The sequence below is a fragment of the Eumetopias jubatus genome, unplaced genomic scaffold (genome assembly GCF_037043125.1).
Source record: "Eumetopias jubatus isolate StellerSeaLion01/CBP00866 unplaced genomic scaffold, mEumJub1_p1.0 scaffold_2, whole genome shotgun sequence".
NCBI classification, from domain to species: Eukaryota; Metazoa; Chordata; class Mammalia; order Carnivora; family Otariidae; genus Eumetopias; species Eumetopias jubatus.
Genome location: NW_028274808.1, coordinates 108816295 through 108938190, shown reverse-complemented (window position 1 = coordinate 108938190; position 121896 = coordinate 108816295). Strand labels below are relative to the sequence as shown.

General features: G+C 37.4%; 1 protein-coding gene and 2 pseudogenes across 3 annotated transcripts; all 3 read right to left on the bottom strand.

Annotated features, from left to right (window-relative positions):
- Nucleotides 1-456: 456 nt before the first annotated feature.
- LOC114222640 (cytochrome b-c1 complex subunit 7 pseudogene) lies at nucleotides 457-787 on the bottom strand (annotated as a pseudogene).
- Nucleotides 788-7787: 7000 nt separating this feature from the next.
- Nucleotides 7788-82414, bottom strand: ARSJ (arylsulfatase family member J). Of its 3 annotated transcripts, none has more exons than XM_028121345.1 (3): nucleotides 82011-82414; nucleotides 7929-9286; nucleotides 7788-7813 (listed from the first exon to the last, which is right to left on the bottom strand). In XM_028121345.1, the coding sequence occupies exons 1-3, from the start codon at nucleotides 82412-82414 to the stop codon at nucleotides 7788-7790; spliced, it is 1788 nt and encodes a 595-aa protein (XP_027977146.1). The 3 variants fall into 3 exon arrangements, with proteins under 3 accessions (XP_027977146.1, XP_087876127.1, XP_027977145.1); XM_088020001.1 differs by lacking the exon at nucleotides 82011-82414 and adding an exon at nucleotides 11491-11529 and having other exon boundaries at nucleotides 7929-9288; XM_028121344.1 differs by lacking the exon at nucleotides 7788-7813 and having other exon boundaries at nucleotides 7882-9286.
- Nucleotides 82415-85535: 3121 nt separating this feature from the next.
- Nucleotides 85536-85966, bottom strand: LOC114222676 (large ribosomal subunit protein P1 pseudogene; annotated as a pseudogene).
- Between the last annotated feature and the right edge of the window lie 35930 nt (nucleotides 85967-121896).

Below are 121896 nucleotides of genomic sequence, written 5' to 3'. Positions count from 1 at the left end.
GTCTTGGCATCAAGGTGTCTGGAGTCAGTGGTCTTAAAAAATGACCTCGCCCAGTTTCTCCTTAAATGTTACCTATCATGCTGGAAGACTCCAAAGAAATCAGTAACTCCTTGACCTTGATGAGGAGGACATACATTAAGGCATGGGTAAAGCAGAGGTGCAGGTCCTTGCAAGAATAGAGGCAGCAAAAAAGCAATCCTTCATGGGGTCCCTTCATTTTCCTATCTCAAGTGTACAGTTCAGTGATTTTTAGTACATTGTGCAGTTGTGAAACCATCCCTGCAATTCAGTTTTTTTAATTAACATTTTTTAAATTTAATTTTTAAAAATTACAATAGACATTTCTTTAAAGTAGTACATTTACAGCCCAAATAGTTCTCAATTGTACACTTCAGATTTACCCAACTTCTTAAAAATATTTGAGGGAAGCTGCAACCACAGATTTCAACTCCATGATTATTTCTTTGCCCATTATTCTCTCTCTTCTGTTTTCAAAATAACTTCTTTCAAGTAGGGTTCAAGTAGAATTTATCCTCCTCATATTTTGTCCACTGCTCATTAGGCATGATCTGCTGCCTCCTGGTCAGATCCAGTGCTCTCTCAGTGTGAAACACCCTGTGGTTATACAGGTTCTCAGGAAGCTTATGGCCTCTTTCACATCCTCATTCTCATATCCTGTATCATCTCACACTAACTCCAGTTTATTGAACCCTGTGGCATTGTGATACCATTTCCGAATAGCCTCCAGCCACTGGCTGGATGCTGCAATAGCAGGCCCGCTTGCCATTTTGATCCCGAGACCCCACAATTCAGTTTTAAAACACTTCCCTCACCCCAGAAGATTCCCTCCTACCTATTTCCTCTCAGTCCCCCTCCAACATTCAGCCACAGGCAACCACTGATCTGTGTCAAGAAGTGGCTGTCTTCATGGTTCTACACAGTTAGGCCTTTCTGAGAAAACATTATTGGCATTTGGGTTAAAGGACAAGCCTTGGAAGTTAAAGGGTATTGGATAGACCTTTAACCATCTGCTCTCATTCAAAGGGTAATAAAATTTACCTCTTCCAGAGCCAAATGCTTTGCGTTCTGTGGTGCAGACTTAATTCATTTACATTCCAAACAATTGTGAAAGCCTGCAGAGCAGAGGCTTCTCCTTTTTCTCAGAAGGGGAGGAGGGGAGAGGTATCCTGTTCCTATATAAAACCCCAATTCCTAATCTCAGGGTTCTTCTCCTGTGGTACGACTCCTGGACACGGAGTCCTAACCATGTGGCTGTTAGGAGGTTACCTCTGGGAAATTGGTGATGTCATCATGAGTAAATAATAACAATGACTCTGATCTCTACCCCAGCAAGGTCAGGGTTTCTTTCGGGATAACTATGAAGAAATATAAATAGTAAAAATGTATCAATTTTGCTGACAAGGATGAGATCCTGTTTGAAACCTGGTTTGCTGGGAGAGTCACAGGAGAACCTCATAGGCGGACTAACAGGATTTGAGAGATGTCAACAGAAGCTAGTAGCTACCATTTTGAAAGGATGGGGAGACCCTTGTTGGCTGAGGAGCGGGAGGTAGGATTGGAACAAGCAGCCCAAATGGTGCTTTTGGTTTTTGTTCTCTCTTCCAGGCAAGGGAAGAAAAGTTCCAGGAATTCCCCAAATTGGGCTGTGGGTAGGTAGACAAGAAGTCTCAGTTGCTTTCTCCTCCAGGCTAGATGAGAAAGAGCAGGAATTCCTAAAGGTGGGCTTTGGGTAGGCCCCAAAGAGTAGAAATTACTTTGTTTATTGCTTTCTCCTGTAGACAGGAGGAGACAGCATTAATTAGTTACCAAAACTGTAGTAAGGCTTTGGGCACTGCAGCTGCTAAGCTGCTCAAACCTGAAGGGAGATAGATCTCACTTGTTCCTATAGAAACACTTTGCTTCTCCCCTCCCCCACTCCCCTTCTACTGTGATCTCTACTGCTAAAGGTTTAAGTATGGGGCTCAGGACTTCCCGTCACCAGGGGATGAGGGTAGCTCTATGCACTCATCTCTTTATGCTGGGGAACTTTAGGAGGGGAGGAATTAAGATGTCAATAATTTGCTGGACACAGGTGTCTCTGTGCCTAGTTCTGTGGCAGGAAGTGGTGTGGGACTCAGGGATGGATAATGAAGGTACTAAAAATGTAAAATGTGGAGCCATAGAGGACAGAAAGAAACAGCGCAACCATAGCCCGGATGCTAGGGAAGTACACAGGCATGGAGCCAAAGAAAGAAAGAAGGGAAAAACCTTTCCACTTATCTACTTACCTAGTCTGATGGTCACTGCAGCCACTTCTCCCCGCTGGAAAGTAATAGCTTATCTTGGCAGCAGTTACTGTAACCTTTGAAAGGCTAAGTTAACTCTTAGGGCTTTGAGCAAAACCTGAAGAAAAGAAAGACAAGTATAATAAAAAGACTGTGTATTTTATTTTTACATGTACGTGGGCACCTTCACCGGAAAATGAAGACCCAAAGAAGTAGCTAGAATTGAACGCTACGTACTAGGTTGGACAAAGGGTGGTAAATTGTAAGAACGTGAGAAAACAAAGGGGTTTGGGCTAGGGCAGTTAATTGTGGAAACGTGACTAGAGAGATGAGGATCAGTTTAACAAGTTTGTACAGATTTCTCTCAGCCTTCAGTCCCCTTCTCTGGTGACGAGAATGTCTTCCTTCCTCCTGGTACAGGAGGGCACTTTTCATGGGAGTTTTATCTCCTGCCTTCCGGAAGAAAAAGAAAAAGGAAGGTCAGAGGTCCCTTCTTGCATCTGCCATTTTTAACTTGCCTTTAACTCACTCAAAGTAACCAATATGCCAAGACAGCATATTTTGGGGTGATAGACTCTGAACCCCTACATTTTGTTGCTGAATTAAGTGTGACTGCATAGTAGAAAATAATGTGGATGCGACATGCTTGTAATTCCCTACCTCCCAGGTGCTAGAGGGGATTGATACTCCAATCACAAAAAGCTACAAATAGAGAAATGTTAGTGGGACATGTATTAGAATGCATCTCCATGACTGATGAATTATGCTATAATTTTTTTGCTGAAAAAGAGCCTCTGGAAGTTCTGGTGATGGTGAGGTGAGAAAATACAGTTTCAGATGCTACCTCAAATCAGGGTTTTGCTTCTGTTAAACTTAGTTATAAAAATTTTTTTTCTCATAGTTGTTTAGGATTTAGAAGTTCAGTTGAAAGTATCCACCAGTCATTCACAACTCTCAAGGTTGAAGGAACATTAATTCTTTATTGTTTCCGGAGAGATTAATATGTCCTCTTGAAAATTGTTTTTGGATTTTTATTCTGAAAGACAAATTTCACTTTTCTTTGACTCATAAGATGTTCCTCACTTAAAATTTTCAGCTAGAGAATTTCTGCAAAGAGTGACTATGTAGACATTTCTCATGAGTTTATGTTATTTTCTTGCTCCTTTGCGGTTGTTGGGATTAGTTTTACACAAAATTGCATAAACCAACTGACCAAGAATATAGGATTGTAGAAAAATTTGAGAGAAAGGAAACTTCAAGTCATAGATATGAAATGGAAGATTAGGTGATGTGTTTGTCTGCCCAACTCACAAGGACATTTTGTTGTCCTGGGTTTAATAATGTCATAGCTAGCCTATAAATCAACAGACTTCATAGAGATGCTACAACCCAGCTTAAGAAAAATGTATCTTCAAAGAAGAATTCCTACTCTGCCAAATTGGAGAAGTTTATGATAGAACACCCAAGGATAGGAACTATAGTCCATGTGGCTTCATAATTCTATGAAGACATAGAGGTTTTTGCTATTTATGTTTTTTTTTTTCCTTTCACCATTTGCTACAAAAAAATTATTCACAATTTAAGCCCCCACCTCTCCTTTCTGGAAACTCTCATTTCAGCTAATGTATTCTGTGATATTCAAAGTAGTGTTAGAATAATACTGTTCTGCCCTGTTAGGTAATAAAGATTATATAGATAAAATTGGCTCTCAGTTTTGTGTGACTTTTGCTTGGCTTTTGCTATAACATTCTGTTTTTATAACTATACATTATTAGAGTTACTTTTTTATAGTGCTAGAAATGTCTGCATTTCACATTATTGCTATTATTATGAGGAAAGCATTAGGGATGATTAGTTCTATTTTCAACAGTGAAATCCCTTTATAAGAAATGGAAAGCAAACCAAAAAAATGGAAAACAGAAACTCAAGCAAATATAGCTGAACATATGGACATACGTGATTATTTTATTTATTCATTCAAAAAATATATATTGAACGCTGACTATGAGCCAGGTATTGCTTTATACACTGATGAACCAGATGTAAACAGACATAAACCACTTTTTTAAAAAGAGATTTTATTTATTTATTTGAGAGAGAGTGAGTGAGAGAGCACAAGCTGGTGGGGAGGCAGAGGGAGAGAGAGAGAAGCGGGCTCCCTGCTCAGGGCTTGATGCCAGGACCCTGAAATCATGACCTGAGCTGAAGGCAGGCACTCAACCGACTGAGCCACCCAGGCGCCCCAGACATAAACCACTTTTAAGAAGCTTACACTCTAGAGGGAAGAGTCAGGAGAATAAAGAAAATATGTAAGTAAAATATGAACTATATTAAAGGGTGAGAAGTGCTACGGAGAGAGATCAATCAGGGAAGAAGTGTGGGGGAGATGAGGATGTCAATTTGATTTGTGTATGTTTCCCAGGAGAATGTACATGACCTGAAGGCAGGAACTCTGTCTGATGATACTTGTCACCAGACCCTAGCAGATACCATTACATGTGGCACTTCACAAATGTTGAATAAATGGGTGGATAAACTTGGCATTGAATGAATCCTCCCCTTTTCCTGATATACTTTTTCCTTTTCATATTACTTTATATAGTACATATATACAGCAGTCCCAAGACCTCCAGATGCCTGAAACTGCGGATATCTAACCCTATATATATACTATATTTTTTCCTATACCTACATACCTATGATAAAGCTTAATTTATAAATTAAGCACAGTAAGAGATTAGCAGCAATAACTAATAAAAAATAACAATTATAACAACATGCTGTAATAAAAGTTGCATGAACGTGGTTTCTCTCTCTCTCTCAAATATCTTATTGTACTGAACTCAGCCTTCTTGTGATCCCAAAGTGATGAAATGAAGCAAGGTGAATGACACAGGCATTGGGATGGCAACAAGTGACCTGACGATACAGAAGGAGGATCACCTACTTCCGGACTACAGTGAACTTGGAGTACCTGAAACCACGGAAAGCAAAATTGTGGCTAAGGCGGGAGACTATGTATATAATTTGCTTATTAGTTATGTTCATTATTTATTGTCTGCCTAACTTGGCAAGAGCATAACTTGCACAAAGGTAAGAATTTTTATTCATTTTGTTCATTGATACATCCCAAGCCCCTAGAATTTTACCTGACAAAGAGTAGAATTTAATAAATATTTGTTGAATGAATGTATATCTTTCTGCCAACATCTATTCTGATGGCTACTGACAAATTCACAATTTGGGTGCTCAAGAATCCTATGAATAAAATGCTTAATAAGCTAATCCTGATGCCAAATTCATGGACCTTGGAATAGCAAATGCTAAAGTGTATTTACTGTATATTTATTCAACTGTCAGTGGCACAGTGTTTTCTCTATCCTTCAGATTTTCAAAAAGGGCCTGGTCAAGAAAACTGTAACATTCACTCAATTTTTTGAAAAGTGAAGTAAGAGTATGTAAATATAGATGAAACAACTCCTTTAGTAGACTTGACAGACCTGGGGTGGATGTTTTCACTGGAAAGGGACTATAAGGGTTTGTTGCTTTTTTATTCGAATTAACTGTTTTATATCCTTTCTCATCCAAGATGCATAGCCATATCCACAAACTGTTTTCTGACAAAACTAGTGGGAAACTTATTTTTCAGTCCAGGACTTTCTTTTGGTCTCCTGGTAAAAGGATCAGAGGTTTTAAAGAGCTGCAGTTTACAGTTGAAAGAGCCACAGACAGCTCTAGAAATGCAGCCTGAGAATCATAGTTTAGGAGAATGACACCTGAGACCAAATGTCCAGTATTAACACAGTTTTAATGATTAGAGCATGAAAGTCAACTGTAGAGGATTTCCCTTCCTGGATGTCTTGAAATACCTAGAGGTTTGCTGAAAGCATTTTGGGAAAATATTTTTGATCATTATTTATAGATGACTATTATGTTAGACTTTAGTTTTTTAAGGGGCAAGATAGACTTAAAAAAAAAAAGATTTTATTTATTTGAGAGAGAGAGAGAGTAAGCACAGCACATGAGCAGGGGGAGGGGCAGAAGCAGACTCCCTGTTGAGCAGAGAGTCCAGGAGCATGACCTAACCAACTGAGTCACCCAGGTGCCCTGCAAGAGAGACTTCTCTTAAATCACAGTCTACCTAGGACCATGTGCAGGTGGCAGGTATTCTTACAAATAGCGAACAACATCTGTGAAGCCATTTCCAGATAGAAGACTGTGGGCTAATTTATTTCCATCGAAAAAGTTATGGTCATTAATAGAGAACTTAAAATCACATCCCCACCGTATCTACTTTGTGTAAGAGTAGGATCATTATAAATGTTATAGATTAACAAAATAACATTTTTCTCTATGAAATAGCCAAGCGGAAACACCTCTTATTTGCAAAATCCATATTATAAATAATATACAAATATATTTTATATATTTATATATTTAAAATACATATATATTTTCTATATTTATATATTTTTATATATAAATAATATGGTTGTTAGAAAATCATACCTTCAATTGCCTATTTGTAAAGATTTTTGTTGTAATACAATTTTATCTAGAAACTAGATCAGGAAAACCACACTAAATTTGCTAGTGCTGTAAAATAAGTCATTTTAATAATAAAGACAAATAAAGTGTTTATGATAGAAACAATAAAGTTGTCTCTCAACCCCGTACAACACTGAACTTCCAAGTAATCTGTAAGGAATATCTTCATCTTTTTACATTCAAAATAATGGTTGAACAATGATGATTATCATTTTTTCTGACTTATTTTCTTTTTATATTCTATGAATTCACACAGTATTACAGTAATTTATAGTAGTACAGTGCTTGGTAATCTTGAAGATATGAAATAAACTTCTAACAGTGTATAGAAAATAAAAATAAAAGTAATTTGTCTAACTTTTTATGAAAACAAAATAATTAATATTTTTTCTGTAAAATAAATTATGTACTTTACGTTGAAATATCATTCTGTTAAAGTGTTTAGAAAATAGGTACATTCACGTTTTGGCAGTGTGCTCAAACATTCTTATTTGCCATTCCCTCATGTGTGATAAAATGAGGTGCAAGCTGTTTACACAGGAGGAAACAGCTTATTTTCACAGGAAAGGAAATGATACATGAAATGGAATTAATTTAAAAAACCCAAGTATCATAAGATGGAGATACAATAATTCACTAAGAAAAAGTACTTTTCAAGGCCTTTTGAGGTGAGGCAACCTTTGTACTTGATGAAAGGTAGTTTTCATCATGCTACCCTGTAACTTCCATCAAATTAACATATTCATGGATTGCAGTTTAAAGCAAGTGTTTGGTCTGTTGACTGAAACACAACAGCTGAAATCCTTAATGAGCACTTTCACAAAGGAGCAAAAGAAATAAACATCTCCATTCTCCTCCAAGTGTGGCTTGCAAGGGTAGCACCTTTGGCACTGAATAGCCCTGTTTTCCCTGTGGCCAACACATGAAAATAAGCCTGGTGTTATGGCGGTGATATTATTGAGCCAGATTTGCTGGTTTACCTAGAAAACAGCTAAAAAGTCTTGACTAAGACTGACTTAAGTTTAACCAGACAGGAAAAAATGTGTACTTATCCACGGTGATGGCAAACACCAGAACGGCAATTTGGAAATGAACCTGCTTTCTGCTGTTTCTTCTTTGTCTTACTTTTCTTCTTCTTTTTCTCAGCCTTATTTTTGTTTGGCTTCTTTTTCTTGTATTCCTCTTTATACCATGGTCCCCAGACTCCTCCATTGAGCCGAGGGTTACTTCTGGGGTCTTTGGGGGGGTACCTGACAGGCACTGCAGTTTTGTTGAACTGCGAGAGCCTCCGTAGGAGCTGCTTCACGATTCCAGGATACCTGTGAGACAGGTCCACTCTCTCATATGGGTCAGCTGTGATGTTGAAGAGCCATACGCTTTTGCCGGTCGACAAGGTGATTCGTTCGTTGTGCCACCGGTTGGGCCCCAGGTTGCTGAAAGACTGAGGGGGAACCCAGTCACTGTAGCCAGGGTTTCCTGTAAGCAGTTTCCAGTGCTGCACCCTGATGGCTGACTGGATGGCAGTGTTCCAGATGCCGTAGCCTGCTGCCCATGAGCCATTTTTTGCCTTGGTATAAATGGGATCAATGTTGTGCAAAATATCCACCCGCGGTGAACGAAGGCCCTCACTTATGGTTTCCCAGACATCATAGCCATCCAGCTGAATGTCCTCATCAATCTGTCCTTCAGCCAATGAAATCAGAGTGGGGTACCAGTCGGTGATGTGCACAAGCTCCTTACACACCGTTCCCTTGTTTTTCAGAAGTGGACTATGCACAAATCCGACAGCCCGAATGCCCCCTTCCCAGTATGTTCCTTTGCTACCTCTGAGAGGCCAGTTACTTCCTCCTGCTGTGGGCTGGCCGCCATTATCTGAAGAGTATATGATAATGCTGTTGTTATAGAAACCATATGTCTTCAGGGCCAGGGTCACATTGTTGATTGCTTCATCTAAGCAGGAAAGCATGGCAGCATACCTCCGCCTATTTATATTGATAATGGATCTGTAGTGTTCAAAATACCTGCCGGGGGCTTGCAGTGGTGAGTGAACAGCTTGATAGGCAATATATAAAAATATAGGCTTTCTGGGGTCATGAGAAGCTAAGATTTGTTGAACTCTTTGAGTGTACATCTGTGTGGAGTAGATGCCATTGTCATAGTCCCAGGCAGCATTGTCATTTTCATACAAGTCATAGCCACACATCCCAGGACTGTCACATTTGTAGTGTGTATAGTAATCACCACTTCCCAAGAGGGAACCAAAAAAGGTATCAAATCCTCTCTTGGTGGGCATACATTCTTTTCTATAAAAACCCAAGTGCCATTTTCCAACCATATGTGTTGAATAGCCAACCTCCTTCAGCTTCTGAGGTAGGGTTGCGTTGTCCAGAGGTAAGCAGTTGGGTTGGGTAGGTCTTATGATAGAATGTTGAAGTCCGGTGTGTATCTGATACCTTGACAAGAGTAAAAATGTTGTCAGTGCAGTATAAAAGAGATTTTACAATGATTCTTAAATTAAACAATGGTTCTATGAAGAGAAACTTTACCCCAAATGAAATAGGACCAATTCAGCATTTCTACTGTTGACTCAGAAGTCTTATCCTAATTAGCTTCATATTTAACATTTGAAATACATTTGACTCTAGATTAGTACTTTTGAAACTAAGATTTCACCCCTTATCTCAAAGTACTTTTGTTTTTTTTGAGAGTGCGAGTGGGATGGGGGAGGGGCAGAAGGAGAGAGACTCTTGAGCATGGAGCTCAGAGCCCTACACAGGGCTCGATCGCATGACCCTGATCATGACCTGAGCCGAAATCAAGAGTTGGACGCTTAACCAACTGAGCCACGCAGGCACCCCTATCTCAAGTGTTTTTAACGTTCTTTTAATGGAATTAATCTGAATAAACTTTAATCTCTTAATTAATTATATGACATAGAAAACTAATGTGATGAGGAAAAGGATACAAATGTTAGAGTAGTATTATTATTAGTTTTTAGTCTAGGGACCTCACATTAGCTCCTGAATCATTTCCTGAGATCTATTTCGAGCTAATTCTGAAGCACTAAAAATACAAGCAAAAGTTATATAAAAGTCTGCTGTTTGATTGTCAAAAAATACTTTATAATTAGTTCCCAACCTGTTAGATCTCTGTAAAGAGAAAGGGAATTTTTCTGGCTCACAATACATTATTTTGGAAAAACCATTTTAGAGTAAGGGTTTTAGCTAATGCTAGGGAAGGATTACATTTTCCCAAAAACAGCAGGAAACAAGTCCTTTCATATTTTTTCCGGTGTCTCCATTTAAAAAAAAATTACATTCACTTATAGTCTAAGAAAACAAGGCAAACATTATACATTAAAATTAAATGAATGTTAGTTTCCAGCATTGTTCTTTTCCCAAGGATATATTGCCAAGCACTTTTCCTCAGAGAATGGTTATCATCACATAAGTGTATGAATTTTCATTTGGGTCAAGATGTGTTTATTAGTTCATGACATTTAAAAGCAATTGATTCCATAGTTATTATATAAGTTCAAAAGGACTTTTAAAATAGAAAATACAGAAATTCTGAGAAAATGAAGGTTGCAGAAGGTAGATATGAAAATATCCTTGGAATCAAGTTACAAAGAGTAATATTGAGATCAAAATAAAAAATTTTTTAAATTGATTTAACCTGAAAGGCCAACATGTCATACATACCTTGGGTGAATAGTGCAATTTATTTAAATTTTCAAATGATAGTATAATGTAACTGTGAATTCTTCTGAAGCATCAGTTGCAGTAACATTGATGGTTTTGTAGGATCCATAGGGAAATTTGGTCACTAATGCAAAGCAGCATTCAACATGGGCCCTGTCTACTCTGCTGATCATTAAGCTGTGAAAGTTTCACAATTCGCCCAATTGTGGTAATTTAAAATGTAATAAACTCTCAAAGAAATAAGCATTTCATAAGCGTTATTTAACACCCAATTCATAAAGTATTATTACTATCCTTGATAATTTCTCATGATCCAGTTCAGGATCCAAAACATTTACTTGTGAAACCATCGATTTTGTATGAGTACATGACAAATTGGTAACACCTATCAATGTAAGCATTGAGTAAATTTAAAAATGGAAAAATCTGCATGGGTAAGAATTTTAATTATTAACTAAATTATTCTATGCAGAAAATGTACTGGGCCAGAGTATCTATTCAACTCATTGAATGGCTAACCAATTCAAGTCTTTCTAATCAAACTGGGCATTTTCTCAGCTAGTACTAAAAGCAAAAGTAATTGAGCCTTTTGAAAAGCATGAAATACAGAAAATGCTCACAAAAAGAGTAGGAAAGAAGAGGTCTGCTTCTTTCAGGAGAGGATACAGTGTTAGCAGATAAGTAAGAGACATCATCAAAACTATTAACTGTATGGTTTCTGTTTTCCCCACGACCTAGAACAGTTTTCATATTGGAAAATTTAGAACCAACAACATAAAGGTTGGGCAGCAGCTCATGAATAGAAGCAATCTTTTCAGGACAGACTCTTATTAAATGGATTCAAGACTTTGGGGCCAAATTGGTGGAGTTTGGGGTAGAATTTGTGGCATGGGTTAAGGGTAGAGTTTGGGGGTCAGACAGACCTGGGATTGAATTTGCTCCACTGCTTATTAGCTGTGTGACTTTGGGCAGTACTTAATCCCTCTGATCCTCAGTTTCCTTGTCTGTAAAACAGGGATAATAATACATATTGGGTCGTTGTAGCATTGAAAGAGAGCATAGAATCTGATAAGGAGACTACGTCAATAGATGGCAGGTTTCGCTATTATTACTTCCAAGTTCTGAGTCATATGTTATTTACATATTTGTACAAAGTTTTATTATTTATAGGCCTTCTTTCACATGCATTATTACATTTAGTCCTCACTACAACAGTAAGAAGTAGGATGCTTTTATATTAATTTTATAGATAGAATAGAGATATAGAGATGACCCCCAACTCCTCCAGCCTGCCCACCAAGCTGGGAAATGTTTCCTGAATGACAGGAGTTAAATCTGATGCTTTAACTCTTTTTAAGAGTTAAAATCAGTACTTCTTGGATGCCTGGTTGGCTCAGTTGGTTGAGCATCTGCCTTCGGCTCGGGTTGTGATCCCGGGGTCCTGGGATCGAGCCCCGCATCGGGCTCCTTGCTCAGCGGGAAGCCTGCTTCTCCCTCTCCTACTCCCCCTGCTTGTGTTCCCCCTCCCTCTCTCTCTGACAAATAAATAAATAAAATCTTAAAAAAAAAAATCAGTACTTTTTGAAAAATCAAAGAGCAGGGGAAAAATGCCATCAGTTTTGAGAAGCAAATCTGTTCTAACTTTCTAATTAAAGAAAGGAGGGATTTTTGTAAATCAAATAGTGAGGTTTATATTGATTCCAGAAAAATCTGAGAACAATTTTTAAGTAGATGATTCGTGAGCATTTCAAAAAGCTAAGTTAGCTTCATTTTCTTTTTAAAAATTTTTTTAAATTAAATTTTTAAATTAAATTTTTAAATTAAATTAAATTTAAATTAAATTTTTTTAAAATTAAAAAAATTTTAAGCTTCATTTTCTTTTTTAAAAAATGTCAGTATTAGGTAAACAGTTTAGGAAAATGATGGGCATTTCAAAAATCTGCTCACTTTTTTTTTTAATCTGCTCATTTTCTTATAAAATAATGAAAAAATAACTGTATGGTAACATTGTATATTCACCATAAGAATGATAATGTTACACATTAATACCAATTAAGGCATACAGATAATTTTCATTTATGTGATTTCTCTGGCTTATACAAGTCTGTGGACTAGGTAGGAGTGTTCCATTTATTATTTTCATCTAATAACAACAAAAACAAAAAACACTGAAACTCAGAGTAATTCAGTGGTTTGTCAAGTTTCACAGCTGTAAGTCTTGAAAAAAAAAATCTGGAATCCAGATTTTTGGCATCAGAGGCTTTTCCATGAACACGCACAGATTATTGAACAGGAAGACCCATTTCAAGTTTGGGTTAATTTATTTGCATTAATCTTCAGTATTTATTCATTTGCTCAGTTAAGCAGTATACTGGGTGTAAAATGTGTGCCAGGGACTAAGTTGTTGTTTGTTTTGTCTACCACCTCCTGGTACCCAAAGCTTTGATATCCTTAAGTGAGCTCTAAGTCAAGATCCTTCTTGCAATGGGAGCGACTTTAAAGTATGAGTTCTCTGAACCCTGGGATCAGGTGGGGATGGAGACAGTGCTTTTAGTCATGGAGAACAGCACTGAATGCTAAGAAACTATTTTCTTTCTGGAAGGAGATGGTTGGAATCCAGGGAAGAATCTTTGGCTTGATAGTGACTCTGACTTGGCAGCAGCAACTAGCTTGATGATCAATAAGTCTTCAAAATACACTACAAAATAGTATATTGATCAATTGGTTGAAGACTGCTGATCTGGGAAGTAGTCTCTGGAACAGTACAAGAGGGCTCTTTCCTCGGCTTCAACACATTGGTCATTATTATCCACTTATTATTATAATCCATTATATATCCATTATTATCCATGACTTAAATAAAGAAACAGAAGAAATGCTTATCATCTAGGAGGAATAGCTGATATTATAAGTGGTATAATCAAGACTCAAAGTAATATAAATGACCTGAAATGTCAAAACAAAGAAAGTGAGATATAGATTAAAAATCAAGGAAGTGCTCAAAGAGTGAAGGGAATGTCAAAAAGATGCAGAAGCCTGAATGAAGGGGATCTCACTGGCCAAATATGGGACAATGCGAGTATCAAAATAAATGATGGTAAAAAATAGTAAAAAATTATACCCACTGAATAAAATAGAAACCCTGAGTCCATACTAATATAAATTGGTAAATAATAAAAGTTTGCTATGGAATAGGATTAATGACATAGTCGCACAGTACCTCCCCACAAAACATGTAATAAAAGAGTAACTGTACAGGGACGCCCGGGTGGCTCAGTCGGTTATGTGTCTGCCTTCAGCAGCTCAGGTCGTGGTCCCAGGGTCCTGGGGTCAACTCCCACATTGGGCTCCTTGCTCAGTGGAGAGCCCTCCTCTCTCTCGGCCTGCTCCCCCTGCTTGTGTGCTCTCTCTCTGACAAATAAATAAACAAAATCTTTAAATCGTAACTGTACAGTGAAAGCACCTGATAAATGCCATATTAATCTAGCGATCAAAGTTAACATCACCAATAACTGGGACAAACCAACATCATGTGCCTCCAGATAGGATGTAATGAGAGGAGCACAGCACTGTTTCCATGTGTGCCAGCCTAAGATGCATCACCTCAGTCTCATCCCGAGAAAACAATGGGCAAACCCAAATTGAGGGATATTCTACAAAATAACTGGTCTAAAATATTCAAAAGTGTTCAGATAATGTAAGTCAAAGAAGGAATGAGTTAATTTTTCCAATTTGAAAGAGAATAAGGGAACATGACAAATAATTGCAGCATGTGATTCTGAATTGGAATAGTTATGATAAAGGACATACTTTGAGAACTGGCAAAATTTTAATAGGGTCTAAGGATTAAACGGGAATAACAATGTTAATTTCCTGATTTTGACAGTCTTGTGACCAGTGTAGAAAGAGATTTTGTCAGAAATATAAAGTATTAGAGATGGTGGGGCATCAGGTTGGCAGTGAACTCTCAAAGGGTCCAGAAAAAAATGTTATTTGTGTTGTACTTATAGGGTACTTGACTTTTTCCATAAGTATGAGATTGTTTCAAAATTCTTTTAGAAAGTCTAACAAAATCTAATTGGGACAAATGGAAGGCACTGCATGTTAAAAAGCAATGATTTACATGTTCGTTATGGATCTGGGAAGTTGGATATATCAGATTATGAATTTGAAAAAAAGCAAAGAGTTAAAATGCTAATAAGATCTTACATTACATAAGGGCAGTGTGCAGATTCTAAGAAGTAATAATCCTACTCTGTACTAATCAGAACATATCTGGAACAGAGTATTCAATATTTAAGCATGCTCCCCCAAATGCATGTACATTTATTTATTTATAAATGACATACATTAGTACTGTACTAATTTATCAACATTATAAGCATACATGAAATAGAAACTAAGAAGAATGGGATACAAATAAATAGAAATAGAATTTCTGGTATTTTTTCTTGTATCCTAATGAATGATCCTGCATTGCCCTGGGGTGTATATATTCCAATGTGGAGACCACTGGTACAGAAAGTTGCTTGTAAAGAGATAAGAACTGAAACAGGGATTAATGAGAAGGCTATTACAGTAGTGTGGGTCAAAGATGACGGTGGCTTGGACTACCACCTAGTGGCAGTAAAAATGGAAGTAAGTGGGTAAATCAGATGTATAATTTAAATTTAGAACTGACAGGACAAAATCAGTGAAGGGAGGGTAGTGGGAAAGGGAGAGGAAAAAAAATCAAGGACTTCTGAATTTGTGGCTTTCATATTTTGGTGAACAGTGGATGGACCAGCTGATCTCTGTTTTGTTCCAAAGTATACAATTATGACTAATGGATAACATTACAAAATGGTAGATTGCAAAACAACAACAACAATGCAAACAACAACTACAAAACCCCACAACTAAAAAAAGAAAAAAAAAAAAACAACAAAATAGACTACATAATCATCTGCCAGGGATTCTTTAAAAGATGTATTTGAATTGGGAAAGGAGTACAAGGTTACCTCTAAGGTGCCTTCTAAACCTGAGAATTCATGGATCAAGGATGACAGGTCAACGTTTCCTTAAAGAATGCTGTGCAACCTCAGAGCAGCTTTACAAAAACAAGTTTATAATATTATGTACAGGTGTTTGATAAAGAAGTTTCCACAATGCATCCATATATACTTAAGTTCTTTCTTTGAATAATATAAAGTTAGCTTAAAAAATAGGTTTTTCACATAATATTTTCTGAATGAAGTAATCATGACTAAAAACTAAACTAATTTTGAAATTTATTCTACTTTTTTGTTACCATCTGGGTACCATGTGAAGAAAATTCCATATGAACAATAGTGAACCTAGAGTTGATGCCAAATCTGTTAACATCAATAGCCATCATTCTCACTTTCCTGCCAACTTAAAAGACAAAAGCTAAGTGGGCCTTCAGCTTGGGCATTAGAATGTGTAAAGACTTCTGTAATCTTTTTGAATATTAATTTATACCACTGGGTTCTGGTAGTGGCAGTAGTTTTGAATTCTCTTTTGTCTAGGAATGACTAATATAATATCATTGTTTTAATCCAATTACATAGTTAATGTACCCTTATAAATACAAGATTCTTATAAAGATAAAACATGAATCCTCACAGTTCCATGCAGACTCCAGTGTCTAGGATTGTTACAGAATACAAAATCAGCCAATAGTGCAGGAGAAATTGGTATTTTGAATGGAAGGAACCAGGTATAAGACACTGGGTTATGAATCAAATGTCACTGAGATATTTATAAATTAGAAAAATATAATTAATTTTCCATATTCTGAAAGGTGTTCCTTCATCACTTCCTTCCAAAAGACTCTTTTATCTCAAAGACTGTCATTCTATTTATAGGCCTTAATTTCTTTCAGCTTTCAGTTAATTATATCTTCTGACAAGGGGTGTAAGTGGGAGAGAGGTACCATAACAACTCAATGTCCAGATTTTTATCTTATAAATGAAGGGGTATTCATTGGATATTCATTCATGAGATGAAAAACTCATCATAGTTTAGAATGAATCACTTATTTAAAACTCATTCACCTACAATGAGCCAGACACTGCTAACTTGGGGGTCATAAATTTGTAGAAGATGATTTCTGCTCACAAGGCACTCAGTTAGTGAGCCCTCTTGCTCAACTATAGACCCCAACAGTTAAAATCAGAAATAGATAAAATCGCTTAATTCATCCTCTAACTAAAACCCATTGTGCTTATTTCCTATCACACTTTCTTGAGGCATTAATGAAGGTGTCTTGCAATGACTGGAACATTCTAACCACCAGGCCAGAAAAGCCCAGATAGTAATGGACTGCCTAGAAGACTACACATCCCCTTCCCCACCCATGTTCATGGGCTGAACACATACTGACCCCTATCCACAATCATGTACTCTGCCTGCTCTCTTGCACGTACCCCCAACCTCCATCCTCTCCTTATAAAATTTCAGGTTGCCAGTGAAGAGGTCAGTTGTTAAGGCTTGAGCCTGCCACCTCCCCAGCTGCCTGCACCCAAAATAAATTTCTCTCTTTCTCTTTTCCAAAACCCCCTCTTGAATTATTGGCTTCTCTTGTGACAAGTTTATCTGAATTTGTTGGCCAACACTGTTGTTGGCAAACCCAGCCAGGAGCTATGCTTTTGATTTGTTGGGATTCCCCGGGATGGAGCAGTTGGCTGTGGCAACATACCAGGGCTTCCCCTCATTTCCTGAATTAGAGGCTATGATAGATGGTTAGGTAACAAGTCCAGTGTTAGAGACAGACAACAATTAGAGGATTATCATGACAGGAGTAAACACTGAAAGAAAGACAACCAAAGCATTCTCTGAGTACTCACAGAAGGTCAGAAAATGCTCTCAAAAGGGGCCATGTTTGATCTGAGTGCATTCATAGGGGTATCTAGGTGAATATGGGGAAAAGGCAGATATGTGAAACACCCAGAACAATATGGACAAAAGCACGTAGTCACAAGGGAACATGAATCTGAGGTGATTGTTGAGGGAGGAGGTGCCAGCCAGGTGAAGAGTTGAAGGGAAGGCAAAGAGAGTACTTCAATAAGAGGAGCAGAATGTTCAAATGCACAAAGGGAGAGAATTTGGCCCTCTGTGGATCAACAGTTCAGAATATGAGAACAGAGATTCAGACATATCTTGATGGAAGATGAGAATACAGAGACAAGTAGGTGCCAAGTTACATAGAGTTGTGTTACAGCATACAGCTGTACAAAGGTTTTTGTACTTAATGTGACACTCACAAGAAACCACCGAAATACTTTTGAAAAGACTAATACATAATAAAAGTTTGCATTAGAAAAAACACTCTGTAGTGTGAAGGGTGATTGTAGTGGAACAAGACAAAGACAAGGATGTTTTGCTCTAGTGTAAGAGATAAACAGTGACAGTTGAAACGGAGATGTGTGACAGTAAGGATGAGGGGAGGACTCTAACGAGGCACATCTGAGGGGGCTATAGGCTGTGGGGAACATGGGACAGGGGATGTTAAAAATGAGTCCCAAGTGTCTGGGCCGGGTGGTGGGGGTGAAAGGAGTTTTCTTGCATTAAGTTAAGAAATGTAGGAAGAAGAACAGGAATGAATAGGAAGATGATGAATCCTGCTCTGTTTGGTTGGAAGCACCTGTAAGATATCCAGGTAGAGATGTATACGATGAAATAGCTCTAAGATTTGAGACTCATTAGCATATAGGTGGCGGGTGAATTCATGGGAGCTCATGAGGCCATCTAAAGATAAGATGGAGACTGAGGGCCAAAGATGGAGCCCAGGAAATGCTATCACTCAGAAGAAAAGCAAGAGCACCAGTGAAAGAGTTTGAGATGAAATAGCTACTGTGTGAACTAGAGTAGTAAAGGGCAGTTTTAGAGTTGACAGCATCACATATGGTAGAGAAGCCAAGAAAGGTGAGAATTAAAAGACATCAACTGAACTTGGCAATAAGCCTGTATGACCTTGTAGGAGCCAAGGGCAGTCTGCCTCAAGACCGGCTACTTTGGCATGAAATTTATTTTGAGTTAAACACAGCAAATTCAGAAAAAGCTCTTTATCCACCCCACAACTTCCTGGATGTACCAGGAAGAGAGATACTAACATAAATTCCTTTTTACCTAAGAAACTTGACCATATAATAGGGTAAACTTTGTTTTCCAAACCTCGCCCCTCACCTTCCCGCTAATAGACTTCCTTTCCTTTGTATCCTCAAACTCTTACCCCCTCCTTAGCTCAGAAAGTCAAATAGACCTCATGTTGCCTGACTGTCTCTGGAAGTTCATGTCTGTGTGGATTTCCCATACATATGAAACTAAATTTGATTTTCTCCTGTTAATCTGTCTTGCGTCAATTTGATTCTTAGTCCAGCTAGAAGGACCTTGAAGGGCAGAGGAAGTTCTTTCTCCCTGACAACCTGGTAAACCATATTTTAGTAGAAGTCCAGATTTTAGTGAGTTGAGACCTGAATGGAATATGAAAACTGTGAAAATATTAATTTTCCACAAAAGTGGAGTTGGGAGGCAAGAAGGAACCATATCACTCAACATCAATTACAGGAAGAATTGTCAATTACAGACCCCAGCAAAAGAATCTTCGACAGGAAAGAATGATCAATTATAGGCCCTACTAGGAAAAGATATACACTGCATCCTCTAGAAGAAATCAACTCCTCCAGTTTCTCAGCCAAGGAGAAACCATCATCACCCTGAACTCTTACTTTTCTTCAATGGACTTTAGTTGAGAACAACCCCTCCCAACTTCCTCCTTCTTCTCTATAAAATAATCTTCCTCTCCTTTGTCTGTTGGACTTGCCTGTGGTTTTGCTGTAGGTTGCAGGTCCCGAATTGTAATTCTTTACCATTCCTGAATAAACCCATTTTGCTGGTAAAATAATTGGCTTTTTTTTTTTTATGTTGACAAAATGTATAGATGGTGAGTATAAACTATTTCAAGATGTATAAATGGAAGAAGGGAGAAAAAAGAAGATGGTGGGGCTCCAAGTGCTGATGTGGTGAAATGCTTATGATATATTGTTGAGTAAAAGAACATCTGGCTATGGCAGAATGTCTATTGTATTATTACATTTTTATAATAAAAAATGTGTACATTCCACGAGGACAGGGACTGTTTCACTGCTGTTCTGCATCACCTGGCTCATCATATAGGACATCAATAAAATTTTGTTGAATGATTAAATGAATGAGAGTGAGTATATATTCATAGAAAGAAAAAGAGAAAGACAAAATTGTAAAGATATACTCCAAATAGTTAGACATGATTATTTCCAGGGAGATGATAACAAGGGGAAGCTTTCATTCCTGATATATAAATTTACATATAATTTATATATATTATAAATAAAACTTAGATGAAAGGGTGTTAAAAAATTAGCTTACTCTAGTCAGACTAATTACATATGGGACTAATTTTTAATTTAAAATAAAAAAGAAATTAAATGCTAAATGAATGAAAATGTTCATCTCATCAAGGAACATTCTTCCTATTAGGGACATCTACTCAGGAGACCACCTTTAGACAGAAGAAAGCAGATGGAATGAGCTAAATGGATTCTATAATTGTCTTAGAAGCCAGAGAAAATGCTCCATTTAACCAAAAAAATAAATAAATAACTTGTCAAGTAACTTAAAAATTCCTGGCTTTGAATGGTCTTTCCTCATCATCAGTGCCTGCTGTTCATCCTTGCAATTGCCTTGCTCATCCACAGTATGTTAACATTTACAACATCAAAGCTTTTGCTACACTGAATACAGTCTTTCTGGTCTCATTAGAAACATGGCTGCAAATCACATGTTAAGTGACTTCTTTCTGGAAATTTCCCTTTTAATCTTGAAGTCGGTGTCCATCTTGCCAGTTCAGATGAAAGAATGAACACCAGAGGTCATAGTGCCCGAGGCAGGGCTGGACTGACCAAGGAACCTGTAGGAATGCAACTTTACTTGCTTTTAGGTATTAATCAGCACTACCCTAAAGATATAATCACCAGATGCACCAAATGAATCTCTAGCATAAAGAATAAAGATATTTTTCAGATTCTAAGTCTCTTGAGATGGGAAAGACCTCCAGGAGATCAGATGAAGTGGCACCAGAGCACCTGCTAGCATGACCTCATGGACCCCTAATCAATGGTGTCCCCCTTTTCAGGAGACCCCCACCCCCAAATTTTGCCCTTAAAACCCTTCATTTGCAAGCCATCAGGGAGTTTGGAAATTTAGAATATTAGCTCCCATTCTCTTGGGTGGCACCATACCAATAAATAGCTTTTTTTTTTTTTTTAAGATTTTATTTTATTTATTTGACAGAGAGAGATACAGTGAGAGAGGGAACACAAGCAGGGGGAGTGGGAGAGGGAGAAGCAGGCTTCTCACGGAGCAGGGAGCCCGATGCAGGGCTTGATACCAGTACCCTGGGATCTTTTTTTTTTTTTTTTAAAGATTTTATTTATTTATTTGAGAGAGAGAATGAGATAGAGCATGAGAGGGGGGAGGGTCAGAGGGAGAAGCAGACTCCCCGCTGAGCGGGGAGCCCGATGCGGGACTCGATCCCGGGACTCCAGGATCATGACCTGAGCCGAAGGCAGTCGCTTAACCAACTGAGCCACCCAGGCGCCCAAGTACCCTGGGATCTTGACCTGAGCCGAAGGCAGACACTCAACCGACTGAGCCACCCAGGCGCCCCTAGCCTGTCTTTCTTTACTGCAAAAGCTGAGCGTCAGTTTTTATTGTCTTGTTGCACATCAGGTGGATGAACTTTTATTCAGTTACAGTTTTATCTATAGTGTGTATGTGAATTCTTGGTAGTTTCCATCAAAAGGCAAATTTACTTCCCAACTAGAGGTCTTCTCCCTGACTCTTTTTTTCCCTGTTGTCTTTCCTTCTGGAATTATTCCTTTTGAAGATCGATACTTTCTACCCCATTAAAAAAAAAAGATTTAAGGGGTCCCTGGGGGGCTCAGTCGTTAAGCATCTGCTTTCGGCTTAGGTCATGATCCCAAGGTCCTGGGATCGAGCGCCGCATCGGGCTCCCTGCTCAGCGGGAAGCCTGCTTTTCCCTCTCCCACTCCCCCTGCTTGTGTTCCCTCTCTCGCTGTCTCTCTCTCTGTGTCAAATAAATAAAATCTTTAAAAAAAAAAAGATTTAAGACATAAATAAAAGATTACCAAACATCTGTCTAAATGAACAATCATTTATATAATTAGTATGTTCCTTTTCTGTAAAATTATTTACACAGTAAAATTTAACTCCAGAGGTGTATTTATAATTATTTAATTTATAGAGACTATTTTAAGGTCACATATATTCCATAAAGCAAAATGTAACAATACTGTCAAAATAAAATTTTCAATTTTTTTTGCTATTCTCTTTACTACCACAGAGTATTATTAAATCAATTTTTTCTAAACGTGCAAGTTTTAATGTCTTCTATTCTAAACAGAAAATGCACCTGAAGGTATGGACCAGAGAATACTTAAATGTTAAACCACATTTCATGTTATCAACTTTACCCTAGAGACAGGATGTGTTAAAGAAAATATCCCTAATATCCTTTGATACTAGAATTCTCAAAGTAATATAGATTCCTTAGAAAAAATTAAAAATCCTTTCAAATATTTTGAAAATATCTCTCCATTTTCTTTTGTATGCATTAGCCCATCATTATTGTTATTTCCCTAGAAATAGGATGGCCATATTTATTTATTTACTATTTTTTTTTAAAGATTTTATTTATTTATTTGAGAGAGAGAGAATGAGAGAGAGAGAGCACGAGAGGGAAGAGGGTCAGAGGGAGAAGCAGACTCCCTGACGAGCAGGGAGCCCGATGCGGGACTCGATCCTGGGACTCCAGGATCATGACCTGAGCCGAAGGCAGTCGCTTAACCAACTGAGCCACCCAGGCGCCCCTATTTACTATTTTTTAAAGATTTTATTGATTTATTTGAAAAAGAGCAAGAGAGTGAGAGAGCAAGAGAGAGAAATTGAGCGGGGCGTGGCAGGGAAGGAGGGGCTGAGGGAGAGGGAGAAGTGGTCTCCTTGCTGAGCATGGAGCCCGACATAGGGCTTGATCCCAGGACCCTGAGATCATGACCTGAAGTCAGATGTTTAACCGACTGAGTCACCCAGGTGCCCGAGGACTGCCATATTTAAGTCCAACATTTTCTTTATAGTTCTTACTTTGAAGACAAAAAATTATGAAGAGCTTGACATTTATGTTCACCATGTGGCTTCTCTAGGAATTAGCTACCAAAAAAGTGGTAACATTCTTGCATTCTTGAACAGAATTACTTCCTCTTAGCCAAGGTTAGGAATTATCTTTCAAATAACTGCGTATCTTTGCACTGAAATTATCACGTAGGTGAAAGTATTTCATGTCAAACTCCTGTGGAACTCATTAGTGTCTTAGCTGCAAGCCAGGTGAAAATAAACTGAAAGTAAAGATGATTTAGCAGGGAATATGTAACCATTATATAATTGGTGGGGAATGTGATCAACAAGACATGCCTGTCAATTGACCTTTGAGCTAGCCATGGGCATTAGGAGGCTCCTCACCCTCTCCCTGGTCCTGGGAATGTGGGTTCCACTGTCTTTCCTCCTCCCAGAGGCTGCTCCAAGGACAGAGCCTTGAGATGGTGATGTGATGTTGAGAGCACCTGCACAGTATCGGTGACTGAGCCCAGTTAGGGACTCTTAATAAGTTTTTAAGATTTGGAGGGAGGGTGCAGGGATCCATTCATCTTGCTGCCACCCAAGACAGGCCTTTTTTTTTTTTTTTAAGATTTTATTTATTTATTTGACAGAGACACAGCGAGAGAGGGAACACAAGCAGGAGGAGTGGGGGGGGGGGAAGCAGGCTTCCTGCTGAGCAGGACCCTGGGATCATGACCCGACCCGAAGGCAGACGCCCAACGGCTGAACCACCCAGGTGCCCCCAGGACAAACCTTTTATGTAAGTTCCTTTCGCTAGTATTAAAAATGCCACCCTCCCCCCAAAAAATGCCACCTACCAACCTAGAGTGGCCTATTTTTTAGGTCTCCCCTGTTCTCTGTGGATGGTGACAGGTTTCAGATTATACCAGGAAATCTACAGAGAGAGTTGTGAACCTACATTCTTCAAAGCCACTAGGTTTACTAATACTTTCAGTTGATTAGCATTATTTTTAAAAGATGCTTATAATTCAGGGCTCAGTGGGTTGGGTGTCTGCCTTCGGCTCAGGTCATGATCTCAGGGTCCTGGGATGGAGCCCTGGATCGGGCTCCCTGCTCAGTGGGGAGCCTGCTTTTCCCTCTCCCTCCGCTGCTCCCCCTGCTTTTGCTCACTCCCTCTCTGTCAAATAAATAAATAAAATCTTAAAAAATATATGCTTATAATTCTATGCTACATAACAGTTTCAACGAAAGAAAAAGAGAATTATTGAATAAAAATTCCATTAATTGGTATGACCAAATTCTCAAGGCTAGAGCCATGCATTTTCACACAGGCATCATTAGACTTAGAACTTAGGCAATAACTGGCATTATTAGATAATTTTTTTCCTAAAAGCTGAATTCATGGACTTCTGTCTGTGACTTTGCCCTTTTATTGGTTTCTCTCTAAATTCTAATAGTGATGGACTATTGATTCTGTCCTGAATACAGATATTGAACTATTTTGAATAGCTTAGGATTTATCGTTAAAATGGCAGCATTAATAAGCAATTAGTGCTGGCAGATAAGGATGTGGAATTGATATTTTATATTCTGAAGTGTTGAGCTTTATGCATAGCTTTAAATGAGAGTAGGAAAATTAGAAATTAAAATGGACCCCTTGCTTTAATAATTATTATAGATACTCTTTCATCTACCATATATATAACAGGATGATTATAGCTGTCTTAATTTTATGTAATAATTCTTTTCATTCAACTATTTTAAAAAAGATTTTATTTATCTGAGAGAGAGAAAGAGAGAAAGAGAGGGAGGGAGTGAGTGCACACAAGTGGGGGAGGGGCAAAGGCAGAGGGAGAAGCCGACTCCCCGCTGAGCAGGGAGCCCAATGCGGGGCTTGATCCCAGGACCCTGAGATCATAACCTGAGCCGAAGGCAGATGCCCCTCAGCTTTCTTCTTATGTAGAAAAATGCCCAGAGTATTTGTCATATTATTCTCAAAAAGATTTAGTATGTTTGAAATGTTTCACAGTGATAATAAAAATAATGTTTAAAACTAGAAATAAAAAGAAAAAATAAATATACTCTGAAGATCTCTAAAAAAAAAAAACCTATTGCCTTGAAACATACCCTGGGGAGGAGATTCTCCCCACTCTGGCTTACCATCAGAATACCTTTATCACAGTTAACCTTCATCTAGTCAGCCCTCTATTTTTTTTTTTTCCAGGAAAGTTATCCAAACATTACAAGTGGAAAGTAATCATTATACAGGCAGATTATTTTGCTCAGGAGAGGGCTCACTGCTTACAGACTAAAAAGGGCACTAACTGTAAAGTTCACAGTGTTTATTTCACATGTGCTCTGGCAATAATCTTCTTTATTTTCTCCAAAAGGATTGCCCTGGGGGTCAGGGTTGGGTCTACAGCCCCAATGTCTCATAGGAGGACAACCAACCCATTTCCTGGGTAGTAAGTGGGAAAATGTATATCTTTCTATTTGTTAGAAATCAGGGTGGTAGAGGGATTAGTAGAGGCCGTATTTAACTCTGGACATTCTGCCCAATGACTTGACATCACAGGATGTTTTCTAGGATGTATTGTGAAAATAATCCAGCCTATGTGGTGGTATTGAGAAAAACCCACAGTCTTAGGAATCACAATGTCTGAATCCTCCTCCTTACTGGGTATGGAGCCTTGGGACAGCCACCTAACCTGAACCTCAGTCTCTTAGTTTGTAGCAGAGATATTAATATTAGCAATGCATCAACTCACAGGATTCCCCCCTCCCTTTTTGGTTAGGTTTAAATGAAATAAAATGCTTAAAACATATGGTAAACTATAAAATTTTATACAAATGTTGATTATACTAATTATTACCACAACTTATCTTTTCTTGTGCCCTTCCTGTCCATCATCTTTTCAACTCCATCTCCTCTTCCTCCACTGCCCTACTGTGTGCAAGTGATACAACCAAAACCAAACCAAAGCAAGTATGTGATTCCATTGCTTGGAACTAGTGAACTAGTATCTTGCCCATTCTTTATTCCCGGCAGTTTGATTGGAATTTCCAATTGTCAAACTGAAGTTTTGCCCACGGAGTTGCTTTCCCTCCCTTTTACTTGACAAATGTGTCAATTCCTCTAAATGTCTATGAGGAATGCAAAAAATATAATTCACATTGCTCTATTTGCCAATTACTTAGCCTTATTTTTATGAAATAAATACTCTGAATGGAAACAGTTTGTGACAAGGATAGGTGTTGAGTCTATAGGAATATTTAAATTATGCTGAGTTATAATGACTTATAAACAAAAACCAACCGATCTATTAGTTGTCTGAATCATAAGTTCTACTATTAATTTAATACATGCTTCTTGACATATTTCAGAAGTAGAGATAAACTTATTCCCCCAAATTCTATTTTGAGTGCTTTAATATTATTAATTAATGTTTATCTTATCTATGAGAGGGAAGATTTGGTAGATAAACCTAAGGTGGAATACACTATCCAATTTTTTTCTTATTCTTTACTCATACCACAACAGATAGATTTCCAAAATATTATACAAATCTGCATTTATGACCTTGGGAAAGCGCACCCATTCTTGAGCACAGGTTTCTCAGCTGACTCTATTCTGGAAAGCTCCCAGAAGGTACCATTAAGATTTGCTGCAGTAAAAACTGTCCTTTATGGTACTGCTTCTAGTGCCCACTGCTCCTTTCTTGTGCCATTGAGAAGAATTATGTATCCTTATGCTATGTTTCTCCTGGCAACTCCTCTAAAAATGTGTGTTATAAGGTCCCAAACTGTTATCCCTATGTTCTCGAGATTTTGCAATCCTAGGGAGCTATGTAAATCCTGAAAACCTATGTTGTTTCAGCCGACTTTTTACTAGGATCCCAAACATGGCTTCTTAAAATCAGTTTAAGGTGTTTTTATAGCAATATAAGGGAAAGTGCATACAAAAGTGCAATGTGCTGAAGATTATATTCAGAAGCTGTATTGATGTAGTTCTTAGATGTCATACTCAGAAAAATAACGTATTAGAAACAAGTTGCCAAAAATAGATCATTCTATTTCAATAGACATTATAATTGGAGGCATACTAAGGGAATAGTAAGTGATTTGGGCCTGTTATCTCCCTTTGTAATTTACCAATGTATTATTAGTGTTCAATATGTCATATGCTTACCAGTAACTTTGAAATTCTATTACTTATCCTTGTCATTAGATTTATTTTACTTTGAATTTACTATCCTGTGAAACAATAGAGCTGAGCAGAAACAAGGAAAGTTCATTTTAGAGATTCTCTATGCCTCAGTTTCCTTATTTGCATAAAATGAGGTTAATAATAGCACCTTTGTTATTGAGTTATCAAGACAATTAAATGAATTAGTAGATCTAAAGTGCTTAGAACAGTTTCTAACAAAGAGAAACACAACACAAAAAAATTATAGAGTGCAGTGAGGTTATTAGAATTTTGTAGACTTAACACATTTTCCAACCTATTGGTTGTCTGATCTCACCTAACAGAGTAAGTAAGACTCTCTAAGAAACTACCATTTATCAAATTTTTGGTGTAGTATCAAAGAAGAATATCCACATTTATCTGAAAGCACAGCTTAAATACATCTCCCTCTCCAACTATATGCCTCCCTGAAGCTGAATTTTCTTCATATACTTCAATAGTAAAAGGTATAACAATGAGAAGCCAATTATCTCCTGTCAGACAGAGAGAGAGAGAGAGAGAGAGAGAGCACAAGCAAGGGGAAGCTGCAGGCAGAGGGAAAGCAGACTCCCCGTAGAGCAAGGAGCCTGATGCGGGACTCGATCCCAGGACCCTGGGATCATGACTCAAGCTGAAGGCAGACGCTTAACCAACTGAGCCACCCAGGCGCCCCAGAAGCCAATTATCTTCTATTAGACTAGCTGTTAAAGAGATTAGCAAAGTAAAAAATAGTGCTCATCTTCTCATTATTTTTTGGAAGAATGTAGTTATACAGTAGCCCCCCTTAACTGCAGTGTTGCCTTCTGTGGTTTCATTTACTCAGAGTCAACCATGGTCTAGAAGCTGATGATCTTCTTGATATAGTGTCAGGTCAATAGTAGCCTGACACCACATCAGGACACCTATGTAATTCACCTTACTTCATGTTGTTCCATAGGCATTTTGTCATCTTACATTATCACAAGAGGAGTAAACCTAGTATAATAAGATATCTTGAGGGAGAGAAACCATATTCACGTAACATTTTTATAGCATATTGTTATAATTATTTTATTTTTTTATTAGCTATCGTTAATCTCTTAGAGAGTTTAATTTTTAAACTTTATCATAGGTGTGTATATATAGGAAAAATAGAGTGTATGTAGGTTTTGGTACTTTCTGCAGTTTTAGGCATCCACTGGGAGGTCTTGGACATATCCCCTGTGGATAAGGGGAACTATTGTATTGATAAAAAGATCTTATTTATGTTAACATGTAATTGATTTATATTTTTAAATGAATTGATAAGCAAATACTTTAATTCTCAGTTTTAATTTCTATTATGGTAAAAACAACAGTTAACTCACATAAACAAATTTCTTTGAGATCCTCAGTGATTTTTAAGAATGCAAGCAGGTCCCGAGACCCAAAAGTTTGAGGAACACTGATGTCATAAAATTCTCTAAATTATTCTATGGTTAAAACTTTCTGAATAGACACATCAGTCATTATTAAAGCTACATAATGAATAATTTCCTGAAGCAGTATTTTATAATAAAAGGAACATGAGATTAGCTGTAAAATTTCCAATACTGAATCCATTATTAACTCTGGAGCAAGATGAAACAAATATTTTTTAGTATAAGCTGACTCTGACATAATGCACATTAGTCGTGAAAATTTTCCATATCACTTCCTTCAGCTTCTAGAGTAGTTGGCTTTGGTTTTTATAAAAAGTTAAAAATGAATACATAAAAAGGACTATTGTTCGTATTTTGGTTGCACTGAAGCTGAGAGACATATCACCTAGACTAGAACATGAGATTCAGCTGAGATCAAAGGCTATAGAAAGAGGTGATCATGAGACTGTGAGCTCCTAGTAATTAACAGAATTCCTCGGGAGGGGCTTCTGGGTAGCTCAGTCAGGTGAGCCACCTACTCTTGATTTCTGCTCAGGTCACAGGATCTCAGAGTTGTGGGATTGCGTCCTGTGACAACGGTCTCCGTGCTCAGCGTGGAGTCTACTGGATTCTCTCTCTCTCCTTCTCCTTCTGTCCCATCCCCCACCCCGGCCGGTGCTCTCTCTGAATAAATAAATAAATAAATACAATCTTAAAAAAAGAAAAGAATACTGGACTTCAATAAGATGTAGGTTAGGAGTTGAAATCAATTTTATGTAAGTGAAATTTCAAAGGAAAGGCTAAAGTCGAATGATAATAAATAGGCAGTGCCTTAGGTAAGTCAATTCTGTATGTATCCATATCTGCTTCTGCAAAATGGAATAGTAATACTTCCCTCATTGGGTTATTAAACAGATTAAAACATGTCAGTGCAAATGAAATGTCTGTGTAAACGACAATGCGCTAAACAAATGGTTCTTGTTAATATTGCTGAAGTCATGAGTGGAGTCCTGATTCTGTAATGAGACACATGGCTTTCACATCATGCGTCATCATTTGGATTCATCGTTTACCCTTCCTAAACCTAACTTTCCCCATCTGTATGAGGTGGAGGGACATGTCTGAGGTGTGTGGACTTTGGGAGGGAGTCGCTTGTCAGGTGGAGAGCCAGAGAAATGGCAGAAACCTGTTGCTATGCAACATGACCCCGCATTTTCAGAAAAGTTAGTCATGACTCAGAAAAGCACTGGGGATCTTGTGGAGACAGGAGAAAGGCAGAGATTCACGGTTCAGCGTGACAAAGAGAGGAATCTGGAATGTGGGCAGATGAAGGAGCGCAGGCTGAGAAAGGCAAAGAAAAACAATGGGAATGGCTTTCACGAGCCCTGACTATGGAAGGGAGCTGTGGTTTGTAGTTAAATCTCTACCTCGTGTGACACCTGACTTTCACTTAACATGGTCACAATCATACACTCACCTTTCTCTTCAGATTGTTGTGAAAATTAAGTAAGATAATATGTATAAACTCCCTCTTTGAAGAATGAAATGTTATGGAAGTTTAGTTATCATTATTAAGTAACAAGAGCGGGAAGCAAGACAGTCCTGTAGATCCCTCCCATAGAGATAATCTTGTTGTTGAAAGTTTCATATTTAGCAGGAAATCATGCTCTGCAAAGTGAGTATGGTTAAGATTTATTAGTGCTTTCTAGTAGGAACTAGAAATGCACTGTTTCTATTGAAATGAAGCACTTCCTTTTGAGTATTGAAAACAGCGCTCTACATTCCTTTGAATTTCAATAAAAGCGAAGGCAGCTTGATATTCCTTTGTATAAAGCCAACAGCTAGTTTCTGAGAGAAAAATTAATACTAACATTGTGCCAAAGGTCATAATTATTCTCTATTTCTTGGAACAGGCTAGTTTCAGTGTGAAAGAAAAAAAAAGCCTTCTACAGAATATTTATGTTTGCATGAATGTTCAAGTGTCATAAAATATTCTCTAGAAAAGTGTTCAGTAGCTATTAGGTGAACAGGCTTAAAGCACACATTCATAGCACAAAGGAGCAAACAAAAATCATCCAGGATCACTTCACAACATCTCTGTGTACAGAGCCTCCGGGCCTTTCAGTTCTAACATTCTATGAATAAATAATTTTTATTGGCAATTAAAAGCTGAAAGGTGGATGGAATTCTCCTAAGATGAAAACCTGTTTAAAGAGAGAAATCACAAAGAATCCAGGGGCCTATATGTCTCTTCAGAGGCTAAGAGTGGGCCACACTTAAATAAAAGTCCATGGAGGGACGTGACTTATGATAATTTGCCTGTTTTAACTGCCTACTATGGGGAAGTCAATTTGGTATTTCATGTACATTATCACATTTTAGAATAAAACTGAAGTTTTACCCAGAGGTCCATGATAACTACAGAAGTCACATTTACATTCTTGAACAATTTAATCCGGGACACTGACAAGGTTTAGAAGGTATTAGATTAAAAGCAATGGCACCAATAATGACATACTGGAACATTAACTGGGAATGAAATGGGATGGCTGGATGCTGCAGGCGCCTGCTGTGTGGAGTTGAGTGAGATTCATCAAACAAAGAGAGAGAGCAGAATGTTGCTTAAAATTCTCTGAAATAGATATGCAGATACACATTTTAAATGACCATAACTGTGAAACCAGAGTGTGGAAAGAAAAATTAGAAGCTTTAAACTTTGAGTCAGCTTTGCTTAAAATGAAAAGAAACTATAGGAAACCATGGTATTTGATGACAAGCCTTGAGAGAAAAGAATCTTGTTGACACACATGCTCTGCAACTTCCATAAACTGTGTGGAGTATTACTCATTCCTCCAACAGAAGGAAGAACACAAAGAGCCAGGCTGTTAGGAGACTTGAGGGTGGGAGGTGTGTGCAAAAGATTTAGGTAAGATTCTTTGGGTTTATACATACTCTTTTTCTTCTTATCTTGGATGACAGTTCTTCTGTTTAATGTTTGTTGAGGAGGGCAGGGGCAAGAGGCTCTCAGAATTATTCACCTGAAACTACAAAATGTGTTTAATCTACCAGGAATGTAACTTTTAACCAAGAGTTAGGTTAAACATAAAGCTGATTAAACAGATTTGCTCATCCAAGATATAAATGAAGCCACCATCTTAGTGATTATTAACCCATAACTCTAGGAATGATCTCACCAGTCTTGTGTTAATTAAACTTGCCAAATGGCATAGCTTCTCCTCTTAGTCAGAAAGCTATAGTCACTTTGTATTTTGCAAACTACTAAAATAAAGGCTGTAACTCAATATTTTCTAATCCAAATGCAACATAAAATTTCATCTTTCAGACAGCCACATGCATGCAGAAAGCCTGGTGGGCAACGCCAGGAATGGGGTAAGTTGGTGAAAACTTCAGGTGGACAGTGAGTCTAAACAAATAGGCAAATATCAATGAATTCTCAAATAGTCCTAAGAATAAATCAAGTAACAACCATCATGCTTGTACAACGTGAATAGGGCAGATTGTTTTCCTTGTGATTCATCTTCCCTATTCTAGTGGGAAAGAGAACAATATCAACACCACAGTTTGTGTGGAAAGTAATATCTACCACATGGAAAACCATTTAAAAAATATAAGAAATAGGGGTGCCTGGGTGGCTCAGTCAGTTAAGTGTCTGCCTTCAGCTCAGGTCATGATCTCAGGGTCATAGTATGGAGGTTCGGGTTGGGCTCCCGGCTCAGCAGGAAATCTGCTTCTCCCTCTCCCTTTGCCCCCCCACACCCCTCGCCCGTGCTGTCTCTCTCAAATAAATAAATAAAATCTTTAAAAAAATAGAAGAAATAGCTCTGTCTCTACTTCTCTTTCCAAGGGCAGTCCTCTGCTTAAGTAAAACATCATGCCTTAGTCAAAGATGTTATGTTAGGAAAGTAATGAGCTGAAATCCATGGTGTGAAATTAAAAACCAGACCAAATCAAATATTGTTATTAAATTTTAAATAGCTCTAATTACTAAGAGTTTGCAATCAATGAAGAAATGTAATTTAACATTTAATTTTCATATTTGAAACATAAACAGGATTATTAACAGAAATTCTAATTATTCTTTTGTGATTAGCTATTGTTCAATGTTTAATTATGGTACGAGTAACATAATATCATCTTATCAGCTCTATTGCTAACCTTTTCTTTTTTTCAAATATAGAAATATACTAGGTATATTCTCTAGTTATTTGATAGAAGTAATGGTGGCTTCAACTCCCATCAATCACTGTTGTATTTTCACTATGGAGAAAATGATAACATTTAAAGCAGTCTTCATACTTTTACTCATACATTACAGGAAACAAAAAAGTCATATTTGGTAGTAATTAGATAGCATCAAAGAGTTTTAGAATACCGTGAACCAATATAACATTAACTCAGAGTGCTCTATCTGGTGATTGATTAAACATGTCAGTTTTGTTTGATTATATAAAAGCAACTTACTTTAATACTAGTCAAATCCCTTTCCAGTGTACCTCATGGAACAATGTAATTTGTTGTACTGCATACAAATGTGTTCAGCGAACTATGGGATAATTAATTTTATATATCAACTTGGGTAGGCCATGGTACCCAGATATTTGTTCAAACCTTATTCTAGATGTTTCTGTGAAAATATTTTTTTAGATGAGATGAGCATTTAAATCAGCAGATTTTGAATGAAGCAGATTACCATCCTTAATGTGAGTGGGGATATTCCAATCAGCTGAAGCCTTGATAGAAGAAGACTGATCTCCTCTGAAGAAAAGGAAATTCTGCCTTTGGGCTTGAACTGCAGCATCGACCATTACCTGGGTGTCTAGCCTGATGACTTATTTTGCAGATTTTGGACTTGCCAGCCTCCATAATCATGTGAGTCAATTCTTTAAAATCAATCTCTCCCTCTCCCTCTCTCTACATACCCACACTACACCCCTCCACACACCCCCTCTGTACATTTAGTTTCCTTATATGTAATATGATAATAAGAGTAGATTTACCACCTAGGGTTATTTTGAGAATGAAGTATTATAATGTATGTGAAGTACTTGGCATTTTCTAAGCATTCAATAATTGTTAGATTTTACTGTTAGTATTATTACTATAGTCCTTAATCCTAAAATGCACATTTTTCATATTTAACAATTCCCAAATCGTGAAGTATTTTATAACTGACTTACATATTTTATGTGGTTTTATATAATATATTGGGTTCTCCACTATTAATGACATCTTATAATCAATAAAATATGAAATATATTTCCAGAGCAATGCATAGGTCTAAAATTTGCATATCAAAGTGATACAAATTCTAAAAGAACCATAAGAAATAAATTAAGCAGAAACATTGAGATGAATAGCTTGGAACAAGATAATTTGTTTTATTTTATGCCATACTATAAAACTTCAAATATATGTCCCTATCCTTCACATTATGAAGGCTTTCCAGCAAATATTTACTTTTGTCTGTTTAAAGGTAGAAGAAAAGACCCATAGCTCTTTAGCCTTCTTTAGCTGTATAACTAACTTCTTTCTTCCCTCCTTTATTTATTCCCTCCCTCCCTTCTCCAACAATCCGCTGCTCAAACAAAGGTGAATAAGACATAGTGCTTTATCTTAAGGACTTTACAGCCAAATAATAAAAGATAAATGTCCAGGTGATTTCAATTCAGTGTGTTAAGTGCTTAAACAGGGGTGATGACAGTGTGATATGGGGACTCAAATGTTTGCAGATCAAGAAAGGTCAAGGAAATGTTCCCTGGGAAATATTTAAGCAGAGACCAGAATGAAGAATGGAAAGGTGAAGCAGGGTGGGAAAGAACCTTTCAAACTGAGGCTAAATGATGTGAACAGGCGCAGTGGTGGAATATTGAGTAGTTCAATACGGTAGGCAAGGGCCAGGGTTGGGGATGGGGGTAAGGGTCTTTGTGTGGTAAAAGCTTAGGTAAAACTAGCTAACTGGGATGTCTGCTGGTATGAATTTGCCAGTAGAACTCTATAGTTTGCTCTAGTTTTCAAGTTACAGCAAGGAGAGAGTACATCTACTAAGGAATGCAGAACCATAAAGTTTCAAAAAGTAGAATCTGGAAGAGACAGGCATGGAGCCATGGGGCTGTCCACAAAATGCAGGATGAGGCAATGAGATATACCAGAAAAGAACTGTGCAATGAGGCAATGGAGCCCAGTTATAAGGGAGGGAAATACTGAAATAGAAAATGGGAGTTCTAAAAGCCAACTTCATACACCTCATTTTTCACAATGTCCGGTTAATCAGATGAAGTTCCACAGAAGGAGGGCTAGCTTCACTGCAGACAATACAACAGTGTGGGTTGCTGTGAAGAGGTATGTGAGAACAGCATCTTCACAAACTCAGAAGGGAAAAAAAAAGATGAACCCTGTGAGAACTAAACTACAAAATTAACATGTTAGGCAGGAATTGTGGTATATGTAAGTCATTTGGTGGCGACTGTTAATTTTACCTTAGCACATATATAAAAAGGAATGAATGTGTAACTCAGAAAGAGGAACAATGATTTGCAAGTCATCCAAAAAAAAAATAAATCAGAGTGGCAGTTTTTAACTTTTGTGTCTCTGAGATTGCCCTGTCATTTGGACACCTCATTTATTGGACTCGTCAATCTGTCCAGGTCCTGAGACAAGTTTACCCCTATAGCGAAAATGCCAGTACTTTATCTTATGATCCTGGCTATTAAGAATCTAAGAATGATCTAATAATCTAAGAAAAAGGTTCATTTTCAATGCAGTGCCTGAAAGATACCACACCCTGAATCAAGGAAACTTAAAAGTTAAATATCATCCAATTAAGTATCAACAATTAAGTACTGCTTTTTAATTTGATTTTTCAATATGGTCCACACATGTTTCTAAGTCTGCTAACTGTAGCCAACAGAAGTATAAATAAACGTGTGTAAAAATAAAGGCTGTTAATGGCTCAGCTTCCTCTGCTTTGGCCCAAATTCAATATTCTGAGCAAGAAGAAAAATAATAAGTATGAATTTTTCCTCTTCATTAACAACTTTACACTCCTTTTGGACCTGCCATTATCCAAGATTAAGTGAAGAAGGGAAAAGAATTACTGAGATAACCAAAGTAGAAAAGGGTAGAGGAGGAGGTCAGTCATGCTATGAAAGGAGTAGCTACTGTTTCCGCCTGTTCAGAAGAGAGGACCGCCACCCTCAAAAAGACTAGATATACTCTCCCCTGCTCCATCCCTGATTTTATTATGCTACTGAACTTCGTTTAAAGTAAATGTCTCCAAGAAAGTATTTTTACCTAGTCATGATTAAAAATAATTTTTAGATTATTTTGGAATGGGCAATGTCTTTCGTCTGAGGAAGCTTTGTATGCAAGCAAGAACTAATGTCAAGAGGCTCAAAAGATCTGCAAGAAAAAAGTAATAATTATAAGAACAAATAAAAAATAAAAATTAGAATTAAATTGAAAAGCAGGAAATATCTTGATCCAGGAGAAATTAAAATGCACCTCAATGTCTGTATCAAGACAAACTGAAATGTAAACATTAATCTCAATCAGGAAAGAGTGATGACATTGATAAGAAACCAACAGAGACAGAAATTGAACATCATAGCCTCAAAAATGGCAATGAAGAGAATCTGCTAAAAAGTCAGAAAATGACGCAAGAAATGGAAGAAAAGGTAAATAGTTCAGAGACTTAAACAATTTGCTATTATTTAGTTGGCAATCACCTGGTTTTTATTCATAAGCAGAGGATTTAAGAGCATAAATGTAGTTTTTAAGGTTTTATTTTTTTAAGTAATCGCCACATCCAATGTGGGGCTCGAACCTACAACTCTGAAATCGAGAGCCACACACTCCACCAACTGAGCCAGCCAGGCGCCCCACAGTATATATGTATTTTTAGAATAATTAAATCTGATGCATGGACCAGAAAATTGGTTTGCCCAGAGAACTAAGTCCCTTTTACCACAATAAAGCTAAATATTATTAGACTCTGGAGAACTGAAGGGAAATATGGGGAAAACAAATCATATTATGTGAAACTCCAGATTTTCCCATGAAGTCAATGTCAAAACATATGTGAATTTTTGGAACTACAGTATCAGCCTAGATCTGATGAAATTCATAAAAGACATTCCCTAAAAGACCTTTTTTTTTAATAAGCTAAGATCAACTTAGGCTAAATTTCTGCAGAATATCATCAATTTGTAAATGATCTAAGGCAGAATTTCCTAGCAAAAAGTTAGTCTTTTTTTTTTTTTTAGTTAGACTCTATTCTTATTCACATTCTACCTTTCCACTTATGAACATTAAACATCATTTGTTAAACATGTTTATTTCCCAATAGTATATTCTCAGTTCTGTAGGCCATAGGCAAGGTGCTCTCTCACACCACTGACAGGTCTCCACCACTCTCCTGCTCAGCACCAGTCCTCTTTGTTCACACCCCAGGTAAAACCTGGGTCTCTCATGTCTCAGTCTCTAATTTCCATAAGGCCCTGTAATATTCATCTTTCTGTTCCCATCCCTGACTCCTCCCCAGCACACTGTGCCCTCTGGAGCTCTCAGCCAGTCATAAGCATAGTCCCCTTTATCTTCAGTCTCCTCTTGAATGGGATCTTTATCTTCTGGTTTCCACTGAAAGCTGGCTCTCTTGTGAAGACACTCCATCCCCTATAACATTCTCAAGTGGTGGCCCTTCTCTTTTTGATACCTCTCACACCACCGGGCCTGGAAGAGCCCTGGAATGCAAATACCCCACTTACACTTTATTACCACTTCCAAACAATTCTCTTTCTTCTCCCTGTAACGCCAAACTTTGAATCCCATATTATCAGATTATAGAATCCACTGTATATCATTTTTCTAGCACCCCCTTTCCATGTCATTCTTCCCTTTCAGTTCTTGAAGATTTTGTCTCTTACTGTACTGTAAAACATTCTTCAGTTCTACTTCAATATCTACACGAATGATTCTTCCAATGCCCTGGACTCTTGATTTCTTGACTTCCTCTGCTCCCATGGTCTTTTCATCCAGCTACCAACTCCAGTGATCATGCCCTAGAAGATCTTCTCACTACCATTTATGGAAACCCCACTCTAACCACAATTTTAAGCACCTCATTCTCTAATCACTGTTTCCAACTTTTTTTCCTGCTCATTCCTTCTAATATCTTAATTAATAAAAAAAATCTGTTCTCTTTGAGACTAGTAATCCATTTATTATACTACCTTTCCACTACCCCTATACCCAATTGCCTAGTTTAAATTCCACGTGCCATCATTGTATTTATCTTCTTACACATGCGTACCACTCTCTTTCCTTCCCTCTAACTTTATCATACTCTTTTGTTAAAACTCCAATTTTGATTAAATCCAACTCTCTGCCTAACCCATTTCCAGAGAACAACCTAAAATGAAGTGTGCTGGTCTAACGTTAAAGTCATGATCACTGGGGCACCTGGGTGGCTCAGTCGTTAAGCATCTGCCTTCAGCTCAGGTCATGATCCCAGGGTCCTGGGATCGAGCCCCGCATTGGGCTCCCTGATCGGCGGGAAGCCTGCATCTCTCTCTCCCACTTACCCTGCTTGTGTTCTCTCTCTGGCTGTCTCTCTCTGTCAAATAAATAAATAAAATCTTTAATTAAAAAAAATCATGATCACTAATCTCAAGTGGGCCCTGATGCTGACCCTAGTCTTACTTTATTTTCCTCCTTCATTGCCTCTCACTTTCTTAGATACATATTTCATACCATAGTCTTCTCCTCAGATCTTTAACAGCTCCTCCCTCTCCCTCCCTCTTGCTGGTAGAAGTTACTTATTTCACAAAGGAAGCAGAATCACTCAGATTCTTTTCTAAATTCCATAAGTTACTCAATTTAATCTACCACCTCCTTGCTTCTGTATTCATAACACCCTGTCTTCCTTCCTGTGTTCATGGCTAATGCCAATCCCTCACCTTGCGCACTAGATCTCATCCTCTCTTGCCTACTCAAGAACATCTTTCTATATTCAGCATCAGCAAATTTTTCCTCTCTGTTGAACCATTCCCATCAGCTAACATATGCTGTTGCTATTATTTATTCCAACTTACAAACATCTTCTCTTGATGACCTGATTTCCCTTTCCAGGTATTGCCCTGTTTTGTTTTCTTTTCACTTTTACATCAAAACTCCTTGAAATACTTGTTGATACCTGTTGTCTCCATCTAGTTTTCTCCCATCCTCTTTTGCATATATTCTGGTAAGTTTTTCTATTTACTGTTCTACTACAAGATCACCATTGACCTCCATGTTGTTAAAGCCAATGATCAATGTTCAGCCTTCCTCTCGCTTGATCCATGAGTAGCTTTTGACAAAGTTGATCATTTCCCTCTCCTTCATACACTTTCTTCACTTGGCTTCCAGAATACACTCTCTAGGTTTTCCTCCTAACTCACTGGCTGCTTCTTTTTAGTATGCTTTTGAAAATCCCCCTCATCCACTGACCTCCTAACGCTAGAGTGCTTAGGGTTCATCTTTGGATGCCATATAATCTCATGGCCCTTAATGTCTTTCATGTATATCTTCAGATATAATCTTTTTTCCAAACCCCAGTTTCTTGTATTTAGTTGTTTACCTGACAACTCTACTTTAATGTCTAGAATATGCCTCATGCTTAATAAGGCCCCAAATAAACTTTTTATTTATCTCCCTCCTTGAAATAAGTATTTGTATGTTTCAAAATAATAAATAATTTGAAATTGTGTATTATGCAATTGGGGTTTATATTTTACTAAACTGGAATGGGAACTGGTCTAAGAAAGTAAGAGCAAACAAAATCAGTTTTCCCATAACCTGATTTAGAATACTCTATGTCCTTATTTTGACAGCTTGCTCAACTATTCCTCTACCTTCCCATTTATCCTAAGTGTATACCATGATTCTCAAACTTTCCCTAATATAGTGATTAATAGTATTCTTCTTTATGAAAGTCAGTCTCTCTTAAAACTTAAAATGTATTTTAAACATTCTAAGCCTAATTAATTAACTAAGGATACCAACTGAGGGAATAAAATGTCAAATAAAACCAAATCATTAGAGAAGGTGCTGTCCATTATATCCTCACCATAATTTGTGATGTAAATAAATGCAAAAATGATGCTCTAACCTATAAAAAACATTGTGATCATATGAGCAAGAGCTCTGACTTAATCTTACATTTCCCTTACTCATATAATAAACATATATTGACCAATATCTGAGGGTAAGTAACAATTTTTGATAGCATGAAGAATGCCGAGATATATAAGAAATAGCTAAGTAAGGAGGATGAGACATATATAGAAACATATATAAGACAGAAAATTATTTAAATGTTCCAAAGAGAAGGAAACTAATTCTGGCTGGGTGGACAGAAAGATGAGGGAAGGGTTCATATGTCACATGGTTTATAATTTATTGGAAGGTAGAGTCTGAGTCATATCATCCTGGTTTTCCACTTGGTACAAGCATACTGAAATAAAGGTGTCACTTCAAAGGTTATTGAATGAATGAGGGAATTAATAAATGCATGAGTGTTCATGAATCAATTGGCAATCAAAAGAAAGACAATGTATCTGCTGCCTTAAAAGAAGATATATATTTTTTAAAGATTTTATTTATTAGAGAGAATGAGAGAGAGAGAGAGCATGAGAGTGGGGAGGGTCAGAGGGAGAAGCAGACTCCCCGCCGAGCAGGGAGCCTGATGTGGGACTCGATCCCGAGACTCCAGGATCATGACCTGAGCCAAAGGCAGTCGCTTAACCAACTGAGCCACCCAGGCGCCCCTTAAAAGAAGATATTTACATGTAGAAGTAGACAGCAGTAGACCACATGCATTCCAAAAGGGGATTCTGATTTAGCCAGTAAAACAAATTGGAAGAACATTTGAAAACACATCTATAACTTCCATTAAGTTCCTGCTTTACACACTTCACACACAGACATTTGAGTCTGTAATTTCTTGTGTACATACTAGCCACATAACAAATAAATAAATTGGATGAATGTGTGTGTGAATAAATGTTGAATGTTAAATAGTATTCTCAATCAAATCAACCTGCTTATTTCCTGTTTAGAATAATCTGAAATTATCTTATTCACTGGGTTCTTACTTGTCCCCTTCTCCCTGCTCACTAGAACTAGTATGTTAAGTTCCACGCTGGTGAAGGCCTTTTCTGACTCTTTCATTACAGTGTTGTTGGTGCATTGCACAGTGCCTAATGCATAATACCACTGAAATAGTACAGTATGTGTGTTTTAATGCACAGTCATGGTGGAATGGAGAAGGGAATAAAGTTAACTATTACAAAGAGGAAAGTTACCATGAAAAAGGACTCATCATAACAACTGATACTTGTTGAATATTCACAGTTTATTATTGGGCAGAATGCTATATGGGATTTACATACTAAATATTAGGCAAGGACTATAAAAATTATAGTGTCTTTAACCCCTGTTCATAAAATAAAGACAGTAATGTTGTCTTCCCCGCTATAACCCATAAACGCAGAATAACATTTTTTTCATTAAACAAAGAATTATTTAGAGAATGTTACTACATAAAGATACATTTTTAATAGCTAGGATTAGAAATAGTGGCCTAATTTTTAAAAAAATACTTTGGCTTCTACTATTTATACTACATTGAAATAATCTAACCATAAAAGTAGTTATTAAAATGTTTGTTTGTTTGTTTATTTTATTTCAAGTTTTTATTTAAATTCCAGTTAGTTCACATATAGTGTAATACGAGTTTCAGGAGTAGAATTTAGTGATTCATCACTTACATGCAACACCCTGTGCTCATCACACTTGTTGTATTAAAATTTTTTTAAAAAGCTAGAATGGATTCTTTTGGAATCAGAATCAGATTCACTGTAGGCTTTCCTTAATCTAAAAACAATTAGAGAGGCATTATCATTAATCATAGAGGTGAAGATATTTTATAATTGCTCAAATATCAAAACTTTTATTTTATAGCTCATAAAAACAGAATAATAATGAAGCAAAATAAATAAAAAATGCTTCTAAGAATTTGATTATTTCAAGTAAAATATTAATGTATCTTTAATATCTTCTGTTCCTATGTTCATGCTAGCACTTTTACTTACGTTGCATTGAAGTCTATGAACACAAGAAAATTAATGAATCTAAAAGACGCTAAAACCTTGGTGAGAATTAGGTCTCACTATATTAAAGCAACAGGAAAACCCTGAGTGCCTAGAAAAGATGGATGAAGACAGAAGACGCAGAGAAGGAGGTGGAGTTACCAAAGATAGATTCCACCCACTTTAAAAGTTGGCCTAAAATTGGCTCTAAGAAAGAGATAAAGAATAAATTCAAAATGGATTATAAATTTGAATATGAGAATTTTTTAATGTTAAATCTAAATATTTTGACAGATGGCAAGCATGTTTCTTGAATCTTGGCATATATGTTTAAAGCAAGGCTCTTAGGGGTTCCTTACACAACTGATTTCCTGTTCTCTTCCAGTTTCTACAATGCCTTCCTAAAGTCAACCTCTAGGTTACAGGGACAAAGACAGCCTTTCAGCTGAGTAGCCTTTGAGGGGTTATCAACAGAAAGTAAACAGAGCCAGGAACAGTGTAGAAGCTCACAAATATTTCTAGAAAGAATGAATGACTTCTTTTTAGAAGCAAATGTGACATACACAGCAACATGTGAACACACCCCATATTCTGGAAATAAGATACACTAGTTAAGAGTTTCTAGGGACTTTAAAAGTTGTAAAATAAAACAAACACTTTTCAATTACATAAATAAGCAAGCCAAAGTAGTTGCTTTTTGACATCTTAGAGAATTTAAAGAATATAAGAGTTGTTTCCTTGGTGTTCATGTTTTGATTCAGTGAATGTTTACTTGGTTCCTGCCATATGGTTTCTTCCAAATGGAAGGAAGAAAATCTACTAGGAATGTAATAGGACAATGCAAAGATGAGAAGGCATGGGGCCACCTGGGTGGCTCAGTTGTTTAAGCATCTGACTTTGACTCAGGTCATGATCTCAGGGTCCTGGGATGGAGCCCCACATTGGGGTCCCTGCTCAGCAGAGAGTCTGTTTCTCCCTCTACCTCTGCCCCTCCACCTGCTTGTGCTCTCTCTCTCTCTCTCTCTCTCGCTGTCTCTCTTTTTCTCAAATAAATGAAATCTTAAAAAAAAAAGAAGAAGAAGACATGGCCTATATGCCTTCAAATGAGTTGCAACAAACTAAAGTATCTGATATTGGTGTGTTGTCTAAAAGCCCCCATAATCATAATTCAAGACAGATGTGCTGTTAACAATTATAAAATGTCCCTTAATTCAAATCGAAAACTTAAATGTCTAATGCATAAGGCACCATAATAAACTCTTTGGTGAAAACAAAAATAATATACAATTTCTACTTTCAATTAAATTAGAATCTAGATGAAGCAATAAATCATGTATATAAATTACTGTATAGCAAGACAAAATGCTAAATTAATATTGCCAAGTTCAAACTGCACCAATTTAAAAATACGAATGCTCAAAACCTTTTCATTATTTACTTTGGCACAGTTCTGAGGTGGATGCTATCATTATTACAGATTAGAAGTTAGAGGTTTAGAGAGGTAAGGAACATATGTAGGTGATGCTTCGTGAAAGGAGAGTTGTAGGAATGATGGTGAGAGCAGGTTAGAGAAAGTGTTAGGGACACGACCTCCCTGAAGTATGACTAAACTGAAAGAAGAAAACCGGATACCAGTTACAAGGAATCTTGTTAGGTAAACATGTTTAATTTGAAGAACAGAAGAACTGTCAAGTTTTGCTGGATTGAAAGGAAATGCAAAGGAACATCAGATGATGGGATTACTTGAAGACCATGGATGCAGCCAGTGAATTCACATTTCTACTTTTTCTTCTTGCTTCCTATCCCTTTCTCCTCAAATTAATTTATCAGACAGTTTTCAGTTCAATATTTTATAGATAAATCCCAGTGATATAAGCTTGCTGCTAAAAATCAGTTACCTGCAAAGTACATAAAGTATAGACATCTCAGAATATGTGGCCCTTGAAATTATGGCTGCAAATTTTCACAGACCCAAGTAACTAGTGCTTACTTCCTCACTGTTCTAGATAAACCCAAACAACACTACTCCTGAGACTTCACTTGATATAAATCCTTGTTTTGGTACCACTTCCACATTTAAAGGCTCATCTCATATGCCTCCTCCCCCTGAGGCACAAAGCAAGCACAATCAACAATGACTAGGGAATGTTCTTAGATTTTGGCAAGCAGTGGAGACGAGTGATCTTTTCAGATTTTCATTTTAATTTGGCATATACACAATGCATAATTCTGCTAGAATTTTGGAACTTTTTCTTAAAATGGAAAAGTCATAAAAATATGAAAAAAATGTATCACATTTACTTAAATAGCACCTAAGCCATATGTTCAATCATAGCCTAGAATAATTAACTGGTGTGGCTAACAAATATATGTGAAGAAAAGATCTTGCCTAATGAGTCTGAAATTTACCTAGATACTAAAAAAATAAATAAATAAATAACAATTAAGAGTACAAAGCATCTCAAGATAGTCATTCACAAAGGCAGACTTTGAATCTCTTTGGTTGATTCTAACACATGTCTTGAAACCCAAGCAGGATTTATCTGGAGTCCACGGACTTCCTTTTGGCCAACCTTTATCACCGTGGACCGAGCTGCTCAGATACATTTTAGAAGTTGACAGAGAGGAGTCAGCATCTGCCATAGACCCCAACGTCAACCTTCTCTGCTCATATTCCTACCCTGGGGCTCCTGTGATCCAAATCTGTGCTTCACCCCTTAGCTCACATCTAAGGACTTACTTGCACCTCCCAGTCCAAGAGTACCTACCAAAGCCCTATGCAGGAATCTTTGCTGCTCTTATGTTCTACGGTATCATGGAGGATTAGATCTATTACTGTCCTGAGCACCATTCCATGATGTTCTCTCACATTACATGTAGCAGTTTAGATTCCTAAACAGAGCAGAAATTCCTCAGTAAATATTGCAAACATTTTACCGATGGGGTTGGGTTTACCTGTGCTTTAACAAATCTCAGTTGAACACCACTATGGGACAGGCACTAGAGTATACACGAACCATAGCTCTGTTCTCCCCAAAGGGGAGTCGGATAATAAACAAACCAGCTGCAAATAAGAAAATTCAGGTAGTAATAACTGCTATGGAAATAATTAAGAGAAGCAATTGGTAGTGACTGACGGGAGGTACATTAGAGAGGGGGGCAAGGGAAGTCTTCTTTGCGGCTGTAGCTTTTGAGTTGACACCTGAATGACAAGATGAAGCTAAGTGAAGGTACGGGGGAAGTCATTCAAGTAGAAGGAGTGGTAAAAGTAAGGGTCCTGAGCTAGGAATCAGATAGATGTGTCCGTGAACAGAGGGAAAGACAGTGTGGCTAGAGCACAGTGAAATAGCGAAGATGCTAGGTAACAAGGCCAGGGACGTAGATAAGACCAGAACGTGTTGGGCCTTGTCCTAAAATTTTTACTCTATTCTAACTGAAATGGTAAAGCCATTGGAAAGCTTTAAGCAGGGAAGTAATATGATCCAATTTAAGTTTTTCAAAAGCTCTCTGCTGACTTGTAGAGAATGCTATTTTGGTGACAAAAGAGGAAACAGTATGAATGATGCTACACTAGCCCAGGCAAGTGCTGTTTGTGGTTTAGAACCAGGTGACTCAGAGAAGTGGTATTTAGGAAAGGAATGATTTGCTTGCAGATCTGACAGGGCTAGACAGGGGATGCGTGTGTACGTGTGTTTCTATATGTATATAACTGTGTAGCTTTATGTGTTTGGGATGAGGGAGATGGATTAGCAGAAGTCAAGATGATTCCCAGGATTTGGGACTAAATAACTGTGTGGACAATGGGAAAACAAGGAGAGGAACACATAAAGAAATCAAGAGCTCTGTCTTAAAAGTTTGAGACTATTATATTAATGCCATTCCTCCTCATCAGGTGGATGAGGACTCGTAAAATGGCCTCGTAATTTTAAAGCTGTCTAGTCACCAAAAGGGATCCATTACCTTAAAAAAAAACAAACAGTGATCAAAACCAATATGTCCAATAAAATTATATACATTGTGAAGGAAATATTTCCCAAGAACGGGAAAGAGGCTTCTGAATGTCCTTTCAGGGCTATGCAGGGAGGTAGCGTGTTCTACCAGATCTTCTGGGGATTATCAGCTCTACAGGAAAATGTGAGTCTTATTATTGGCTAGGCTATTTTACAACTCTGTAGAGGTTAGAAGTTAAGTGTCAGAAAACCGAGGGTAATACAAATGATTCTCGTCCATAGCGATGCAAATGAATTTTGTCTGACAGAGCTACAACTGATCTCTGCCCTATAGAAAAGATCACTCCAAACACTATTGCCCCATGAATATTAACTAGTTTTGCACTTATTAACAAATTCATTTCAGTATTCATGATTGCATATATATCTTCTTCAAATTCTCATTTAAATTAATATTGACATCTTAATGGTTTTCTCCTTAATGAATTTCTTCCTTAATGAACTTAATAAAATAAATCTTTGACATGTTTATTTTATATTTGAATGACAGTATTTTTATCTTTTGAAATTACACATTAACAAGAGTAACAATAGTGCACTAAAAATCAAAGGGGCAATTTTGATTTCCGAATAGGAAGTGATTTGCTGTGATTAGTTCTTTGGTGGTCTCTCTTAAAATGTCAATTTCTGACATTTAAAGAGGATATAATAGAAATTAGTAAACTTTGAATAGTTAGAATTATAATTGACCAGTCGAGATATGGGTAATGTCATTATTGTGATTGAATATATATATAATTGTTCCTAGGATACTTAACATTCTAAGGGAATTTTTTTGTCATTCTTTCAAAAAAGGCATTATGAACAGCTATGAGAAAACCTGTTTAATTGCCATCATAAATCCCATTTCTCCATTTTCATATTATTTTTTTAAAGGAGGGTTATTAAATATCTTTTTTAAAAGATTTTATTTATTTGAAAGAGAGAGAAATAGTGAGAGAGAGCAGGAGCGGGGGCAGGGGCAGAGGCAGAGGGAGAAGCAGGCTCCCCACTGAGCAGGGAGCCAGACGCGGGGCTCAATCAGGTGATCCCTGGTCCCAGATCAGGTCTGGGATCATGACCTGAGCCGAAAGCAGACACTTAACGACTGAGCCACCCAGACGCCCTTCCATTTTCATATTAAAATCCTTAATGCAGTTTACCTTTATGGATCTGACATTTATACAAATAGATGAAAGAACTATTGTTTAGAAGTGCACTGTATACCTGCATTTTGCCCATTCTTTGAATTCTTCTCTCTTCCTAATGAAAAGAAAAATAATTCTCCCAGTAATTTCCACACACCTTCTTTTCTGATTTGAACCAATAATCTTGATTGTTGGTAGAGGATACTGGGGGCTTAAAAATGTCAATCAAAAATCAAAATATCAATCAATATCAATATCAATAGGTTGCAGGCAGAGTGATCTAGGAAAGCAATTTCACACAAACTACTTCCCTTCTACACTTTAAATTTCTCCACCCTAAGAATCACTTTTCCTCCTTGGTATAAAAATAATGTGCCTGTGGTTATTGTAAAGAGTAACTTAAAATGAAAGAGGTGTAGGTCACTTCTAACTGTGTTCCCTTGGTTGAATAAAAGGAAATAAATAAAAAGTGAGCCAGAATTTACTCCTTCACTCTTCTAGATGTCTTTTTCACTGATTTCTTTTCTGTCTCCTTTACACTTTCTTAGAACTGGAAACAATAGGGACTGTGCTCCAAAATTACAGTGAAAACAAATCCTAAATGTAATCGCCACCTTTTAATGACTTGCAAATCATTATGCAAATACAATGATGCAGACACACATGGAAGTTCCGCATAGAGAAGACTCCTTTGCACATCAAGTGGTGTTTTTAGAAGCATTAAAAAATGTACATGGGAGGAAAGAATGTTGAGATACTAAAGATAATTTAAATATGTTATGTTTTACAGTGATCAGCATCCCAAATTTTGTACATGGTCTCCACTGAACATTTCAGAGTAATCAAGTCCCGCATCAGTCTCCTTGTTCAGCGGGGAGCCTACTTCTCCCCCTCCCGCTGCCCCTGCTTGTGTTCCCTCTCTCGCGGTCTCTCTCTCTGTCAAATAAATAAATAAAATCTTAAGAAAAAAAAAGTTTGCATTAAATACACACAGTACACAAACACATCCCCATGCACATACACATGCATGTGTGCACACACAAACATGCCTGTAAATATGATTTATATATTTAATATGCCAAACTCTCCAACTTCTGTTTTAATTTAGATAATTTTGCATTTCTCCTTGACCTTAATAGCAATAATAATCCATTTATAATATTGTATAAATTACATAATTTTATTTTCACATATATTATTCCAATTGAGCTCAGTGGGTAGCCCATAAGGAAACAAATGCAGTATTATAATTATTTTAGTGATTTGAATTGCAGTTGTTTTGTTTTCCTATACAGTGGTTTCTAGATTCCTATTGTCTTTTCCTAAACATAGTTATGATTTTTATAATTATACAACTTTTAAGAATATTATAATAACAGTTAAAGGTTATTTAGGCAATTTAAAACTTAACATAATTAAATTTTCATTTACTAGAGGGGAGACATCAGCAAAATGAGTGGTATCTAACATTTGATGACTATGTACTAAAAAAATTGATGAATATCACTTCTCACCCATTCCATGAACTTCATGGAAAACATTTGACTTTCTTTTTGTTAATAAGATATTTTGACATATTGACATATATTCAAAAGTTTTCAAACTGTGATATACAGGTACTTTAACTGTGATTTATAAATGAAAAAAATGGCTTTTTCTTTATCCAGTAGAGAGTAAACTGCCTTGACAATTAAATAAGGAAATTACACAAACTGTATTTTATAAGTTACTTAATAAATTTTGCTTTTTGCTTTTGATCATTTAGCTTGAGATACTTTAGGCTTTCTTTAGATAAGTGTAATATGATAAACACATATCACCAAACATATCTGAATATAGAGTATTATCTTTAATTAAAACATTTGAAAAGTAAGCATTTAAACTTTGTATCTGGTGAAAATATATTAAAATATAATATTTCCCTATTATATTATGAAGTGACGGAGTTCAGGACACGCCACTCTAAGTTATGACACCTTGACATATTGACATAAGATGAAGAAGTTTGAGAAAAGAGTAGCAGTAGGAAGGTCATTCTGGCACCGCTTCTCAAAAAGCAAAAGAGAAACCTCCCATGTGGAAGGTTCTCTCCCTGTACCAGGAGGAAGAAAGACATTCTAATCACCAGAGATGGGGAATTTAGGGCCAAGAAGGCTGTGTAAAGAAACCTTATTTCTTTACCATTCTTCACAAATGTATTCTTTCTTTATTTAAAAGGTATTAAAAGTGTCCTGCTCTGGTTACTTCTTTGGGTCTTCATTCTCTTGTGGGGGCTTCCATGTCCATGTAGAAATTCAATACAACTTGAATGCTTTTCTCCTGTTAATCTGTCGGATGTCAGCTTACTTCTGAGGCCCAGCCGGAGACCCAGAGAGGGTGGAGAAGAATGTTTCCAACAGAAGTAATATGCTTGTGAGTTATTTATGTCTTCATTCTACTATCTTATCTATGAGCCCAGGTAAGGAATTACTTGTCAAAATTTATATTCTTTCATAACTATAGATCAGTAAACCAAAATGGTTTACAATCACCAAGAAATTTAAACCATGAAAAACTTTAAAATTGTTAATCTTTTCTTCAGAAACTTCCTTACAGTGAACAAAGATTGGAGCATTCCCTTTCCATTGCAGGAACCCTCAGCTATATGAAATGTCATATTTTATAATATCTAGGCATTTTTATTTATTTTAAAAACAAACACTTACACTTTGTTATTTCCTGATAATATTTGCAAGCATGCTGCATTCTAGAATTTTTTCCAAGCATACTGTTAATGTTATCCTTATAGCTTTGATTTTTATTGCACTTCACGGATTTTTTTATGTGTCTAGGCAATCATATTTTAGAACCACATTCTAAAGCACATACAAAAAAAAATAAAGCACATAGTGGCAAACATAACAATTTATTACTACAGAAGCAGGCAGAGAAGAGTGCAGTCCTGAGCCACGAATGAACTGGATATTGTTATATGACATCCTCTTCCATGCCTCTTAGATGGTATTTGGCTTTGCTCTTAGAATTTCCTTTCTGGTTTTTCTTTAAGATTTTATTTTTAAGCAATCACTACCCCCAACACAGGGCTTGAAATCGCAACCCCAAGATCAAGAGTTACACGCTGCTCTACCCACTAAGCCAGCCAGTTACCCTTTCTCTTAGAATTTTCTCTCTCTTCATTGCAACAGATGCTCAAAGGGTTTCTTAAAGCCCACCTTTAAGAAATATGCTATCTCACCATGGCACTTTTTTTGCTGGTTAGAACTGAAGATACAGTGAATACCAGAGACCGCCTTTTTCCTTTCTGTTTGACTTTCATCAAAGGAGGAAAAAGAAGCACATGAACGGGAGCTGAGGAAGCACACACTAGAATCTGCCATTTCTGAATGAAGCTCAAGATCTGCACATACTGAACTAACACTGGTATTCAATGGCCCCCACCTTCATTCCACGGGTATTTACTGATGGTTCCCTCAACTTAAAACTTAACTGCCACTTAAAAATAGACAGGAATGATGTTAATAGCCCAGTGCTATTGAGGATTTACCCTGTGCCAGTCCCTATGCTAAGGGTTTTACATCCTTCCTGTTTTTTCCTCATAATTACCCCATGGGATAGATATATTAGTGTCATTTTAAATATGGAGAAATGAAGGCATAAAGAGATGAAGTTGATGGTTTCATCACTCATAATATACTTTTGAAATCTGTACTCTGCTCTATATGTGTCGTATTAGCTCCTGACACCTCCCAGCGCCCCTGCACAGCAGAAGGACATCCTTGTTATTAATGTTCACAGCCTCTCTGCCACTTGATATTAAAGACTCTTTGGAGGAAGAAAAGTGTGGAGATGTGGAGATTTTCTTTCCTAGGTTTTCCCAACTTTTGATCCAGGAATGGAGTCAGACACTGTAAACGCCAGAACTCTAGAGGTCCACAGAAACGCATGCCATACAGATGCAAGCTACATGATTTCTCAGGAAATAAAAATAACTTCTAATAAAATGTACTGAAAAGTAATTACATAGGAGTAGTAAATATTGGACCATCTGAAAGGAGAAACCTACTTGTGAAAGAACAGCTTCTCCATTTCCCTCCCTTTGAAGAGATTTCAGCTGTCTAGAGCGGCCCTGAAGGAAATCCATCACAGAGAAGGACATTTCTGTTCTACTTCCTCCCCATTCTTTTGATGCTCCTCGCAAACCTGCCTCCCTCTGCACCCTCATGGTTGCTTTACTGGCAGCTGGTAAAGAGGAAGCTATTCCCAGCACAGCAGATGTAGGAGGGCACCAGCTAGATGAGCCCTGGACCCGGCAGTCAGTGGGGTTTGGTAATGAGGAAACAACTCAAGAGAAACATAGGAACGGGACAGTCAATCATTCTGCTGAGAAACACTATGCAACAGCTGTGAGATAAATCTTGAAAGAAAGAAAAAGAGAGGGAAAAAAGCAGGAGGAATGGAAAGAAGGAATGAGGGAGAGAGAGAATTGATTTTGCTTCAAAAGGCTTGCAAATTCTGAAGTTACATACATTCTATTTGGTTCTGTAATATGACTATCAAAACACTACACATAAGCTCCTTAGGCTTGTGCTAAAGTGATTGTGTTCTCTTTATTTTTGTGGCCACTGAATACAAAGGCTTACATATTAAGAAGCTATGCTTTTCTGATTATACCATAACTGGGGATAGGAATGGGAATTATTTTCTCTGAAGTCTGTTCTGAGACAGCATCTTATTCTTAAAGAAATCTGCATACAGTTGAAGCATTGGCATACAGCCTTGGCCATGATATGCTGTAATCCTTTTTATGGCACTGCCGTGTCCAACTCTGCACAAGTTTGGGAGGAGGGATTGGAGAGTAAAAGAAAATAAATGAGGGTTTCTACATTTGGAGAAACAAATGTAAAGAGAGGGAAAGGAAATATAGAATCCTAAAAGTTAAAGATTTGTAAGAAAGGCAGTAGACAGCCCAAACAGTAAAGCTATAAAGAGCCATAGTTTTTTAGTCCTGTGGCTTTTTCTAGAACACTTCCTGTGGCGGGGGGTTCAACTTCTCACCAGACAGCTCATTTTGTTTCTGAAGAGTTTGCTAATAGAAGGTTCTTACGTGGATTGATCCAGGCTCGACTTGTCTGGAATCTTGATGAACGCAGACTCTCTTCTACATTACCGTCCTTCTAATACGTGAAGACAGCTACCATGTTTCTGAGTCAGCTCAGTGATCTCAGCCAGTCCTCGCGCTCTGCACTTGCCAGATCTCCTTGGCACGAGGTTCAGTTTGTCAGTGTCCCTCTTAAAATCTGGCACTCGAATTTGAACATAATACTCCAGATGTGGTATGAACGGTGCAAAATTCAATGGGACTATTACTTTCCTTGATCTGAACTCTACACTTTATTAGGACTCACATTAGCTTATTTGGCAGCTCATCACACTGTTGGCACATGGTGAGCTTGCAGGCGGCTAAAGCCCGACATTATTCTTTTTTCATGTATACTTTCCTTAAGCCAGGTTTCCTGTATTTTGTAGAAGAACAGTTTAATTTGTGAATCTACAGAGAATTTTCCACTTCTGGATGTTTTCTCTCATTCTTCCTGCCATTTAGGGACCCAGCAGATACTTGATTTTGTTATCCAATACCTTAGTTATTCCTCCTTCGTTAATTTTGGCAATATATGTCTTCATCTGAACCATATGTTACAGATTTTGAGGGGACAACACTAACTCAGATCAAAACCTTATAAAATGTTACTGGAGACCTGCCCTCAGGTTAACTTTGATTTATTACTCAATTCGCTTTGAATGGCTCAACTTTTTACTTACCAATCTAATTTTTTTTATTAAAAAAATCCTTTTTAACGAGCTTTTTTTCTATGAGCTTTGTTGAAACTGAGATATAGTATACCTATAACTTCTGCTGATGACATGCATGCCAAAAGAAAAGTAAATGACATTTTAGGGGCATAATTTCTTCTCAATGAATCTAAGATAGATCCTAATGATCAGATTCCATTACTAACTTACTCAATAACAATCATTTCCTAGTCAAGTAGAATTTTTTTTTTTTTAATCAGGGCACTATAACCAATTTATCGGTCTTGTTTCTATAATCTAGACTCTTTTTTTTGTCACTGAGATCCTACACATCTTCAATATTCTGATAACCTCTTTTCAGGAGTCTGCTATGCCTGTTTTTCAATTTTTTCACACACGTTAATGTTTAAAATATGGAATGTAATTTAATCCGTCGTGGACTCTCAATTCAGCTGACTGTTTTTACAGTCTGAACCCAAGTAAACAAGTTTCAGTACAATGATAAACCACCAAATGAGGTAGTGCTTAAAGCAATCACTAGAGGGCAACAGAGGGCTGAGAAATAGGGACCTGTGTGAGTGACAGCGGGTTAGAAGGACCAAGAGACCTATAGGTTAGAGATGGCCAGCCCTCTGTAGGAAAGGCAAACCAATTAGGCTCTCCAAAAATTCCAGTTTAGATATGGTTCACATAAGAACTGGGGTAGAACTGGGACACAATCAAGAGGGATCTCTGTAGCAGAGGCAAATCTCTTAGGCTATCCAAAAATTCCAGTTTAGATACAGTTCACATAAGAACTGGGCTAGAACTGGGACACAATCAGTTGGAGGACACAGCAATGACAACATTCTTTTTTTTTTTTCTTTTTAAAGATTTTATTTATTTATTTAATTGACACAGAGAGAGAGACAGCGAGAGAGGGAACACAAGCAGGGGGAGCGTCAGAGGGAGAAGCAGGCTTCCCGCCGAGCAGGGAGCCCGATGCGGGGCTCGATCCCAGGACCCTGAGATCATGACCTGAGCTGAAGGCAGTCGCTTAACCAACTGAGCCACCCAGGCGCCCCAGCAATGACAACATTCTTAGGAGGCATTGGATACCAGTGTCAGAAAATAGCTTTGACCACCAGGAATCTTGGTGTCACCATTGAAGTCTATATTGAAAACGAAGATCAAAATAGCACAGATTCAGTGACGATACCTACAATTTATTGAATACAATATCATCTAGCAATAAACCAATAATATCTCTCATTCTTGGAACAACCTTTGGAAAGTAACAGCATCCGAGCTTTAGACAAAGGGAAACTAGGGATTAAGAAACTGAAGTGGCAGATGTGGGATCTGGAGTGAGGCCTGCTGAGCTCCAAAGCTTGTGTTCTCTGTGCTGAAAGACTGTAGGGTCTACTGATTCAGGAAATCAGGACTCTGGGAAGACAGCATGGCAGAAGCTGTGACAGCCAGCCATCTCTCTTAGAATCTGTGGAGAGCAGACACATCTTACTTGTCTCGTGCTACTATTTGCTGGTAATTGTACTTCATCAGTCCCTCAGTTTGAAGTTCATTCTGCTTTAGGATGTAAACAAAATACATTCTCTTAGTACATTCTATTTTCTTTAAAGCCTTGTGATGAACGTATACTTTTGTAAAGACAACATACGACTCTTTGGTTTAGTATAATGGAGTTAAGACAAATGTAATGCAATGAGAATTCTCAATAATAATTTGAATTTCAAACAGGACCTGTACCTTTTGGCCCCAAATACTGGCCCTACATATGTGGCACCAGATCATCCTAGTGAAAATGTTAACTCATTAATTAAGGGAGAAAATATTTTAAAGGGTAAAAAAAGATTTTCAATTTTAGTATCTGTAAAATCAAAAGAAATGATCAGTGGTAGCACAAGAAAAGAATTTTAGAAGTGCTGAATGTTAAGTAACTTAGATGGAAGTAAAGATAAAGTGCTCTGGGGGGCAAAAGGATCAAAAAGGTAGCAGGAGCAATGATAAGGTCATTGATACCAAAGATGCATCACATAAGTTTGAATAAAATTATTTCAAGAAATGTGAGATTCAAAAAGGCAGTATTTCTAAATATATTAGGAATGAGTTATAGGTCTACATAAGTGAGTGTGGCTCTTTATAGCTTTATTGTTTTGGGTTTCTAATGGCTTTCTCAGACAAGAAATAATTAAAACAATATATTACCACCAAGATCTATTTTAGGCTTTCTGAAGGGATGTCCTCTGGTTTCCTCGAGTCACTGACATCTCATTAGATATGTGACTATATCCATTACATATGTGACTGTATAGAAATCTATTAGCCATGGTCCCCCTCCTCTTTGCCTCCCTCCTTCCCGGTATATATAAAATATTCTTTGTAATTAACACAGAATTTCATTAAAATTAATAAATAATGTTTCCATAATAGCTTTCTCTGATCTTAAAATATATAATCTGCAAGGAGTGTGAAATGGAACAAAATTTTAGGTTTATGTTCTTGTTTATGTTTTCATTCTTTATGAAAATACAGATTTTAAATATTTGTAAAAGAAAATAAATGAAGCGTTTATTTCAAATTCTGTCCCAAACAAAATACCTAAGAAACACTGCTTCCAAAAATCAAATATCTTCCCTTATTTCAGTTAAAGTTAAACATAGATTGTACTTTAGAGGTCCACATCTATCTCCTTTAACTCTCACTGAACAAACTGTCCCTGGGACAAAGATTTCCACAGTTATTATGGGCATTTTTTGATGTATGGGTATTGCCACTAGGTGGGAATTTATCTCAGAGCAGTGAGACAGATGAAGCCAGATCACACAGGGGCAGTGATCCACCAAAGGCCCATTTGCTGAAAATAGAGCCATGCCTTTTACATTTGCACTGTTTCCCAAAAGGTCTATGGATCTTCAACCCCCAAACCCCAGGAGCCAGATGTCTGGAACCTCTTAGAAATGATTTCCAATTTGTTCTAATGCAGTAATGCTTCCCCTTTGCATTTACCTGTCTTGTGTTATTTTGGTCCCATTCTTTACCGCTACAAACAGAGTTGTGTTCTTTTTTATTCCTCCTCTCAATTTCTTGACTGTTTTCTTTAGCATATGTGAGCACACAGCATCTGCTTCTGAGTCTATGCCAGATGGATAAAATTAATTATTGGAGAAATCTGAGGAAAGGGAGATCAAGGTACTTTTAACACAGGAAGGAGATAATGGAAGGGTACAAGTGAAAACCAGAGACACTCATTGTCAGAAACACACTAAACCACTTCTCAAAGTTTTGCCAGATCCAGTGACCCTGCATACATCTAGCTTGAGCAACTGTGGCAGATATACTATACTTCCTTCCCCCTCCCCCAAATTCTCATCAACGTCTATCAGAGTAAGTGGGCAGACAGGTTATTATTTACATATTAACTCAACCAATTAACCAACTTCTTTTAGGTCCTAAATCTGCATGGACTCATGGTAATCTAAATGATTACATAATTAAACAGAAAATTCGGGGGAAAAAAATCAACAGAATTGCTTGGAAGCCCAGGTTCCGTGCCACCCCGCAGGAGTTATGTCATAGTTTTTATTATAACAGAAAGTACAAGGATGAAGTCTGTTTGGTGTTTTCAAGCACCAAATTCATATGGGTACAGCTTGATAAATACCATGAAAATAATACTGACCAACACCTGTATAGTGCTTTCTGGTCTACAAGTTGCTTTGCTTACCCTTCATAAGCATTAGAATCCTCACTGACGGGTAAGGCAACTAAGGCTTAAGGAGCTAAAATGAAATCATTATGATCACATAGCATAAGACAATGTTTTAAGCCATAACTTTTGATTCCAAAATGAGTGGATTTTTTTTTTAATTCCAAATCTAGCCTAAATTCTACTAAGGTGTGCTGCCTGTCTTTGAAACATTTTAACAAATTCTTCATTGTAAGAACAATAATATTGTAATTATACTTTTTAGTGTTACTTTTAGAAAATGTCTTTTAGTATCTTCCAACAATAGGGCCTTATGGTCTAATAATTTGTGAAGATAATATTTCTGAGCCATTCGTACTATGGAAACATCATTTTTAAACTGAAAATTTGAAAATACTACTGAAAGTTTTTAAACATTTTAACTTGGTTCCACTTGTGACCAAAAATATTTTTTTTCTATGTATTGAAATTTGCAGTTTGGGTAGACTACAACCATAGAAAACCCCAGACCCTCACTCAGGGATCCTCATGGTTACTGACATGTGCCCTAAACAAATGGGCCAACAAATCAGGAGCAATGTAATGCCTCAGAACAAAGAGCACCGATTTAAAACAAAATGTGTTAAGAACATAAAGTTTCAAGGCACACTAAATTTGATCACCTTTGATAAAGGTCCTGTCCCAATTATCAGTGTTTCTAGACAAAAGATAAAGGATATATACCTATTCAGAAGAGGGAAAAATAGATAACCATGTCTTTTAAGTATAAAGTGTAATTGCTATAGCAGTTTCATGTTAACCATGTTTGAGCTCACACTTAAAAAACAAAAAAAGCCTGAAATTTTTCTATAGTAAAAACATTCAAGAAAAGTTGAAGACAATTGCCTCAAATTTTAAAGCAAGTATATTCACTCTAGTTTGGGGCAAAATGTAAAAATGTTTGACTGAAATAGGAAACGGTTTTATAAAGTTCTGAGTAGCTAAAATAGGAATGCTATTCTTTAAACGTTTGAAAATGGCAATTCAGTTATTTTAAGAGAAACAAAGAATGCAATTAACAAGTCTATTTCTTTACAGATTTTGATCTTGTCCAGAGGCCAAAATAAATGTACTCTTCGGTCGTCATCAAACCTCTGATGGTACAGTACAGGTGCCTCCGTGGAAGGTCCATAAACGACCTATACAGCTGCCTTTTTACGACGTTGCCGTAACTCTATCAAATTTCTTCCACTAGTGCGCTGGCATCAGGGACAAAGCCCCACACTCAGTAGCTGTCCGGTGTTATGGTGGATAAGCTATGGAGGCTCCTGCAGCCTATGATGAGCCATGGTGGTGTCCCCTGCTTCTGAACACTTGGTTTGGGCTCCAGGCAGAAGTGGGGAAGCCTGCCTTGGACACATGGGGAGTCAGACTGCATTTGTGCAGGTGCATGAGTCCACATTTTACGGTAGAGTTTGACAGTCAAAATTCACTTCTGTGGACCAGCTCCTCTTAACCTAGCCCGAAATCCAAGTGGCTATAAGGAAGGAAAGCAAATTTCGTTCTATCCTGGGAGATACACTATCCTTTATTCTGGGAGGCTGTAGCCCTCTGCATCATACAGCCTGACCAAAGTACTAAGAGCTACAAAAAACCATTTTGGAATATAGATTATATCATGTTACACTTCTGCTCAAAATCTTTCAGTGGCATCTCCTCACGCTTAGGTTAAGTTTCAAAGTCTTTACCATGGGTTGCAAGACAGACTCTGTCTCTGTTCTCATTTCCCTCCATGCTCTGTTCATTCACTGCACACCAGCCTACTGCCGGTTTCTCAAACATGCCGAGGCATCTCCAATCCCTGGACCTTTGCCACTGTGGCTTCCTTAGCCTAGACCAATTGTACATTAGCTTTTGCTTCATTTCATTCAGGTTGCAAATGTTTCCTCCTCAAAGACACCTTTCCTGAGTACCTTTAGAAATAGGGCAATTCCTTTTGTTGTCTTTTTCCTTAAGTTGCCTTATTTTTCTTCATAGTATCTGCTACTTCTTGGCATTGTATCATCATTTTATTAATGTAAGTATTAGGTACAAAAGTATCATTTTCATAGGTTAAAAAAAAGCCCAAATATCAGGAACTTAATCTAGTAGATATACATATAACTTCATGGACGTATTTTTCTGCTCGGTGAAAAAATTTCATGTAAATCTACTTCTATTAGGAAGAATGCAATGCTGGTTGGATCAGTGTGTTCTATTTTGTCTCTTCTATTCTACCCTGTTTAAGTTGAAAGATTATCTAGTGTCACAAAATTTTGTGTGTGTGTGTCACAAAATGCCTTTATTACATAGAAACTATGATATAAATATAGCTTTATACAGCATTATATAATTTATGAAAGCTAAAGTACTTTGCAAACAATTACTTCACCTCAGACTCTCATTACATGTGTGATCCGGTCATGATGACACAGAAAAACATTCCACAAAAACAAAAGCTCAAGGAAATAAAGGCTAAGGGATGAATTAAGGCATTTATAAGTTATGAAAATGATAGCTTAGAAGTATTCTAATTCCACTGAATATGAAGAAGGATAGAAGAAGCCTAACTGGAATTTACAATTGTTTATTATGAAGGAAAACTTTCCTGCCTATGTGGTTGAAAGTAACCATGACATTTTTAAAGAAGGCTTTGGAATTTTCTTCTCTAGAATTTGGTGGGTTTTTTTTGAATGAAAATTTTCCCCTTTTGGGGATTATTCAGCTATCACGTAACTCCAACCTAAGATACGCAAATGGACTATATCCAAAACTACTACAGAAGAAAATGAAACTTGTTATCTAATTATTCTAAAGTAATAATATATCTTACTTACAAGAAGACAGAAGATAATTCAACCTCTGCTTATTATATCCTGATTTTAATTAGAAAATTAACATATTAGGGGAATATGGCAAATAATTTATAATATTTAATTTCTATTTACATAATAATTTATAATAAGTAAAATTAATGGGTTTTATTCAGGAAGGACAAAACAGTTTTATAACTTTAAAAGACTTGATTTGAAATTTATGGTAGAGATATAGGATAACTGTTTCTCAGCAGGATATATTAATGGTCAAACATGAACAGATATAAAATATCTAAAAGATATACAGCATATTTTTAGGCTTCCTTGACAACTGTACCCAATTGGTAGCTGTTTGGTTTATAGTGTGATCATTTCTTTTTCCCTTTCTCTTCTCTTTGTCTTTATATTTCCAGCTGACTTACATAAGCTCCATTTTCACTAGTTGGAACCAAGATATAAACTATAACCAAGTATTCATTGAACTCCATATCTTCACCAAGACTGGATAATTTGTAGATGGAACAACTTAACAAAACAGACTTGTACTGAAATATAATAATTTTTCAAACCAGCACCGGAGAAGTTGAATATTCATTCAGTTATATGCCCAAGCTGAAAAATAATTATAATATAGTATTTAATTTCTTTGTCTAAAAATGCGAGGATAATATTAAGGGTAGAACTTGCACTGATTTTGAAAGAAAGTGAGGCAAAGCCTTCTTTGAAAACATATATTTAGAATAAAAAATTAGGATCGAAATTATTCATAATAATAAAGGAGACATCTCTTCTTACAGGGTGTGGTTAATATATTATTTCCTTAGAACATAAAGAGGTACTTATCAGTCATTTGACAGAAAAAATAAAGAGAAGTGGATCTAGAATATTAAAATAAAAATACTAAAAAATATTACCAATATGCTAGAATCAGTGGGAACACACTTTCACTTAATAAATATTTATTGACTGTTTGTTAAATGCCATGTAATGCTAGGTACAGGGTGAATTTAAATTTATAAGACAAGGCCTATGCCTTTGAAGAGCTCAGCATACAATGGAGAATATGGCAACGAGTGCTACAGTCCTGGTAAGTATAAATAAAACCTACTAATAAAAAAAGAGAGACTCATCTACAGGAATAAGTGAAGGAAGTAAAATTTGATTTGAGTTCTGAAGGATGAATCACAAATAAACTGAGAAAGGGAACTCCTCAAAAGGAACAGCCTGTGGAAAGGCAAAGAGATATGTAAAAGAGGTAAGTTCACAAAGGTGACATGATCAGTCTCTCTGACTGGTAATTTACAAAGACAATTCCAGGGGCTTATGGGAGGAAAAACGATGGAAAGAAGAGACTGGCGGCAGGAGACCATTTCACAGGTGATTGCAATTGTACAGGCAAGAGGAAACTACATAATGATGTATGTTATCATAAATTAAAGAATCATTTTACTTTAGAATAATTAATGTTTTTAGTAATTGTGGGCAGCTCATAAATATGAAATGTTTTGAGGTAAGGCTAGGTGTGGGGAGGAGGGTCTTGAGGAAGATTCATTACATAGTAAGTTAATAGCAATAAAGTCTTCAATATGATGTCTGACGCTTTGGGATGGTGACTGTTCTTTTATATTCAGTTCTCCAAAAGGTATTACTACCATTTCATTTACATGTCTTTATTTATTTTATTTTTTTAAGATTTTATTTATTTATTTGAGAGAGAGCAAGTGAGAGAGAGAGAGAGAGAGCACAAGCAGGGAGAGTGACAGAGGGAGAGGGAGCAGACTCTCCCAATGCAGGGCTCGATCCCAGGACCCTGGTATCCCCATTTACATATCTTTGTTAACATCCTTAAATATTAAGGGTTTCTTCTTTTAAAAATGTTAAGGGGTCGCAAATAATGAATCATGGAACACTACATCAGAAACTGATGATGTAATGTATGGTGATTAACATAACATAATAAAAAAAAAATGTTAAGGGGTGGGACACCTGAGTGGCTCAGTCGGCTGGGCTGAGCGTCTGTCTTCAGCTCAGGTCATGATCCCAGGGTCCTAGGATCAAGTCCCGCATCAGGCTCCCTGCTCAGCAGGGAAGCCTGCTTCTCCTGCCTACAGTCCGCCCTGCTGTGCACTCTCTCTCTCTCTCTCTCTCTGACAAATAAATAAATAAAATATTAAAAAAAAATGTTAAGGAGTTCCTGGGTGGTGCAGTCAGTTAAAAGCACCTGGCTCTTGGTTTCCGCTCAGGTCATGATCTCAGGTCGTGATCTCAGGATTGTGAGGCGGAGCCCACTGTTGGGCTCCGCGCTCCAGGTGGAGTCCGCTTGAGATTTTCTCTCCCTCTGCCCCTCCCTGCCCTCAAGTAAATAAATAAATCTTTTTTTTTTAAGTTAATTTCTCTCTGGAGAAAGCAAATACAAAAACAAATCCTTCATAAGTACAAAACTAATAAGCAATAAGTTTTATGGGAAAATTTATAAAATCTAAAATTAAGTAGACTGATAATCCATTTGAGAATAGCAATGGGTCTTTAATTCTTCTGCAACAAATATAACTTTTAATTTCCTTGAGAAAGAAAATTTTAAATCAGTCTTTCCAGGATAGAATGCTAAAAAAATAAAACCCAACAACTCCAAACCTTCTCTCTACTGCTGAGCACAACACTATAATCACAAACGCACAACATATGTTTCATAGTTCACGGCCACTGATTGGTTTGTATATTGAACACAATGGTTTGCTTCTTTTGTGTTTCTTAAAAAAACCAGTAACTTACAAGAGAGATTCCAAATCACATACGTGAGAGAAAAAACTTAAAAGCCAGATAGAATTTCATCTGCTAGGCTTATATCTTTTAATTTTATGAGGCAATGGAAGTCTTAAAACTCTTATGAATAAATAACAAATCAGTCAAGCACACAGACCTTCTAAGACATCCTTTCTGGATAACATCTTCTAACTTAGCACTCGGTGATCACCATTCTATGTTCCATACTAAGGTGCTCAAAGAAAACAGCTTCATATTGAGTGACATATACAAGTGCAGCAGATCTTTTTAAATTTGCGTGTTGTTTTGGGAACCTTTTTATAAGGAAATGTAAGCCAGCATATGGAAAGTTATAAATGTGGCCCAAGTCCGGCTGGAATCTAATTAGAGATGCCTTCCAGCTGTTGCCACTGCCTGGAGCCTCTACTTCCTCTTACCAGCTCCTTCCAAAATACCATGGAAAAGAAACTGAAGAACAGTGCTCCTGATGCAACTTGAACTCAGTGAGGTGGTTCGGTGAAAAAGGAGATGACAAATCAGCCACCTTATTGAATGTCCCTGTACATAAAGCATTGCTGTATGAAAATCCAGTCTAATTAGGGAGAGAGTTATAGAGCCAAAATTAGTGTTAAATGAAAAATTATGTGCATAGCCAGTAGTACAAACAGTATAATCGATGCTATGACTAAAGATAAAATGTGGTCTAAGAGGTTGCCCTGGATGTAGAGAAATTAAGAAACCCATTAATAATTTTTCTATTTGTACTATGTTCCCCAAACCAGACACCTGTGATAATTATAGAAGGTCTGTAAACCATTTACTTTGACAAATATCAGGCCCCTACATCACAGGTTTTTATAGGTTTTTTCTCTATGGTTGTTAACCTGAATATTTTATTGTTAGCAGTTATATATATATACAAATGCATGCATAACAGAGCTGAAGGTGAGGGAGATTTGGAGAAAGGCAGACAGACGTTGATCTGGCTCTTCAAGGATAAACAAGATTCAAATAGACAAGAGAAGAGGCAACTGTGATAAAAATGTACCACTTCCATTTGTTTAAAGATCTACTTTCCCCTAAATTCCCCTTTATTTTCTGCTATACCTTCACCCACATCTTCAAGCCCATGTCTATCTTGAAAATATCCTCTCTTTGAACCTGCTACTTTTTAAATCACCAGAATATTTCTCTCTTACCTTTGTTTCAAAGTCAAACTCCTCTAACAAGTTACACAACTCTCTCCATTTCTATTCCACCAGCCCTTTTAGTAACCTCTCCAAAATCAAAGCCATTTGTGGTTTTAGGTTCTTTTGGGGGAGGGGGTGATAAAAAATGTCTTTCTTCTTAAAATAGCAACTTAAAAGCACTATAAATTTTTTTAAATAATAACTAGAACTGTCTAAAAAGCACATTTCTTTTCAGGCAAATGTTAAATTAAGTAATCTGCCTGAAATTGCTGTAGACATCTTTCTGAGTGGCTCACACAGAACATAAACCTCATAAGCCAAGAGTACACTGTGGAGAAAAATAATTTCTGTTCACCCTCAGTCCAGTGTTCTGTTCTGTTAACAGCTTTACTTCTAAACATACATAATATTTCCTTTAAAAAAATCTTCTGTTTAATGTTTCAAATGTACAGACTAGTTCTGGTCTAGTGCACTGATTCCCTAAGGTTGAATCATTCTGGCCAAACATGAGTCAGAGTCATAAAGCTTTCTGAGACAGTTAGCTATTAAAATGTTAGGGACATACGTGAACCTGTGAACAATTTCACAGTCTCAAACGAGACAGAATTTTTAGCTTTCACAAGAGGCCAGGGTAAGAGAGAAATAAGATTTTACTGTTTTCATGTCTTATCTTTTCTGAATTTCAACATTTACTAGAGGAACCTCAGTTTGCTATAATTTTTTATTTATATAGGATTTACAATGATCATGTGTAGCATTTAAAAAAAATCTTACAGACATTTGCTGTGTTCCAGTTTATATTTATTTACCATGATTTTTTTAGACCATTTGGCAACTACAATGGGAGGGCAAGGATGTGGGATTGTTTCACCAGAATGTGTTTATATGGTTGCATATTATCAAAAGATATTTGGTTTCTGGAAAACAGAATGAAAACATAAAGAAGACAAGCAGCACAGTTTAAAGGTAGAATACTTGCCACCTTGCATTTCAATTAATGTGTACTTTGGATAATGTTATGTGATCCACCAGCCACCCAAAGAGAACTTTCCTGAAAGTCTTGTAGTTTCTCTTCTTTTCATTTCAAGCTATGTTCATTTGGGGATTCAGTAATGTCCATTCTAATACGGATTATCTCTTGAAGTTATGTTCTCTTTTCCATTCTTATTATTATGTCTTTCCAGCTTCTCATTTCTCATCTGAACAACTTCCTACTGATTTTCCTGCTACAGAATTAGAGAGATAATAATGAGGCAGTAGGGTTATAGTAAGCATTTTATTGAATATGCATAGAAAGAGGACAAATTTAAGTATTAGTTCTCAATAACTGTTCTGCAACATGCTTACCTATAACTTAGTTATTAAGTAATAGCTCCCTGGTACTCTCTATTGGGCTACTGAAATGGTATTTGAAGACAAAAAAAAAAAAAAAAAAAGCCTTGAAAGTCTGACACTACCTGGAAAGTCTTCTCCACCCCACAGATATTGTTGCTTCATTATTATTTTCCTCATACTTCCACGTACTCTAGTTTGTATATTAAAGTCTTTCATGCCCCTGCACTAGAGCATTACAATACCTTAAGATTATTACTAACTGCATCATCTTTAAAAACTGTGATCAATTCATTAAAAGCATCAGGACAAACATCATAATCTATAAAAAAAAAAATCTGTTGAAACCAAAGCACTGACTTATTAAAGATGTATTGAAGAGATAGGCGGCGTTTTGTTGTTGCTGCTGCTGTGTACTATTTTTATATTTTGTAACTAAATGCCTACATGCTCTATTCTTGAGAATAACTGCATTGTCCACAGAGTACTCATTTGCAGCATTAAGTCAGTCAGGTATCTTTCTTGACCTGTTGGGAAATGACTCCCAGAGTAGACAAAATAGGCCTCAGTATCTCAGACCATGACCCAGGAACCCTGGAGATGGGGCAGAGGGGCCCTGAGCCAGCCTTTGAAGGAAGGGGTTGAGGCTAGGAACCTCTGCCAGACTATCTACTTCCATCTGTTTTATATACTGAGCTTTTCCATCAAAGACCTCACTTGAATAAAAAGTTCCACCATAGAAAAAGAGTTTGTAAGTCACAGAACAAGTTTCAAGTCCAACAAGGAAATAAATCAGTTTACCTGTGGCAGACAAACCTGTGAACCGGCCAGCTCCTCGAGGTCAGAAGGAGGCCCTGGGACAAAGAGGGGACTGTGTGGGTCCTATGCAGACAGCTGGAGGCGTGCGATTACAGCCCTGCCCCGGGCCCAGAAAGGCACCGAAAGGCCTCAGCACGCGGGGAAGCAAGGCAACTCTTTCAGGACAGGTTTCACTAAAGTTTCCCACAAATATTTAAAACGGAGGGATTTTGAGGAGAAATTAGAGATTGTAAAAGACTCTTGAGATTCAGTGGTCTTTAAGAAATAATTTTAAAAATTTCTTTTGCTTCAGTATAAAATTTTTTACAGTGCCTGTCCTTCAAAAGCCAAGAAAGGGAAAGTTTGGGCTCACTGTTATGTCAGATGGAGGGTGGACCTTTCAATCTTAATACTAGGGGGTAACGAAGGTGAATGAACTCACTGAAACAAACATTCACCTCATTAAAACTTGTCTCCGTATCTGCACAGCTGTTAACTCTCTGGCCTAGAAAACAACACAGAAGTCAGCAGCGATACAACTTACCCAGGGTGGCTCACAAATTGTTTAGAGAACAATTTTATTAACTCAGAGAACAAAAAGAAGAGATCACCAACGTGGAAAAGTTTTTTAAAATGACTGTCTTCTAAGAATAAAACCAGATGTTCTATTTTTAGCTATTTATAAACTAAGAAACAAAATGAGCACAGCTCGAATTAAAAAAAAAAAATTCTTACCAGAAATAAATCCTTAAAAGTCATAACTCCATAATTGCAGGTGAAGATTCAAACACCAAGTGCTACTCAGACTCTTTGGCCTTGACGTTAATCCAGGAGAAAGGGAGAAACGTGTGCGTGTGTGTGTGTGTGTGTGCTGTATACACTTGACATTTAATCTGTCTGAAATAGCAGCATTTTCAGTGTAATGGCAATAGAGAGGAATGTCCAATTTATACATTGGTTGTGCTTGTTGGTTTCCTTTTTTTAGCAACCATCTGAGCAACTCTAATACTAGTAATGTGTACTGTACCAATAATGCGCAGGGTTTGTGACTTCAAGTTTGAGGTGGCAAAGTGATGGGAATGGCAACTTTACCTAGTTAATGCCATTCTGGACAACTTTGGGGCCAAAGGAGCCCTGTTCTTGTTCTTGTTCTTGTTCTTGTCCTGACAGAGTCGCCTCTTCCACATTCCCCTGCGCTGCTTTATCTTTCCTTTGAAATGTTAGTAAGTGGTTGAGCTAGAATTCAAATACAGATCTTCCAACTCCATCTACTATGCCCTTCTGTGGACCTTACTGCTAAATGAAAAAAATGTATGTATTATGGCACTCCTTCAAACTGTAAAAACTCAGAGAGTCAGGTAAAGGAGAAGGGAGAAACAAAGGCTCTCGTGTATTGGTGGGCTTTGAAGTGTCAAATGTAATTGCTGAAGGCATTCCTGTAATTTGTAATGAGTAGTAACTTCACCTGCTTGAGCGAGCACATTTTGTTTTTGTGCTATTAGCAGAATGAATGACCTTAAAGTTGTCCTTGACTCCTCTTTTTCCCCCAAAACTATTTGTACTTCATAAAAATATTTTGTCTGCTCTACCTGTGGAGATTCTGTATACTCAGAATCTACTGCTTTCCATCACCCCTCTCCACAGCTATAATTTCCCTACACAGGTTAATGGATGATCTCTGTACCAGGTCTTCCTGCTGCAAACCTTGCTTCTACAATCTATCCTCAACACAAGCACCAAAGCAAATCAGTTGAAACTAAGTTAGGTCATGTCACGTCTCCGCTCAAAGCCTTCCATGGCTCCCGTTTTGCTCACAGTGGAAGTCCCTATCCCGTCCTGGCCTGCACTGCACTACAGAATCCGGCTCCTTTAACCACCTTGACCCCACCTCCTCTTACCCGCCCCAGTCCTCCCTCTGATCAATCCAGCTAGATGGACTTCTTAATGGTTCCTCAACATATCAAAGGTGCTCCTACCACAGGGCCTATGCTTCTACTGTTCTGTCTGCCAGGAGCACCAACATACAAGACTCCCTCCTTCACTTTCTTTCTTAATGAGGCTTTCCATGACCTCCATAACATTACCCTCTTAATCCCCTTTCCTGCTGTATTGTCCTTCACAGAGCATAGTGTCTGCTAGCATACTATATATTTCACTTATTTGTGTTTCCTTGCACTAAAATATAAAAGTCACCAGAGCAGGGATTTTTGTAGGTTGTGTTGACTGATACGTCTCCCAGTGTCTAGAACAGTATCTGGCAGAGTAGGTGCTCAGTACTGAATGAATGAATGCTGAATGAATCTCAGAGAAATAAAAACAAGAAGCCTAATTAAATCAAAGGTGATTACCTCAAGAACCATTAACTGGTAATGGAAAGCTTCACGAAGGTTTACACATGAGTGTGACAAATTAGTCAATGTGTAGTTTTCTCCTTTACAGAACTTCCAAGGGTATGCATTTAACCCTGGGAGACTCCTTTTTAAGACTGAGAAATATTAACACTCACCTTCTTCATAGATTTGTGGTGAGGCTTAACACTGGTCTTAAAAAATAAAAAACCCTCTATTTTAAATTATATATTTATTTTTTTTTATTATTTTGGCATCTGCGATCATTCAGAGCCACATCAGAAAAGAGATCTGAGAAGTTCTATTGTTAAAACCAAATCACTGAATTATTTTAGCAAATCTCAGACTGTTAAACCAAATGACCTAATTTCATTTAAAGGTAAATGATGACAATGAATTCCTCAGCTAATTCAGACCAGCTAGAACACTTTAAAAAAATCAGGATATACCTGAACTCATCCTGAAACGGATGCAAACTAGATCAAATTCTTTTTTTTTAAAGATTTTATTTATTTATTTGAGAGAGAGAGAATGAGAGATAGAAAGCACGAGAGGGAAGAGGGTCAGAGGGAGAAGCAGACTCCCCACTGAGGAGGAAGCCCGATGTGGGACTCGATCCCGGGACTCCAGGATCATGACCTGAGCCGAAGGCAGTCGCTTAACCAACTGAGCCACCCAGGCGCCCTAGATCAAATTCTTAATTTATTGATTTAAACAAGACCCCAAAATAAATGTCCATTTTCTCTAAGTTGGCATTGTGGTAGAAAGGTTCTAAAAGAGAACAATGTGCTAAAATATCTGTATCTCCTAGCACCTTTAATTTCACGATTTAGTTCTCAGAAATTCAGTTGCTTTTGCTCTTGAGGCAATTGCTTTGCCCAAAATAGGAATCTTTTTTATCATTCATTCTGTGGGAGAGCAGAAGCACATTAATAAAGAAGCTGTCTCTTCCAGGAGCCAGATCTAGGTAACCTGAAACAAGCCTTCAACTATAGAGGATATAAAGAAAACCACATGAATTATTAACGGCACTTGCTACTTGGATGGCATTTAAATTAAACAGCCTTATGCATATGGTAGGTGTTAAATGGTGGGGGAAAAAAGAAAGAAGATGGTAATAAACTGTCATGGAGCCTTAGAGACCAAAACTGTATTGCAGTGTTACTCCGCACTCACTGTGGTCCCCAGACCAGCAACTTCATCATCACCAGGCTGTTTACCGGAAATGAGGAATCTCAGGTCCCACCCAGGACCTTCTGACACAAAATTTCTGGGTGGGGTCCAGAGGAATGAAGGCTTTAACAAGCTCTCCAGGTAATTCTTACACATTGCACTATTACGTACATCTTACGGTTCTAAATGTCTAATTGTTAATATTTAATAGGTTAGGGGCAATAATACATATGAAAAAAATCCTTAAAACTTTTCAAAGTCAAATTCAAACAAAACATTTTATAGGAAGTATTCAACTATTACTTCAAAACACAGTAACAAAACAGAGCTGGGATTATATTTTAAATCCCTTTGGACCACTTAAATTCTTTTTTCATCTCAATATGAGAAAGTGTAGTTTAACAATTTAAGTATTACAAATTTTGAAAGGTAAAATAATAGTGTCATCCTTAATGTAGATATGAAACGAATAATAAGAACTTATTCCAATTTGCCCAAATTGTATGAGAAAGCCAGTTTGAAAATGAGTTTCTGCTTTTTAGAATAGCTACACCTATTTTAGCCTGTTGTGGCTTTACTTGAACAAGATATTTATTAATTTCCACTCTAACTCTAAAGAGTAGCTATGCAGATATACTAAACCCATCTTGTCAACCATCTGAGTAATGTAGTAGAACAATCGTAGTGTTAGGATTGGAGTTCTAGCCTCATTACTTACTATGGGATCTCGGCCAAGATATTCTACTTCTGTGAGCTTGATTTCTTCATAGATAAAATGTGGATAATAATAATTACCCCTGAGTTATGAGGTCTATATATATAGGAAGAGAGAAAGATACATACATAGACAAATTAGAGAATATATAATATTGAATTATTTATATATGTATATACATATATATAATTTCTTAACACTTGTTAAGTGCCAAATAAATGTTACATCTCTACTCCCAAAGATTTTATCTTCAACTAAACCTTTTAGTTAGAAAAATTTATTATTAAATTATACTTCAGAACACTGAAAGACAACCAAACTAGAACCAAAGCAAAAAAAAAAAAAAAGAAAACAAAAACCAAAACTGATTTCAAGTATTTGAGCTTATATTTTCAAGTATGTTAAAAATTATCTAAACTAACAAAACTTTATTTTTTTTTCCTATGTTGAGGGGAGGGGCAGAGGGAGGCAGAGAATCTTAAACATGCTTGATGCCCAGCGTGGAGCCTGATGTGGGGCTCGAGATCATGACATGAGCTGAAATCAAGAGTCCTAAGCTTAACCAACTGAGCCACCCAGGTGTCCTAAACTAAAAAAATTTTAATTTGATAAGTTTGATACACTCAGTTCACGTACTTTTATTATAGCCTTATTCTGTGCAAAAACCTGGTATGTTCAAAGGATATAATACAGTCTTTAATCTTGTAATATTCAACCCTGAAGATAATTATTTAAAGTCTGATAAAACAATTAAAAAAATTCTTGAGGTCCTCAGATCCAAGATTATGGCAAATCTTTTTATAACTTTCTAACAAATCACAGATTTATTAAAAATGTTAAAATTATAGATAATTTATAGTATATGTTAATATTGTGGTATAGATTATTCATTATTGCTTCTGTCAATGGAATTTTGAGGTCAGGTAATGAGCTCATGATAGGATACTGGCAGTTTGAGGAGATGAGAAATTCTGAAATAGTAGTTCTAAAGAATGGAACATATACTAGAGGAAGTTAAAAAGATCACTGGGCATTTTTGAGTGCCTATTCTGGATTTGTGGGCATGAATTTAATCCAGTATTGATTGCCACTCATGTTCCTGCTGCTATGTACCTCTTGGCTGGACCTTATTGGACACTGAATGTTGCCAAACCATGCTCACAAAGCCTGTGTGGTCACTGTGCATAGACCAATCCAGTAATCCCATAGGGTCCAGTTAGTTTCCTCAGCTTCTTTCTCATCTAGGTCTGTCTGGTTCCCTTACCCTCTCCAGTCAAGTCTGAGAACAACCAAGGATTGAGAAAAGCACATTAATATATCTCTTCAGCAAGAGGACAATAATCTAGTGATTATTGTCTGGCTCGTCTCCCTACTAGGTCCAGGTTCTTAGTAGATTGGTATTGGTGTTATGATAGAGATGCATTATTATTGATTCTGTTTGGTCAGTGGAAAGAATATTCCTATCCATTGTCATAAAATGAGGCAGTTGGAAAAAAATCACATGTGATATCCCTTTGAATTCTAAGAGTTCTATCACTGTGTTGGCTGTCATAATCATACCCAAGAAAAGGTGTATAAAGCCAACATACGGTAAACCCAAAAGGTTCGTGAGTATTGTCACAATTTTTGGTAAGGCTCTACACACCCCCAATTTGGAAAACATTTAAAAGTGTAGTTGAGACTTTGGAAAGATTTTTCCTTTTCTGTTCAAAATAAATGCCCCGCAGAATTCAGTTAAACCTAAAACTAGAATGTATTGAGCATCTATTATATGTCAGGCAATACTCTATATGTTTTCACCAACATGGTCTCATTTAATAGGATAATCAAACCAGAAAGTAATGGTCTGTTAGCTCCTATTACTCTCATTTGATGAGGAGACTCAGAGGCATGAAGTAACTATCTAAGGTTTCACTGTAGGTGGGAACTGGTGTTTAGACCCAGGTCTTCAACCCTATCCCTACTGTTCTTCCCACATAGCACCCTGCTCCTCAAATAACTTCCACTTAACATGGCTGCTTTCGCTGAACATGATAAAGGTTAAAATTATACTTGAACAATTGTTAAAAGTTCCTACCAATCTAAATATTTATGTCCACCTAACTCTATGAAATACAGTATCAAATCCCAGTTGATTAGCAATGGTGATTCAGTATAATTATTGAAGAAATATTTATTGAGAGTCTGCTTATCAACATTCACTATTTGTGGGATAGCTTAAAGTTGCCCAGCATGAAGAGAATAACCAAGATGATCAAGATTTTATATAAATAAATAAATAAATAAATAAATAAGTTTCTATGTGGCAGACTCTATTCTATATGTTCCATGTACATAATCCCACTTAACCCTCACAATAAACTCTTTGAGGTAGGTACTATAATTATCATGGCCATTTCCCATGAGAAAATGAGGCATATATAGCTTAAGTTACATGGCTGGTGTCTTACAGAATCCTTCTTTTTAATCAGTAGGATATGTTGTTTTTGTTTAAATAGACTACATTGTAAGAAGTTTACAGTGCAGGGGCACCTGGATGGCTCATTTGGCTAAACATCTGACTCTTGGTTTCACCTCAGGTTGTGATCTCAGGGTCATGAGATCCAGCCCCACACTGGGCTCCATGCTCAGTCTGCTTGAGAGTCTCTACCTCTCCCTCTCCTTCTGCCCCTCTCCCCTTAAATAAATAAATAAATAAATAAATAAAGTCTTTAAAAAGACAGAAGTTTACAGTTTAATGTATTGTTGTGCATTTTGGAATTGGGAGGAAATAGGTACATAAATAATTACAAATATTATAAAAATGTAAAGAGGAGAGGCTGTAGGAACAGAGGAGAATACACTTGATTCTGCCTGGTGTAGGGTAAGAAAATGATCAGAGAAGGATTGCAAGAGGAGATGAAGGTAGGAGAGGGTCTGGAGGGATGCAACAAAGAGGAGAATGAAGGATATTCTAGCAAAGGGAAACCTGCTTAGATGGAAACAGGGGGGTTGGGAGGCATAGTACCTTGGCAGTGATAATCCAGAGAAGGTATAAATGGCAATGTGTTGGGAGATTGCACCAGAATTTTATCAGAAGCCATACTTTGAAGGTCCTCATATAGAATGCTTAGGAATTGGGCTTTAGCCTATAGGTAATGTCGGTTTCTAAAAGATTTTAACCAGGGAAGTGGTATGATTTCGAACGTATTGAAATTTCACCCAGGTCCTAGTATTAGGGGCAGATGCTGCAGGCAACATAGTCATTTAGAAGGTGACTGAAATAGTGGTCACAGAGCATATCAAATTCCAATTCCCAAGAAGCCAAGAGCAATGTCTTAATTCAAAACAACTTACTGAGTACCTACTGAGTGGTAGTCCCTGGGGTGAACTGGCATTCAAAGCTGAATGAGATATGTTAATGATACGCAGTAAAATTTTAAAGTTGTTGTTGATTGGAGGAATTTGAAGTTAATTAATCACTGGCCTTTCCATTACCCTATTTCCATGTCTTCTCACTTAGTGTTGTACTCTTAATGTCATTGTTTAAATATGCATCTGCTTTCAGTTGTCACAAGCTTAGCAGGGTTCCATCAGATTCTGCCAAGCATGATGACAACAATACGCACAATTTCCAAGTGCAGAAATTAAGAAATATATATATACCCCTAATCACCTTCCTGAACATCTCAGAACTAACAATATCATTTGAAAATAACTTATGTATAGAAATTAAAACAAATGGGATTCAATTTTAACTCTTTGCACCAATAGATTGAAATTGGAAAAGAGATATGACTGTATCACAGAAAACTTTTTAAAAGAACAAACTATTCCTTTAAAGTTTGTATATGATTAAAAATTACAGAGCTATAGCTCTAAATTTAAAAGAATTTTTACTTAAAAGTTCTATAATACTTAAAAGTTTTCACATTTTTCAGATATTACCTCAATTGATCAATTTAAGTTTAGCAATATAAATAATATCATTATTCCTGTTTTACAGGTGAAACCACGGAGTCCTAGAGATTAAACTACTTATTCAAGGTCAGACAGTCAGGAATTTGTTCATTGAATCAGCACTGTAATTCAGATTTCCTCACTATAAATTCTATGCTCTTTCTGCTCTATCACATTGCCTGCCAGAGGGAAATAAATAATCATTTATTCATCTCTTCATTCATTCATTCATTCATTCATTCATTCTTCACATATATACTTAGTGCCTATTAGTACAAAGCACTGTGAGATTTATGGAGATTATAAATCAGAGGTACGAGGTTTAGTGACAGCTATGAATGAGATGCATAATAAGACAGTAATAGAAAGAATTATGAAAGGTCATCACTGGAATAAATTATTCCTGGCTAAGGAATCACGTAAAGCTGTACAGGAAAGGCAGTTTTTTGGTGGTGAGCCTGAGTGGCTGGCATTTGGGCAAAGAGAGATAGGGCATGAATTCCAAGGAGTGGAAACAGTATGTGCAAAAGAAGGAAGAAAGTGAAGTATGGAACATGCTCAAGAAACAGTGAATCATCTTTTTTGCTGGAGGAGAGCGTGAAGCTTGAGAGAGGAAAATAAGGCTAAAAACTTTTTTAAAGACTAGACTAAGGTGCTTACAGTTTCCATATCGGGCAGAATAAGGTGATGAAAACAGCAAGGGTCTTGCTGAAGCCACACAAGTTTATGTTCAAATACAGGCTCTGCTACTTAGAAGCTGTGTGACTATGATCAACTTATATAATTTCTCTAAAACTTTCATATATTATCCATGAAAGGAAGACATCTGTTAAATATTTCATAACTATTTTTCAAAATAATAAAAATATTTTACCTTCAGGGTGGGTGTGAAGATCAAATGACAAGATGTTTGGAAAAGTGATTGGTACAATAAGGTTGTCAGTAAAAATTAATTTCTGTTCCCCTTCTGTGGTAGTCAGGGTTGAACCCGGGAGGGTGTTTGCTGGGGCTGGTGATATAATGAGAGTAATGCTTGAATAAAGCAAATACGCTGGGTGAATCAGAAGAGAGAGGGAGTAAATGATTAGAGGTAAAAAGTCTTTTTTGCAATAGAGCACACAGGGGAATGAATGTCTCAATGAGGTAACACTACCGGGAATGTTTACTATCTAGAATGATAAAAGAACATTGCAAAACACTCTAATTATATCAAAGTAAAATACAGAAAAAGATTACAGTGAATTTAATTCTGGAATATTGCTGTAGGAAAAAATCTGAATGAAACTTTGAAATAAAAGAGGCTTTCATACTGAGCTCATATTAGAAGCAGGGGCTCTAAGTCTTTTGCTTCTCCCACCTTTGATCTCTGGGAGAGGTCATTTGGATGAAAGGAAATGTTCTCAACTCTCCAAACCTGAATAAATGTCCACCTTTCAGAGCAGCCACTCAGGAAACTCACCCAGGATTACCTGAATAGAAATTCATTTCAAAGGGTATCTTTTTTAAAAGACTCATTTAAAATTAGGGACTTTGATCACAAGAGTGTGCCAGTAGTTTACTTGACCATGATTCTACTGTCAGAAAAACCCATGAGGTCAAATAGGAAGAGGCAGCTATTTGTTGAGTGGTCTCCTCTATTGAGCTGTTCTTTTTGAAATGGATATGTGAGGCTTTAAAGCCACCCTCTTCATTTGTTGTTACATTCATTTTCCAAAGCCAAAGTGAGTCTTGGAAAAAAATTGTTTCTTCTAAACTTCTAACCATAAACATTTCTCTAGATGTTTATGCATTAACTAAATATTTACAAATGTAATAAGTGAACTCTTAGCAACTGATTTTTATTGTGTACTCTTAGTATGTAGAACACTACTTAAAACTAGGCTTTGGATAAAAGAAGTTGATGGAAGAGAAAGCATGCATGACTCTTGATGTTATGTTTACAATAGAAGTGGAGGGGAAATGTATATGTGTACCCACATGCCTATGAAATGGAATAATCAAACCCTACTCTCCTTAGCTTCCTTGAATCTTTCTCCTGTGAGAATGACTGAAAGAATTCAATTACTTTTTCAGGGTTTTCAACACTAGCATAATTGTTGATCGACAATTTCATATCTAGAAACAATACTTTGTAAACTCGTGAGACATGTTTCCCTGCCTGTACAGCCCATTGCAGTCTACAGAGGAAGGAGGCCTACATGGATCCTATCTTCCTGGACCAGATGAGGCCCCAAGAGCTCCTGACTGTGCCTGACTATACACAGTATGGTTGCAGTAGTTGGTGATGAACGGTCAGGAGCTCAATCAATCTCCAGAATGAGACTAAAATTAAAACTGAACACTTATCATTTCCTAGGAGATTGTGTGGAGAAAATCCTACAGTGCCTTTCAGCGCCATTTGTGTTTTCACTATAACTCCAATCTTCCCAATGTAACTTCTTTCATTCAGGTTCTAATGTCTATATGTCTCTGTACATCTCTACTCTGATTCAACCAATCCCTCTCCATTCCTAACTCCCTAACCTTTGCCAAGAAGCCTTCTGTTACTGAAAGTCTGACATCAGCTCTTCCTGGACTTTCTTTCCTGGACTTTCTCTCCACCTTCTTGCTTTAGTTGACTTCCTCTCATTGCTGACATCCTCTCAACTTGGGGCTGTTCTTTTACTCATACCCCAATTATCACAGAGCCTGAAGCCTTGCCAAGAAGCCTTCTGTTACTGAAAGTCTGACATCAGCTCTTCCTGGACTTCTCTTTCCTGGACTTTCTCTCCACCTTCTTGCTTTAGTTGACTTCCTCTCATTGCTGACATCCTCTCAACTTGGGGCTGTTCTTTTACTCATACCCCAATTATCACAGAGCCTGAAGCAGGGATGAATGTCCTCCTAGTTCCTCACTGTCACTTTCAGACAATTTTGGCTCTTGTCTTCTTTTAAAAGCTCAACTCCCTTGAAAAGCAAGGCAACAGATTATAGACTATCTTTCCTATTTGACTCCTTCACACACCCAGTTCCAGGCCCTGCCCCTTACCTCCAGCAGCTGATGATTCCAGCACCTAGTTCACCATCCTCTTGAATACTACTTCTCTCATTGTTAATAATTTCAATTTCCACTGAGGTGATCTCCAATACCTTGCCCTTTAAACCATGCCTTCCTCATTTCCAAAGATGTTTTCTTCCATCTCACCTTAGCACCCATTCCCCTATCATTTCCCAAAACTGTACTAGTCACACAATTTTAACCCCAAGCATACACTTCTCCAACTACCAGTATCTATCTAGCTTTCCAAGCTTATTATATATCCTCACTTCAACCCCAGCCAGAGTCAATTCACTGACCTGGTGATTTCTTAGAGAACATTAACCCCTTAAACGTCTTCCCCTTTTCCTTGCCAATTTAGAGTCCATGATCCCACTTGATTCATTTGGCAAAGCCCCAAATCTAGTTAAATCTACCTCTTCAATGGCGCTTCTTCTGCACACCAGCACTGGGCTGTGGCACGAGAAAAACAAACAAATGATGACCAATCTCTGTTTAAATTTATGACTACAAATCTCAAGTGGGCTCAGTTGAGTGCCCTGTATTTGTACAGCATTTCCCTACTTAATTCACTTTCTCATTCTCCTGGAAGAATATTTTCTATTTTGGTCTTTAAACCTCCAGATCTTTATTCTCAGCTAATGACCTCATTTGTTATTTCACTTAGAGAGTAGAATAATTGAGAAAAGAGCTACTCCATATTCCAAAACCAAATCTCCCAACCTTTAGCATTTGTACATCCATATTTTTAAAATGAATGAACTGTTAAAGAAGAACTAAGGCAATTTTGAAGAACAAGTCAGAGAACTTACATTCCAGATATCAGTATTATAAAGCTGTAATAGTTAAGAATGTAGTATTGGCACAAGGATAGACAGAATAATGGAACAGAATAGAGTCCAGAAATAGACCCAAACATCTATATTTTTCTGATTTATGAAAAAGTGACACTGATGTGTAGTGGAGAACGTATGGCCTTTTTAATAAATAGTGTGGGCCAAATGGAGGTACACATGGAAAAAGAATAATCTTGAACCCCGACTTACACCATAACAGAAAATTAATTTCAGATGAATTATAGATCTAAATATAAAAATAAAACAATAAAACTTTTAGGAAAGAAAGACCAAATCATGATCTTAATTTAGTCAAATATACCTTAAACAGGACATAAAAAGAAAAAGATTATTAATTAGACTACAATAAAATTAAAACCTTCTGTTCATCAAAAACACTATTAAGAGTGAAAAAGTAAGCCATGGGGTGGAAGAAGGCATCTGCAGTACAAATATCTGACAAAGAAACAGAATATATAAATAACTACCATAAATCAACAAAGAAGAGCAATCATTTAATGAGAAAATAGACAAAAGACGTAAACAGATACTTCTTAAAAGGGAATATTCAAATAGTCCATAAAAATACAAAAAGATGATCAACTTCCTTAGTCACTCAAGAAATGCAAATTTAAGCCATAATGGTATACCAGTGCATAACAACCAGAATGACTAAGTTGAAAAAGACAATATCAAACGTTGACAAAGATATGAAACAAACAGAACTCTCCACACACTGCTAAGAGTGTGTATTGGTAGGAGCGTAAACTGGTGGAACCACTTAGCAAAACTGTTGGGCAGTCTCTACAGAAAATGAATACACACATTCCCATAACCCAGCAATCCAAGTTCTTGATAGATATTCAAGAGAAACATATCTGTATGTTCATCAACAAACACATACAAATACATATTCACGGCAGCACTATTCATAATGGCCCAACACTGGAAACCACCTTAGTATCTGTCAACAGCAGAATGGATGAATAAATTGTAGTATATTTATACAAAAGAACACTGTTCAGTAATGAGGATGAATGAATTACATCTACAGGCAACAACATGGAAAAGTTTTACAAGCATAATGTTAAGAGAAAGAAGGCAGACATGAGAGTACATTTTCTATAATTCCATTAAGATAAAGTTCAAACACAAGGCAAAAATTAACCTGAGCTGTTAGAAGTTGGGAGAGTGACTACCCTCGGCAAGAAGCAGGAGTTGCTTTAATACGCAATTAATTTATCAAATATCCTATTACAGATACACATTTGAGTTACCTTTGCATTTATAAAAATGATCACCATGGTAACTTCAAGTAGAAAAATTAATAACAAAGTAGTAAAAAAACGAAATTATTGCCAAAGATATAAATTCAGTTCAGATTGCCGATTTTTCCTACTTTAAAGTCTGCATAAAATGCGTGCCTAAATTTTGCAAAACGTTTTTTTCAAGATTTATTTATTTGAGAGAGAGAGTGGGGGGGGGCGGAGAGCAGAGGGAGAAACAGAATCCTCAAGCAGACTCTGCACTGAGTGTGGAGCCCAATGCAGGGCTCCATCTCACAACCCAGATATCATGACCCTGAGATCATTACCTAAGTCAAAACCAAGAGTTGGACACTTAACCAACTGAGACACCCTGGCGCCTCTAAATATTGCAAAACTTTTAATTCTCTTTCTGAAGCCTTCACTATATTCTCTTTTAAGAAAAAATGATGTCATTTATCCATGTCTTTATTTGTAAAACTGTGAAAAACAAAACAAAAGGTGAGAAAATTACTTTGAAATAAATCAAACATAGACAGCCACTTTCTCAATCAACCTTTTTTATCACCAGGCCAACTTTGAACACATACAATGCTGTTTCTCAAAGTCCCATGTACAGAGCCCCTGCATTACTACCTCTCCTGAAATTTTTTGCCATAACTATATAAAATGAAGATAACAACAGCAACTATCTTATAGAGTGTTATTAAGATTAAACGAGATAAAAATGCATTATCCTGGAACAGTGGATGTTAGCACTTAATAATAACACCCTTAATATGTATTAATACTGTTAACATCAGAATAACCTGAAGTGTTTGTTAAATCACTATTGACTTCTGGGCTCAACCCCACACCTACTGAAGCTGAATTGCTAGTTGGGCCTCGAAATCTGCATTTTAACTAGGCTTTTGAGTGATTATTTTTGTAGATTTAAATCTGAAGACCACTATCCAGAGATTAAGGCTTCTTACTTCTTCCTCAGAGCTCCAATACAGGGATCTGTACACAGTGAATGCTTACTGACAGTCTAACTGATATTTAATATTACCAGATGGGTATGATATAAATTATTAAAGCAATCTGGAATTTGTTACACATTTATGCAGTATAGGGGAATAGATTTTGACATTTTGACTTCAGCAAAACATAAAAGGAGGCTTGTTAAAAAAGAAAAAAAGGTAGCCTCAGTTTTAATCATTTTAACTTTCTTCATAAAAGATATTTGAATCCTCTTGTATTTTATATAACCCATTTTTCACTTAAAATAATTCAGGACAGTTAGGTTTTTATTGCTTTCTGTTTTTGTTTTGTTTTGTTTTACTTTAGAAGATCCAGGGAGTATACACATGTGCTCATGGAGAGGACAAATGACCATAATCCCTGGGCTCTGCACCATTAATATTAGGCCCACAACCAGGCTTCTATCATTACTTTCTTTCTTATATTTGTGTTCATTTAAAGGAAGTTTCCAGTCTAAAAAGAGAACTGCAAATGAAAATGTCTTCAGCTATTTAAGTCAAATAAACATTTAAATCAAGTTACAGTATCTTTTTAAACTTTTTGTCTATAAAACAGCTACACAATTTGTCGCACGGAATAGAAAATTTTAATAGGAGAATAAATCTTTTCATTAGATGTTCGATTGCATTGAAAGAACAAGAGAGTCAACCTTTGACAAAAGAGAAAAATTAAATACACTCTGGTGAACATAGCATAATGTATAGAGTTGTTGAATCAATATGTTGTATGCCTAAAACAAATGCAACATTGTATATCATCTTCAATTAAAAAAAAGAGAAAAAAGTAATTATTTCTAGCTTCATTTCTTTTTTTTTAAAGATTTTTATTTATTTATTTGACAGAGAGAGAGAGAGCAAGAGAGGGAACACAAGCAGGGGGAGTGGGAGAGGGAGAAGCAGGCTTCCCACTGAGCAGGGAGCCTGATGCAGGGCTCGATCCCAGAACCCTGGGATCATGACCTGAGCCGAAGGCAGACGCTTAAGGACTGAGCCATCCATGCGTCCCTAGTTTCATTTCTGTTTCATGTCATTAAGTAAACATAAAGATTAAAAGATAAAACCTAGATATTTTATCAGTGCAAGATAATGTTTAGGAACTAAATGTTCTTATTTGGTGAAAAGCCTTAAAGCATATGCTCTATTGTGAAAGACAAAATTCATATAATTCATGTACATATTTTCAACTACCACTGGCTATCTCAGTAAATCTAAATTCTTTAAATTAGTTGAAGAGATTCAGTGAGTTCTTATGACACATTTATTTCATAAGCCAAATACAGGAGTGGTTGGGATTAGACATGAAGAACTTGACCTGCAGCCACCAGATGGACTTATTTTCCAGCCAAAAATCCGCTCCTTTATAAATATCAAATGCCCTTGACTTTCTGATGCCACAAATAACCTTTAAACTATCTCTGAAGTACAGTGAGACTTTTTTTTAAATCTCTCATTCTCAAGAAAGGAAAGGATGGGATTTTTTTTCTTTTCTTTTCTTTTCTGGCAGAGATGCTACGTTCTGACAGTTTGCTAAGCAGTGGAAATCATGCTGTAAGCAAAAGTCTCTGCAAGACAGAGATTCTTACAAAATAATCTTTATTTTTCCAATGGATAGTGGCTACTTTTAGAGGATCCAGTGCCAAGAACAACTTCACTGAAGCAGGATTCCCTGAGATTGAACTCACAGGATGCATATACTGAACCACTAAGGCTTCTCTTCTACCTCTGTCCAGTGGTAGCTTGACCTCTAGACCTCCTAGTCTATCTCAGTTGCACAGGCTGACTTTGGACATCCAAATCAGTAATAGTAACCTATATTCTAATAGGATAGAATAAACTATGAAAATGAGTGAATGCCTTAAGTAGAAGGTTTAGCTGCTTAGCAAAACAACAAATTAAAAATGCTTTACTTAAGCATCCAAATAATCTGATTTTTCTTAGAGTTAAAAAGAAAATTCCCAGACTTCAGATGAAAGGAGCAGAAAACTTCAGATGAAATTTGACTCCTGTTGAACATTTATCATTGAATTTCCTTGCATCTTGAGAATTGCCTTGGTAATCACACATGGCCCTCTTTATTGATCCAGTCAGAGAAAATTACCTACCAAAGACCCAAACAGAGTCATTTGTACACTGATTTTACGTTGCTTTCCATCTGTTTCCTTGGCCTCTTTTATGTCCGTGAGAACCTATGGTTTTGATCATTCAATTCTAGATTTAAGAACAAACCAAGAGTTGCAGAAAATTTTTGATCTGTCTTTCTTATCAGTGATGGCTATTGTGAATTCTACTGTGAGGCCTGAACCAAATCTGAGCATGCTCAAAAGCCAAAATAGATTTGGAAAAGGAGACCCCTTCTGGAGACATGTGGTTGGTAGGTGAGACTTTTACAAGTACTGATCTCATTTAAAAACTTGGAGGGCACTTCACAGCAGGCTCTGAGAGTAAGCAAAATGAGACTAGACTAGAGAGGACACGTTCAAGATCATTAACAGGGCATCCAATTTGATACTCACCATAACTCAATACCACATTTCATTCATTCACTCGTTCCCCATATTTTCTGTTACTCATTTAAATTAGGAGCTGGGTCTTAATTAAATACTTAGGACTTCTCCAAGGAATAAATATACAAAGTGGTAACACTTACTTTCCAGTAATAAACTGACTTCTGGACGGTGTGCAAATAGGCTGGACATAGTAGTTCTCCAGTTTAACTCCTTCGGCTGCGAGCTTGTCAAGAGTGGGAGTCTTGATCTCCGAGCCGTGGTAACCCACATCTCTAAATCCCTGATCATCCGCTAGGATGAAAACGAGATGGGGTTGGGAGGTGGCCGTTGTGCTGGGCTCTGGTCTCTCTCCAGATTGAGCTCGCAAGGTCCCTTCCTCCTCCTCCTCCAAGCCCTGGCCCCAGGACAGGTAACCGTAGGTGAGGAGGCTGAGGACCCAGAAGGCTGCCAGCGCCCCCATGGCTAGCATCCTTCCCGGCCAGACCCAGGCATGCGGAGGCGGAGGCGGCGGAGGCGGAGGCCCCGCACAGTCCCTGGGGGCCATTCACTTGGGTCGCGGCTGAGACGCCACTCGCCGAACCACTCACCGCGTGCCGCCGCCGGCGCACACATGCAAGCGGGAGGGGTCGACCGAACAGGCGGTGGACTATCTCCACCTGTAAAGAAGTCCTGCGCCCCTCTCGGCTGTCACCACATCCAACAACTTTCTTTAACTTCCTAGAAGTGATGAGACGTCGGAAAAACAAGGAGTCGCTCTTCTCCTTCAAATTTCACTTTCTCCTCCTCCTCGCTCCCCTGAGCAGCTGCCACCAAAAAAAGTCAATGCCTCCACCCAAAAGTTCTCGGGGGAAGAGTCTAGTAAGGAATTGAGAATCACCTTGGGCAGGGGCTTTTTCTGCCCAGAGCGCCCTGGACGTTGAGGAGCGAGGTTGCGGCGGGCGCGCGCGCGGGGGTCGGTGGGATCGGCAGTCTGGCCGTCCCCTCACCTGGAAAGCACTGGAGGTTGAGCCGCCACGGCTCGCCCATACACTAGCAGATAAACAGCTGCCTGAAGTGGACCGACTTCCTGACCACTTTCTCCACTTTTCCAGGGCTATTTCTCCCGGTCCTCTCCAAGGCGTTTGCCAATCTCCCCGACACTAGGCGGCGAAGTGAGGGGGGGAAAGCCCAGTTTCCTGATTTCTTTCCACGGCTAACCACCCCTTTTCTGCAGGAACTTCGGGCGCCGAGTCCTCTGGGCCGCTGGAGCGCGTGGGGGAGCGAAGCGGGGTCCCCGCCCCGGTGGCCCCTCCACGCCGAGCCCACTTGGTCTCCGCGGAGTTGGTGCACCCGGCCGAGGCGCTGAAAGATGGGTGCGTTTTGTCAGCTAACTTACTTAGTTTGCGCGCTAGGCGTTCTTGGCCGCCGCCTTCCTCTTTTCTGTCCGGTGAATCACAGAACGGTACTTTCGGCTTTAGCTCCTCCAGGAAGAGGGGGAGGGGTAAGGTTGGTTTAGAGGTTCAGTCTTTCCTTTTTCCTTTCGGGGAGGAGGAGGGAGGGGAGGCTTTGCGGGACAGAGAGAAAGCTGCGCGCCGCTCCTCGATCCCTGCGGGATCCAGGGGAGTCCGCCAGGGCTAACTCCTCTCTGGGTTTCGCCGGCTGCCCTCCATCATCCGGAGAGGGGGGAAACGACGGCGGCGGCGCGGATCGGGAGGGGTGAAGCGGCTGCTTCTTTTCGTGGGTCCGTGAATGAAGAGCTCTCTCGCCCATCCCGAATGCTGCGCTTGCGAACTTTTTCTAGCTGCTGGAGGGAGTGAGAGAGGAAGAGCAGGAGAACCAACAAACTGGGTAGCACACTCTTTCTTCCTCTTCCAGCTTTCCTTTACTAGTCTCTTCCCTCCACCACCACCCCCCATTTTTCCTACTCTTTTTATCCCCGCCTCTTTTTTTTGTTTTAAACAGTCGCGACTACAAGTTTTTAAATCGAATTTCCTTTCCCTGTTGCTGGCCTTGACAGCCTGACTTCCTCATGAGCTTCTCCCTACGTGAAGATGTTGAAATTGTCCCCTTGTTCTTACCTCCCCCCAAACTTACGCACAGGGCGTCTCCAGCCAAGAATGTGGGGTGAAGAGGAGTTAACGCATTTCACCCTCAAGAACTGAGAGCCCAGTCTGCACTCCTGCAGTAAAGAAACCATTTCGCATCTAATAGTTCCAGGAGCTTCATCACTTTTTTTTTTTTTTAACTATGTGGAGTGAAACTATTGTAAAAGCTTGTCCTGACTAGGAAGATATGCCTGCTTTTTACTAGAGTCACAGGTTTTTAAAGCCCTGCTCAGTCAGGAAAGGGATTTGTGGTATCTATAGAGGAGGCAATCAATGAGACATGTTTTTCTTTTCCCAAATTTATTCAAGTTATTTACTGAACACCTACTATGGGCTGGCACATAAAAAGCCAGATTCTCCCAATTGCCTAAGCATAAATCTAGGTTTCATTTAGCCATTATTTTTAATTCCTTTCTGTTACTAAAGTTCCCATTTAGTTTCTAGGCAAAACATTTGTAAAATGGAAACTTAGCACCTTTGAAACTTGCAGTGTGCTCCACACAGGTAATTTTGCTAACATGTGTAGCCTTCTACCAGTTTATTTTCTTCCCTGAAGCCATTCTGATTAGTCTGTGGAGGAATGAGCAGTGTTAGAAGGCCTACTTGGAAATATGATCTTGGCAGTTCTGTAAGGTAAATCACCAAATATGTAATGAGTGAACTGAATATTGGGAGATTGGAAAGCACTTGAGGTAAGGCTCCCAGCTTTGTAGGCCTAACGAGGTGCTTGAGTGTCAAAAGACGTTCAGATGAATCAGCTGCTTTTATTTTTTATTTTTTTTAGATTTTATTTATTTATTTGACACACAGAGAGGGAACACAAGCAGGGGGAGAGGGAGAGGGAGAAGCAGGCTCCCCACGGAGCAGGGAGCCTGATGAGGGGCTCGATCCCAGGACCCTGGGATCATGACCTGAGCCGAAGGCAGACACTTAACGACTGCTTTTAGTTGGGGATAGTCAATGACTTAGCACTTAGTCCATGTTGCTACGCAAGAAAGAGGGTCCTTTTCAGTTCAGATTTCAAGCAAGAGTAAATAATGATAATGTTAACATTTATGGCTTACCATGTGGTAACCATAGTGCTCTATATACTGATTTTATATGTATATATATATATATATACACACATAAATATACACACATATGCCTTATGGTGTTTATAATGTGCTTTACATACTTTATCGCTTTTCCTTCCCTACCAATTTTATGAGGTATTCTTCCATTCAACAAATATCTGAGGAGCTGGGCTAATGCTAGTAGCTGGGAAAGTAATGGTTAACTAAATCAGGCACAGTGTGTGCTCTTGTGGAACTTACATTGATGAGAAGAGATACACTGATCAATGAATCACCCCCAAACTCCAGAGGTTACCTACTATTCTGCAGTATTCTGAAGCAAAGGAACAAAATTAAAAGAAATTTTAACACAAAGAAATCTGACTTAGACTAGGTGTGGTTAATGGGTGAGGTGGTACAGGGAAATAACCTTTAAACTGAGGGAAATGTTATTTTGTTTGGTATCTACCCCCCCTTTCTTTTTTTCAAGAGTTCAGCTTTTTATTGAACAGATTACGGAAGAAGTTTAGTAAAAAAGACCAAAGTTCATGTCATCGTCAGACTCCTCTGATTCTTCTTTTCTTTGCTTCCACTTTCTTCTCAGCTGGGGCAGCAGTGGTGGAGGGAGCAGGACCTTCTGCTGGTGTGGCACCAGCTGCTGGGACAGGTCCATTAGCCCCTACCTTGCCGATGAGGCTCCTATATTGACACTGGCAAGAGACTTTGCAAACAAGCCCAGCCAGAAAGGTTTAACATTTACACCCGTTGCTTTAATGAGGCAGGGCTCTTATCCTCTGTGAGCCTCACCTCATCATGGTGTAGGATGAGGGCTGAGTAGAAACAGGCAAGCTCCCAGATGAAGGCCTTGGTACAGATGAGGGCTGAGTAGAAGCAGGCGAGCTCTGAGGCCTTGGTGCAGATGAGTGCTGAGTGGATGCTGCCAGGCAAGGTAATCATCACAGGATGAAGTGAGGGCTTCACCCCACCCTGGCCTTAGCTTCTGCAGAAGAACAGAGCGCCTTAGTGGCAGCTGAGGAAAACCTGTTATGCCCTTTTTACAGGAAACTTAGACTTGCAAATCTGTCTGTCTTCAAAACCCACGTTTTTCAAAATATAATCTCTCCACAAGTGGACATTAAGATCTTTTCTAGCCACACAGCACAGAGAGAACACAGCTGCCAGAGTTAGAGAATTCCAATCTTCACACAAGGCATGCATGCTCTCCACATTCAGGATAGAAGGGCAGAATTCTGGCCCTAAAAATGCCATTTCTAGAGTAAACAGTACTAATATTAAGGGAGACTAAGAACTATTTGCAATTAGTAGTAAGAGCCAAGACACACTAATAGTCATGCTACAGCAGACCAAATGAGATGTGACTCAAAGGGAAAATCCATTGGTTGGGTGCCCTAGCCAAACTGGGAAATGGATAATGGTTATTCCCACATCCACAAGGAATACCTTGAGAATGAAATCAGAGGCTTTTGAATGCCCTATGCTTTACTGTACATACACTGGTATTATAAGCACATAAACTTCGCATTTCTCATTACAGGATTGAGTTTCATGCACTCTAAGCAGTAGTTTTAGCGTCCTCATGAAATCCCAGGTTAAAGACCCTCTATAACTTAGCTGTTTTTTTTTTCCTGACTTTAGAGCCAGCATTTCTGGTGTTCAGGCATCAGCTTCACCTGTGGAACCACACCATAGGTTTATTTCAGCTTAGATATAGTCATATTACACAGTCCTCTAGTTATGAAATGGCATAAAAATTAAAGGTACTATTTGATTCAGTAAAGAGAGAGAGAGGAAATAGAATTGCTTAGAGATGAAATCAGTGTGGACTGATTATTCAGATGAGGCTTAATCAGGAGGTGGGACTGAAACTATGCCTTAAAGGGCAATCAAAATTTGGGAAAGAAGAGAGGAAGTTACAGGAAGGCATTTCAGGTGAAAGGAAAGAGAAGACCAACTGGCTGAGACACATTTGGACTGGGAGAGACTCGTATACGATGTTAGGAAATTCAGATTACACCAGATATTGAGAAGCTTTGAAAAGTTATAAAGGGCTGGAACTTGATTTGAGGGCATTAGGAGTGATGAGGTCCTTTGTGCAGGACATAACATGAAAAAATACTTAAGTAAATCATATTAAGGTCCTTTCTGGGATGGATTTACAGACATAGAAGCAACAAAGTGGCTTCAGTCCATAAAAATTTGAAGTGTTGAATTTTACCCCGAGAGCACTGAGTCTATTAAAGTTTTTTTGGTTAGGGCAAGACATGATGAAAATGTAGGAAAAGATTTCCCAGGATGTTTTTAGGGAGAGATTTGAGGGAGTAAAGACTAGTATCACACAACTGCCACAGTGTGAAATTTCTACAGCAATATATTCCTTAAGTTAAAGATTACATCATCTTCTGGGAGAGGGGCATTTGTTAAAAGTTTAGGAAGAAGTAATTAATCACCTAAGAGGAAAACAAGTGACAAAGGAATCAGGGACCCAGTATAGGACCTTCTTTGACGGGACGATGGAAAAAGAAAAATAATAGAATGTATTGTCAGGAAGGTCACCGTCAGAGAGGGAGATCAGAGTAAGACACCACAGTGTGGCCTGGGGCTCTTTAGGGGACAGACCATGGGTGGTGGATGCCAGGGTGGAGTAAAGGAGTGGATATGAGAAGCTCATCAGTAAATGCAGAAGCTAAGAAAATCACAGACAAACACTAAAATGGATAGTTGCACAGTAGTTCTTTGAAACTTCCATGTTAATCCTCACCATAAAGATATTTCCCATCGCCCCCCATATGCATGGGCAGAAATGCCCTAGCTTACTACTGATAAGTAGTTGTTGTAGTTACACCTAGATAAGTTGTTGTTATGTTTTTGCTTACTAAGAGAGCATGCCTGCCACCCTATTTCCCTTTCTCTATAGGCATTTATTTTCAACTAAACATGTACTTAGATGCTTAAAAGATACAGCTAATTTTTTAAATGTAGGCTTAAAAAGTTGTGAAAATAGTCACTCCAGGATTTATAGACTATTAAAAAGATTTAAAACTCAGTTGCCGCTTGTTTGGGTTTATAAGTACATTAAGTACTTAAAAATGAAAGAATAGTCACCAAGTTTAAATTCATGCACAGTCTAAAAGAAACATTTGTCCTAATATAGTCATTTTGATATGCATTCTATATAATCAACTCCTTATTCATCATTATTAACTCTTCTTTAGTCTACAGAACAAAGGCTGCTTTGAGGCATTGTCTCAAGAAACAAGAGCTCTCTGATTAGGGTGGTTAAGTAGTTGATTTAGTAATTGTTAAGTAAAAATCATTTCTCTTTCTTGGGAAGTCTCTGTTGAAATAAGCTGTAATAATTTGAGTAATGTGAGTGACACTAAAGTTTCAACAGTGTATAAACATAGCTACCCAAAAGTAACAAGGTTTTTGACATTAGAAACTCAGAAAATTGGAACTGTCAAAGAGATATTTCTTTCAGCAAACGTGTGAAAGCAGACTTTTAAACAGAATTTTTTTAAAGATTTTATTTATTAGAGAGAGAGAATGAGAGAGAGAGAGAGCATGAGAGGGGGGAGGGTCAGAGGGAGAAGCAGGCTCCCCGCTGAGCCGGGAGCCCGATGTGGGACTCGATTCTGGGATTCCAGGATCATGACCTGAGCCAAAGGCAGTCGCTAAACCAACTGAGGCACCCAGGCACCCCTTAAACAGAATTTTTACAATAGGGAAACCTGGTCATTTCCACAAGTTTAAAATCTGTTCTTACTGCTTAAATTGTAAGTAAAATTCTTTATTATTTACATAGCAATTTTCTGTTTAGAATATCAATTTCTAAATTTGGCTGCTCATCAGATTCCTTTAGGGCCTTTTTTTTTTTTTAAGGAAATTCCCAGCTCCACCTAAGACCTAAATCAAAATATCCAGAGTTTGAGAATATCTATGTTAAGAAAAGCTCTCCAGGTCATTCTGGTATGTATAGAATTTTGAAAACCACTGATTTAGAAGCCAAATCATCAAAAAGTTTTAATAGATTACTTAATGGATGAGGTTGGTGCCATCTATCAAATACAGTATGGGAAACACAGCTGAAAAATGGGTGGATAAATCTAGAGTCAGAACATCTGAGGGCTGAACAGTGAGTTTCTGTAAGATGGCAGGAAGAATTAAAGTTGGGACATAGCCAAGCCACGAGGATCAAGAAAAGAAGGGAAAGGCATTAAAGCTTAAGTGGGTGAGTGACAGGGGCAATAGCCTGTGCAGGCACTGCTGGATTCAGATGCACTTAAAGGAAAGACTGGAAGGAAAAGCTGAGTTCTAAATCCAGCTCATCTATAGTGATGTCTTTTGGCAGGATTCATAGTATTCTCCTGTGGCATGGGCCAAAGGTCTAAGGTACTGACCTCCTGAGATTGAAATGTTCTGCTGTCTGGTCTCAAAGAGGCTAGATAGCTGTGACACCTAGAGTCAAGGCTACTCAGTAAGAGTAAGTGCCTGATCTGGCATCCAGAATGTAGCATATTCCCAATTTTAAACTGTATGAATTTATAAAAATCATATGATTTAAAGACTATAAGAATCATGTAAATCATAAGAATAAAAATCATATGGATTTATAAGATATAGTGGTGAAACCAATGGAAGTTGGTGATTGGAGAATAAAAATGAGGGAGGAATAAATGATTATACCTAGTTTCTGGTTTGGGGAAATAGCCAGAATGGTAGTACCACTTATAATGGTAGAAGTCATAAAAGGACTAGCAGATTTGAGGACTAGATGGAAAAAATTACTCTGGTGTTGTTGAACTTGAGATATGTGAAGCATCCCAATAGACGAGTGCAGTAGATAGGTGGATATATGGGTCTGGACCTCAGAGAACAAGGGAGGAGAGAAAATTGTATCCACATCTAGATAGGGTGGGTAAAATTTCCCAAGGGAAGTTGGAGAATAAGAAGTGAGAAAAGGGCTGGGGACAGAACTCTTTAGGATAGGGAAGATGAAATATGGCCCACAGGGAAACCAAGAAGTAGCAAGAGAAATGTAACAGCAAAGATGGCCGATTTCATTGAACATTACTCAGTAATGGCAGGGTGCCAGCACTATGCTAAGTAGTTTTTCATGAACCATCCCAGTGCTCTTCACAACCTATGTAGATAGATGTTATTATTACCATTTTACATGTGAAGAAACCAAGGTTAAGTTACATCAGGTGGTTGTACAAAGAGAAAACAGGGGAAGGACATCATAAGAGAACAGAATATCAAATAGCTTTGAACCAGAGAACTAACACATCAGGAGGTGAGAAAGGTCAATAAAGTCAAGAGTGAAGAGTGAGATCAGGAACATAGTAGGTGTTAATTCATTGGAATAAGGTCTCTGCAAATAACTTACTAAAGCTTTTTTCTTTCTCTGAATTTACCAACAGAGACAATGATAGAGCTCTATGGTATTGAGGTGTTGATGAACAAAGTAGGTTTGGAAAGAAAACAGGGTTTTAACTCAAAATGTATGAAAAGAAACTGATAATCATCAAATCATATAAGTGTTAGATGAACTAGGTGAGACATGTGCAAAATCTTTATAAAGAAAAGTATATATTTATATTGGAGTTGAAAATATTTGAATACACAGTTTTGAATACACTGTTTTTCCAAACTAAGGACTCAGTGTTATAAATATGATCAGAAACATGCACTGTGGAATCATACTGCCCACTTGCTAGCTAATAAGTTGCTGAGTCTCTCCTTGCCTCATTTTTCTCATCTGTAAAATATAGAAAATAATAATACCTGTTTCATAGGTATGTTATTATCTATGAAATGAAATCTATGCCTATTATCATAGGCATGTTACTTATCTATCACCAAACAATGCTGCTTGACAAACTACCCCAAAACTCAAAGGCTTAAAGCAACAATAATATATTCTTATGGATTTGAGGATTTGCTGGGCCAGGTCTGCTCCAACTGTTTCCCGTCTTCTCCTGGGGTCAGTGGGATGGACACAAATTCTTCTCGGGGCATAGCTGAAGCACAAGAGGTCAAGCTGAACCAAGATCAAGGCTCTGTTTACCTGTTTACATCTCACTGGCCAATGCAAATCTTATAACTAAGCCCAGAGTCAAGGGGTGGGAAATACATCCTTCTCAGGATGAGGCTATAAAAAAGTTGTCGATGCCAGAAAAGGTGATGAAATATGGCCAATAATTAAATCGACCACAGTCGTTTGAGAATTAAATGAGTTAATACTTGAAAGCACATAGGACAGCTTTTGTCCATTGCAAGCAGTATTAAGGCTTGTTTTAATTTGTTATTCTTATTCTAATTATTCCTAAATAAATTAATAGTGTAATGTTATTCCAATAAAACCTCAGTCCGATGATAATTCAGAACTCAACATATGATAATATTTATAAGAATAGTGACAGACAAAAGCTGTTCCCCAAAAATGTGAGGTAACCACTTTTAACCTATTCCCTATCACTAAGAAAAGTCTAAAGCCATAACCAATCATCGTGAAGAACAAACAGCCTCTGCATTGTCACTATATAAATTATCCGATCAGCATATACCTCTGAGCCTCATTCCACTGTTGGTTTGAAAGCTCCCAGTTTTCTGAACTATTCTTATATGCATGATAAACTCTTACCAAATGACATAAAGTTCCTACCTGACCATAGATAGGACTTATTACTATACAACAGTAATTTAATGCTGATGGGTGAAAGAAAGGAGAGGCCAAAAACTGATCTGATGCTATAGGACAACAATATGTGAAAATAAACTTTTCAAAATAAAAGAAAGTAAGCATTTAGAATGGTGAACATAATAATTGGATAATTATATAACCACATCAAAAAAGATTAATTAATCCATATCTTATAGCACATACCAAGAGAAAAACATATCTAGTTGAAATTGGAGAGCTAAATGAAAAAAAAGTTAAAGAAAGCCCAACAGAAAATTTAATTGACTATATTAAAGATATGTAGGGAAACTCTTCTATTTTTTGGCTTTTAAATGATAAAGAAATTTCAATGACAGATGATTATAAAATATTTTTAATAGACTATTAAATCAGAAGTTTTAACTAAGGCACTAAGATTCAAAGCTGTGATTTTTTCCAAAGAGGTATGCCAGAACAAGATGCCAGTTTTCAAAGATTATTAAAAACCAGTTGGACAACTCTTAACATTCTTACCCATGCAAAGGTAATAAGAGGGTCAGAGCTTGTGGCCATTGGAGAGTATGAGTGAAGAGATATTTTAATAACCTGTTGGTGTGCCCTGAGAACTCCTCACCCTGCTGCCTACATGGGCCTGGGGAGGGAGGTGCTGACCTCCTGAGATTCAAGGGGTCTGGTGTCTGCCTGCTGCTGGAGAAGGCCTCAGGGCGACTGCTGACAAGCCAGAGGAAGAGAGAGTCTCCCAGGGACTGGCCAGCTCTCCCACAGTTTGACAGGGCAAAGGATGCTTGAGGGCTTCCTGGGAACCAGGTGTGGGCCATGTGTGAGTAAAAGCAGGCCTTGCGTTGTCTTTGGCCCTGTTCAGGAAGGTCTCCTGAAGGCTCAGTCAATGAGACTTCCAAAAAAAAGAATCACGAGGTAGCTGTCCAATCTGAAAGGCTAACTCTCCGGATTATGCCTACAGATAACTGTTCTCACATCAAAGAAACCGCAGATAGGAGATGGTCAAAAGTTGGTTGGGAGCACATGGAGAAAAAATTACCCTTGCACAACTGCCAGGCCCAGAGTGCATCATACTGGTCATTTAAGGACTTACTAGACTCTCACCTTTCTCCCTCTCTGCACACTCATCCTGGAGGAGAAGTTGAAGTGAACAAGCTAGGGAAGGAACGGTAGAAATACTGGGCAGGGAACAGTAAACGAGAGAAATACTCTAGGTTTCCAGGCTGAAGTAGTCCTGATCTGGGGAAGGGACAAAAGATATGCTTTAAATGAAGTTCACAGTTTTCAGAACTATATATTATTGGGCATCCTAAATCTGAATATCAGATTTTGTGAAGTAGAGTGATCACAAGACTATTTGTTTTTAGGATGGACTCCAGAAGTCTGAAGGGCAAGAGAAGCTTGGCCCACAGAATTTAGAGACATTGAGAAATAAAAACAAAGTTGTGGGTATCTACTGGTTTTTCTTGTTCAATGTAACAGGAAATTTTAACTGTATGAAAATTAATTACAAAACTAAATCAAAAAGGAAAATAAACTGGGAGAATATTTCTAGTAATATAACAAGAAAAGAGCTCATATGTATTCCATTAAAAGAGTTCATTCAAATTTTTAAGAAAAATATTTTGACCCCCAATAATAAATATGTAGAGAATTTGGACAACTAATGCAAATAGAAATGGATCAAAAGAGGTAAAAATATTGGTCTTATTTGTAATGAAAGGAATATAAAGTAAAGCAAACTCTCGTAATTTTTATACCTATGAAACTAGTAAAAAGAATGATAAATGATTTGTAATATTAGTAAGATTGGATTGAAACTGGTACTCTGCTGAGATTGTTGGTTTGAGATATATTTTTCAAAAAATAACATGGCAGTGTATTATCACAGTATCACATACAAACCACACAAATATCTACACATTAGCTCAGTAGTATCATTCTTTGACATTTATCCTAATAATTCAGTAGAATAAAAGAAATACTTAATAAAAATGGTCATGAGAGCTCTATCTATAACAGGTAATATTGAAATGGTCTTAATTTTAAGTAATAGGAAAATGGGTTAAATAAATTATGAGTCATCAACTTCATGCAATGCCTTGATCACTAGAAATGATAATTATGAATATAATAAAGGACATAAAATATGCATCTAAAGTAATGCATAATGAATATAATGTGAAATATTTTGTACACTAGGAATATATATACAAAATATATATGTTAACATACAAGATATATGTATGCATATCTTCTACATAGTTTCAAACTAGTAGCAGAGACTGTTAAAAAGAAGGTGATGAGAAATTAAGAAAAAAAATAAAATTAACTGGGGGAGTAAAGACTATTACATAGGACACAGAAAGAGGGGGAAGACTCAGAGATCTGGATCAGATGTGGTTTCATGGTCTAGCTCTTCCTTCTATCTCTCTGAGATTTAGGGCAACTCACTTAACGTCTCTGAGTTGCAGTGACCTCAAGTAAAAATAAAGAATTAGATGAAAACTATCCCTAAAATTATATCCTTTGATTCCCCTCCCTTTTTTTTTGTTTCCTTTCTCTCCCCTTAATAAAAGAAAGTGCAGAATTTCTAGGGCATACATCAGTTGAACACCTGCCAAATTGATGAAGACAGAGAGATTTCAAACAGAAGCCAACTAGAGGAATTTTTATCTTTTCAAAAAGTGCTTACAACATCTTCTCATGGTGAGATTACATATATGTATTCACTGTAGGTTTACATGTTTTAGTTTTTTAAGGAAAAAACCCTCAAATTTTATAAATATATCACCTCTTTCCTTACATGAAAAATAAAAGGATATTTGAAGACTAGGTTCAAATTCTAGTTCTGCTATCCAACATGGTGCAAGCTCTTGGAGTTTCAGTTTTCTCAACTGTCAGGTAAAGAAGTAATATCTTCCCTATCTATTTTTACAGGGTGGTTCTAAGAACCAAATTAGGACAATATATATGAAAGGGTTTTGAAATTATCAAATACCATATGCCTGTATGTTCTTCATCTCTCCCCAATTTTCTTATTTCTCTGAGTTCAGAAAACCTCTAGCCTCTAGGGACTCCTGAGCAAATACATGACTCAGCGTCCATCTGAAAAGAGTAGGTGGAACTCTAAACTTAAGCCAATGGTTGTGGAATAGTCTAGTTAAGTTTCCACATAAAAATAAGAGTTATGGATAGTAAGAAGTCCATAACCAGCCAAGATCAACCCATAGTGAAAGATCATTTAAGAATCATAGCTTTCTAGTATAAGGTAAACATCCTGTCCAGGTCCAACCCTAACATTGTAGGGCTGGTGTCAAGATTAAAAATGGAGGTCTATATGTCATATACTTAAATATTTAATAGTTATAAGTCAAGCTAATAAGTCAAACCTCACTTTGAAATCTCTGACTTCATCAATTTAGCTGGTGTCCAGCTTGTTTCTGCCCTAGAAAGCCTGCATTCTCTTTTGTTATAGGGAGAGCAAAGGAATATATATGGGAAAGAAAGAGACAATTTGAGAGCTGGAAGAAGGTTCAAGATTAGAATTCCTGGACTTAATCAGAGTTCCATGTCACTAATTGGTGGGTTGGGAACTAGTCCCCAGTTCACGTTCACTCTTTTTTCTTTCTTCCCCTGCTCCTGCTCCTGTACCACAAGACCCTTGTAAAAGTGTGTAGACACTCCAGATTACGTGGTCAAACTGGCCCTAAACAGTCCTGTCTTCCTCTCCCCTTAATCCAGAGACATATGCTGTAGCTGTGTGATCCATTCTCATGAGGACAGACATCTAGAGTGATCTTTGCATGGAGCTCCCAGGTCCCAGATATTCCAAATATGATCTAAAAGGAGGTATTTGGACACTGGGTGGGCTCCCTACCTTTTTGGGAAGGAGCAGGGCTGGAGGAGGGCCAGAGAATAGCCCTCACAGGGTGGGAACTCCGGGTTGTTGCCACTCTTGCCCAGGCCTACCGTACTGTTTCTGGCCTTTTGATTTATCAACCACTTTCATTGCCCAATGTCCTACTTACCTCCACTGTAGCCACCCTTGGGCTCAGTTTCACTTTGGGATTTCTAATCCTCAAAATGGGAAATCTTTGCTCATTCCCTTTTTCTACTTTAATTCCTCCCAAATACATCTTTATTTGTTATCATTCTCTCGGTGGATAATCATTTCCTTTGTTAACTTGTGCAGGCAGGCCTCTCTATTTATCTCCTTACTCAGTTCACATCCTCTCAATCAATTTCAAAGATATGTGTGTATACTTATCTCTTTGTTCTTTCCTCTCTCCTGCTTTGCCATTCATTCAACTATTCCCCATAAGGGTCCACGATTGGTCAGTCATTGGTGATACATACAACAGGGTATAAGACAGGCACAGTCCATGTCTTCATGGAAATTGCAGTTTACTGGGAGAACTGATAATGGTGATCAGTTACAATTGTGATGAGTGCTATGAAGATGATGTGTATCTCTGAGAGTCTAAAACAGGGGTCCTAGCCCAGTGTGGGAGCAATCAGACCCCAACCATCCAGTCTGTGGTATTTTGTTTTAGCAGCCCAAATAGACTAAGACACTGAATCATGAAAAGAAATTGGTGTCCACGTTTGCTCCATATGTTATTTAAAACATCAAGATTTTTTTATTAACATATAATGTATTATTTGTTTCAGGGGTACAGGTCTGTGATTCCTCAGTCTTACACAATTCACAGCACTCACCATAGCACATACCCTCCCCAATATCTATCACCCAGCCATCCTATCCCTCTCACCCCCCTCCACTCCAGCAACTCTCAGTTTGTTTCCTGAGATTAAGAGTCTCTTATGGTTTGTCTCCCTCTCAGGTTTCCTCTTGTTTCATTTTTCCCTCCCTTCTCCTATGATCCTCTGTCTTGTTTGTCAAATTCCTCATATCAGTGAGATCATATGATAATTGTCTTTCTCTGACTGACTTATTTCACTTAGCATAATACCCTGTAGTTCCACCCACGTCGTTGCAAATGGCAAGATTTCAATTTTTTGATGGCTGCATAATATTCCTGTGTGTGTGTGTGTGTGTGTGTGTGTGTGTGTGTGTGTATACCACATTGTCTTCATCCATTCATCTATTGATGGACATCTAGGCTCTTTCCATAGTTTGGCTATTGTGGACATTGCTGCTATAAACATTGGGGTTCACGTACCCCTTCGGATCACTACATTTGTATCTTTGGGGTAAATACCCTGTAGGGCAATTGCTAGGTCGTAGGGTAGCTCTATTTTCAACTTTTTGAGGAACCTACATACTGTTTTCCAGAGTGGCTGCACCAGTTTGCATTCCCACCACCAGTGTAGGAGGGTTCCACTTTCTCCGCATCCTCACCAACATCTGTCGTTTCCTGACTTGTTAATTTTAGCCATTCTGACTAGTGTGAGGTGGTATCTCATTGAGGTTTTGATTTGTATTTCCCTGATGCCGAGTGATGTTGAACACTTTTTCATGTGTCTGTTGGCCATTTGGATGTCTTCTTTGCAGAAATGTCTGTTCATGTCTTCTGCCCATTTCTTGATTGGATTATTTGTTATTTGGGTGTTGAGTTTGAGAAGCCCTTTATAGATTTTGGATACTAGCCCTTTATCTGCTATGTCATTTGCAAATATTTTCTCCCATTCTGTCAGTTATCTTTTGGTTTTGTTGACTGTTCCCTTTTCTGTGCAAAAGCTTTTTTATCCTGATGAAGTCCCAATAGTTTCTTTTTGCCTTTGTTTCCCTTACCTTTGGTGATGTTTCTAGGAAGAAGTTGCTGTGGCTGAGGTGGAAGAGGTTGCTGCCTGTGTTCTCCTCAAGGATTTTGATGGATTCCTCTCTCACACTGAGGTCTTTCAACCATTTTGAGTCTCTTTTGTGTGTGGTGTAAGGAAATGGTCCAGTTTCATTCTTCTGCATGTGGCTGTCCAATTTTCCCAACACCATTTGTTAAAGAGACTGTCTTTTTTCCATTGGACTGTTTTTCCTGCTTTGTTGAAGATTAGTTGACCCTGGAGTTGAGGGTCCATTTCTGGGCTCTCTATTCTGTTCCATTGATCTATATGTCTGTTTTTGTGCCAGTACCATACTGTCTTGATGATTACAGCTTTGTAATAGGCTTGAAGTCCGGAATTGTGATGCTCCCAGCTTTGCTTTTCTTTTTCAACATTTCTCTGGCTATTCGGGGTCTTTTCTGGTTCCATATAAATTTTAGGATTATTTGTTCCATTTCTTTGAAAAAAGTGGATGGTATTCTGATAGGGATTGCATTAAATGTGTAGATTGCTCTAGGTAGCATTGACATCTTCACAATATTTGTTCTTCCAATCCATGAGCATGGGATGTTTTTCCATTTCTTTGTGTCTTCCTCAATTTCTTTCATGAGTATTCTATAGTTTTCTGAGTACAGATCCTTTGCCTCTTTGGTTAGATTTATTCCTAGGTATCTTATGGTTTTGGGTGCAATTGTAAATGGGATTGACTCCTTAATTTCTCTCTCTTCTGTCTTGTTGTTGGTGTATAGAAATGCCACTGATTTCTGTGCATTGATTTTCTATCCTGCCACTTTACTGAATTCCTGTATGAGTTCTAGCAGTTTTGGGGTGGAGTCTTTTGGGTTTTCCACATAAAGTATCATATCATCTGCAAAGAGTGAGAGTTTGACTTCTTCTTTGCCAATTCGGATGCCTTTTATTTATTTATTTTGTTGTTGTTGTTGTTGTCTGACTGCTGAGGACTTCTAGTACTATGTTGAGTAGCAATGGTGATAGTGGACATCCCTGCCATGTTCCTGACCTTAGGGGAAAAGCTCTCAGGTTTTCTCCATTGAGAATGATATTCTCTGTAGGTTTTTCATAGATGGCTTTTATGATATTATGTACCCTCTATCCCTACATTGTGAACAGTTTTAATCAAGAAAGAATGCTGTACTTTGTCAAATGCTTTTTCGGCATCTATTGAGAGTATCATATGGTTCTTGTTCTTTCCTTTATTAATGTATTGTATCACATTGATTGATTTGCAGATGTGGAACCAACCTGGCAGCCTAGGAATAAATCCCACTTGGTCGAAAACATCAGGATCTTATATATCGTTATAAGTGTAAGAACAATCTAACTCAGTACTGTTTTTTTCATTATAATCACTTTAATGCTTTTTTGAATTTTCAAATATCAAAAATTTTATTTTTCTCCAACATTTGTGATGTCTTGCCTTTTTTTTTTTTTTTTTTTAGGCTTAGCCTCTTGTGCACACTAGTCTTAAATTCTTCCCATCTCTGTATGCTGCCTCTTTGCAAAACTCCTCCAATTAAGACAAGGAATCTATTTTTTCCTCTCCTTGAATCTGGGCTCAACCGTATGACTTTTTTTTTTGCCAGTGGGACACAAGTAAACTTGATATTAGCAGAGGCTTAAAAAGTGCTTGTACCTGGGGACTTGCCTTTTCTCTTTCTGTTTTTCAGAACTTGTGGGTAGAAACCAGGAATAACCTACTGGAGGATGGGAAATTACATGAAGCAAAAACAAGTCACCCCTTCTTCCAGAGATGAGGCATACTAGAACCACCTAGGTATAAATAAGGCCATTCTAGACCATCAGCCCCAGCTGAGTTACCATCTAACCGTAGAGATCCATCAAGCTGGCCCAGAATCATGAGCAAATGAAGTGACCTGTTATTTCAAGCTTCTAAGTTTGGGTATGGTTTCTTATACAACAACAGTCCTCCTGCCATGGTTCATTCGGCTTCATCTATGCTCAGGCCATGATACAAAGCCTGGCAACAAAGGGATCAGAATTGATGGAGTCTTCCTAAAGGAGAAGCATCCCAAGATGGGAATGAAAAGACTAACAAGGACTGATTGCAGAGACCAAAGTGAACAGGAAGCTGAATGTCTTCTTAGAAAGGAAGTAAAAAACTAGAAGGAAAAAATGTCTCCTGGGAATAAAATTATTGAATATAATGTACTTGGTAGAAAGTTTATTCTGATCTTAACCTTCATCAGATAGTAAAAAGAGCTTTTCAAAAGAAATCTCTACAATATTCTGCATATAGAGTTTCAACATATGTCTGGCACATGGTGAGTAAACAGTAAACATTTGTGGAATAAATAAAACATCAATGGATATTTTTCATTATGGTATTTCAAGATTAGCATACTGCACAGTGCTATCTACTTTAAAATTATTTTATATTAGATTTCTTTGGGTCAGAAACATAATACCATCCTCGTGATATCTTTCTCCAAGAGAATACAAATTACCATATAAACTTTTTTGCCCCAGAGAACATTAATTGGACATGGAAAATGAGATAATCTTGTGAAAGCATCATGCACAGAATCTGGCAGGAAGTGAAAAGCTCACTGTAACTATAACACTTATTGAATGGCTTAGTGGTGCCAGGCACTGTTCTTTGTGCTGTGCCGTTATTAACATATTTATCCTTGCATCAGCCCTGTGAGTTGGTAGTATCTTTACTTTTCATTTTATAACTAAGGGAACTGAGACAAAAGGAAATTAATTAGTTATATAGATAATATATTGGAATAGGAATCTGAACCTAATCCGTCTGGATCCCAAGCCACCTCCATAAAACCAATCTTTTTTTAGCACTTTCGTATTTCAGGAATTTTGCTAAGGTTTCTCCAAAAAGAGTCAAATTCTTTAATTCTCATAATTTCACCCTGAAGTACTATGGCTATCTGCATTTTATAGTAAGTGCTCAAAATGTGCTGGATTTGTGTCCCTCTTTTCCCTTTTTCTCTCTGCTTTCAGTGTTGCCCCCTCTGCTCCTGGTTCTGCAGTGACTGAGAGAGTCTCCTGTCTCCCAGTGTGCCAGCTTCATTCTCCAGACACTCACCTGAGCTGCCTTTCCTCTGCTTCATCCAGTCTTCATCCAGTCTGCTGTTGAGCCCTTCTAGTGTAATTTTCAGTTCAGTTATTGTATTCTTCAGCTCTGGGACTTATGTTTGGTACTTTCTTACATTTTCTATCACTTTGTTGAAGTTCTTACTGTGTTCATTCATTAGTTTGGTGAGCAATTTTATGACCGTTACTCTGAACTCTTTATCTCTGTTTCCTTATTTCTGTTTCATCTTTTTTCTGGAGGTTTGTCTTGTACTTTCATTAAAACATATTCCCCCGTTTCCTCATTTTGCTTGACTCTCTGTGTTTCTATGTATTAGGTCTAACAGCCACCTCTTTCAGTCTTGAAAGAATGGCCTCATGTAGGAGAGATGAACCTTATCATTCAACCTTGCCCTAGCTCTTAGTAGTCTTTTGAATCTTTGTGATTATCTAAGCAGCCTCGTTTATTTTTTATGGCTTCCAGTTGTGAGGGTGTCCCAAGACCTGTCAGTGTCCCAGAGGGGGAGATCTCAGCACCTAGAATCAGACTGATTAGAAGCCAAAGCCTCGGTCAACAACTTTTAAAGTATGCAAATATACACAGTCCTGTAGGACCTGTGAGCATAAACCCTGCTGGGCACCAGAACCAGGTGATGTAGAGGTGTCCCCTGGCAGCAGCTACAAAAATCAGGAAATTGGACAAAGATGTAAGGTCCTTCCTGGAAGATGCCAGGGAGAAGGAGCAAGGCAGAGGGAAAGCACAAAGACTGAATCTGCTGGTCTCCTTGCCTGAGAGCACCTCTGTAGGCTCCTATACAGTGAGCTCAACCAGAAGCCTGCCCTTCAGGCCAAAGCTCCCAGACAACCAAATAGGCCTCTTTATCAGAAAAACAGGGCGTGTGTTTTAGTTGCTATCTGTGCAGGGCCCTGAGTGTGGTAGTCTGGCAAGAACTGTCTGACTGTTACAGTTTCAGGGGACCCAGGAATGCAAGTCTCCCTGACCACTAGAGCCAGGAGTTCAAAGGGTGCTCCCTGGGTTACAGCTGCAAAAACCAGGACACCAGACATAAAAACCAGGGCATCAGCTGTGTGTATAAAAGCCCCCCTCCCACCCCACCCCAGAGAAACTGGCATTGTGGAGCATTGCAGAGGGAGAGCATGAAGAAAGCACCCCCAGAATTAAAAAAAAAAAAAAGTTGCCTGACACATATTGGCTTTAAGGAACTACACCTGCCTGCACCTTATTCCCCAGAGAGTATCCTAACAGGCCTCTGCTCGTCCAGTGGACACTTTAAGATTAGCAAGTGAATCTCCATCACGTATAGACTGGGTGTTTTTCAAACTTCCACTTCTGCTTGGGGCCTGGGAGCGAGTGAGTCTGCACATGATCCCTTTAAGGGCAGTTTCTCTGTTTGCTACAGCCCTTTGGGTCTTGTGGACAAAAGCCCTATTGGTTTTCAAAGTCAGATATTTTGGGGTCTCATCTCTCAGGTGCAGATTGTAAAAGTTGAGGTGCCTGATGTGGGGTACCAACCTTTCATGCCTCAGAAAGCAGCTCTGGATTTGTAAGTTCTCTTCTGATTGTGAGTTGCTGTGCTGGGGCTGGGGTTTATGACGAGACCACGTCTCAGCCTCTCCTCCCCTTTTCTCATTTGTGGCTGAGAAGGAAACGTTTAGCAAGTTTTCAGGTCTTTTTCTGAGGGAATTTTTCCATGTGTAGCTATAGATTTGGTGAGTCTGCAGGAGGCAGGTTCAGGATCTTCCTAGTTTTCATCTTGGACCGCCTTCAGCTGGGTGGCATCCTGTGTGGTGCCTGGCACAGGCCTGATGCTTCGTGATATACCCCATTCCTTTTGGTAATAGGCTCAGCCAGGCCTAGCTGGGGTGTATTTCTGTAACATGGGAGGATCACACCCAAACTCATCAATCCTGGAAACAGCTGGTAACCATTACTATATGTATTCACTTCACAAATGAGTAAAGAGAGTCTGGCTTCAAGTCATTCCTTGACTTTTCAAGGTCACATAGCAAATCAGTGACTGAAGAGTCAATGAAAGTACAGACCTCTTGCCTCTGCTTTCCTTTTTCACTACATCATGCTCTTGATTATTATTTTTTAAAGTAGGTGTCTTCCTTCTTGTTTATAATTAAAGGCCGGAAGATTTTAATTAAAAAAATTAAAACACAGCACTCCATAAATACATCATTAGTAAGGTCAGTTCTTATACTCAGTTATTTGGAAGGAATTTAATTTTCAGAAAATAAGTAGATTTGGCAAAGAATATGCTCTTATATTGTGATGTATTCTTGAAGAGGACCTCTCCTTCTCTCCCCTGCTTAGCCTCCCCACCCCCAACTCTTAGGAAGCAAATGATTTTAAGTCAATGGGTCAGAAGCAATAACACCATCTTTTGGCAACATTAAAACAAATACGGATGTCTTGCAATATTTCTTGTCCAAAATGGGGAGCACTAATTTTGCTGATAAGATTTTTTTTTCAAATGACTTTTAAAACAGCATTCCCTATTAAAAAGTGTTGTCAGCTTTTCATATTAAAATAATCTCATGAGAAGGGCCCTTCAGTACTTTAAATGTTATTGCAATTAATATAATTTCCTTTTAATATTGAAGATCTGGCTCATAAAAATAAGATTTTATAAGACATGTTTCCCTTTGTGGCTATCTTGTGTTTACTTACCACAATAGAAAAAAAACACAGAATTTTTGCAGATGTTCTTCTTAACATATTGAGGATTTTGATCCACACAGTGTTTTATAAACTATATGCTCCTTGGGGTGCCTGGGTGGCTCAGTCAGTTAAGTGTCCAACTCTTGATTTTGGTTCAGGTCATTAACTAGGGGTCCTGGGATGGAGTCCTCTTTCACAGGGAGTCTGCTTGAGATTCTCTCCCTCTCCCTCTGCCCCTTCCCGGCTCATGCTCTCTCTCTCAAATAACTAAATAAATAAATCTTTAAAAAAAACCTGTATGCTCCTTAAAAGCCTTTGGAAAGAAATTGAATGTATTTATTGTTTCTTTTACTTTAATACCACATCAAAACAAGTTTTGTAACATTCATAAATTTGGAATGATTTTAAGGAATCTGTACTTTATGATGATATGTTAATAGTTTTTATAAAATTTTACATGTAAATGTACATTTAATCATATAGTATCTCTGTGCAACTATACAATTAATTTATGTGTATTTGAATTCAACATAAAAAAACAATAATTATATGTGTATAGCTAGTGTGATGAATGCTTTTCAAATTCATAATTAATAGGTAGAAAATAATTCTGATTTTGGTTAAGCATACTTTCCCTGTGTGGTAAACTTTGATGTCATTTGTAATGAGAGGATTTCTAGTTCATACCTCTTGAAGTAGAAAAGATCAAATGCAAGGGAAGGAAGTAAATATAATGTCAGAGACTTTCTAAACTTTAGACTGTATAGGGAGTGGTAAGCAAATAGTGGTGTTTCAATTAATTTGAGGTTAAATAGGAAAAGATCATAGAAGAATAGTGGAAGAATAATGGAATTTTCAGAGACAGCACATATACAAATATGTATTATATAAAGATGGAAAGATAAAGATGGGAAATCTGTCTCATTAAACATTTTGAAATATATTTTATTTGAATTACTTTCAGGAGAAAGTTATTTTCTTGTACTATTCTAATTTAACATTTCTGTATCATGTTTGTTAGCTGAATTTCCTGTCAATGTTATTTTCTGGAAATAACTAGAGGAATCTATTGTGATGGTATGTTTTATATTATGGTTTATTTTAAGGATCCATGTTGACCTAATATTTTGATTCAGAAATAATAACTAGTTGAATCTAGTCCCACTGGTAGCCATAGTCTGAAACTTTATAGAGCAAATGAGTAGAGCAAGTTTTAACAAAGGGGGCTTGCTTATCACCCACTCAGACCCTACTCCAGCTAAAACATGCATAAGAAGAATACACAATAAACATCAAAAGTACCATGAACATAGAGTCGTTTTGCCTGAATGTTGCCCAGCTTACATGTTTTCCCACATAGAATATAAAATTTATTTTTCAAAGTTCCAGACAAGTGCACATAAAATGAGGTTTCTTCTATGTGTACCTTTATTAACTAATATGAAAAGTCAGTTCCCTTGCAAAGCAACATTAGAACATTTTACTACTGAGTAATTACTTGGGTTTCCTCCAATTGATTTTCTACATTTAGCAATTATGTTTTAAAAAAAAATCACAGATCTCATTATGCACCAGTCCTGCCCTCCATCTTCTCCATATTCCTTTTTGTCCAGAATGTTTATTTCAGCTTATAAAGACACTGTGAGTATTTGATTAATGCCAGTCCCCACACTGGAATAGGGACTAGGTTAGGTTTTGTTCACTATTCTAGGCCCAGGGCTTACCATAGTTCCTGTTTCATACCAAGTACTTAATAAATACTAGCTGAAGGAAAAGGGGGCCATGGAAACTGATGTTGCATGAAACAAAGTTCCTTCCTATATTATGTCTAATTATCTTCAGTGAATATGAAAGTCCTGGGATATTTGCTATTTCTTCTTAGCTTCTAAAAATGCCTCAGTTAAATGCCCAATCCCCACCTTTGGAAAGGAGAGATTGGTTGGGAAGCTCCTGATGCTGCTAAGTTCCATCAAATATCTGGCTGAAAAAATTGCTGTGGTCTTCCACAGGTACACTGGGATAACTTAACTCTCAGATTTATTAATTTACTCTTGGATTTCCACTCAATAAATATTTAAGAAGTATATTATGGCAAACATTAGAATAGAGGGTAATGGAATTCTAACTATCTACCCAGGTCTTCTTTCTCAACTAGCAATATTGCAGAATGCAATTGTGCATTGAACTCATAGGGCAATTTCCTTACTCAAGAGCTTGCTCAACTGAGAGAACAGTTTCCTTTCCAGAAAGGGTGGGTTAAAGAATTAATATGCATCTTAGCTGGCCAGCAGAGGTTCTTTCCTCTATAGGGGGATGGAGCCCAAATTGAAAAATAACCCCGCCATCCCTACCCATTCTTTCCCATATGGAAACTTAACATGAAGCCCTGTTCAAACCAGCTTACATAGAAAACAATGTATGTATCCATTTCCTATTGCACAGTTAGCCAAGCAAGTTAAGCGCTGTGCCCTAAGAGGCAAGGTTTATGTTACCAATGCCAGCCCTAAGTAGGAGGATTCAAAGCTGGAAGGCTGTTTAAGTGGCTGGTGGGAGAGTTCCTCCTTCCTGCCAAAGGTGAATGCCAACATCACAAACAGACTATACAGCATGCTTGAGAGACGGAGAAGGCTTAAGGAGCACTTCCCCACATATTCTGCAGGTCTAGAGATGAAAGAGTTGCTAGAGTTCATGGAGGGCATAAAACCAAAATAGAATGTGAACACTTCAGTAATATGAAAGGAACACACATCTGGCAGTAAGAGAGACAGACAAAGAGAGAGAGAAGAAATTGACAGAAGATACAAAGAAAAGCCATTCTGTACCACTGGAAAGACATCCGTTGAAAGGGTTCATCCTTTGAAAAGATAATCTAATACTTTTTGGAGAATTCTAAAACAATCAGATGCATTGCTAATAATGAAAGATGCAAGGAAATCTACTGGTCCTGTGAGGAAACAAGGATTTATGAAAGCTGATGACATCTGAAAGGGTCTGAAAGACCCCTTGGGTAGTTGGGAGCTGCCTTCTTCAAGCATATCTTTGAGAGATGGGAATAAGGCCACGGGAAAAAGGCAGTTCAGAATGTGATAGATAGACTCGTATACAAGCCCTGTTCTATCAATTGCTAGATAAAACCTTGAATAATGTGCTTGTCTAAGTGTCTCAGGTTTTTTTATGAAGGTGCTAATCAATGTTCTTTATGAAGTTGTAAGAATTATATGAAATAATGGGTATATCCTAGGAGCTTCAAAGTGTGACTACCATGTTAACATGTTATTTCTATCCTTCCAAGATTTCTCAAAGTTCATGTGGGGATGAATGATATTCTCATGAGAGAATGTGGAGGTATATTTAAGATGTATATAATTTTGGGGTAGGAAATTAAAAGGTTTCAGTCATAGCTAGAGTTTGCACTGCCTCTTCCTACTGACAGTTGAATCTTTCAGAGGAGCTAAAAAATGGAGCTCTGTACTGCATATAATATGAGTGAGTGAAATTTTTCTGATGGGCTCTCACCTTTTAGTTAGATATGGAGTTAAGTCTCTAGTATCGTCTAGAAAGACCAGCTTTTGTTCAAGGGTGTGGATTCCAAGGAATGGGGATCACTGAGGGCCATCTTAGAAGCTACTTACCACAGCAGCCAAATTGTTTTAACATGTCCATGTAGATAGTTGGAATTACTGCCATTTTCAGGAAGGACTCTGTATTATCACTGCGAATGTAGTGTTGCCTTGAACTAACCATGATTTATACTTCCTGGAATGAATGCATTATTTAATACATTTGTAAACTTGACCTTAAAATTTACTTTTCCTGACCTTTTATTTTTGTGTGTGTACTGATTTTCTACTTTTTTTAAGATAGATTTATTTATTTTATTCTATTTTATTTTATTTTTTTGATTTATTTATTTTAGAGAGGGAGAGAGCACAAGTGGGGGGAGGAGCAGAGGGAGAGAGAGAGAGAGAGAGAACAAGAGAGAGAAGCAGACTCCCGGCTGAGTGTGGAGCCTGATGTGGAGCTTGATCTCACCACTTTGAGATCATGACCTGAGCCCAAAACAAGAGTCAGACACAACCGACTGAGCCACCCAGGCACCCTTACTTTTCTACTTTTTAATAGCATTTCATTTTTACCAATTCTTTGTTATCACTCCCCTTCTTCTCCATGGAACAGGGGCCTGTAATAGTGTTTGAGAACTACTGGCAAAAAAATTGGATAGGGAATTTAACTGTATTTCATTTAGAGGCCAAAATAGTAAATTATAGTTGACAGATTGAACTCCAAAAGTCATTTCCTTGAAAGTACACTTGAAAATATACTTAGTCAACACTAGGGTAAAGTTGCTTCTTTCCCAGTTCTAAAATTTTCTGAGTATGATCAAGGAACTTATTAGAACAAGGACAATTTCCTGGTTTTTCCTATAGGTAAAATTTAAAAGAGACAGAATAAAAATCAAAATATGTAGCTGAAAGGGAATCTTGGAGATGATTTACTCACTCTCATTTTGTAGAAACCCCTTACAAGCCTCAGTTTCAAAGCTCTAGCAGTCTAAAGCCAAACTCATGATCTTCCTTGAGAACATGTTCTATTTCAGTCAGTGGTGATATGCAAGCCCCCAAATTGCAAGTCCCTGCTGATGCTCTCATCTACCACATCCAGTCTATCATGAAATCCTACTGATTTTATTTTTCAAGTGAAGTATATTCTGAATCCATTTGTTTTTCTCTCTTCCTACTGATCCAAATGGCCATGATCTACATTCTGGATTCCTGTAATAGTTTCTTCCCTGATTCTGCTCTTGTATCTTCCTAATCCATTCTCCACGGATTTGGCACAGTAATTCTTTTAAAATGCAAATGTGATCACACCAGTTCAATTTCTTCAGATTGCTATTAACATTGAGACCAAAATCACTAACAACTCCTAGTAGATCCTACACGATATTACAGGTATGCTTTTTGATACCTGGAATCTCTCTTCCTCTTATCTAGGGGCTTAGAATTCCTTATTTAAACTACTCTGTGAGGGTGCCTGGGTGGCTGAGTCAGTTAAGCATCTGCCTTCAGCTCCGTCATGATCCCAGTGTCCTGGGATGGAGCCCCATATTGGGCTCCCTGCTCGGTGGGGAGTCTGCTTCTCCATCTCCCTCTCCCTCTTCCTCTTCCTCTGCTCCTCCCCCTGCTTCTGCTTGCTCTCATTCTCTGTCAAATAAATAAAATCTTTAAAAATAGAAAAAATAAGTAAACTACTCTGCCTCAAGGCTTTCCCTTACCCTTTTCCTTGCCTGGACCAATCTTCCCTGTTCCTGACCCTACTACCCTGTTATTTCATTTCTCAGGTTAGATGTTGCTTTCTCCAGAAAGCATTCTTTAGCCTCTCTGGTGGAGTCAAGCTCTCCTAAGTCCTAATGCATTTTTCACATTTTGTAATTACATTTTTATTTGTGTGATTATCTGATTATCACTGGTGAGTTCCCCACCAGATTGTGTCACAAGAGTGAGGACAATAAATACTTCGTATGCCATATTCTTTCATTATCTGGCACAGAATTGGAGATTTAAAAACACTTATTGTGGACGAAGTCTGAATGAATTAGTTGGGTTTTAGACTCAGGCCCTTGCCCTCGGGTCCATTGATTTCAGGAGGGTATGGAATTCTAGCTTATTTTGGACAAAGTCTGAATGAATTAGTTGGGTTTTAGACTCAGGTCCTTACCCTCGGGTCCATTGATTTCAACCACATTTTGCTGCCTTTTCCTCTCTTGTTCAATAAATAATTCTATCTTTTTTTAAGATTTTATTTATTTATTTGACAGAGAGAGAGAGTCAGAGCAGGAACACAAGCAGAGGGAGTGGGAGAGGGAGAAGCAGGCTTCCCGCTGAGCAGGGAGCCTGATGTGGGGCTCGATCCTAGGACCCTGGTATCATGACCTGAGCCAAAGGCAGACGCCCAACAACTGAGCCACCCAGGCGCCCCAATAATTCTGTCTTTTAACTGAAAACAAAGGAACATGAGAATCTGAACTTAACAGAGAATTTATAAAAGGGGAGGCGAATACTTGAAATAAACATAATTAATCAGATTATTCATAATGGAATTGTGTGAATAGAAAAACCAAGCACATACAAGTCTCAGTGCTAAAAAATATAGAAAGACATAGAGGCAACAAGGGAAAAATTAAGGATTTTTCACCATTATCATGATAAAATAAGAGCAGAGGCTATGTTTATGTATGTTGCAAGTTGGTCCAGTGAATAAAGTAAATTAGGAGGACACAGGGGCAGAAAAAAAGCATCTGTCACTCTACTATTGCTAGCATACATAAAGATAGATGAGCCAAACCATAACTTCTTTTCAACTCTGAAATGTAGTTCACAGACTTGCTATTTTTCTGTAGCTAGTTCTTAAAAACCACAGAAAAACTGATCTGTTGATATTTGGTTATAGTATTTTTCCCCTAAAAAAAGATTTGCTTAAAATGAGGGAAAAAATTTCAATGACCCACTAACCTAGTTAGATTATCAGAGTCAACATTTAGCAACAAAATGATTCCCTGTGATTTACAACGGCCTCTGAGTAAATAGTCTAAAATTTTTGATGGTAGCTTTTCAAAATCACAATATGTGTTGCAAATGATAAGTCTTACTTTGAAAGTTATAAAGGAGATGCTTGGAATTCTGCTGTTCCCTGTGGAAGAAGCAAATAGAAGACTGCTAAAAAAAAATACTGAAGCATCTGGGAAGAATGGGCTCTAAGCCCTCTCTCAGGAAATGATCATGCTTTATATCCCACACCTGGGTGGAGTTTTGCGATCTTACTACATCCTGAGTAGGACTGTGTTATTTTAAAACTGACAAATGAAAGACTCCCCTAGACCATATGTGATTGTGTAATACTTATTAAGGAGGGCTACTTTAACATCAAGAAATTGCCATTACACAAGTATTTACAGGTAACAATTCAATACTTTTTGGATTTGATGCAGATGTAAAGTCAAGAAATAGAATGTAAAAAATACTTATATTTGGAGAAAAGAAAAATCAATTCTAGAAAGGAAAGAGGCAAGAGAAAGAAAGATTCTTGTAACTATTTTTGCTTCATATAAAAATCTTTGCTATTTATATATGCTAGGTGAAAATTTCTCAAAATAATGACATACTCGCATCTGTTAATTTCTATAGAAAATGCCTCACTTGAGTTTTATCCTAAACTCATGTGCACGTTGTATCTGGTTGTTCAACTTCAAGTAAGCAGAGTATATTAAATCAGTAATTATATTTTAACCTCAAAAATCAATAATTAGGAAGAAAATTCCTCTTTCTGTTATTTTATATTACATGACAATCCTTCAAGAAATAGTTTACTTGTGATATGTGTCAGTGACACCATTGAAATATAAGCCAGTAACTTTCATGACAAGTTATTTCCATTTTTTGTGTTTTAGTTTCTTAATCCATAAAATAAGGATAATAATTAATTATCTCATAGGGTTATTGTGAGGATTTAAAGTATACATATATGCCTATTTTAAGTACTTTATATAACTAAGTATTATAATAAGCAGCAAAATTAAACTCTAAAGGAAAACTAAAGAAGTAGGTAATTAAGCATACCTCAAACACACACAAAGAAACTCAATTTCCAGGTCTCCCCACCTTTTTGTTAGAGGAGAAGTAAAAACATTTTTGACTTTCAAACGTCCATTTTAGAGGTATTTTACTTTATTAGTGACTATATGTTAAATAAAAAGAAACCACAATAAACCTCCCAATGTCAGGGTTTAAATTTGGTTTGGATTTCATAAGTAACTCAGTGGAATGTTTTTCTACCTACAGACCCCCATTTTCTAAGGCTTTATGAAGCAAAGCTTGGACATCCTCTGTCCCCACTCTCCCAGCACAGCAAAAGTGTTAAAGCTTATAGATGAAGTAAAGAAAACATAACAGATGAAAAAGTATATACACTTTCTATAACTGGGAAATTTTTATGGCATAGAAAATAGTATTGTTTCAGTAAGGTGAGGGTTTGACTTTTAACTACAGATTTGCAGAGAAACCTTAAAAAGTCATTAGATACTAATTTTGTGATACATAAATTAATTGATAAGAATCCTGAAATACCTCTTAGAGATGCTTTGTCTGAATGTCAAATTATAAATATAAAATTTTTAAAACTATCAAGTTATTATGCAAAGAGGGCAATCTTTTGACAAGGTGTAAAGCCAATGGAGTTTAACAGAACAAAATTAGAAACATTCTCCTTTTGCTTAGCTCTCCAAGGCATAGATTAATTTTTTTTTTGGCTCAGGTTTATACATAATAGCTTGCTTTGAGCAATATTAATATGTGTGAAGAACTAGAGAATTTCTTCTTCCTTTGAAATTCACATTACTAAATATAGGCTGTGGCCAGTTGGTAATATGCAGTCTCTAGCACTTGACACAATCCTGCTTTGTCTAGAGTAAAAATACATTATGAATAAGTGAATGAATAATTTTCAGAAATTCAACACTAGTATATATGACAAATTCCCATCCTTGAAAAAAGATGCTATTTATATTAAATGTTGAGATCTTTCTCTTAGCCTATTTTTTAGAGTTCACAAGAGGTGTAATTCCAGACAACAGGTCAGAATTTAGAAAACATGGTTTCTCTGTTAAAGGAACACAGCATAACGAAAGTAGATATGCCTTGCTTTATGGAAATTACCCTGACCCAGCATGTTGTGGATAAAAAGAACAATGAGATAGATGATTAAACCAGTAAAACATTAGCCCATCTGACCTCGTTCTCCTTTGCAATGGGCATTTTTCAAAGCTGGGCACATTTTTCTGCTTCTCCATCTGCCTGGTCTTCCTGATTTAGTGATGTGTTTGACTCTCTCCATTCACAAGCCTGATTCATTTCCTGGCTTTTAAACTCTTTCCTGGCATAGTGCCCTCTTGGGCTGCCATCTCAGAAGTAGATTCTCGTCCTTCTTTGGGTTTATTCCAAAATCAACTATATTCAACTCAGAACTTTTATGTGGAGTTTTGACCAACCAAGGTCCAGATCTATTTTCTTATAGTGCTACCACAGATAAAATAACCAAACAAAAGCAACATACCTCATTTGGTCTTCTTTACTTTATACCTTTTTTTTTTTAATGAGGTATAATTGACATATACCATTATATGAATATACGGTATACAACATAATGATTTGATATTTGTATACATTGTAAAATGATGACCACAATAAGTCTAGTTAACATCTGTCAACTTAGATAGTTACAAAATGTTTTTTTCTTGTTCTTGTGATGAGAACCTTAAAGATCTACTCTCCTAGCAACTTTCATTGTTATTAATTATAGTCACCATGGTGTACATTACATCCCCATGACTTATTTATTTTGTAACTGAAAGTTTGCACCTTTTGACCCCCTTCACCCATTTTCCCCATTCCCCCACTTTCCACCTCTGGCAGCCACTAATCTGTTTTCTGTATCTATAAGCTTTTATTTTTGTTTTAGATTCCACATGTAAGTGAGATCATATGGTATTTGTCTTTCTCTGTCTGACTTATTTCCCTTAGCATAATGCCCTTGAGGTTTATCCATGTTGTTGTGATGGCAACATTTCATCCTTCTTAATGACTAAATAGTATTCCATCCCCCCCCACACCCCCCATATTATCTTTATCCATTCATCCGTTCATGGACACTTAGGTTGTTTCCATCTTTGCTATTGTTAGTAAGGCTGCAATGAATATATGGGTGCATATATCTTTTTGAGTTATTGATTTTTTTTCTTTGGATAAATACCCAGAAGTGGAATTGCTGGATCATGTAGTAGTTCTATTTTTAATTTTTTTAGGAACCTCCATAATAGTCGCTGCACCAATTTATATTCCTATAAACAGTCCACAAGTTTTCCCTTTTCTCCACAGCCTCACCAATACTTGTAATTTCTTGTCTTTTTGATAAGGTAAGGTGATATCTCATTGTGGTTTAGATTTGCATTTCCCTGATGATTAGTGCTATTGAGCATCTTTTCATGTACCTGTTGGCTATCTGTATGTCTTCTTTGGAAAACTGCCTATTCAGATCTCCTGCCCATTTTTTAAATTGCTTGTTTGTATTTTTTTGCTATTGAGTTGTGTAAGTTCTTTATACATTTTGGGCGTTAGCTCCTTATCAGATATATGATTTGCAAATATTTTCTTCCATTCAGTATGTTGCCTTTTCACTTTGTTGATGGTTTCCACTGCTGTGCTGATTTACTTTGTACTTTAAACATCAGTTTTTAGATTATTTTATTGACCTGTAGGAAAAACACAATTGATAATGTCAACTAAGAATTCTGTAACGATGGGAAAGCAAGGTAGGAACATTAATGTGAGCGTCATGAGGCACTGTTGCATTTAGTGAGCAATCATAAGTCATACATCCTGGGTTTCCTCTCTGTATCTTCCAGTAAATTCTAAATTGATTCAGAGAATTACTGGATATCTCTATTCCTTATTTCTCTCTCTTGCATAAGTGTGGAAAAAATTATGGTCACTATCATGTTTGGTAAAATAGCTATCTAGATGCTTTGTTCTTATTTTTTTAATCCATCAGTATGAAGATTCACTCACTATCCCCTTAAAATATCTGAGTGTTTAATGATTCATTTGATTAAGGAGTACAAGTAGCAATATTAATTGCAACTATCCTATGCATCTCAATTTACATTAAAAATTAATACTTGATTTCAAGCTACGAAGCACCTAGAAGGTCTCAGAGGAATGAATTATTTTTGCCTCTTGTTTTTAGTTGGAATATAGTGACACAACAAAGTATATCCTCAAGTCATGAGAAATGTTCATGTTTATTTTCTAGTAGAAAGATTTATTTTAGAATAGTTAGGTTAAAGTTTGATCTCGTTGTAGGAACAATACAGTTGCATATACTTCTTTGTGCTAATGACTAAAAGAGCATACTGTCACCATATTATTATTTTCTCCTAACACACAATGTAAACTTGTGTCCATATGATTTTGACCTCATGGTCATGATTTTTGTTTTTATGTAGGTCTTCTGTGCCTCAGGAGAAAAATTCTCACTCCAAGACTACTGGCGTTAACCAACTGCTCTTCAAATTTGAGGTCTGGGTTAAAAGAGGAGAATATGGATGACATATAATCTGGAATGTGTAACATATTCTTCAGATAAGCATAATAGTACATGGAAGGACCCTGAGTAAAATTACACTTCATAATCTGTAAGAACACACTGCCATTTTTAAAAATGATCCCAAGTTTCATTTTAAGGGTGGTGTGCCCCACAATACAGGTTACACATAGTATGGTAGTGACAACATGTGCAGTAGCATGGTTCCCAAACCTGGCTCATGGTTGAAATGTCTCGGCATAGCCCCTGCAACCACTACAATCAGAAGTTCTAGGATATGTCCTGAGAATCCTATTTTAAAAATCTCTCTAGTATGGGAGCTCCCACTGCAATAGCCAGAAGAGACCTGATGTCAGAGATACTAAGGTCTAAATTTGTTGAGTCTCACTTTTCTCATCATTGAAAAGGGGGAAATGATAACCTGCTATATAGATTAGAGTAAATCATATGTAAAACACCTGTCAAAAATTGATACTCAGAAGATAACCACTATTTTAAAAATTGATAATAGATCTTATAAAGATGAACTTTAGTCAGGTGAACAGGATTTGTCAAGTAGGACTAAAGAAGAGTTCAGAAGCTAAGGGTTAAGAAATAATATAATAACAAAAGAGAATGGTGCATGAGGAAACAGATGAGTAATTCAAAGTGATGGGGGAAGCAACAAAGTGGGCAGGCAGGAATAGTGAAGGTCAGAGCCATGAAGAGAATGAGAACCAAATTGTCAAATAATGTTGAAGGATCAGATTGGAGAGACAACCAATCCAAAATCTAGGGAGAAAGCCCCTGAACTCTTGGCCAAGAACCAGTGCAGAGAGACTGGCAACAGAGATCAAAATCCAAGGAGAACCAGCCACCTCCATGAGTGTGGCACACAGTCCAGCACTAGGTTACTGTTGGAGCAGCTTTCCTAGATTTAGGGGATAGGATCAGGCAGTGGGGAGCTCATAATTATGGATCATGGGTGAGCACGGGCAGTTCTGGACCACGGTGTCTGAGGTGAGGTGACAGTTCTCCCCCATTTGCTTCCCATTCTGTGGATATGAAGAAACTGGGCAAAAGAACAGGGCAGTTGAAATTCTTTTCATATTTGAAAAGAACATGAAGAAATAGATGGGCCTTTCATAACAATAATATGATACCACGTTTTCACTAAATAGCATAGCAAGGTTTTTTCAGTGCAATGGTTGGAAAAGTGGGTGGCTTTGGATCTGAGAGAGAAAGGCAAAAACTTGCCTTGTGAGGAAAGCATGAACTGAGACTTGGAGGTAGGAATGGCAGCGTCATTTCAGAGAGAAAATTGGTCAACCAGCAGTTACTAGTAGATGGGAAGTGAGGAAATGATTGAAAATAGAACAATCAGAGTATTATTGCTATCCTGATTTAGGTGTCTGAAATTTTACTACCTGGTCCAGATCATAGGACTATTATATATTAAAAAATGTTTTTGTATTCTTTCTATTATTTTTCTGGTAAAGACATTTTTTTGAGGCTTATTACATTATTCATATGATTTTAACCCTGCTATTTAATTGTGTTTCATTGTTGTTTACTCAAAATGTTTAGCAATGCCATTTGGATATTTGGTTGGGGCATGACCATTTAAATGCCTTCATAGAGTTTAGGAACTCTTAGAGATCTGATTCTCTATTACTATATATCAACTATATTCATATGCTCCCACATCCCACATTAAACATTATTTATGTTAAATTGATTTTCAGTGCAGCTGAATAGTTTGATATAATGCACTATTTTGTATACATTTTATTATCAATTAATAATTTCAATGTATAATTTAATTTTCATATTTTTAGCCAATAATCTTTTTAAGGGTCTTTAAAATCTAGCAAGCCCAAGATGCTGTGCTTTTAAATATTTATGGAAAAATAATTAGTGTAGGATATTTTATACATGTAGGATAACCTCTTAGGAAAAATGTCTTAAGATTCATTATAAAGGAGTATGAGAGAATGTTTGTTGATCTATTAAATATCCCATTTCTCAAAATAATAGGATTCAGTGATTAGTTTTTGGTATATTTTAGATTTATGTGGCTTCTCCTCGGAAGTATCTTATAAACTTCTTGAAGGCATCCCTTCCTTCTTAAACCACATTTTATCCTTAGGATCAGCCCAGTGACTTCTGCTTAGTAAGAGTTTTTAGATTAATTGTTCCTTCAGATCTAACCATTTCCTTTTTTAAAAAACAAATTTGCTAAACTTTTGCTTAATATTGTAAGTAAATTCTTATATTGGTGCCAGTTGGCAGAAATCATGGAAACATGTCACTAATGGATTGATTGTGTAATATCTTAAGAATTTACTGCTGATTTTCTATGTTCTGACCAACAAAAAAAAATGAAAAGGTCGACATATGGATTTTTGTATTAAAAATACCTCAAAGTTTACATCTTTGCGTATATGACTGAGTTTAATGCCAGCACTGAACTCAATATGTAAGTAGAAACGGAACATCTGCCAATTCATAGATTTGCTAATAAGGTTCTGTTACAAATTAGCTGGTTCGTTTGTACATATTTTCTAGTATGAAGACAGTTTATCTTAAAAACATGGTAAAACACAACCTCTATATATAGATATATATAAATTTTATGCCAGATCTAATCTCATCTACTTTTTCTTTTCAACTGGCAAATAGGCTATATAAATCAATTGGTGGTGTCAGGCTCTGTGCCACATCTGAGCCCGAGAATTACTTTCGAGCTGCCATTTGGGTGGAGGTGTGAAAACAAACCAGTTCACAGCTTGTCCATTGTGAAAAGGCCATAGGGACCACTCATTTCATGGTTTTGGGCAGACCTGGAAAATTACCAAGGCTACAACATTGCCCCTTCCTTACAGAAGGATACAAATGAAGAGATCCAGTTTATCAAATAGTGGAAGAGATGGAATGGGCAAACAGGGCATAAATGTCCTAAATCATTGTTATGTAGTGGAACTGATTTTCATGTTGAAATAGAATTCTTTTTCTGTAATTAGTTTATTGTCGTTGTTGTTACACTGTTTTAAAGGGAAATTGTATTACCTGCTCGAATGTCGCCCATTTGGAAAAACATAGAAAATACGCTATAGATATCATTTATATACACCACTAAGAGAGATTAATTAAAAATTGTATTCTATTATATGGCATTTAGGAGCAAGAGAACAATAAAATCATTTAACAGTTTTTGAATCGGCAAAAACATAATGTGAAAAAACAAGTAAACACTTCTAGCCAGCTTAGTTCATTAGTGATTCTTATATGTCTTTATGCCTGACAAAGAAACACAAGCAAATGAATATTATAAAGGATGAAATATACCATTTTTTAATTTTTTTAAGATTTTACTTATTTGAGATAGAGAGCACAAGAAGGGGGGAGGTGCAGAGGGAGAGGGAGACGCAGGATCCCCACTGAGCAGGGAGACAGACAGGGAGCTCCATCGCAGGACCAACGGCAGATGCTTAACCGACAGAACCACTCAGGTGCCCCTGAAATACACCATTTTAATCATAGCTTCCCAGGTATTTCTTTAGTAGGTTTTAGTTACATCTAAATGCTTCTAAATAGAAACAACAGAACTCATTAGATTTTTGCCTGAGTATATGCAAGAAGATATCTTTTTTTTTATTCCATGGAAAAAAGGAAAAGAATGAAATAAAAAATGCAAAGAGAAGCAGGAGAAAAGGCATCTGTGTGGTCTGATAGAATAATGTGATATAGAGGCCTGTAGAGAGATCCCCATGGACTTGAGAAAGTGCTGGAACTCCTGCAAAGAGCTTAGTCTAAGTAAAATAAAGACATTCCCAGATAAGGAGGCCATAGAGTAGGGTCCCAAAGTATATTTGTTGAGCTTAATTGAATAGCTTATGATATATTTGAATATCTGGTTCTTTTTTTTTTTTTTTTTTTTAAGGCACAGTTAGAGAACTCTGTAGCTGCTGCTCTCCTTCCCCAAAGCTGCTGCCATGGAAACTACCCCTTCACTTCTTTTTTTTTTTTTTTAAAGATTTTATTTATTTATTTGAGAGAGAGAGAATGAGAGATAGAGAGCACGAGAGGGAAGAGGGTCAGACGGAGAAGCAGACTCCCCGCTGAGCAGGGAGCCAGATGTGGGACTCGATCCTGGGACTCCAGGATCGTGACCTGAGCCGAAGGCAGTCGCTTAACCAACTGAGCCACCCAGGCGCCCTACCCCTTCACTTCTAAGTAAGGATGACTGTTTTAGTCTCAAGTACTTAGTGAAATCTTTTGACCATTTTCAACATGGTGGCTTTTCTTTCCTTAAGATTAAAGCCAAACCCTGATGCAAGAAGTCCTGTGATGAGAACCAAATGTTCATCAGCTACCCAGAATCAACGTTGAATTCTTCTGAGCAAAGGGGAAAGAATTTAAAACTAAGGATTGAAGAATTTTGCTAGACCAACCGTTATGGTTATTTATTTGTGTGTGGGTGCTCTGCCTGGTTGAAGGGAGGATTTCCTCTAGCTGCAAGTTGGAATTTTCTAGCAGTAGGCTGGAAAGATTGATAGTGAAGGTAATCTACATTGAAATTTTTCTTGGTACTTACTTTCCAAAAGAAACTTTTCAGTGAAGGCTTTCTAGTTTCTCCACTTCTTCCTTAAGAAAACTTAATTCAGGTCTTAGAAATTTTTGTTAAATGGAGATAAAAATACTCAACCTTTCAGTGTAGCTATGAAGATCAAGTAAAATAGTGTTTTTAGATGAACACAATCATCACGATAATAACACTAAGAATAACTGTTCTGGGCCAAATTGTATTCCTCTCAAAATTCATATTTTGAAGGCCTAATCCCCACTGCTTTAGAGTGTCTGTATTTGGAGATAGGGATGGGGTAACTGGGTGATGGGCATTAAGGAGAGTATGTGATGTGATGAGCACTGGGTATTATATGCTACTAATGAATCATTGAACACTACATCAAAAACTAATGATGTGCTATATGCTGGCTAACTGAAGTTAAATAAATAAAAGAAAAGAATCTTTGTATATTCAGTGAACACAGGAAAAAAAAAAGATAGGGCCTTTAAAGAGGTGATTAAGTTGGGAAATGCAGCCATTACGGTGGGCCCTAATCCTACCTGTTTAGAGTCCTTATAAAAAGAGGAAATTTGGACTCAATAGAGAAGCACCAAGCATGATCCAGCACAGAGGAAACACCATGTGAGGACACTGAGAGAAGACAGCCACTGCAAACCAAACAGAGAGGCCTCAGAAAAAATCAAACACACTGACCCCTTTATCTTGGTCATTCCATCTCCACAACAGTGAGAAAATACATGTCTGTGGTTTAAGGCACCCAGTCCGTGGTATTTTGTTATGGCAGCCCTAGCCAGTTAATACAGTAACTAACACAGACTGAGAACTTACTATAGTTTTTATCATTAGTAATATTTCTTGGGAGAATTGCTGAACTAATCTGGAGAATGGATGAGGAGGAGGAAGAGAGCATACTTCCACCTTTGCCTTTAACTTCCCAGAAGACTAGTTGCAGTTTAGGCAATTTATTCTATCAGTATTTTTATTGCAAGAACAAAGAGAAACCATCTCTGACAGTAACTGACAGGGCCTTTCACAGTTTGTTATGTTACTTAGTTCTGAATGGAATTGACTTAATTATCAAATCAAATCTGCATAATTTATTAAAGTTGTATTCACCATTCTCCCTGTGGAAATGTAAATACACAAGGGTAGTTCAGATTTTTCTTTTCCTTTAAATACTGTGATAGTTTGAGTACGGGATGAGTGAAAGTGAGCATCCATTCCATAGGATATATTTGTTTGCTGTATTCTTGCAAGGCATCCTTTATATTGGCCCAACTTGGAAGGTTTACCCTCTTTGCTCCCTGTTTAAGTATAGGTATAGTCAGTTTTACTTCCTCTCATTTTAATATAAATTTCTCTGTAGTAATGAATATAGATATGTTTATTCTTCCCTTCTTGACAATCAGAAAGAAGTCTGAATCCCAATTTAAAACGCAAATTTAGTCAAAAATTGGGGGAACCCACTAAATACATGGGAAATGGTATTATGGTGCTCTAAGAATGTCATTACAATTTCTGTTGGTTGGGGCGCCTGGGTGGCTCAGTGGGTTAAGCGTCTGCCTTCGGCTCAGGTCATGATCCCAGGGTCCTGGGATCTAGCTCCAAGTCAGGCTCTCTGCTCATTAGGGAGCCTGCTTCTCCCTCTCCCTCTGCCACTCCTCCTGCTGGTGCTCTCTCTCTCTCTCTCTCTGTCAAATAAATAAATAAAATCTTTAAAAAAATAAAATTTCTATTAGTTAAGATTTATGTGTGGGTATATATATTACATATGCATATATATGTATATCAATTACATATTAGAGATAAGCTATACTGGATGTTTATCTGTTATCTATTTTCTATTGTATCCATTTTAGCATAGGACATAGATATAGATTAGGTAATGATTAACGCTAAGAAAATTAATTAAAATGAGAATTCCTTCAATGAGGTCACACACATCTAAAGTCGTAGGTACCAACCTACATGTTGTTTTCAGTGTTGATCTTTTCCTTTAAAGACCAAGTAACATTACCATTTACTTTTTAGGCTGTTTTTTGACTAATATCTTGGCTCACTTACCTAAAAGAGAAAAGAGCATTTGAGAAGACCCATTCAAAGGCACATTGACTACAAACTGTGGTAATGCTAGAGTTCCTTAAAAAATCAAGTATGTAAGGTTTAGTTGATACAAGTGACTAATGCCTAGGGACATCTTAAATTTGCAGTATGTGTACACCAGTTTATCTGAACTTTAATTTAATAAGGCATACTTTGTAACCAGCTTGTTTTGGCTGCTGTTAGTTTCTTCATGACCCTTCTAGTTTTTTTCCATGGTCTATTAGTTTTTTTATGTTTGTTAAGACACATGTTTAATCTCAAAATTACATCATTTAAACCAAAGAACAGACATCTTTCATAGAATATTCTAATACTACTAAAATTGTGGTAATTTTGTGTTGTCTTTGCTATGTACTTTAAAATAAATTTTGAAAGGCCCTTAAATTCATTTTCCCCCTACCCCTGCATATTTACTATTTTAAAATCAGCTACTGTTGCTTATATACCTGGGTAGGAGAGTAATTTTTGTGTGTTAAAGAGCAGAAGAAACACTTAAATATTTTTGGTTTAGGATTGGAATAAACTACTTGGAAATATAAATCAGTATAAACAAATATTTTAAGATCTCCTAGGTACTTAATGCATAATAGAATTATAGTAGTGTTTGTTGGATGAATAAATGAACAATGATTTTAAATGTAGCCATCATAATTTAGACAAATCCCAATTTTTAGTTTATCACTTTTCAAGGATCATATATGAGGCCTACCACTTTTATACATGTTTTGGATGGCAGATTCTTTTTTTTTTCAATTAATAGCTCATTTGTAATATAATGAAAGTTGTAGTTTGTTGAGAAAAAAATTTTTAAA

Excerpts from the sequence above, each read along its gene's own strand:
- ARSJ (XM_028121344.1), bottom strand. The coding sequence starts at position 82,414 with ATGGCCCCCAGGGACTGTGCGGGGCCTCCGCCTCCGCCGCCTCCGCCT. Across the intron at positions 9,287-82,010 it reads AGTCAGTTTATTACTGGAAA|GTATCAGATACACACCGGAC; the intron begins GTAAGTGTTACC and ends ACTCTTGTCAAG.